General features: G+C 45.0%; 3 protein-coding genes and 1 non-coding gene across 9 annotated transcripts; 2 read left to right on the top strand and 2 right to left on the bottom strand.

Moving 5' to 3' along the window:
- Nucleotides 1-15,917: 15,917 nt before the first annotated feature.
- Znf207 (zinc finger protein 207) lies at nt 15,918-33,096 on the bottom strand. 2 transcript variants are annotated; one of them, XM_042692152.1, is made up of 12 exons: nt 32,864-33,096; nt 30,971-31,097; nt 25,198-25,336; nt 24,572-24,739; nt 24,097-24,172; nt 23,585-23,632; nt 21,979-22,049; nt 20,568-20,725; nt 19,205-19,297; nt 17,880-18,122; nt 16,946-17,105; nt 15,918-16,758 (listed from the first exon to the last, which is right to left on the bottom strand). In XM_042692152.1, the coding sequence occupies exons 1-12, from the start codon at nt 32,902-32,904 to the stop codon at nt 16,598-16,600; spliced, it is 1,485 nt and encodes a 494-aa protein (XP_042548086.1). In that variant the 5' UTR covers nt 32,905-33,096; the 3' UTR covers nt 15,918-16,597. The 2 variants fall into 2 exon arrangements, with proteins under 2 accessions (XP_042548086.1, XP_042548093.1); XM_042692159.1 differs by lacking the exon at nt 19,205-19,297.
- A 4,406-nt stretch (nt 33,097-37,502) lies between these two features.
- CUNH17orf75 (chromosome unknown C17orf75 homolog) lies at nt 37,503-51,225 on the top strand. Of its 3 annotated transcripts, none has more exons than XM_042692824.1 (10): nt 37,503-37,689; nt 38,410-38,478; nt 42,456-42,581; nt 44,528-44,671; nt 44,898-44,955; nt 47,185-47,304; nt 47,726-47,790; nt 48,151-48,287; nt 49,418-49,521; nt 50,844-51,225. In XM_042692824.1, exons 1-10 carry the CDS (start codon nt 37,550-37,552, stop codon nt 51,057-51,059), a joined length of 1,179 nt encoding a protein of 392 aa, XP_042548758.1. In that variant the 5' UTR covers nt 37,503-37,549; the 3' UTR covers nt 51,060-51,225. The 3 variants fall into 3 exon arrangements, with proteins under 3 accessions (XP_042548758.1, XP_042548750.1, XP_042548762.1); XM_042692816.1 differs by having other exon boundaries at nt 37,503-37,695; XM_042692828.1 differs by lacking the exon at nt 49,418-49,521 and having other exon boundaries at nt 37,503-37,695; nt 50,844-51,064.
- Nucleotides 43,579-111,213, bottom strand: Rhbdl3 (rhomboid like 3). Of its 3 annotated transcripts, XR_006149443.1 has the most exons (10): nt 111,103-111,213; nt 108,783-108,806; nt 92,921-93,079; nt 89,060-89,284; nt 85,250-85,398; nt 83,127-83,239; nt 74,733-74,833; nt 63,837-63,897; nt 58,365-58,804; nt 43,579-43,592 (listed from the first exon to the last, which is right to left on the bottom strand). XR_006149443.1 is itself a non-coding variant. In XM_042692800.1 (9 exons), the coding sequence occupies exons 1-9, from the start codon at nt 111,211-111,213 to the stop codon at nt 58,533-58,535; spliced, it is 1,215 nt and encodes a 404-aa protein (XP_042548734.1). In that variant the 3' UTR covers nt 55,244-58,532. The 3 variants fall into 3 exon arrangements, 2 of the variants coding, with proteins under 2 accessions (XP_042548734.1, XP_042548746.1); XM_042692800.1 differs by lacking the exon at nt 43,579-43,592 and having other exon boundaries at nt 55,244-58,804; XM_042692812.1 differs by lacking the exons at nt 43,579-43,592; nt 108,783-108,806 and having other exon boundaries at nt 55,244-58,804.
- On the top strand, nt 50,049-50,183 carry LOC122120642. Its single transcript, XR_006149762.1, has one exon. It is a non-coding gene; the product is annotated as a small nucleolar RNA SNORA3/SNORA45 family (small nucleolar RNA).
- Nucleotides 111,214-114,329: the final 3,116 nt, after the last annotated feature.

Genomic DNA, 114,329 nt, shown 5'->3' with positions numbered 1-114,329 from the left:
AGCACTCTACCACTTGAGCCACAGCACCACTTCCGGCTTTTTTCTTTTTGCTTATGTGGTGCTGAGGAATCGAACCCAGGGCCTCATGCATGCAAGGCAAGCGCTCTACCTCTGAGCCACCTTCCCAGCCCCTGTAGCTCAAATATTAGAGCATTAGCCTTGAACAAAAAGCTGCTCAGGGATAGCACCCAGGCTCAGAGTTCAAGCCTTGGGACTGGCAAAAATAAATAATTAAAAAAAAGCAGGTCTCCTTTTCACTCAACTTTCTTGCTCTTCCTTGGCCCTACCAATTGACTGAAGTTTCCGGTCCATTTAATGGTGGAAATTCCAAAGGGATACACTTAATTTTTAGTATAAATGTTCTGCAGCTATGTGTTGTCTTCCTCCTGTGAAGTTTTTTCTTTTCCTGTGTATGTGTGTTCATGTGTACATGGACTAATGGGGCTTACACTTGTATTTTTTCCTTTTTCACACAAGACTAATGCTCTACCACTTCAGCCACAGCTTTACTTCCAGCTTTTGAGTGATTAATCGGAAATAAGAAACTTCTGCTGGCCGGGCGCTGGTGGCTCACGCCTGTAATCCTAGCTACTCAGGAGGCTGAGATCTGAGGATCGCGGTTCAAAGCCAGCCCTGGCAGGAGAGACCGTGAGACTTCTATCTCCAATAAACCACCAGAAAACCGGAAGCGGCGCTGTAGCTCAAGTGGTAGAGCGCTTGCCTTGAGCTGAAGAGCTGAGGGACAGCACCCAGGCCCAGAGTTCAAGCCCACGGCCAACAAAAAAAAAAAAAAAAAAGAAACTTCTGCTGGGCTGCATTCAAATCACATTTCTCAGACCTCAACTTTCTGAGTAGCTACAATTTTATCTATGTATCTATCTATGTATCTATCTATGTATCTTTATTTACCGGTCATGGGCCTGAACTCTGGCCTAGGCGCTGCCCCTAAGGCTCTTCAGCTCAAGGCTAGAGCTCTACCACTTGAGCCACAGCGCCACTTCCGGTTTTTTGGTTTTTTTTTTGCTTATGGGTGCTGAGGAATGGAACCCAGGGCCTCAAGCATGCAAGGCAAGCGCTTTACCACTGAGCCACCTTCCCAGCCCCAGTAGCTACAATTTTAGATATGAGCCACTACAACCCAGTTTTGGTTATGCATGTGTAATGTCGAGTTGTTTGGAACTCAGTCTATACACATGCAGAGCATTCATATAAACTAGTTACATCTGTTTTAAAGTAGCTCTGGAAGCTTGTCAAGTAATGAAAAATGGCCTAGAATACCAAAATATTTCAGGGGAAAAAAATCCCAAAACTCTGAACACTGGCAGCCTTGAGATGAAGTTGAAGAACAAATCAATAAGGCTGGGCACTAGTGGCTCATGCCTGTAATCCTAGTTAGAAGGCCGAGATCTGTGGATATTGGTTCAAAGGCAGCCTGGTCAGGATAGCTTGTAAGACTCTTATCTCCAATTGACTACAAGACAGGAAGAAAGAAGGTAGGCAGGCAGGCAAACAGGCAGGGAAAGGAGAGAGGGGAGGGGAGGGGAGGGGAGGGGAGGGGGAAGGAAAGGAGCAAGGGATGAAGGGAAGGAGGAAGAGGAGCTGTGGCTCAAGTGGCTGAGTGATAGCCTTGAGCAAAAAAGCTCAGTTTAGTCCCCAAGCTCAAACCCCAAGATTCACACCAAAGGAAAGAAAATATACTTAGGTTGGAGAACTCCACGATTTACAATTGAGGAGATAGTGTAGAAAGATGTCATTAACTAAGTTAAAGTTACAAGAGATTAGATATGGATCCATTCAGTGCTGAATTTTAAGAGTGCCTGCCAAAACCAGGAGAATGTAATCCTAATTAGCAGGCTGTGATGTTTAAAGTTCAAAGCCAACACAGGCCAGAAAGTCCCTGAGAATCTTAATTCCAATTAATTACCCCAAAAAGCCAGAAGTACAGCTTTGTCTCAAGTGGCAGAGTGCTAGCTTTGAGCAGAAAAGTTCAGGGACACACTCAGACCTTAAAAGTGCCTCCTAGTTCCCAAAGGAATACAGGGTCTTAAGGATACAGATACTATCTTGGCCTTAAAGTCATTATCCTTCATCTGGCTTTTTTTTATTGTGAAAATGCTGTACAGAGGGGTTACAATTACATGAGCAAGGTAATGAGTACATTTCTTATCAGGCATTGTTGCCCTCTCCTTTGTTTCCCCTTCCCATCCCCGCCCCCTCATCTGGCTTTTTAATGTCTAATCACCGACAGCTTTGAAGCATACTTAATGTCCTTTAGTGATCTGATTAAAGATTAAGAACAAAATAACTATACCCATCCTGGAGAAATCAGATTCTGGAGAAATCAATAGAAAGTGAATTTAGACACATCACAGTTACATGGGTTTTTGTTTTGTGTGTGTATATGTGTGTTTGCTGCTAGTACTTGGTGCTTGAACTCAGCCCCTAGATGCTGTGCCTTAGCTTTTCAGTCAAGGTTAGCACTCTATCACTTGAGCCACCGATTCAGTTCATTTTTTGGTGGATAACTGGAGATGTTTCAATGGACTTTCACATCTGGGCTGGCCTTGAACTTCAATCCTCAGATCCCAGACTCCTGACTACCTAGGATTATAGCTGTGAGCCATTTCTATCTGGAAAGATTCCAAGGAAAACAAGTTCTAAAGTATAGAGACCATCTAAAAGATACTAATGTGGATTTTCATGAACAAAGCTGTTGTAAAAAGCAGTCAGGCTTAAGATTTCTGAATCCTCCCACAAGAGAAGAGTGGCAAGATTTTGTATGTGGTGGTGATGTCTTTGAGTGCTACTCAAGATTTAAGGGATCAAGGGTTGGGAAGGTGGCTCAGTGGTAGGCCCTGGGTTTGATTCCTTATCACCACATATGCAGAAAAAGCTGGAAGTGGGGCTGAGGCTCAAGTGGTAGAGTGGTAGTCTATAGCTGAAGAGCTGAGGGACAGCACCCAGGCCGAGTTCAGGCCTCACGACCAACCAAAAAAAAAAAAAAAGATTTAAGGGATAAAAACTAGAGCATTGTTAATGCTGATTAAAAACTCGTATCTAGGGCTGGGAATGTGGCTTTTTGCCAGCCTATCATGTTGAAACCCTTGTTTGATTCCTCAGTACCACATAAATAGAAAAGGCCAGAAGTTAGCACAGTGGCTCAAGTGGTAGAGTGCTAGACTTAAGCACTTGGGGACAGTGCCCAGGCCCTGAATTCAAGCCCAGGACACACACACACACATACACAATCAAGAAGTAATCTGTATTTCTAACATAGTATTAAATTTAACTCTCAATTCCACTTCACTCATTGAAACTTTATTAGCATTTACTATGCAAAATGAGTTTGTGCCGGTCCCTGAATTCAAGCCCCAGGACACACACACACACACACACACACACACACACACACACACACACACACACACACACACACAAATCAAGAAGTAATCTGTATTTCTGACATAGTATTAAATTTCACTCTCAATCCCACTTCACTCATTGAAACTTTATTAGCATTTACTATGCAAAATGAGTTTGTGCCGGTCCAAGAACCTATCTCAGGGACCCTAAGCCTTTTTGCTCAAGGATAGCATTCTACCACAGCTCCGCTTAATTTTGGTCATTACTAGAAAGTAAGCTGAGTCTAATGGATTTTTTTTTTTTTTTTGCTGGCCCTGGGGCTTGAACTCAGGGCCTGGGCACTGTCCTTAAGCCTATCTGTGCTCTACCACTTGAGCCAGAGCACCACTTCTGGCATTTCCTGCTTATATGGTACTAAGGAAATGAACCTAGGGCTTCATGCTTACTAGGCAAGCACTCTACCACTAAGCCACATTCCCAGCCCCTCTAATGGAATTTTGTGTGTGCCTGGTTTGGTAAATAATCCTCAGATCTCAGCCTCCCAAGGAACTAGTGTCCAGATCACACACTGTCCTCAAGTTCCTTTTGCTCAAGGTTAGCACTTTACCACTTGAGCCACAGTGCCACTTCCAGCTTTTATTGTCACAGACTTCCCTGCTCAGGCTGATTTCAACTGTGATCCTCAAATCTTAGCCTCCTGAGTAGCTAGGACTACAAGTGTGAGTCACTGGTGCCCTGCTTTCATTGGGTCTTCTATGCAGGCTTACATATATGTATTTTCTCACTCACACAGGCCTGGATACATAAAACCATACTGGAGAATATAAAACAAAGGTTACAACGAACTTTTTTACCCTTTGGGATTGGTACTGGGGCTTTAAGACTCTCCAGGCTCACTATCCTCAGATCTCAGCCTTCTGAATAGGTACAGGTGTGAGCCACCAACGCCTGAATAGGATCATGAACTCAGGCAGACAAATCCTAGATGTCTTATCTCCAGTTAACCACTGAAAATCAGAAATGGCACTGTGGCTGAAAATGGTAAACCGTGTTAGCCTTCAGCAAGAGCTCAGGATCAGTAACCAGGCCCAGATCGCCTGCCTCTCCAACCTCCCCCAACTAAAACAAAAAACAACACACACACACACATCCCCACAACACAAAAACTTCTTGCAAAGATTGGTGGCTTCTCAATTCCAAGGCCCCTTCTGGGTTATCTACACCTAACAGTAGCTACTAGATGTAACAGGCATATATTTCCTGTATCTGCATTTACTAAGCCTTTAGGTTTTCCATAACTGTGTGTCTTATAACACCAGTAGCTTGATAAGTTATTCTAAATGTATTAGTTTGTTCAGGAGCACGTGTCTTCTTAGTTGGAGAATACTCCTAAAGTGCTAGGATAGTCTACTATTTTTACACATAATTTTTGTGTCACAAACTTGGAAGAACTTATTCATTTGAAGAATAACTTGTTCAAAAATCTCATGACTAGTATATGGTAGAAAAGCATGTGTTTGATAGCAAATTTTATGCTCTAAGTCACTATGACTCAATGATCTAGCAAACTTCAATTTGTACATTATCACACAAAACATTACTCACACTGCCTATACTTTCTTCTCCTTATAGGCATTAAACATTTTTAAAGTAACTGCTTTCTGGTTACCAGGGCACCAAAAAAAAAAACCTTATAATCCACTTTTTTGGTCAGTTATGGGACGTGAACTCTGGTACTGGGTGCTGTCCCTGAGCTCTTCAACTCAAGGATAGCACTCTACCACTTGAACCACAGGACCACTTCGGTTTTCTGAGGGTTAGTTGGAGATTAGTTTCTTTGACTTTCTTGCCCGGGCTGGCTTTGATCTGCAACCCTCAGATCTCAGCCTCCTGAGTAGCTAAGACTGCAGGTATGCACCACAAGTGCCCGGCTAATCAATATAAGCTGTTCTGGACACAAAACAAACTCAGACAAGTATCATAAATAGTAATTCAAAGATTTTATTGACTTTTGAGATGGAAGGTACTGAAAGGCTTGTTAATGATAAATCCCACTATTTCCTAATACTGCAGAAGCAAAAAACAATTTATGAAAATAAACTAAAATTCACTAGAAAAGCACCATTCTTCAAACAGTAGCTTGGACTAGCAAATATTCCCAGACTTCAAAAATAAAGTAAGCTTAAATGTACTTTAAGTATTAAAACATAATATGGCTACAGGCGGATAGACAATTCTCCACAAATCCTAACAGTAGAAAAACAGTTAAAACTTGACTATGTACTGTGAGCCATTTCAATTTATCCATATAGCCTTCCAACTATTTAATAAGATGACAAAACACAAAAATATTGTACTTATAAAAACTATTCAGAATCTGTGTATAATTTTTATGCTAATAAACATAATCATGTAATTCCTAATAATTAGCCATGCCACCACTTAAACATACTGTTCCTTGTATGCTTCATTCAGGTCCTTAAAAACCATATCGCTCAAGAGATATGGCTCTTCATTTCATTTCAGTACACACCTGAAGATTGGAGTAAAGCCTGGAAATTAAGAGATAAAAGCTTCCCCTTTTATAATCCAATTATCAAAATAATACAAGACTAGATTCCTATTTCTCAGAATAAGTCATTCCTGTTGTAGCAATTAAACACTTCATTTAAAATTTTTTGGCTGGTCCTAGGGCATGAACTCAGTCCTGGGCACTGTCCCATTGGGCCTTTTCACTTAATGCTAGCACTCTACCATTCAAACAACAGCTCTATTTCCAGCTTTTTGGTAGTTAATTAGAGATATGACTCTTGTGGACTTTCCTGCCTGGGTTGACTTTGAACCCCAATCCAGAGCTCAGCCTCCTGAGTAGCTAGGATTATAGGCAGGAGTCACCAGCCCACGGTTATCTATTCTGTTTTGATTAGTGATGGAAAGAAAACAAAAGACAAGTAAATCAAAAGTCATTACTGAGTATTCTAAAAGGTCTTTTAAGTGATTCTTCTTGATATTAACAGCCATTTATTTCTACCCTGAAACAGTGTAAAATATATATACATATACAAAAACATTAGTACTTAAATATTATACAAAAAAAGCAGACAAATGTGTAAAGTACACTGCAGTTTAATCATTATGCACACATATTTGTGACAATGTTAATACATCAAACTGAAAGAGAATTCAAAAATTCTTTAAAACAGTATCTTAAAATTGTAAATTTGACAATTTACTCTTATCACTACCACATGCATTTAAAAGTACATACTTACCAATTTTCATTTTCTGCTTAGCCCTGCTAGGAAAGGACACAGGTTCCTTAGAAATTGACTTCACTTTAAATTTCAATGCAAATGAGAAAACCCTTAACATGTATTTGGGATATGGCTAAAAAATAAATCTCTTTTTACTTACAATTAAACAAGGCACAAGTACACATAGGGGGATATATGAAAAAAACAATCAGTATACAAAGTCTCAGAAATCAGTGCTTTTTTTGGTTGGTAACGGGGTTTGAACTCAACTCAGGGTCTGTGTACTGTACTGTCCCAAGGCTCTACCACTTTGAACCACAGTGCACCACTTCCAGTTTCCCAGTGGTTAATTGGAAGTAAATCTGTCTTTCCTGCCCAGGTTGGCTTTCAACCTCAATCCTGAGATCTCAGTTAGGATTGCAGGCATGAGCCACCAGCACCTGGCAGAAATCAGTAATTAGGGCAATTTAAAAATAGCACTCACGTGTGCGTGTGTCATGGGGCCTGAACGCTGGGCCAGGGCACTGTCCCTCAGCTCTTCAGCTCAAGGCTAGCATTCTACCACTTGAGCCCCAGCACCACTTCCAGTTTTTTCTGTTTATATGGTGCTGAAGAATGGAACCCAGGGCCTCATGCATGTAAGGCAAGCACTCTACCACTGAGCCACCTTCCCAGCCCCGATCCTGATTTTATACCTATGCAATGTAGGAACCAAAAACATCTTGCATCCAAGCTCCACTTACAGCACTTTTAGTGGTTAATTGGGAGATAAGAGTATCATGGACTTTCCTACCCAAGCTAGCTTACAACCTCAGATCTCAGCCTCCTGAGTAGCTAGGATTATAGATATGATCCCTAATGCCTGGCCAAACATTTTAGCTTATAAAAACAATTTGTTTCAACGTTAGATATACTTTTCAGTAAAACTTCCAGTTTCATCAAAAGAAATGACTTCTGTTTTAATGTCTACGAGAAAGGTCAGACCAAAGTAAATCCATAATTGTACAGAAATGTCTGTTGGTAACCATCTTAATATTTTGAAAGTGTAAGTAACATGAAGAAATGAAGAAATTCAGACTGTTTGCTTTTGGCTGGTGTACCCTTTCAATTATTTTTAAAAGTAAAACTGTGACATAAAAGTATAAATATGTACTCACCAGAAATGCAGCTATTAGAGGTTGTTTTAAGGAAAACATTTGTTATCTACATTTCTCGTACAGATTAAATTGTAAAGGCAATAAAAGTTAAGCCCTATGGCAATTTTGAAAAAGTGGTATTTCACATGTATTTTTATTATCACTTGATAATCCAGGATTTGAAATTTTAATAGAACACACGACTTCTAGACTAAAATAAAGATGATCTACGTTCATGATGGATCAGTGATTACACTTAAGATAAACGGGAGGAAGCCGTACATTCCAGTGTCAATGCTACAAATTAGAAGGTGGTCCAGGATTGCTCAAATTAAGTTTCATTCTGTTTTCAGTTAACATTAACAAAAAAAAAAACAGTATTTAAAAGTTACAAATTGTTTTTCAAGAATGGTCTGAATAATGAACTGAACTCTGCTAAAATGAAAAATAGTAAAAATGTTAACACATCTGGTCACATCCCCATTGCCCATTAAGATTATTACAATTACAAAACTGGCTAGGTTTCCCTCTTTTTTTGTGCTGGGTCTCAGGCCTGGGCACTATCCCTGAGCTTTTTTTGCTCAAGGTTAGGGCTCTACCACTTGAGCCACAGATCTATTTCTACCTATCCTAGTTCTTAAATAGAGATAAGGAATATCATGGGCTTTCTTGCCCAAGCTGGCTTCAAACTGCAATCCTCAGATGTCAGCCTTCTCAGTAGCTAGAATGACAGGTGTGAGCGAGCTACTGGCACTTGGCTTTTCTTTTTCTTAACAGGGTCTTACTATATAACCAAGGTTGGCCTTGAACCTGTGGATCCTACTTGCCTCTGCTTCCACAGTGCTGGAATACAAACATATGCTACCACACTACTACATCGGGCTCTAGCTAGGTTTCCTGATGGGCAGAGTCAGCTTTCATAATGCTTCCAGTATCAAAAAGATAAAGAGTACTTCTGAACAAGTCTTATGTTAAAAATGAGATTTAAAAAGCAGTGAAATATTCTAGCTTGACTGTACATTACTTTTCCTTGCTAAAAAATCTGCTTCTACTTAGGATAATCCATACTGTAGATATCTGAAGTGTAAACTTCACAAACCATTATGATGTGTCTTAAGGAGACCATGGACTCCATTTTATACACCAATAAGGGCAGAATAAAAGGAAATACTTCCCTTTTCATGTATAATGTATCTACTTACATTTGCTCACAACCAGATAAAGGAGCAGTAATACACCTTTATTACACCTGACATTAGCGAACCTAGAGCTACACGGGCCCAAATACTGTTTGAAAGTGTCCAATGGGTCTATTAGTTATACTCACACTTAAATAACTACACAGCTTTCTTCTTTTTGTGTGGGTTATGAGTATGTTTTTGGGGAGAAAAAAAGGAACATCAAGTACTTACAGATTAAACTAACCTGTACTGGCAGGGCTGTGGGATTTTTCTTCTCTACCAGTAAGTAGCAAATGCTGAAATTCTGCTGCTAGTTAACAAAAACACAAATTGTATTAAACTGAGGAGTTCCATCCACTTTAAAAAGTCAATGTGCATTAATTTCCTCAGAGCCTGATAGTAATACATTTAAATTTTGTCCCTAAGTTTAACAGAAGTTACTTTATGTTAGCTATTAAACTTGAGTGTCAAGAGTATCTCTTAAGACACACCTCAAATTTAATAATGTATGCCAATGAGAATTGTGTTGGAAAATTTGGAAGCCTAACAGGGAGTCTATCTTACACATATAATTTCTGAGAATTAAACATATAAACATATTTCCAAAGAGACCAGTCTCATAAAGTGATTTCACTAACAATTTTCAAAAGAAAAGCCCCAAATTAAGTTTTATTACTCCTTCCCAAAGAGTATCAGCAAGCTAAACAACTAAAAGGTGTTGGTTTAAAAAAAAAATAGATTACCTGCTCAGGCTGGCTTTGAACAACAATCCCCAGACATCATCTCCTGAGTAGCTAAGATTATAGGCATGAATGACAGTGCCTGGCACATTTTAGGTTCTTAAATCCAATACCCAAGATTGTCTCCCTAGTAATCACTATTGGTTTGTGTGTTAACTGGGGAAACATATTCTTCACTTATTTTTCTTTTTGTGGTACTAAGGTTTGAATCCAGGGCCTTGTGAAGTATGAATTCTACTACACAGCTATACCTACAGCTTCATCAAGTTAGACACCAATTTCATTGTTAACTCCTCTAATTTAACAAAAGTTGAAGACCCACAGGTTCTTTTAGAGTACTAGCTGAAAAGGGAGAGAATCAAGAGAACAAATTGTCAGTGGATTCAACTTCACCCTCACAGAGGTTCAGATAATTCCTTACCAAACACATTGTACATTAGCTGAAACTATGCCTTATCACACCATTGTAGCTTTTAAAAACAATGGGTGGAGTCCAAAGAGTCAACCATTTTGATAGCATACTCACAAGTTTCTCCTCATTAATCTCACCAAAATCAAAATACAAACACAATCTTACATGCAACCTAAAGACCCTAACCATAGTAATTTCCATCTAATGAGTCAGTCTTGATTTATTAGAGCTCCATTTGATTCACAAATTTGATTCAAATTAGCTTCAAAAGAAGATTCTTCTAGGCTGTAAAATTCTACCTTATGAAAATAGAATAACAGATTTAATGAGAAATGCCTCAAGACTTTCAAACTAATATTTATTTATTTGTTGGTCATGGGACTTGAACTCTGGGCCTGAATACTGTCCCTCAGCTCTTCAGTTCAAGGTTAGTACCACTTGAGCCACAGCACCACTTCTGGTTTTCTGAGTGGTTTATTGGACATGAGTCTCACGGATTTTTCTGCCCAGGCTGGCTTTGAACCACGATCCTCAGATCTCAGCCTCCTGAGTAGCTAGGATTATAGGCGTGAGCCACTAGCGCCCAACCATTTCAGTTTATTTTTGTCAAGAGTTGACATATCCATTTCAGACCAAATATTATGCGGAGAAGGTATAATGCTTATAAAAAGCAATTTTATAGTGAGCCTTACTAAAGAGCTTTCTAAAAATGTTACAGTAAGCTATTTTAACAAAAATGTCAAGAAAGAACATTTTAACAGATGGATGCTTTTTAAGGCTTAGACACTTAGAAGACTTTCTCAGAAGTACGTGCAATTGTTTGTCAATTCTTTAGACAAAAAATGGTGCTATTTTAAAATATTTATACTTCAACTTATTGGATTTGAGTTATTAGGAAGCTCAAATTTGTGTCTTGCTTTCTCTACTTCCCATAACTCATACTAGGAATCAGTTGGGAAAATCTAAGAACATATTATAGTTAGGAAAACTCAACTTTAATTTTAAGATTTTAAATTTATCACTGCTCACTGTATTGTTCTTTATATACAAAGAAATGTCAGTTAACTGTTAATATAAAAACTAAAAAATTGTAATATCCACTAAGATGACAGAAAATATTAAAAAAGCATTTTAAAAAGAGGAATTAGGATATTTACTAACAAAGTCAACCTTTCTTTTGAAGGACTCTTTCACGAAGTTACACAAGTTTCAGTTGGAAAGGTTTTTCCAAAGAATGCTCAGCATTACCTGTGTTTTTTTTTTTGGTGGGGGGGCAGAGGAAGGAGGGGCAGAGGGGCCTTGGTTTGCAATGAGTGACTGAGCTACAGCTTCACATCTGGCTTTTCAGTCATTAAGTGGAGATAATTCTTGTGACATTCCTTCCATGATCTTCAAATCTCAGCCTCCTTCCAGAGCAGCTAGGATTATAGACGTGAGCCACTCGGCTTACCTGCATCTATTTTTTTTTTTTTTTGGCCCGTCCTGGGGCTTGAATTCAGGGCCTGGGCGCTAACCCTGAGCCTCTCTGTGCTCAAGGCTAGTGCTCTACCACTTGAGCCACAGCGTCACTTCTTGCCTTGCCTCTTCACTCAACCCTAACGCTCAACCACTCAAGCCACAGCTCCACTACCTGCCTTTTGTGATTAATCAGAGACAAGAGTGTCTCATACTTTCCTGCCCACGCTGGCTTTAAACCTCAAACTTCAGATCTCAGTCTCCTGAGTAGCTAGGATTACAATTGTGAGCCACTGGTGCCTGCTAAGTACCTTCTTTGAAAAACACTAAGTACCTTCTTTGAAAAACACACCTGATCTTTAGAAAATCAAGGTACAGGCTTAACATTTATCCTCTAACAGATACAACTGTTTTACGTACTCAATTACACCAGTTTATCCAAAACATCTCATTTAAGTGAGTTCAATGGTTCTTTTCACTTACAACTTTTTTGAGTGCAGGTTATGGACATCTGCAAACTTTTATATGATTTTCAAACCTTACTTAAATTTGAACTGCAAAATTCCAAAGATACCATTATATAACTACCATCATCTTCAAATTATGTTACCATTAGAAAATATCCTCTCCATCTACTACTCACAAAAAACCTACTTCAATTATAATGTTAAGAATTAGGTCAAGCAACTTACTAGAGATCTGAGTGTAGAGAATGGTAAGTGTAGGATAAAAGAATAAAAAAAATTTTTTTGTATGTGTAGCTTTAACTTATAAAGTATTCCATTAAAATATTTTGTCATGAAAGCAATGAATCTGATTACATGAAAACTATGAAATAACCCCAAGGTTTGCTCAATCCTTTACTCAATGTTACTGTTCAAAAACAAAATGCTATCTGGGTAGGATGGTGGCTCAAACACAAGGAGGAACAAACATAACCCAGATTTGTGTTTTGGCCTCTTTTTCAACTATCTCATCCCTACAACAGACATCCATACATACAATATTCTCACCAAAAATAAAAGCTAATTTTAAATGGAACCAAACATAAATATTACTCGTGTGGCATAAAGCACCATTCAATGAGGCTGAAAATAAAATTCAAACGTCAAAATTCAGTTTAACATTAACTGACCCAACTTAGCGTCTTTAGGTGAAAATTAGTGGTCTACTCATGCTCACAGGTAGGTCCAAACCTTATCACATCACACCTGTATAGTCTACACTTCACATATTACACAAGCACACAGACACACCACCTTCCCACTCTTCACAGGGCTCTACATTAACATTTGCTCTAGTGTGGTGAGACTTAAAAATATAAAAATCAACAAGCATTTCTAGATGACTTTACAACCTTGATGTACAAATGTGTAAGTTTGGGATTAAAAATATAGATTTTGGTATCCTGTGGCAATTACAATTAAAACTTGTCTTGAGGTTAAATCTTAGTTTGAGAAAATCAGTATTAGTTTCCTAAAACTGAGAAATTTCAAACATTCAATGCCTCCAAATAAAGAACATCAAATTGTCGATTTACTAAGGTTCAATACAAGCTTTACTGAAGCTGTTAAATATTATTTAATAGTTATTTTTAACACCACAGTCAAACGTGAATATTAATATAGAGCCTTCTCTGCCAAAAGAATATAAAAATCCTAAGTTTAATTAAATTTAGGGGCCTTCACCAAACTTGCTGCAAGTTTGGGGACATAAATATCCAACAGCTATAAAGCTGTGAAAGCCCCTATAAGGAATAAAATAAATCCCACTTGCCTCAGACTGAACAGGGCAACACTGAGACTCAGCCTCAGCCTGTCCTATGGCAGGGCTATAGGAAGAAGAAAATTTTAATTTTAGAAAAACATTACCCAATTAAATAAAAAGACATGCATTATTTTTTTTAAATCCCAATGACCAAGCAAGCAAAAGAAAAAACGCAGCTGTCACTACAATTGTATTCTGTGCCTGTATTTGTTTTTGTTAGGGATTCCCACCCCTGTAAGTTTAATTAAACTGAGTTGAAGTTCAATAAGTAACTCTATCAGCGGAATAGGTACTCTTCCCACATAAACTTGCAAATGTGTGAAATTAATAAAACACTATTTAAATCAAAATACTTCTAGAAGGCACTCAAAAGTTGACTTTCATCTGCTATTTTTGTTACCATCAATAGTAACTTACAAAATAAAAACTAGTATCAGACAAAATGTTTTAAACTGTCTTGTTTTCTGAAAAGGTTATATATGAAAAGTTGTCAGGAGGAAGAGCCAAAATTGCCAGCCTTAATTAATCTTACAAGTTCCTTTAGTGCCCATCTCAAAATCTCAAATCCTGAAAGTAGTCTGTAAGGACTAACTTGAAGGGGCTTAAGTAAAAAAGGCTATTTTACATAATTTTTTCTCTTGATTCATCCACAATATGGACCTCAGAAGCAGTTAGGTAAAAAGTATAATCTAGAAGCTTAATATATGCTTGGATGCATGCAAAAACAATGTTTTCAATGCACCAAAATTGGTACCCTACCTCTAAGCAATATAGCCACAAAACAAAGGAAATCATGTTAAGTGCCATGCATGTAACTATCATTTTTCAATTCCTTGCTTCAGACTTCAGAGAGGAAATCTCTTGCTTCCAAGTTAATTGTGAAATATTAGTAGTCTATGCATAAAATGCAAATAAAGCTTTCTGTAATTTTTGAAACCGGTCTACCAAACCTTTACTGTTTGTTGGTAAACATTTAGGAAATTCTTAAGACATTCAGACCTCTGTTTTGAAGATCATTTCCTATTTAATCACTCTCAATTTAGTCATGCCATTTTTACCTGGATGAGTCTGAGTAAAGATTTTTCATTGGCAGTATAAAAATATATACTGCCACATCTAGTAAGTACGCACAATGCCAAACCTATTCAAATCTAGGCGAGCCTTCAGTAGAAGTAATATTATTGGGACCATGCTGCTTGCAAATAATAGCAATTGTGGATTTTTGCTCCTCAAAAGCAACACAGCAAAGCAGTAATAAAAATCAATGAAACAAAATACCACATTTAAAAGTTTTTAGTCTTAAGATATTTCCATACATATAAATGTATGACTTTTAGCCATTCTGTAATAAAATGTTTTCCTCCATATTTTCCTACAATGTTAAAGCCTATTTTCTTTTAAAGCTTCAGATTTTACATATTATTTACATATCTTCGTATATACTAACCACCTACTTAGAAATATTAACACTATATTTAGAAAATCTCCAGTTCATTTTACTGATAATTATTTGGCATGGGTCACTTAATACTGATTTGAGATTAATTTTTTTTCCCTAGTCCTAACACTGAACTCAGGGTGTGGACAGAATCTGGATAGCAGGCTAACAGTTGAGCCACACTTCTACCTCTGGTTTTTCTGGCAGTTTATTAGAGATAAGTCTTATACTTTCCTGCCTCTGGCTTGAAACTGCAATCCTTAGATCTCAGCCTCCAGAGGAACTAGGCATGAGCCATCATCTCCTGACTTAGGTTTTATTTAATCTTAAAACTACCCTGGCAAAAACTAGAAAAGGGGCTGGGACGTTGGCTCAGTGGTAAAGTGCTTGCCTCGCCATGCAGGAGGCCCTGGGTTGGATTCCTCAGCACCACATAAACAGAAAAAGCCGGAAGTGGTGCAATGGCTCAAGGGGTAGTGCTAGCCTTGAGCTGAAGAGTGCAGGGACAGCACCCAAGCCCAGAGATCAAGCCCCACAACTGACAAAAAAAAAAAAAAGATTAGAAAAACACTTAGAAAATAAAATCAGGGACTTGCAGCACACAAAACATTGAGTAATAATCACTTCTATAGGGAAATTCTCTATAGCAACAGTACCATTCAAAATTTCTAAAGATAAAAAGCTTATAAAGCTATGTAGGCTTTAAGCACAGAAAGAACCTATTAATCAAGTAAGTGATGCCAGAATCACCATAAAAAAATTACTATACATGTCAGCCATTAAATCATCCTAAGAGGCACATTTAAAACATATACCAATCTATTAACAGCACAAAAAGCTATTACTGCATGCACCTAAGCTTCTAGAAGTTTGCACCTGAAAAGCTTCTGAGGTCCATGCAGTACTCACTTGTCAAAAATAAGTCAGAAGGAAATGAACAGGTCTGGCACTAGGCTCTAAACATCTCAGCAGGAAGAATTTAGGTTACACTTTAATTCCTATCACATCTGATGATACCAAAGGATATGCAAAGTGACACAATATAGGCTTCAGACCCAGTACATGATTCACATATATCTAAATTTTTTTGGTTGTTGTTGTTAACTGAAGCATTAACATGCAGCTAAGAAACAATCTACAACTCAAGAGGACCCAATGATATATCAAAAACTGCATTGGTAACTGAATTTTATTATGTGGACATCTATTGTAGCATGCATCTGTACAAACCTTTCAGGTAGTGGTCCACAGCTGGGTTATGAATAAAAAGGCATAAATTTTTCTTTCATTTTATTACAATGAAGTTTAACAGTACAGAAAAGTCACATGACCATGGTGGGTCAGATTTCTTATACCCTGCAACATGAGGAACTCTAAATACATTAAATAGTTACACATTCAGACTTCCAATGTACAGGTACTTGGAAACAGTTACAGCCCTCACCAAGCTAGGTTGGGGACATGGAAGTCCAACAGCATCTGAAATGCTGTGAAGGCATAACTTTACAAATAGCAATGTAAGCTTACAGAACTTGCCTTTATAAAGGTGGTATGTTCCAGCGCCTTCACAATTTAACGAACCAAATTTACTATACTTCACTTCTAAAAACCTAGATGAAACATGAAAAAGAAGCCATACAGTATAAATTGCAACTTCAGGAAAAGTTCCTGCTTTATTATTCCAAATAATTTTTCCCATGTAAAATAAATGTCCAATAGTTCCTGGTATGTGGGAAGATAATGTTTGTTAAAAGTCACAATGAAGCCTTATTGACGGAAGCTTGGCTATATAAACAGCACAAGTTGAGAAAAGGTTTAATCTCCAAACCTATTAGATTGGATGAAGTAAGATCAGTAACGGCCACCTTGCGACATTACAGGAGGTCTCATTCCCATTGGAGGTCGAGGAGGCCCACCTTGATAAGGGGGTACCATTGGCGGTCCCTGCCCATACGGTGGCATAGCCCCAGGAAGGTAACCTGGCATGCCTTGATGATGACCACCATATTGACCTATAACATTTAAAGACAGACACACACACACACACAAAAAAAAAAAAAAAAAAAAAAGGTTAAGTGAGTCTATGCATTGTAACTTTAAGCACAATGTATTTCACAGATATACTTAACATACATGCACAATCAGAAAATTCAGAACACACAAGACATTTCATAAATATAACAAAAAAGGGACTAATACCATGAGGCGGCATTGGTGGTCTCATTCCTTGTTGTTGTGGGATGCCTGGCTGTGGTGGCATCATACCCCCAATTGGTCCAACTGGTGGGTTACCAATTGGGGCCTGTCCTGGCCGAGGAAGATTACGTTGATATTTAGGTAACTGTGCCCTTCTCTCTTCCTGAGAATACAAATAAGCACAAAATAAATGATTACAGAAGCTTAATAAACATAAAAGCTCCTAAAATCTTGTAATAGAGTTAATTTTTTTACATTTACACTTGTTACTAATTATTCCTATACCCACAAACCAGTCTAATACATAAAATCTTCATGCCTTAAAATCTCATCGTTTTTATACTTGAAATAGGGTTAGCAACTAGGAATTATAAACTTTCAGCAAGACACAATCTTAGCTTGAGTATGTAAGCATAAACATGCATTCTAACAACTGGGGAGAGGCTGAGGGAAGCAGCTACTCAGCTCTCTCTCTATATAATATATACACTAAGAACCGGTCTCAAACAAAAACTATAATTATCAAAATTCTAAATATTCACTCTAGTTAATAAACTCCTCTATATGACCTATAGGGGTATAGGGGCTCTTCAGGCTCTATTTCTTTAAGCAGTACATGAAAATTTATGTCTAACGAAATCACTTTATAACAGTAAGAATCTAACTTACAGAAGTGGCTAAAGCACAGTAACTTAGGCCTGTAATTCTAGCTACTCTGGAGGCTGAGATCAGGAGGATCTTGAAGGCTAGAGAAAAACATCCTAACCACCCACCTCAACCAATACAAATCTAGGCATGATATGAACCTGCTATCCCAGATACATGGGACACATAAAAAATAGTAAGAGACACTTGGTATTAAGAGCTCTTAAGACCATTTAAATACATTAAAAAAAAAAAAAACCCTACTACTAGTGAACCATTATAAACAACTTACCAGTGATATATCCTCATCTGGATGGATCAACTTACTGGTTGCACTGGTGGTTGTAAGTGTAGCAGGCTTACTTGTTATTGAAGCTGCTGGTTTTGCTGCAGTACTATTTGTTGTACTTGTGGTTGAAGCGGTAGACTGTGTATAAGCAGGGAATGTAGGCTTTGGGGGCTCTGTAGTTGTTGCAGGAGTATTATTTAAGGGCTTGAAATCAGTACCAACAGGTCCTTGGACAGCTGCCTGAGCCTGCAAAATATAATCCTTCATCAATGAAACTTCAACACACAAAGTTGACTGTACCAACCAGTAGATTATTTTAAAAACAATATAGAAAAATGAAATAAAGGACTAAACTTCAAATGTAACGAAAATGAAGTTAACATATATAAATGCTCTATCAAAATTTCCTGGATGCAAATGACATATTATAACAAAGGAAACATCCCCTAACTCCTCCTTACCAAAAGTTTAATGTTCTGTATGTTCCAGATTACAGAACCATAAATTCAGCCACAAAGTATAGCACAAAAAAATAGCATATGAAGATACATAATGAAGAAAATAACTACATAGTAACACAACACCTTCCAAATTACTAACGGCTAAGGATGTCTTGGACAATAATTCATTTAGGAGGCTCTCTCTTGGATATGTGCCAGTACCAGTACTTGAACGCAGGGCTTTTCTGCTCATATCTGGCACTCTACAACTTGAGCCACATTTGTAGCCAGGGTTTCTGCCAGTCCTGAGCTCCTAAGGAGACTCCTGAGCAAGGACAAATGGGAGTGCTAGAACCTGGCTTAGTAGTCTCTTAATTAAGAAGTTACCAGTAACCTTTTTATTTTTTTACAGTACTGGGAGTTGAAGAAGTCTCAAACTTGCTGTATGCATTGAATTACCAGTTGAGCTATGTTCTCAAAGCAAATGAGTTGTACTTTTCATAATACAAGTATCTAAAGCATCAACTAGGTCAACTTTAGAATCAAATGCAGAGTACTAAAATTTCCTTACACAGGACATGATGCATTAAACTGAATAAACTTAAAACTAACTTAACCATGCATCAAGCTAATCACTGGCCACTATAATGCATTTACTGCTCACATGCTTTAACCCTTTAGAACCATGTATGGGGTACACTTTAGGCTTTTGTTTTTGGTTGTTAGTATGAGTTCAAATATCACCTGATTGTTGATTAACATAATCTTATTTTTAACATACTAAACAATATATATTTTTAAATAATAAAGATTTAATTTTAAAGTAGGGTCCAAAGGGTTAAGTTATAAAGCCATTTTAACAATTTTAAACTGCAACTTCCTGCGTACTTGTGCTGTGCTAGGAAACAGAGCTTTAGAAGATGCAGACAGACTTTCTGAATTGGATGAAGCTGTACTTGAGCTTGTGACAGGTGTCCCCATCTGTAGCATAAAAGAAAGGAAACAATGAAAAGTCTCCAAACAAATGGGTGAAAAATAAGCCATGTGGCAGACTTTCAGTACAGATTGCATTTTTATAAATGCAAAATTTAATGCAATCAAATGTCATTATTTAGAGGCAGACAACTAATGCATTTACAATAACAGTGAAAGTGTGAGCCTCAAAACCTTTTACGATTCAGTACCAATAAACCTACTTAACCCCCATTTCTTTTCTAAAACTAGTATGTTTCACATTGTCGTATTAAAAGAATACTTTAAACTGAAGATGATACACTAGTGACATTTCAATTCTATTATCAATGACTTTCTACAAAAGATCAATGCCAAATTTAACATTTCAAACCAAAGTTCCATCCAATCACAAAAGCATTGTCAATATGCTTAATGGTAATATATATTTGGTTTAATATATACACTTCTGTGGCCTTGAACTCAGGGCCTGGGTCTCTGTCTGAGCTTTTGTGCTCAAGGCTAGTAAGCTACCACTTGAGCCACAGTTCCACTTCTGGCTTTTTGGTGGTTAACTGAACATTAAGAGTCTCACAGATTTTCATACACAGGCTGGCTTCAATTATGATCCTTAGATCTCAGTCTCCTGAATAGCTAGAATTACAAGCTTTAGTCACTAGTGCCCAGCTTAAAAGTAGTAATTTTAATGAAGCACCCATAAGCAGGAAAGCTTAAAAAAGTAGCATTTAATAATCTAAAAAAAAATGTAAATCCTAATAATCATAAGCACATTTACTAATGCTAAATGTAATTGAAAAAAAAATCAAAGGTGTTGGTCATTATGTGTACATTACATGTTAACAGAAGCATCTTTCAGTATATTTTGCAAAAGATTTTAAAAGACAAGACCACTAAGGAACTCAGTTTGACCAAATTAAAAGCCATTACATGATTATCTCCCAAAAGAACACAGCACTATTCTACATTGGAGAAAATTCCAGGAATTATTTTGCTAGTCGTAAAGACATCTTTGGCTATAGCCTCATTCCACTTACAAGAAAGAAGCAATGACATCTCAGCATTAGGTATTTAAAGTAACAGAAATCTTTCATTTATAGCTTACAACCAGGATGACATATTAACTATTCATGTATCTTCACACTTCATGACTAGACAATCAAGATATGTAAAAATGGAAAAGGATTGGCTACTTATTTAACCTGTGGTACCTCCAAAGGTTTCTTCTGTAAAGACTTTACCTTAAGTATAAATGAAGTCCTTTTTAGGGATTTTACCTTACCTGTCCAGCACTGGGGAAAAGAGGCTTGGTAACTGGAGGCTGTGGAGCAGGTACTGTTGCTGCTGGTGCAGGTGGTCTATTAAGAATACCTGGTGCTGAAACAGCCTGTGCTTGAGTCATTGGAGGAATTCCAGGGCGTGGAACTGGTGGAGGCATACCTGCAACAGAAATATTGGGGGAGGGAACTCAAGTCAAAGCAACATTTTTTTTTTGGGGGGGGGGGGGGGGGGGAGTGTCCAGTCATGGGGCCTGAACTCTGGGCCTGGGCACTATCTCTCAGCTCTTCAGCTCAAGGCTAGCGCTCTACCACTTGAGCCACAGCGCCACTTCCAGCTTTTTTCTTTTTGCTTATGTGGTGCTGAGGAATCAAACCCAGGGCCTCATGCATGCAAGGCAAGCACTCTACCACTGAGCCACCTTCCCAGCCCTCAATGCAACATTTAGCCAGTGACTCATGCCTGTAATCCTAGCTAGCTACCCAAGAGGCTAAGATCTGAGGATCATGGGTTAAAGCAAGCTTGTGCAGTCTGTGAGACTCCAATTAACCACCACAAAATCAAAAGTAGAACTGTGATTCACGTGGCAGAGCAGTAGCCTTGTACAAGAGCTCAGGGACATCATCCAAACTGAGTTCAAGCTCCAGAGGGAGTGCCCTTCCCTTCCTCCCCGCCCACGCAGCAACGAATAACTCTGTAGTTCAGGAACTTAGGCACTTGCTCCTGCCCAAAATCACACCTCAAACTTTTCCTTTCTTTGTAGTACTTTAGAATTTCAATGTGAAAAAATACCACTGTACCCTGAATATGGATAAAACAGTACTAAAGCTTATAGACATTAGAAACTCAGAGGCAAAGTGCAATGTTCTGAGTTCTAGCCCTAGTAACTCTTCTCCTTTCAAACAAAAAAGCTGGGCAACGATGATTATAGCCTGTAATCCCAGCTACAGGGAGGCTGAGATCAGAGGATCACAACTCAAAGCAAGCCCAGGCAGATAGTCGATGAGACTTCTCTCCAGTTAAATCAACAAAAAGCTGGAAGTGGACCTGTGATTCAAGTGGTAGAGCCTAGCCTGCAGTGAAAAGGCCAGGGGACATGCTCTCCCAGGCTAAGTTCAAACCAGTACCACAACCTCCTAAAGAATTGTTTAACAAGCCAGGCGCCGGTGGCTTATGCCTGTAATCCTAGCTACTCAGGAGGCTGAGATCTGAAGATAGCGGTTCAAAGCCAGCCTGGGCAGGAAAGACCGTGAGACTCATATCTCCAATAAAACACTAGAAAACCCGAAGTGGTGCTGTAGCTCAAATGGTAGAGTGCTCACCTTGAGCTGAAGAGCTGAGAGACAGCACCCAGGCCCAGAGTTCAAGCCCCATGACCAACCAAAAAAAAAAAAAAATTGTTTAACACATCATACCTGGTGGCATTCCAGGCATCAGAGGAGGTATTCCAGGTCCAGGTGGCATCATTCCACCCATTGGCATCATTCTATTAAAAAGCAAATTTCAATAAGAAATATTAACAATATAGACGATAGGAAAATGTTTTGGCTATAGCCTGAAACAATAAAGACTTTTAATTCAATCTCAATATTGAAACAATCAAGCTGAAAGAACCAATCATATACTACAAATAATTCTATCAAAATAAATCCTCTAAAACTTAGTAAAGATTCTGTTTACCATAAAATGAGGAAAATTGTCTTTCTTGACAAAACAAAGTCACTGATAATATCACTTATTATGTACAGATTTCATCTAAAATGTGACGTTTTACTGGAAAGCAAAATCTTTTGTTCCAATTGTCAAATATCCACAATTAGAAAAACTGCACTTTAGAGTTGTCAGAATTTTGAACAGAAAAAAAAAAAAGCTCAATGTGCTAGCCTAAGAATTTTTTGTTTTAGAAGGGCAAATACTATCAAAATTAATCAGAAGTAAACTCAAGACTCCATAATTTTTTTCCCCTTAAACTCAAGCGCTTGGACACTGTCCCTGAGCTTTTTGTTCAACGTTAGCTTTCTGCCACTTTGAGTCATACTCCACTTCTGGCTTTTTAAGAGGCTCAGACTTTCCTGCCGGGACTGGCTTTGAACTGCAATCCTCAGATCTATCTCCTGAGTAGCTAGGATTACAGGCGTGAGCCACCAGGGCCTGGTCATCTGATTCTATAGAATAGACATATAACACCAAATCATGATCTAAAAATACCTTTTCTTTTTTTTTTTTTGGGGGGGGGGCAAGGGGTGGGAATCGGTTGTGGGGCTTGTACTCTGGGCCTGGGCACTGACCCTTTGCTCTTCAGCTCAAGGCAAGCACTCTACCACTTGAGCCATAGCACCGCCACTTCCGTTTTTCTGGTGGTTAACTGGAGATAAGTTTCTCTCTGCCTGGGCTAGCTTTGAATCTCGATCCTCAGCTCTCTCAGCCTCCTAAGTAGCTAGGATTATAGGTGTGAGGCACTGTCACCCAGCCATGATTTAAAAATACAACCTAAGCTTATCAAGCTTTCTGCTAGAAAAAGTTGACCTTCACATATTAGTGTCCAATTTAAAGTTTGTCAATACCTAGAAGGTTTTTTGGTGTTGAGGACTGACACCAGGGCCTGGGGTACACTAGCCATATCCTCTTAACACTGAGCTACTCCAAAGTCCTATATCATGGGGTCATCAGAAGTGTAACTTCTATATATCATTTCTAATTGAAAGAGGACTCAATTACAATCTATAATAAAGCATGATGAATTTAGTAAATTATGCTTATCAGTTTACCAAGTCTCAGTACTTTTAGCAGTTTGAGGAAGTATCAACACAATTAGAGAATAATTTTAATGGTCAGTTTCCTCAAAGATGTTTAAATTTCCCTTCCTTAAGAAACCTGTGTCAATTAACTTGCAAATTTTCTAAGTTTTAGTGAGGAAGATTAGAATATTCCTGAATTCCACTAAATAGCTATCATTAAACACACACAAAATGACATTATGATCATATACCTCCTAAATTACATTATGAATGAAATGCTTACATGTTTTCACCGCAAAATGACTGGGTGTATTTTCTCTGATGATGCAATCTGTGAAAATGTATGACAAAATCAAAATCTAACTGTGATTTTCAAAATACAGTGGGAAAGTGTATCGTATACCTCTCATAGCACAAAATCCTTAAGTAAAAGTGATAGGCACAAGTACCTCAGATTCAGTACAGTTTTCTGATTTAGAAATTAAGAGTTTGTTCTCTTCACAACTAGAAAGTGTGATGGGGCAGTTCTGAATCTCAAAAAGTCAAATCTTCAACCAATTACTTCAATTACAGCAAATGCAACAGAAGCAGATGGTTGCTTAATAAACATTCTAAAACCCAAAAACACTATTATTTTAAGGTAAATTTACACCTTAAATTTATTGGCTGACCCATTCTTAGGGAAGACTTTCAGAACCCATACTTTCTAGAAGCAAAAAAAATGCAAATTAATGCTTAATTCATATTAATACCCAAGTTGAGAAAAGATCATTAGCCAATTAAAAATTTTCTTACCCAGGTGGCATGCCTGGCATAACTGGTGGCATTCCTGGCATCAGAGGAGGAACACCTGGCATTAATGGAGGTATGCCTACAAATAAAGAATTTCAACCAAAGAATTACAAATTAAATTACAAAATTAAGTGTTATAAGGACAAAATATTTTTTAAGGGTGGGGTAGTATTGGGATTGGAATTGAGCCATGTCCAATGCTCAGGAAGTAATACTTTTTTGTTTTGCAGGTCATGGGGCCTGGGGCACTGTCCCTCAGCTCTTCAGTTCAAGGCTGGCACTCTACCATTTGAGCCACAGCGCTACTTCCAGCTTCTTCTGCTTACATAGTGCTGAGGAATCAAACCCAGGGCCTCATGCATGTGAGGCAAGCACTCTACCACTGAGGCACCTTCCCAGCCCCATCAGGAAATAATTCTTCTATGGTCTATCAATAAAAACCTTAAAATGTTACATTTTAAGCAACTTCATGTGCTACCTGGTGGCATTCCTGGTGCTCCCGGAACTGGTGGCAGTCCTGGCTGCACCATTGGTGGGATATAACCTTGTTGAGGTTGAACAGGCTGTGGCTGAAAAGAAGTTGAGGCTGCAGACTCATCATCATCATATTCATCAGAATCATCTTGTTGTTTCTTTTTTTGACTCTCTGCCAAAAAATGTTTTGCACAGTATCTTAAAAAACATTCAAAATCTATACTCTTTCAAGGTTAACAACCTTTCGGTATGTTATTTAAAGCAAAAATAAATGGTGCTGAGGAATCAAACCCAGGGCCTCATGCGTACAAGGCAAGCACTACTAAGCCACCTTCCCAGCCATTGTAAATTTTTTTCTATGATCTGAACAGTGTAAAGTTCAAATACGTTGTCAAACACCACTACTAAACATAAGACATAAAGGAAAAACAGTACTCAGTATTACAATTCTGAGCCGTGCATGGTAGTATGCATCTATAATCCCAGCTACTCAGGAAGCAGATTATCTAGACTCCTTTACACCAATGGGGGAAGACTTCTAAATCTACCATCGAATTTATTTTTGAAAACAGATCTATTCTCGCTAAAATTAAGCTTTATTTTACAAAAATATCACTTTACAGTATTTACCTTGTGTTTTCTGTTCAAGAAGTCGACGTCTTTCATCCATGTCTTTTTCTGGAATACCTTCCATACCATATATTTCCAACTCTATATCTGTTCTCCCAGGTATTGCATTTGGTACAGCATCTATTGTCTCCTTATGCACCTAGCATTAAAAAATGAAACTGGAATTACACAGACAAAAATCACTTTATAGAAGTGTTTTTAAGTGGCTGGGAAGGTGGCTCAGTGGTAGAGCACTTGCCTTGCATGCCTGAAGCCCTGAGTTTGATTCCTCAGCACCACATAAGCAAAAAGAAAAAAGCTGGAAGTGATACTGTGGCTCAAGTGGTAGAGCACTAGCCTTGAGCTGAAGAGCTGAGGGACAGCACCCAGGCCCAGAGTTCAGGCCCCACGACCGGACCCCACCCCCACCCCAAAAAAAGTGTTTTTAAGTAATTTTAGGCCTGGGAGTATGGCTTTAGAAATAAGAACATCAGCCTCACAAGCTTGACGCTAAAAGCAGGCAAAAGAACAAAACTTAATACTTCTTGGTTTCTCTTCAACTACTTCAAGCTTTCACTGTTATAATGCAACCTCAGTCAACTTACCTCATCAATCCAAGTTCTTTGAAACATTTCACTGGCTTATAGAGTATGCCTCTCAGTGTCCTTGGATGGTTTTTACAAATCTTACCATTGAAGTGGTAAGAATGAAGTGAAGGCTAGGAATGGCTTATGGCAGAGCACACTTGCATCCACTTTTCTATCCACTGTATAACAAGGAATATACTCCCATGTACATGTATTACCAGAACTTAAAACATTTTCAGAACTTAGAATAGCTATTCTAGCACATGCATGTGTTTGTGTGTGCATGTACAAGCATGCTGGTCCTGGGGTTTTAACTCAGGGCTTGGACACTGTAACTGAACTAGTTTGCCCAAGGATAGTTTGTGATCTACTTGAGCCACAGCTCCAGTTATGTCTTTTTGAGGTAACAGTCTTCTGAACTTTCCTGTCAGGATTGGCTTCAAACCACAACCGATAGATCTGTCTTCAGAGTAGCTAGGGCTACTGGTATGAGCCTTAGGAGCCCAACCAAAGCAGCCATTATTATACTATATTCTCCTCCTTCATTCATCTCCAGACTTGTGTATCATTGTGCTTTTTTTTTTTTTTGGGGGGGGGGGGGGGGGGGGGTCCGGTCGTGGGGCCTGAACTCCGGGCCTGGGCGCTGTCCCTCAGCTCTTCAGCTCAAGGCTAGCACTCTACCACTTGAGCACCACTTCCGGCTTTTTTTCTTTTTGCTTATATGGTGCTGAGGAATCGAACCCAGGGCCTCAGGCATGCAAGGCAAGCGCTCAACCACTGAGCTACCTTCCCGCCCATCATTGTGCTTTCTTAAAATCAATACAAAACCCTTTTTTTGTTGGTCCTAGGGCTTGATTCAGGGCCTGAATATTGTCCCTCAGCTGCTTTTTCTACCACTTGAGCCATATGTCCACTTCTGACTTTTCTGATAGTTTATTGGAGGCTCACAGACTTTCTTTTTTTTTTTTTGTCGGTCATGGGGCTTGAACTCGGCCTGGGCGCTGTCCCTCAGCTCTTCAGCTCAAGGCGAGCGCTCTACTGCTTGAGCTACAGCGCCACTTCCGGTTTTCTGGTGGTTTATTGGAGATAGGAGTCTCATGGTCTCTCCTGCCCGGGCTGGCTTTGAACCGCGACCCTCAGATCTCAGCCTCCTGAGTAGCTAGGATTACAGGCGTGAGCCACCAGCGCCCGGCTCACAGACTTTCTTGCTTGAACTGCATCAAACTGAGATCCTGAGGTTTCAGCCTCCTAAGTAGCTAGACAACAAGTATGATCCACTGACTGGAACTTGGCTCAAAACTATTTTTGACCACATCTCTATCCCTGTTCTTCTTGCAGCTTGCAATTCCATCTCAATACAAGGGATTCTTGTTGTTGTTCCAGTCCCAGGACTTGAACTCAGGGACCCAGACACTATTCCTGAGCTCTTTTGCTCAAAGCAAATGCTCTACCATTTGAACCACAGCTCCACCTCTGGTTTTTTGGTAACCAATTAGAAGAGTCTCAGATTTCCCTTCCTGGACTGGCTATGAACCAAGATTCTCATATCTCACTGTCCTGAGTAGCTAGGATTACAGATATGAACCACTAGTACCTTACAGAAAGACTTTTTTGGGGGTCATGGGGCTTGAACTCAGGGCCTGGGCCCTGTCCTTGAGCTTTTTCGCTTGAGGATAGCACTTTGAGCCACACCATCACTTCCCATTTTCTGGTGACTAATGGGAGATAAGAGTCTCAAGGAGTGTTCTGGCCAGGTTGGCTTTGAACCCAGATCCTCACATCTCAGCCTCCTGAATAGCTAGGATTACAGGAGTGAGCCACCAGTTCCTGGCTCAAGAGGATTTTTTTTGGTTGGTCATGGGATTTGAAATGAGCCTGAGCGCTGTCCCTGAGCTCTTCAGCTCAAGGCTAGTGCTCTACCATTTGAGCCACAGTGCCACTCCTAGGAAGTCATTTTTAACATGTACTATCTATTAAAAACATTTTGGTACCATTCTCAATCCCTTACTTTTTCATATCCTTCATCAAATCTACCAGCAAACTTTGGTCTGTCACTATCACCTAATTGTACTCCTGAAGTATCCTTTAAAAAAAAATTAAAAAGGGAGGAAGATGAAAGTGGATGTGTGACTCAAGTGGTAGATCAAAAGAATGGAGCAAAAAACAAAGAGGCAGGGCTGGGAAGGTGGCTCAGTGGTAGAGCGCTTGCCTTGCATGCCTGAGACCCTGGGTTCGATTCCTCAGCACCATATAAGCAAAAAGAAAAAAAAAAAAGCCGGAAGTGGTGCTGTGGCTCAAGTGGTAGAGCGCTAGCCTTGAGCTGAAGAGCTGAGGGACAGCGCCCAGGCCCAGAGTTCAGGCCCCCACGACCGGACCAAAAAAAAAAACAAAGAGGCAGCACTTAGGCCTTGAGTTCAAGTCCCAAAACTGGCACCAATAAAAACTAACAAAACCCACTGGACTGAAGGTTTGCATCAATTGGTATAGTTCCAACCTAGCAAGCAAAGGTCCCAAGTCCAAACCCCAATACCAACAAAAAAGAAAGTTGCCAAGCTCCAGTGGCTCAGGAGTGTAATCCTAGCTGCTCAGAAGGCTGAGATTTGAAGATCATACTCTGAAACCAGCCTAAGCAGGAAAGTCCATGAGATCATTATCTCAAATTAACCACCAAAAGACCCCGAAGTAGTAGAGCACCAGCTTGAGAAAAAAAACTCAGGGACAGTGCCTAGGTTCTCAAGCCCCAAGACCTGTGACTCCCCCCACCCAAAGGGTGTTATCTGTGTTTGATATCTCTTCAAATCTATTTCATTTGAAATAAAAAGTAGCAGTTGTGCTATAGTCCTCTCCCTTGCCATTCTTTGTATACTACTTCTCAGAGTTTAATCTCTTAAAAGATATGAGCTTACTGTTTTAGTTTTCTTTTACTTTTTTTTTTTTTTTTTTGGGGGGGGGGGGGGTCAGTCAGGGGCTTGTACTCTGGGCTTGAGTGCTGTCCCTGAGCTCTTCAGCTCAAGAGGAGTGCCACTTCTGGTTTCCTAGTGGTTAATTGGAGATGCGTCACATGGACTTTTCTGCCTAGGCAGGCTTTGAACTACAATCCTCAGATCTCAGCCTCCTGAGTAGCAAGGATTACAGGCATAAGCCACTGGCGCCTGGCATTACAAGTTATATTTATGTAAATTATTTTCCTTCACAATATAAAGCAAACACAATGAAGAAACTTGTATTCACTGTTACATACTCAGTACCTAAAACATGTCTAGTACAAAGCAACTCCATAGGCATTTTCTGTGATTTAAGGAAACACAGCTACTGTTCCTGATTTCAGGTCACCTAATAGCCACAGGTAGCTACTGAGAACTGGAAATGTGGGTATGTGACCAGAAAACTGAATTTTTAATTTACTTAAACAGCTATATGAAAGTAATGGCTGCTTCAGTAAACAGCTGAAATCTATTATGTAATAGACTCTCTTTGGAGCACTAGGATTACTACTGATCTGTACCACAAACAGCTTTTGTGTGTTCATTTCATTCATTTGTTAGCTTGTTTTTGTGTTGGTACTAGAGCTTGAAACTCAGGGCCTAGGTGCTATCCCTTAGCTTTTTCACTCAAGCCTAGCACTCTACCACTTCAGCCACAACTGTCTTTTTCTGGTTAACTGGAAATGAGTCTCAAGAAATGGCTTTGAACTGTGATCCTCAGATCTCAGCCTCCTGAGTAATTAGGACTTACAGGCAGGAGCTACCATCATTGGTTTTGATGCTTTCAAACAAAAGCTAAATTATTAAGCTAAACTATGACAATAACGCCCTAGAGTGAAAACCATCTATCCTGAATTTGAGCGAATAGAATTTATACTGAACTTACTTTTTTTTTCAGTAATGGAAATTTAGCCTAGAGCCCAACATTTGCATGGGTAAATGATCTATGGCTAAGCTACACATACATCCCAGCCTTCACATAAATTTTATTTATTTATTCATTCATTTATTCATTAGGGTCCGGTCGTGGGCCCTGAACTCTGGGCCTGGGCGCTGTCCCTAGCTCTTCAGCTCAAGGCTAGCGCTCTACCACTTGAGCCACAGCACCACTTCCGGCTTTTTTCTTTTTGCTTATGTGGTGCTGAGGAATCAAACCCAGGGCCTCATGCATGCAAGGCAAGCACTCTACCACTGAGCCACCTTCCCAGCCCCACATAAATTTATTTTATAACCTGGTAATGTCTCCCTTCCTCAAACTTGTTGCATTTCCTCTGACTTGCTCATTTTATATCTCAGGAGTCTCATGTACCAAACACTAAGGACAAGCATGGTGGGACAGGCTTATAATCACAGCACTCAGAAGCCTGAGGCAGGAGGATTAAGGTTTTGAGACCATTCTGGATTTATCAACCCATTCTCAGGCAAAGAAATGTACCATTCAATATATAGAATAAGCCCAGCCCCAACAGATTATAACAAATCCTTAGTGGCAAGGAGTTGTGCCTATCAACTCTTAATCCTATGGTCATACTGCTCACAAAACTTAAATCACTGATCCTTGTTCTCAGCCCCAGGTATTTAGAGTATATTTTATTATCTCAACCTAGTTGTTACCTACCTGTAATTTAAATATATACAAATATATCCTCTCATTAAACACTAAAGTCAGTTTAGGTAACTCACACCTGTATTCCTAGCTACTCAGATCTGAGGATCACAAATGGAGGCAAGCAGTGTCAGGAAAGTCTGTGAGACTCCTATCTCCACTAAACTATCAAAGAAGTGGAGTTGTAGCTTAAGTGGTATAGTGTTAGCCTTGAGCAAAAGAAGATCAGGGACAGCACCCAAGTCTGAGTTCAAAGTCCCAGGAATGGCATGCACACGTGCATGCACACACACACAAAGCTCAGGTTATCTTCTTGATATTTATACATACTCAGTGGTAGTTTGTGCACAGATATATTCAAGCATGGTAATAAAAAGAGATCTGGTTTAAACTCGTGTTTTCAAGCACTTTTTTGCTAGGGCCTTGCTGACCTTGATCCTTCTATCTAGGTGGGAAAAGATATGCATCCCATTCCAGCTTGTTCTTTAGAGGCAAGGTTTCCAGTAACATTTGTCCCAGTTTCTCTCACTTTGTCTTCCTCCCAATATAAACAAAACCATAAAGCTAATTATTTTCAAATGAAAAGGAGACAAACATACAAAAAAAAAAATCCTTACCTGCATGCAATGAATGGCTAAGCCAGGTCCTGTATATAATTTCTTATGACATATATGGCATTTAAAATGCTTGGCTTTTTGGTGCTGTATCAGGATCTTCTCATCATCAAAATCTCTATTGCAATACCTAATCAAGAGTGCTAAGGTACAAAACATAATGACTTTGTCCACAATAAAAACAATCTGGAGGAATGGGCACAGTTGTGTGTGCCAGTCCATAAACCCAGCAGTTTGAATCTGGAGCATGTGAGCCTAGATGTGAGGAGAAACTTAATATAAAGTAACAGTTGGTGTTAATCAACTTTTTTAATTTAAAAATTTTTAAGGTTGCTCATGCTTGTAATCCTAGCTACTCAGGAGGCAGAGATCTGAGGATCCAGCCTGGACAGGAAAGTCCCTGAGACTCTCATTTCCAATAAACCACTCAGAAAACCGGAAGTGAGCTGTGGCTCAAGTGGTAGAGTGCTAGCCTTGCACTGAAAAGCTGAGGAACAGTGCCCAGGCCTAGAGTTGAAGCCTCTTCCTCCCCCTCCCCACGCACAAAATAGGACTTCATCTGAGGATTATAAATGATGCCAGGTAGTTCCCCTATTTTCAATTCTCCAGAAACCTCCACCAAACAAACACAGCACAATAATCCAAAGTATATTGGTCATATTCTTGTGCTTAATAGAAATGTTAGTATTTGAATGCTTCCAAATGCACAAGGAAAGCGTTCCATATAAGTTTGAGTCAAATTTAAATACCAAGACATAACTCATTACATACAAAAGTGACAAAAAAATCGAAATATAAGGAATTTACAAAAAGATTAATTTCGTGGCCAATATTTCGATTCAGCAATCCAGAATTGCTTACAATTTTGATACTGTCTTGGGAGATTAGGTACTTCACATTAACTTTCACCGTTAGGAAATGTAAAACTCACAGGCGAGCAAAATCTACAATAGTAAGAACTGTTAGCTCACTATCCCAGACTTTCCTGCAAGCACATTACAAAATTCGTGACCCAGGTTGTCATTTTTTTTTTTTTTTAAAGTACAACTAAATGCAGCCCCGCCACAAACCATTTGGAAGTAATAAAAGCAATTTTTCAACGTAAAGTACGTTATCGCCTCTGGGAAGAGTATTCCCAAAGGCTGCCACATTCTAACCAATTTCCCTTCTAAGAAGCTTTTTAAAAAAATTTTGAAAAAAAAAAAAAATAGAGTCCTACAAAGTTGGCTAATAGAATCGAGAAACCCCACCCTGTTTAAAAAAAAAAAAAAAAAAGATCGCTTCCTGAAGATTAAGGCGCCTGTGGGTTAAGACGCGGAAGCTAGTTCTCTGCCACGCACGGGGGGAGGGGGGGGGAGAGAGAGAGAGAGAGGAAAAAAGGGGGAGAGAATCAATAGCTCCAAACCTAAGTGAACTCCTCCTTCATTAAACCATCCATTTCCCGCGTCGTCGTCCCCCCCCCCTCCCCCGACCTCTCCCCGCGGCCTCCCCGAGAGACAAGAGACTGACTTCGGAAGGTTCTTCCTCCATCCTCCACGGAGTCAATTAGCCTGTTACTAGAGAAGTCTCTCCCCACCCCCCCACCCCGCCCCCGGGGTTGGATCGTCACCCACACAGCGGGCGCGGGGGCCCTTCGGGGCCTGCGCCCTTGGCGGCGGGGTCCGGGCCTCCGCCCGCCGGGCCGGCCGTCGCTCGCACTCAGTCCCACACAACTCCCTCGCCTGAGGGATTCCGTTTTCCCGGAAAGCCTTCCCGAGCTCTCACGCCACCCACCCCGAGGCCCCGAAGGCCGCACGCTCCGCGCCGTAGGCCCACACACCCGCCGCCCCGGCCCGGCCCGGGCCTTCTTCCACCCGCACCCTCCGCGGAGCCTCGACCTCAACCCACAAAGGATATCAACACCACGGCTTCAGCTGCTTCTTCTTCTTGCGACCCATATCTGCGCTCTACCGACGAAGTCAAGGGAAGCGGGGAGGGGTGGGGGGAGAGGACGGGGGTGGGGGGGGAGAGGAGAGAAAAGAGTAAATGCAGGAAAAACAAGGCGAAAAAAATCGCCTGCTTTCCCGAGCCAACGGCCACCACCGCGTCCCACACGAAGCCGACACAAAATGGCCGACACCGTCGTTCGTTCTCCGCCTCCCGTCAGGCACTGCGGCGGCGGAGGCGGGGCCAGGCCCGGGTGTGTGTCACGTGACGCGGGCCCCCGGCTCTCCTCGGGGCCTGTGTCCAAGCCTTTGGCTTCCCCTCCCTCCCTGCTTCCGGTGGCTGAAGCCTAGGGAGTTGTTTTGTCAGGGAGTTGGCCTCCGGTGCTAGCGAATTGAGGAAGAAAGGAGGGGGGGGTGTGAAAAAAAAAAAACAAAATGAAAGGATTGCCAGTATAATTAAAGAGAGGTTCGGCGCCCAATTTTTAAACTTCGTGTCAGTTACCGGATAAACCCGTTGTGCGGTGTGGGTGTCTGGGCCTACCACGTGCTAAGGCAAAAGTGACACTGGGCCAGGCGACCGACCCGCCAGACAGACAGACAGGCAGGCGAGTAAACAAGGCTGAGGGGTTCACTGAGTCATCGGAAGGGGGGAAGTGAAGGGGACTGGAAAACCCCAGAGGGAGGCCTAAAACAGCTTTGTTGATTGTGGGGATGTCCTGAGGGGCTCCTGAGCATGCTAGGTGGGAAGTGCACTCAGTGCCTGTCCCAGCACTGAATTATTGCCCCCCAGAGTTAAGAAACCACCCTGGGCAACGCAGCCAGGTCCTGTCTCAAAAGTACAAGCCTGTAATCCTTAGCTACTCAGGAGGCTGAGATCTGAGGATCGCAGTTCGAAGCCAGGCCGGGCAGGAAAGCCTGTGAGACTCTTAATATAAAAAACTACTCAGAAAAAGCAGAGATGACACTGTGGCTCAAGTGGTAGAGTGCTAGCCTTGAGCACGAAGAGGCTCAGGGACGGCGGTGCCAAGGTTCTGAGTTCAAGCCCCAGGACTGGCAAAAAAAAAGTTCAAGTCTTTGTGGCTAGGAAGACAAAAAAAAAAAGCACCGTAAGGCTGTAACTCATAGTGAAGGTACTGGTGGCAAGAACTATTCCTGGAGAGGCTTCCCTAGAAGTAAGTCCTGGAAATCCCTAGAACATTCTGAGATTGGTGAATTACAAAATTGGTGAATTCTGTTTCCTTGTAAGAAAAGCAGGTTTGTGTTTCCTCTGAGTTTTCTAAGAAGCTAGAGAAAAGTTTTAAGATGGAGACTAAAGTATTTTATTTGTTTTTTCCAGAGCTGAGGCTGAGGACCAAACTTAGGGCCTTGGGCTTGCCAGGCAGGCGCTCTTCTGCTGAGCTAAATCCCCGGCCCCAAGAAGTGGTTTGTAGAGCTGGGTACCAGTGGCTCATGCCTATAATCCTAGCTACTTAGGAGACTGAAATCTGAGGATTGCAGTTCGATGCTAGCCCAGTGAAGAAAGTTCATGAGATTTTTTTTTTAACTTTTTTTTTCTTTTTTTGGTTGGTTGGTTGGTTATTGGGCCTGAACTCTGGTCCTGGGCACTGTCCCTCAGCTCTTCAGCTCAAGACTATTGCTCTACCACTTGAGCCACAGCACCACTTCCGTTTTTTTCTGCTTATGTGGTGCTGAGGAATCAAACCCAGGGCTTCATGCATTCAAGGCAAGTACTCTACCACTGAGCCACCTTCCCAGGCCTTTTTTAAACTTTTTGTTATTATGAAGGTGATGTTTAAAGGAGTTACAGTGACATAAGTCAGGTAAAGAGTATAAGGTCCGCTCCTGGATGGCGAGCAGACTCCACCCTCCTTGCAGCAAAGTCTCCACCCAGTACCTGCGTTACCTAGGCAACTGGGACACCTGGAAGAGGCTACATCTGCATCCGCTGAGGTCACATCTGAATTTGATGTGGCCACACCTTTCTCCGCCCATACCCTAGATAAGGCCTAGCCCAGGCCCAGACCCTAGCTCACTGCTCTATTCTAGCTCTCTCTGTTCTCTCTGCTCTCTCTCTCTGCTCTCTGCTCTTTTCTAGCGCTCTCTGCTCTTTTCTAGCGCTCTCTGCTCTCTCTCTCTGCTCTCTGCTCTTTTCTAGCTCTTAACTCTCTTTCCCAGCTCTCTCTCATTCCCAGGCCTTTCCCAGCCACGTGGAATGCCAACCTTGCCTGGTCCCAGCAGGTCTACTGAATAAACCTACCCCTTACCTGAATACCACGTGTGTGGTGCAGTTCTTACTCGGCTACCTCTTTTTAAAAACCTAACATAAATGGTGCCATCTACCTCTTTTTAAAAACCTAACAAAGAGAACATTTCTTTTTGAACAATGTTACCCCTTCCCTCATTCTTCCAGCTTTCCCGGTGAGGCCCTTATCTCCAATAAACCATCAAAAACCAGAAATAGAGCTGTGTCTCACATTGTAGAGTCCTAGACTTGAGGGGAAAAGCAAAGGGACAGTGCCAAGCCCTGAATTCAAACCCTAGTACTGGCATGCGCATGTGGTACCCACATACACAGTGACTTCGAGTCCATTCTTAACTTCCATCTGGCTGGGCTTAGAACCATTTGTATTGTAGTAATAGCTAGTAATATGAACTATGTATTTAAGGTGGAAAATACACCAGATGTGGTGACATGCTTGTAATCCCAGGTACTCAGGGGACACCAGGAGGATCAAGGATCTGACTCCACCTAGACAAAAAGTGCAAGACATTGCCTGAAAAAGCAAAAAGAGTTGGGAGTATGGCTTTAGTAGAAGAGCACAAACAAGAGCAAATCTGAGTTCAAGTTCTTGTAACCTTACCCCTGCCAATACAAATTTTTAAAAGGTATTGTCTGTGGAACACTGAACTGATGGGTTGGTGTAAAAGCGAACAGGGAATTTCAGCCTATGCAGCTTGTAGACAGAAGGATAAGCTGATATGCCAAAACCTAACTATCCAGAGAGCAACAAAGAATGAGGAAGAAGAACAGAACTGTACATCTTCCATGTCACACAACTTACAGAAAACAGAAACCCATCAATTAGAAAGCCATCTAATTCTCACTATTACCCAAGGCCAAACAGTGATAATGAAGTTTGAGACAGTAGAAATGCGCTGAATTACTGTCTTCCCCATGGCATACCTATTCCAGATGTGCTCTTTTTCTGCCATATTTTTTTCCAATAAACCCTTTTATCTTTTATTTCTTATGTCTTACCTGAATTCCTTTTTGCCAGATACTGCATCTAGCCAAGGTTGTATAGCTGCCCTAAACTTTCTGGTAACATGTTTGGTGTACTGGCAGGGAAGTTAGGGATTAAGAATCTCTGTATATCTTAGATTCATTAAAGTTACATTACTCTATTTTAGGCACTGGTCTAGAAGCCTGTGAGGTAGATGCCGTTATCAACAGGTTAATATACATGAGATAAAAGGAGTGGAAAGAGAGGATAATTTACCCAAAGTCAAAGAGTAACACTAGATTTAAGTTTGAAAGAGATCCCCTTCTCCCAGGCACTAATGCTTATAATCCAAGCTATTCTGGAGGCTGAGATCTGAGGATCCAGGTTGAATCTAGCCTGGGTAGAAAAGTTTTCAATGAGATTCTTATCTCCAATTAATTAATAGCCAGAAGTGGTGCTGTGGCTCTGTGGTAGAGCCCTAGCCTTGAGCACAAAGAGGCTCAGGGACAGCACCCATGCCCTGAGTTCAAGCCCCACAAATGACAAAAAAAAAAAAAAAGATCTCTTTCCCTGATGTATGTAGACAGTGTAATATGAACAGTGAGTTGGCAAAAACTAAAAGAAAGGCAAGTCTAAGTAAGGGAGGGGGAGTGGAGCACAAATGGGGACATGTGACCTTTACTAGCTACATTTCCAGCCCAAGTATTCTACCACAAATGAAAACAAAGCCAGAGGCACAGATTCATTACTATAATTTTAGGAGATTTGGAGACTGAGATGGAGTAGACCTCAGTTTGAAGGTAGTTGGAGTAGAAAAGTCTCAAGAGTCTCCATCTCCAAAATAACCAGCAAATAAGCAGGGCTAGAAGCATGGCTAAAATATTTAAGTACTAGCCAAGCACGTAAGCGGAGCAAGCCAGAAGCCCAGAGCTCAAACCCTAGAGACAACAAAAAAGGAAAAGAAAGTGTAAAGGCTGTGTACACATGGAATCCTGGGCTACTCATTAGCTGGAGGCTGGAAGGTCTTGAATTCTGGGCCAGCTCAGCAAAGTTAGTCTCAAAACCAAAATACAAACAAAATAGCTAGGGATAAAGCTCAAGTGGCTGGAGTGCCTGTGTTGTAGCAGGCATGAGACCCTGAGTTCAAATCCCAGTACCACTAAAGGGGAAGAAAAGAAAGAAAATCCACGTGACTAGCTAGTTCTACCATCTTTACCACATACAGATCATCAGAGGCAGCAAAGTGAGTTCAGAAGACCTGGCAGAGGAGAGGAACGCGAACAGGCCAGCTTCCTCTGCCCTAGGGCCCAGGAAACCAGCGGAACGCAGGTGTGCGAGGGCGGGGATCCGGACGAGACGGCACACCGAGGACTGTCCGGTGGCGGCGGGGGAGCGGTTTAGCGGAGACACCGGGTCGCTCGGAGGCCGGCGCGATGCTCCCGTCTTTGCAGGAGTCGCTGGACGGGGAGGAGAAGGAACTGGAGAGCAGCGAGGAGGGCTGCCTCGCCGAGGAGCGCAGACCCGAGCCGCCGCCCAGCAGCCACTACGGCCTCTACAGCTGCCGCGGAAGCAGGTGCCGGCGCCCGGCCGTCCCCGTGGGCCCGCCGCCCGGTCCTGCACCCCACCCGGGCGCCGGGGCCTGGCAGCTCCCAGAGGCCACCTTCTCTCCCAGCCAAGGTCTCTGGCCCCGGAGGGCCCTTGCGACCACACTCTTCCTCCCAGCTCCTCCCCTGGAGTTCTAAGATTGGCTCACTCAACCCTCTGCATACCCCGGCCCCCAGGTCCCCTCAAGCCCCTGCCGTGTGATGTGCGGGGTTCTCCTCGAACGCCCCCACAATTTCAGTTGTGTCCTATGCCTCTGATCATTCATCTCTTTCCCACATTTCCGCCACTCACTGACACCTTCTGATCCCCTCTGTGCTCCCTGCCTCCCCCCCCCCCCCCCCCCCCCCGGCTGGGAGAGGCCAGAATTATAAGGGGGCCTCTCCTGGCCCTCTGAGGTCTGTTTTTTGTTATTGTTTTAGTGGGTTTTTTTTTTTTAAAGAGTTTCCATGAATCTTCTGGATATTAAGCCTTTCCCCTCCACCCCTTAGGTAATTTGGAGGGAGAAGGGGAGCTCTTGTCTGCACCGCTCTATTTGTTTACCTATCATGAGGGTAAGGGATAGATAACCTATATAATCTCACTTTGCAGTTGAGGGGACTCCTTGCCCTTCCCCAGCTTGCCAAGGCTCCTATACGCTGCGTGATTAAGAACCCATAATTGATAGCACTATTGTTTTTGTGGCTTGCAGATTGGCACAGCAACGAGCAGACAGTGATGAAGGCACAAATTCAGAAACTCCCTCTGGTGATGATTTCAGGTAAAAACAGCTTAACCGTAACCCAGACCTGTACTTTTATCTTCTTTCTGTGCTTTTCTGGCCTGTAGATGTCAGTGAGTACAGTTTCCCCTGAGCTATCCATAACCCACAGTCTATCCCCTAGGAAGCTCTCTTGATTTCCTCATTGACTCTATTCTTTCAAGTTGAGACAGATCCAAATACAGACAGTCCTGTATGATTTGAGTTTCTCGGTTGGAATTGCAGTAAATTATCCAATATCACACGCTATAAAGATTTCAAGTTAAGTGGAGCACTGATGGCTCACATCTGTAATCCCTCCCAACTACTCAGGAGGATGAGGCCTGAGGATCTCAATTTAGAGCTAGCCTGGGCAGACAAAGACTCTTACCTCCAATTAACTACCAAAAAGCCAGAAGTAGAGGTGTAGTTCAAATGGTAGAGTGTTAGCCAGGAGTGCAAGCTCCAGTACCAGCATTTATGAAAGTATATATAAATACATACACATGTGTGTGTGTGTCCTGGGGCTTGAACTTAGGGCTTGGGTGCTGTCCCTCAGCCTCTTTGTAGTCAAGGCTAGCGCTCTACCACTTAAGCCACAGTACTGCTTCCGGCTTTTTCTGAGTAGTTTACTGGAGTTAAGAGTCTCACAAACTTTTCTGCCTGGGCTGGCTTTGAACCACAATCTTCAGATGTTAGCCTTCTGAGTAGCTAGGATTACAGGTATGAGCCACCAGGACCCATTAAAGATATAAATTTGAATTGTCTCCTTTGAATGTTTTAATTTTATAAATTAGTATATGTTATTTGTGCTAAGGTACATTTTCTTTTTTTTTTTTTTTGGGGGGGGGGTCCAGTCGTGGGGCCTGAACTCTGGGCCTGGTCACTGTCCCTCAGCTCTTCAGCTCAAGGCTAGCGCTTTACCACTTGAGCCACAGCGCCACTTCTGGCTTTTTTCTTATGTGGTGCTGAGGAATTGAACCCAGGGCCTCAGGCATGCAAGGCAAGCGCTCTACCACTGAGCCACCTTCCCAGCCCTCCTTTGAATATTCTTTAAACCACAATCTTCTAGGTCTCAGACTTCTGAGTTGCTAAGATTATAAGCATGAGCCACCAGCACCTTACTAATTGATTCTGAGACAAGATCTTGCTACGTAGTACAGGCTGGCCAGGAACTTTCTATGGGCCCAAACTCTTGGGCCCAAACTATGGGTCTGGGCCTGAACTCTTTTTTTTTTTTTTTTTTTTTGCCTGTCGTGGGGCCTGAACTCTGGGCCTGGGCGCTGTCCTTCAACTCTTCAGCTCAAAGCTAGGCTCTACCACTTGACCCACAGTGCCACTTCCAGCTTTTTCTGTTTATGTGGTGCTGAGGAATCGAACCCAGGGCCTCATGCATGCAAGGCAAGCGCTCTACCACTGAGCCACCTTCCCAGCCCCCTGGGTCTGGAACTCTTAATCCTCCTATTTCAGCCTTCCAAGTACTGGGATTACATGCATGTGCCACTATTAGTAGAAATGAAATTATTTTTATTTTTTAGTCTCAGTTCTGGGGCTTGAACTCAGGGCCTGGGCACTGTCCCTGAGTTTTTGTGCTCAAGGCTAACACTCTACCACTTGAGCCACAGCTCCACTTCCAGTTTTTTTTTGGTAGCTACTTGGAGATAAGAGTGTCACAGACTTTATTGCCTGGGCTAGTTTCAGAATTGAAAACTGTAATCCTCAGATCTCAGCCTCCCGAACAGCTAGGTTTATAGGCATGAAACACTGGCACCTTTAATTTATAAACACTAGGTGTTTATTCATGGATAAGAAGTAGTTGGAAGGTTGAGGAAGGAGACAGGAAATAATGATGTATGAGAATCTGTGAGAAAATGTACCAATAACTAGTAAGTAAATAGGACCAACCTGAGGCTAGATCACTTGGATCATTAACTAAACAGGAGGCTCAGCAACAGGTGTGTAGGGTTTCATCCAACCACATTTTATATGCAGAGGTATTGGTGCAGGGTAAATGGAAAGCTAAACTGGTTTTGCTAAGCAAATGCAGTGAGATAGAAACAGCAAAGCAGTTAAAGGAGATTGTGTGCAGTACTCAGTTTCTATATGACAATTATTCCTCAGTGAAGCCAAAAGAAAGCAAAACAAGAGTGAGTGCAAGGGGATGATTATACAATGAAAAATGGCCAGTGCAACTCTAATACTGGAGAGAATAAGGTGGAAAGATAGGAATATTTTTGGTAAGGTAGGTCATACTTGGTAAAATATATTACTAGAGGTACTACTTTGTTAGCTTTCCATTGCTGTGACAAAATATCTCAGGTAGTCCTTAATTTTTTCCATTCTGAGTATGGGACCCAGGGTCTTGAGAATGCTAGGCAAGCCCTCTACCACTGAGCTGTGTCCCCAGCGGAGCTAATGCAAATGAGTTTTTTTTTTTTAAACTTACAGCTTAGGAGGTTTTAGTCCATGGTTCCTGTTCCCTTTAGGCCCGTGGCCACATATGGCAGGAGCATGTGGCAAGGGAGCCCATTTATCTTATGGTAGCTAGGAAGTGAAAGAGGAAGGAGGAAACCAGGGTCTCAATATCATATCTAGTACCTCCAATGACTTAACTTCCTCCCAAAAAGCCCCACCTCCTATAGAACTCACCAGCTTACAATAACACCATGGGTTAGGGTCAAAAGTCAAAGCTTTCAGCCAGGTGCTGGTGGCTTACACCAGTAATTCTAGCTACTCAAGAGGATGAGATCTGAGATTGAGGTTGGAAGTCAAGCCCAGACAGGAAAGTTTATGAGACTCAACTCCAATTAACCATCAGAAAACTAAAAGTAGAGCTGTGGCTGAAAGTGGTAGAGTGCTAGCCTTGAGCAAAAGAGCTCAAGGATGGTACACAGGCCCTGAGTTCAAGCCATACAACTAACACCCCGGCCTGCCCTCTCCCTCCCCCCCAAAAAAGCTTTCAATACATGGGCCTTTATTTTTTTTTTTATTGTAAAGCTACTATACAGAGGGTTACAGTTACATGAGTGAGGTTATGAGTACACTTCCTCTTGAACATTGTTACCCCCTCCATTGTTTTCCCCCTACCATCCCCTTCCTCCCTCCCTTCCCCGAGGTTCTTTTTTTTTTTTTTTTTTTGATTGTGATTAAATGATTACATAATTTCAAAGTCACAAGTTCATTCTAACTTCCCTGGAGCAAATTGTCTACCACAGTCTGTAATATATAACAGTGTTCACATGTTATATACCATATTTGTGATCAGCAGCATGAGGATATTTAGTAGTGGTTCAACCAGATGAGCGGGAGTTCTTTGTTTCTTAAGTCCTGTTAGTTTTGTCGTATCACCTAACCTTTTGGATTTAGCATCCACTTATGAGGGAGACCATGTACCGTTTGTCTCTTCGTTCTTGGCTTACCTCGCTCAACATGATTCCTTCTAGCTCCATCCATTTCCCTGCAAATGCCATTATTTTGTCATTTCTAATGGCTGCATAATATTCCATTGTGTATAGATACCACAATTTTTGGATCCATTCATCTGTGGTGGGGCACCTAGGTTGTTTCCATATCCTAGCTATTGCGAACAGTGCTGCAATAAACATGGAGGTCCACGTGTCCTTGTATATTGGTTCCTGTTGTTCAGGGTAGATACCTAGAAGTGGTATGACTGGGTCGTAAGGGAGGTCAATCTTTAGCTTTCTAAGGACCCTCCAGACTGCTTTCCAAAGTGGTTGTATAAGTGTACATTCCCACCAGCAGTGTAATAGGGTTCCTCTTTCTCCACATCCCCTCCAGCATTTGTCGTTGGCTGATTTGTGGATAATACATGGGCCTTTAAAGAATATGGTACATACAAATTATAGCACTCATCAACAGGCAGCCATCTTTCTTAAGTCCTTAAGGGAAATGCTGCCATTGATGATACCATTCTGTCTAACTTACGGGTGTGAATGCACTTATCCACTGGTAAAGAATGTGTGTCTTTCATTGTCAAGCCTCTCCTTGGTGGATACTAATCTGCCATCTGAAGTGGAGCCAGAGCTACGCAGTTTCATTGCTAAGCGTCTTTCGAAAGGAGCAGTCTTTGAAGGGCTGGGTAATGTTGCATCCGTGGAGCTGAGGTAAGTGTTAAATGTGCTGTGTCTTGAGTTTTTGTTTCTGAGCTAAACATGAGAACTGACAAGAAACTCTAAAAGATCTAGGCCTGCAGAGTTCATTTTTGTTTTTCAGCAGCTGAAGCACCAGGCTTCACACAGAAACATGTGGTAAAGAATGGCAAATGAATGGTAAAGACACCGGCACATGGGTTAATTTTGTTCTTAGGAGAAGAGAGTTAAGGGTTCAGTGGTATAGCACTTGCCTAGCATAGCAAGGGCCTGAGAGTTTGATCCCCAGCACTAGACTTTTATCCCCGTCCCCTGAAAAAAAAAAGTAACTATCTAAACTAAAGTCATATAGTTTCTTTTTTTTTTTTTTTAAAGTCATATAGTTTCTATAGTTAGAAAAGTGGTTTCATAAGCTTTGATGAAATTCTTTTTTTTTTGGGTCCGGTTGTGGGGCCTGAACTCTGGGCCTGGGCGCTGTCCCTTAGCTCTTCAGCTCAAGGCTAGCGCTCTACCACTTGAGCCACAGTGCCACTTCCGGCTTTTTTTTCTTTTTTGCTTATGTGGTGCTGAGGAATCGAACCCAGGGCTTCATGCATGCAAGGCAAGCGCTCTACCACTGAGCCACCTTCCCAGCCCCTTTGATGAAATTCTTATTTCCATTTTAAACTGAGGAAATCAACTCAAGGAAGTTAAATGGAAGCTGGAAATGTGGCTTAGTGGTAGAATGCTTGCCTAGCATGCATGAAGCCCTGGGTTTGATTCCTCAGTATCATATAAACAGAAAAAAGCTGGTAGAGGTGCTATGGTTGAAGTGGTAGAGTGCTAGCCTTGAGCAAAAGAAGTTCAGGGACAGCACCTAGGCCCTGAATTCAAGCCCCAGGACTGGCCAAAAAAAAAAAAAGAAAAAAAATTAAATGGGATGCCCAAGGTCAAAGGGCTTGTTACTTTTTTTTTTTTGGTCAGTCATGGGGCTTGAACCCTGGGTGCTGTCCCTGAGCTCTTGAGCTCAAGGCTAGTGTTCTACCACTTTGAGCCACAGCACCACTTCTGGTTTTCTGATTAATTGGATAAGAGTCTCATGGATTTTCCTCCCCGAGCTGACTTTGAGCCATGATCCTCAGATCTCAACTAGGGACATGAGCCACCAGTCCCTAGCATAGGACTTGTTACCTTGTTGATGTTCAGGCTTAAACATGGGTATCGTTAGTTCAATTCCACCCATGTTCCTGTTATACTCCTATTGTAGTGCACTTCAGACCATGAAGTTGAAGTTGGCATTAAGGGCTGAAGATTATTAGGCTGTGGCACGATGATAAGGTCACAGGATAAGCCTGGCACATCTCCCTGCAGCATCCATGCTTTATGAGGGTTTAGGAAGATGGGAAAACGTGTACTTACTCTGGTCAAGAGGGAAACTTGCATCTTTTCACATAAGCAGGACAATTCAAAAGTTCACCTCTGTTAGAGGCAGCTTTAATTACCCTTCCCCCCGCCAGGGTGTGTCTCCATGTCTCTTTGCTGTGAGGAGTAAGTTGATAGGAAGTCTGAGAAGATCTTAAATAGTTTATTCCAAAGTTTTGCCAGATCAAGACTACCAGGGCCCAGAGCAGAGCACAATGAAATGCTTTAGTGCTCAAAACATCTCAGTTTAGGGGGGGAGGGGGAAGGCTGGGAAGGGATGTGAAGGGTAAACAAAGGAGGAGGCTGCAATGCTTGGTAAGAAATGTATGCATTATCCTGCCCATGTAATTGTAACCCCTCTGTACAGTATGTTCACAAATAAAATTAAATTAAAAAAAAAAAGAAACAAAATGCCAAATAGGCATGTTATAAATACTCTTGAAAATAAAATTAAATTCATCAATGTTGGGCTGCAACATATACTTGCAAGAAAAAAAAAACAAAAACAACAACAACAAAAAAAATCTCAGTTTACTTTCACTTTACTGTTTCTTTTCTAGAAGTCCAGGTTACCGAGTTGGTTGTTATTACTGCCTTTTCCAACAAGAAAAATTGCTTCCTGAAACAGCAACAATGGGCTCTGAACATAACCCTTCAGAATATGTGGTCTGTTTTTTAGGAGGATCTGAAAAGGGCCTCGAGCTATATCCTTTCATTGGTCTTTGAGGGCAGCAAGGGGGAGGATCTCTAACACTCTCCCTATGTGTCTCTACCTTTAAAGGTGTGTTTGAATTTTGTGTCTTCATATGGCATTTGTCTTGGCTACTTTTAATTTATAGTTGACATTATTTGGAAGACCCTATATTTCCTGTTAAAGAGATAAAACACTGACTTGATTATTCATCCTTTATTACTTCCTTAAGAACACACGTTCAGGCTTGAATTGGACAAGTACATTCAAGGGCTGAAAATTAACATGAATTGTGAGGTAAGATGACTGACTTAAATTTCATAAGACTGAACTGCTGTTACCTTGCAATAATTAATCAAGTCAAATAGATAGCCACAAACTTGGCTAAATTCTAAAAATTTCCCTTGTGGGTTAGCAGACTGGTGCTGGAGTTTTCTTGTGTGTGGTGGTGTTTTTTTGTTTGTTTGTTTTGTTTTTTTTAATGGTACTGGAGTTTGAACTCTACCACTTGATTCATGCCTTTAGCTCAACTTTTTGTTGGTTATTTTGGAGATGGACTCTTGGAATTGTCTCCCAGGCTAGCTTTGAACTGTGGTTCTAAGGTCTTACTTAGTTTCTTGAGTAACTGGGATTGTAGGTGTGAGCCAGTGGCATCCAGGTAGACTGTAGGATTTTTTTGTTTTTGTTGTGTGCCTGTACTGGGGCTTGAACTCAGGGTCTGGGCACAGTTCCTTAGCTTTATCCACAAAAAGCCAGTGCTCTACCACTTGATCCACAGTTCTACTTCTGGCCTTTTGGTGCTTAATTAGAGGTAAGTCTCATGGACTTTCCTGTCAGGGCTGGCTTCACACTGTGATCCTCAGATCTCAGCCTCCTAAGTAGCTAGGATTATAGGTGCAAACCATCAGCACCCAGCCCAGACTGTATAGTTCTCATGAGTGCTGCAAGTTTCACAGGGCTGCTTTTGATGAATTGACTCTATGAAAAATTCTATGTACTGAGTTCAGTGACATGTCTGGTGAAGAAGAGAATGCTCTTTTTTTTTTTGTTGATTGCGGGGCTTGAACTCTGGGCTTGGGCACTATCCCTGCACTCTTCAGCTCAAGGCAAGCGCTCTACCACTTGAGCCACAGTGATACTTCCGGTTTTCTAGTGGTTTATTAGAGATAAGAGTCTCACGGACTTTCCTGCCTGGGCTGGCTTTGAACCATGATCCTCAGATCTCAGCCTCCTGAGTAGCTAGGATTACAGCCGTGAGCCACCGGCACCCGGCCCCTTTTCTTATTTATAGGCACATCACATTTGTACTTCGGTTAGAATTAATGGTCCACACAGTCGCTGGCACCAGAAATATGCTGTGCAACATTATAACTGCCCTTGAACTTATCAAAGATTGAAGAAGTGTACCATTTTTATTCATCAGTCCTTTATGAATTAGATATAGCCATATTGATTAAATTATCCAGACCTTTTAAAAATTGCTTTCACCGTGCACATTGTTACAAGTTATAACTCTTATAAATTACATGTGGTAATGGTTCTTTTCCCTTGTCACAAACAAGATAATGAAGGAAAGAAAAGGATGAAGTCAAGAGTGAGCCAGGGGGACTGGGCAGGTGGCTCAGTGGTAGAGCACTTGCCTTGCATACACAAGGCCCTGGGTTCGATTCCTCAGCACCACATAAGCAAAAAGAAAAAAAGCCAGAAGTGGTGCTGTGGCTCAAGTGGTAGAGGGCTAGCTTTGAGCTGAAGAGCTGAGGGACAGCACCCAGGCCCTGAGTTCAGGCCCCACAACCGGACCCAAAAAAAAAAAAAAAAGGTGAAGATTATAGTGTGGAGGTGCTACCCTCCCTGATAAGAGGTCTTCTTGTGCGACACTGGTCCCTAGAGCCACACACCCTAAAAAGCCTTTGGGGGAACGTGACAGTTGGATTCAGCCTCAATACTTTTTTGTTGTTCGGTCATGAAGCTTGAACTCTGGGCCTGGGTGCTGTCCCTTAGCTCTTCAGCTCAAGGTGAATGTTCTACCTCTTGAGCCACAGAGCCACTTCCGGTTTTCTGAGTGGTTTATTGGAGATTAGAGTCTCTCAGCCTTTTCTGCTTGGGCTGGCTTTGAACTGTAACCCTCAAATCTCAGCCTCCTGAATAGCTAGGATTACAGGTGTCACACCTGCCTGGCAGCCTCAATACTTTGATGAGTCACTTGTATCCTTCCTTCTTTTCATTTTCAGTACAGATTTTGTGCATTTCTTTGGGGAGTGGCTCAAATGATAGAGGACCTGCCTAACAGGAGACCTTGAGTTCAAACACCAATAACACCAAATTCTCTGCATTTCTTCAATTGTTCTGTAGTCAGTAAGCTTGAGTTCTGTGTATTTCAGACACACTGCCAGGTACTGGGGAGGTGAGAGTGAACGGGAACGATGTCTGTCCCAATTGACTTTAACACCAAGGCTACAATTAAGAATATGGTGTCCACTAAGGTTTATATGGTCTTAAAGCAAATGACATTCTCTCTTGATGTAGGAAAGTGGCCTGGAGAACCAAGTAAAGTCCTATCTGAACAGCTGGTTTGAAGATGTTGTATGCCCAATTCAAAGGGTGGTTCTTCTCTTTCAGGAGAAACTTACCTTCCTGCTGCATGCTGTAAGTGTCACCCAAACAAAGAGTAGTCTCTTAATGGTGAAGCACTTTGGCAGAGTTTGTGTTCATTTTTCTCTGAACATTCATTTAAGTTATGCTTGCTGTCAAGATAGACCACACTATTTACTCAGAGCTTAATAGTAAGTAGAATTGAATGGCAAATGCTAGTGGAGGTTTCCTAATCAGATAAAATGTTTTAAAATAATTACTAGTTGAAATAATCTCAGAGATGTATAATTTCCAAAACATTTTGAGAAAACAAACACAAAACACCAAAATGGTCTTACCTATTTAAAATGTCAACAAGCATTCTTGAACACAGCTCTGGAGAACTCATAGGCAAAAAGGTAGAGTTTAATCCTAAGTGGCTGCTCATGGAAAGATGAGAAGTATGTATCAATCATGTTTTATTTTTCTCTTATAGGCTTTGAGTTATACTCCTGTTGAGGTTAAAGAATCAGATGACAAAACAAAGAGGGACATTAACAGGTAATGAAGATTGTGCAGCAACAAGCTTTTGTACAGCTAGCCTGATTAAGTTTTTTTTTTTTTGGGCCCAGTCATGGGGCTGAACTCTGGGCCTGGGCACTGTCCCTCAGCTCTTCAGCTCAAGGCTAGCGCTCTACCACTTGAGTCACAGCGCCACTTCCGCTTTTTTTTTTTTCTTTTTGCTTATGTGGTGCTGGGGAATCGAACCCAGGGCCTCATGCATGCAAGGCAAGCGCTCTACCACTGAGCCACCTTCCCAGCCCCCTGATTAAGTTTTTAACCCTGCAGTGCAGGATGAACTTTCTTTCTTCCTTCCATTCTGCAATATGTTTGTGGAAAAGGACTTGCTCTGTGTGGCAGGTTTCTGAGTGTGGCCAGTCTCGAAGGACTCATTCATGAAGGCACCATGACATCATTGTGTATGGCCATGACGGAGGAGCAGCACAAGCCTGTGCTCATAGACTGCAGCGGTTCCCAACCTGAGTTCCACAATGCAGGTGAGTGGACTTCCTGGACCTCTTGTGAGTCTTGTCTTTGTACTTTGAACACATAATACCTACATATCCCCTTGCAGTTTGTTCATGTGCATGGAAATCAAGAGAGGCCTAGGGTCCCACTCTTAGGCATATAAAGAAACACATAGGCTGGACAGTGGTGGCTCACACCTGTACATCCTAGCTAGTCAGGACCCTAAGTTCCGAAGATGGAGATTCAACATTTGAAGCCAGTCTGGGCAGGAAAGTCCATGAGACCTTTATCTCTAACCAGAAAAAGGCAGAAGTAGAGTTGTGGCTCAAGTGGTAGAATGTTAGCCTTGAGCAAAAAAAAAAAAAAAAGCCAAGAAAGAGCAAAAGGCCCCGAGTTCAAGCCCCAGTACCATCACAAAAAGAAAAAGAAAAAAGAAAAAAAAAAGAAAGTCATGGCTGTACACAAGGAGACAAAAAGAAAAAATGCTCATAAAGGCATTATCTGAAAAAAAAAAACAAAGAATTGGAAGCAACTTAAATGTTTATCAACAGGAAACTGACAAATTGCTAATTCATGCAAGGGAGCAGTCACAACTGTGTTAGTACAGCTCTCAAACATATTATCTAGTAGATCAATCATTAAAGAAAAATACATAAAGGTTTTAACATGTGTGAAATAATACTGGTAAAGCGTAACAATGCTAAGTTAGGCAGCAGAGGTTTAACAAAATATATGGGAGATGTGACTACGGACAGACCTATGGGGAGTGTGGACCACTGTGGTATTTTTTTTCCTTTTGTGATCGTCCTGGGTCTTAAATTCAGGGTCTGGGCACTGTCCCTTAGTTTTTGTGCTCAAGGCTAGCCCTCTAGCATTTGAACCACAGCTTCCTTTCTGGTTTTTTGGAAGTTGATTGTGATGATAAGAGTCTCTCACAAACTTTCCTGCCCAGGCTGGAACTGCAATCCTCAGATCTCCTGAGTAGCTAGGATTATAGGCATGAGCCAGTGGCACCATGCTTACTCTGGTATTTCTTAGCCATGTGGTAAGGTACACTCTCTTTTTAGACCACAACACAAGTCTTAAGCAGTTGTGTTTTTTAAATAACTTGTGCTTTGTAGGGTTTCATTTTCTTTTATTTCTCCAAAATATTTTATAGGAAGCAACCGGTTTTGTGAGGACTGGATGCAAGCTTTTTTAAATGGTACTGAAGGGGGCAACCCTTTTCTCTTCAGACAAGTACTGGAGAACTTTAAGCTAAAGGTAATTAGTTTATTGGCTAACTGGCAGTCTGTCAAGGGCCACATACAATTTTAATCTGTACCAGTGATAGAATAACAAATATGCTTTCCAGCTGTTTTGTTCATTATTAAATGGGCCATCTCTAAAATATGAATCATAAGAAGGTATTTATCTTCATTTTTCAGTAGCTTCTACATGTAAATAGTTTCATTTCCAATAAATTGGGTTGAATGGTTATTTATATTTAAGGGACCTCAAGCTTTCAATTTATGTTGTACCTTAGTTACAAAGCACAAGACAGGGCTGGGAAGGTGGCTCAGTGGTAGAGCGCTTGCCTTGCATGCATGAGGCCCTGGGTTCCATTCCTCAGCACCACATAACCTAAAAGAAAAAAGCCAGAAGTGGCACTGTGGCTCAAGTGGTAGAGCGCTAGCCTTGAGCTGAAGAGCTGAGGAACAGCGCCCAGGCCCAGAGTTCAGGCCCCACGACCAGACCCCAAAAAAAACAAAAACAAAGCACAAAGCACAAAGCACAGGCAAGTAATTCAGACTGAGGCTAGAGTCATGCCCTGGGCACAGCCCTTATCCTGCCTGGTATGCTAGAGCTCTCAGAGAGAACCTGCTGGTCTTGGCTCGCTGGTGGGAGTAGCTGTGCCCCCATTAGCGTCTAGATCAGAAACACGCCTCTATGCATCCTAGAGCTTTAGTTAGCAGGCCCCTTTCCTCATTACACTTAGGGAGCTGCTATCTGGTATTTACTATGGCATACTCAAATGTTTTACAAAAAAAAAAAAAATACAGAATTCTAATAGGGATAGGTCCTCACCTTAGCAAAAAAAAAAATTTTTTTTTGGTGCCAGTCCAGGGCTTGAACTGGGACTGGACATTGTTACAGAACTTTTTTTGCCCAGGGCTAAGCACTCTACCGCTTGAGCCACAGTTCCACCTCAAGTTTTTCGTTGGTTAATTGGAAATAACGAGTCTCACAGACTGCCCAGGCTGGTTTTGAATCTCGATGCTCTGAGTAGCAAGAATCACAAGACTGAGCCACCTGTGCCCAGCTACGTTTTTAATTTCACTGAATTTAAGTAAAACTTTCATTACACCAAGGCCAAGGCATATTAGCAATAAAGAAGATGGAAACATTTATTCTTAGTAGTTTATTCTTTTTGTTCTTTAATTTTTTAAATGTATCGTCAAGTAGTTGTACAGAGGGGTTTCAATTCAATATGATAGAAATATTTAAAAAGCTAACATCTCACAGCATGTTCTCAACTGGATAGGAGGTTATTTTTTTTCCATTATTTCACTAAACACTTATTTAACCAGGCAATCTGTTTCTAGGCCATACAAGACACAAACAATTTGAAGAGGTTTATACGGCAGGCAGAAATGAACCATTATGCTTTGTTCAAATGTTATATGTTCCTGAAGAACTGTGGGAGTGGAGATGTCCTTTTGAAGATTGTGAAAGTGGAACATGAAGAAATGCCTGAAGCTAAAAGTGTGGTAGCTGTCCTTGAAGAATTCATGAAAGAGTCTCTTCCCCGAAGTTTTTGATCATGTTTTGAAATAACTCTTCATGAAGTTGTATATTTGTTTGAATCATCAGTTGTCATTGTTCATAGAGTTACTGTTTAAGGCGATCTGAAACCTACCAGATTCTTTCTTTTTACACTTTTGCCATTTAACTTAATTAAACATAACAATCTGAGGAATGTCTTCACTGAATTGTAGATAGGTCTGTGTTAGAGTTGTAGAATTTTAAGTATATTGCTGGACCTATTCTAAACTTCAGGAATTTATTGCCTGAGATTATACAGCAAATGATCCATTCCAGAAAAAGCACAGTACTTGTCTCTTAACAGATTGAATAATTTTCTTAAAAAATGTAACCCCAGCCGGGCGCTGGTGGCTCACGCCTGTAATCCTAGCTACTCAGGAGGCTGAGATCTGAGGATCGCGGTTCAAAGCCAGCCTGGGCAGGAAGGACTGTGAGACTCCTATCTACAATAAACCACCAGAAACCAGAAGTGGCGCTGTAGCTCAAGTGGTCGCTTGCCTTGAGCTGAAGAGCTGAGGGACAGTGCCCAGGCCCAGAGTTCAAGCCACACGACCAACCAAAAAAAAAAAAAAATGTAACCCCAGCCAGGGGAAGTGGCGTATAACTGTAATCCCAACACTCTGGACCTAGAAGCAAGTCAGTCGCAAGTTGCAGGCAGTCAGGCTAGCCTGGGATCTACAGTGAGATCTTGCCTCCAAACATAAGTAATCATAGTCAGGAGATTATCACGGTGATACTATTTCAAAGAGCAATTTATGCATCCTGAGTGTGCTTGATACCTTTTTTTTTGTCTGATTGATACTTGGCATGGATGATGAAGCTAGCTTTTAAGTCAATATGCAAATAAATCATGAGTATGTAAGAAATTAAATGAGCTTTAAAAATAGATGCACTAGCTTCAAGATAAAACATTATGCGTAATGGAAAGCTACTGCAGAATTGGCCCCCATCACCACTTTATTCATTTGTTTACAGGTATTTGTTGACAACAGGTTTTTGTTTGTTTTTTGTTGTTGGAGGTACTGGGGTTTGAACTTGAGAGCCTTGAGCTTAGATTGTTATTTTTCAGATATGGTCTCAGCTTAGATTGTTATTTTTCGGATGTGGTCTCACACTTTACTCAGGCAGGCTTGGATGGTGACTCCTACTTATGCTGTTTGCATAGCTGGGAATAGAGGTATGAGCAACACCACCTTTTTGGGGGGGGGGGGAGGGCGGGGAAGGGTCCCAAAACTAGGGCTTAAACTTATCATGCTCTCACTCAGTTGTTTGTGTATGTGTACGTGCATGCATTTGTGTGCGTGTACACCAGTCCTGGGCTTGAACTCAGGGCCTGGGTACTGTTCCTAAGCTTCTTTTGCTCAAGGCTAATGGTCTATTTGAGCCAGAGTTCTGATTTTTGGGAGGGTAGTTTAGAGTTAATAGTCTCACAGACTTTTGAACAGCAGTCCTTAGATCTCAACTTCCTGAGTAGCTAGGAAGACAGGCATGAGCCACCAGTGCTTAGCAACCTCTCTGAGAAATGAAAATGCTGGGATTTTTAAGGTGTTTAGGAAAGAAACAATACAAACACATTTCATAAGCAAACCATAACAAGGAATTCAAGTCTTAGCAGAGTTAGTGATTTTAGGTTTTTTTGTACTTTTGTTATCAGCCTGTTTTACTCTGAATCAACTGAAAGTGCCCTCGTCTAATAATTTATAATTCTCAACTGTAGCCACATACTCTACATAGCTCTTTAATAAATTCATTTGATAATGATTTTTGTTTAGAAGATCAGAAGTCCTGTGTTCTTATTGCCTTTAGAACTCTCCAAGGAACACAGACTCTAAAACAGAAATCCTCTAACTGCTCTAAGTTCCCATCAAGTTCTAAATTTTAACTTCCCAAATGACTGCTTTCTCCTTTATGTAAGTCAGACTAGAGACATGATTCACCAGCCTTTTCCTTTAATGAGAAATACAATTCAGGATCTTTGTGAATGCTTTCATATGGTTTTAAAGTTTAATAACTTGGATTATAGGCAGTGTAGAAAAGAAAATCTAAACATCTTTTATAGCATTCAGGATGACTATGAGAAATTAGCCATTTTATGACACTATTCTTGAATCTAGCCTTTTTCTAATGCACTTAATTGCCTACTTGTAATTTTTGTTTGTTTTAAAATGAGCAACATTAGGACATCAACATTTTGAGTCTGGAAAACATTTTTCACTTTCAGATGTATATGCCAATGATCCAACGATGTATGTTTTAAATGATATTTTAAAAGCAAATGTAGCTGGGCATGGTGGCTCACGCCTGTAATCCTCAAGAGGCTGAAATCTGAGGATCACCGTTGAAAGTCAGCCTGGGCAGAAAAGTATGAGACGCTTATCTCCAGTTAACCATGAGAAAACTGGAAGTGGAGCTGTGGCTCAAAGCGGTAGAGATCTAGTCTTGAGCAAAAGAGCTCACAGATAGCGCTCAGGCCCTGAGTTCAAGCCCCACAATTGACAAAAGTAATCATAAAGTAGACAAATGTATTATCTGTGTTAAATCATTTGTATATATAGGCGAGGTATAATTATAATTTTATATATATATATATATACTTTTTAATGTAGTCTCACTACATTAGAATAGGCTTTTTTTTTAAGTCTATGACAAAGTATCACTGTTCTAGAGAAGAAAAATGTGATGGAACTGAATATCTTGTGGGTCATGAGACAAGTAAGAACTCATGACCAGAAGCATATAGGATATTCAGATTTTAGTAAGCTAATGCGTTTTTAGTTTTAAGTCTTTGTTCATTCAATAAGTGTTTTATGTGCATGCAATAAATACATAGGAAAATGTGTATTTGTCATGTATTCATGATTTGCTCATCTGCATATTTGTAATAATAAAGCATAGCTTCTAATCAAAGCAAGTAATTTTTACCTAATTTCGCTCTTTCTTTTTTTGGTCATGGGGTTTGAACTCTGGTTCTGGGTGCATAAGACCAGCAATCTACTGCTGAGCCACCTTCCCAGCCCCATCCTCTCATTATTAGCCTTACCAAATGTTTGTCTTCCACCTCAGGATCACTTTGCCAGATGCTTTGAAAGCCTGAAGGCTTCTCAGAAGATTCAGTTACTAGGGGGCTGGGAAGGTGGCTCAGTGGTAGAATGCTTCCCTTGCATGCATGAGGCTCTAGGTTCCATTCCGCAGCACCACAAAGCAGAAAAAAGCCGGAAGTGGCACTGTGGCTCAAGTGATAGAACACTAGCCTTGAGCTGAAGAGTTGAGGGACAGCGCCCAGGACCAGAGTTCTAGCCCATGACTGACCAAAAAAAAAGATTCAGTTTCTAGGACATTTTCCTTGCCATGTCTTCTCAATCGAAGGAAACCCCGGTGTCTTGTTTTGTGTTTTGGGTCCGGTCATGGGGCCTGAACTCTGGGCCTGAGCACTGATCACTCACCTCTTCAGCTCAAGGCTAGCACTCTACCACTTGAGCCATAGCACCACTTCTGGCTTTTTTCTTTTGCTTATGTGGTGCTGAGGAATACGAACCCAGGGCCTCAGGTATGCAAGGCAAACGCTCTACCACTGAGCCACCTTCCCAGCCCAACCCCAGTGTCTTCAATGAGTCTTACCACTTGGAGGTCTGAGAAGGAAGCTCAGTTCTCCAACTGCCTCACAGACTGACGACTTGGCATAAATACCTAGATTCTGGAAACCAGGATGAATTGGAAGTAGGAATGGGTTGACATCTGTTGAGTTTTTGTAAACTACTTCTGGCAGGACTCACAGTGAAGAGTCTAAGTGAACTCTGAGCAACTGTCCCAAAGTTCATTATTGTCATAGGATGATCCTGTGCCTGATGCCATGAGACTGGCTCTTTTAACAAATACCCTGACAATGTCTACATGTTCAGTGTCCTTGAGGTTTTGTGTAAATATCTGTGGTCCAAGATATTTTTATGTAAATGATTTTGTGCTTTTTTAATGTGATGAGCAATCATACCGCACAAAAGAATTCAGTGAGTCAGGACAGGTGAAGGACCACCAAATCAGGAAGACTGGTGCCAAGCACTACTGCCTCCTCTATTTCACAGATCACCCTTCCCCCTACCCCCCATCCTGACCCAGGTGTAGAGGAAACAGGCTCCCACTTCAGCCCTTCAGGACGCTTTCTAAAGAACCAGTGACAAAAACACACACACAAAAACAACCTTTAATGGAATTTGTGCTCAAATAATATATTACAACAAAAATATACAGAATGTACACAATACAAAAATATTTAGAAACCAACATTGCAGCTTGTGTTTTGTTCTTCCCACTTAACAAGGTCCTCAGAGGGGCAGTTCACAATGGGGCACTGTTTTTAAGGCAGAGGAGAATGGGTGCTTAGTGCTCAACAGCCAGCCCTGAGAGCAACATGAATGATGCAGAAAGAGCTCCCACTGTACCAGGCAATCTACATTATCTACAAACCGAATTGGATGCCTGAGGAAAGATCTGGGTTTAGTGAGCAATGGCTCCCCTAATCCTTTGGGCAAGAATGGTTTGCATGGAAATTGAGAGTCTCATTAGCTGGCAAAAGAGCCTCATTTGGGAGTGTTTCCTAATTACAAAAGGAATGATAGATGGTGCTGTTAAAGTGAAATTTCTCCTTTGAAGGCCTATTTTTCCCTTCTCCATTTTCTGTGGTTTCTCTCCTGTTTAAAGACTCTAAGGCTGTCCTGTGGATAAAAGGCCAACCTACCTCCATTGGTCTTCACATCCCAACATCCTGGCTGGCAGCCACATTTGAGAAAGGAATGGGATATGTGAACAAAGCTAGAGGCCTGGTGTTCAAGTGCTTCTAGAAATATACAGTAGGCTTCCTTGCTTTTTGCAAGGAAACCTACTGAGGAAAAGGCCATACACCAAAAAGCAGACCTTTCTGTTAAGTGACTTTATTGTCCCTATTATGGCCCTGCTTAGGAGGGATGGTTAGGAGAGGGTGGTAGAGATGGGGCCTGAGATGTACAGAGGACTTGCTTCCAGCATCCCAGACTGGAAGAAGAGACTTAACAGGGTAGAAGGTGAAATCCTAACCAAGGCTGGCCTTCTAAGTACCAAACTTGCAGTAGAAAGAACTTGGCCCTTTCCTGAGGAATTGTGGAGTTTCTTAGTTCAAAGCCTGCTCAGCTTGTTCCAGACCATACAAGATAAAAACATCCCAGCAGTCCCTGCTGCCAAAATAGAAGTCTAGAGGGAAATTCCCTGCAGGGCACTAGCGGCTTCCCTTCACCCTAGAAAGTAACAGCACTCTCTGGCTTAGCCAAGGCTGCAGCCTAAAGGAGAAAGTCCTGGCCCCCTTGAACTTCACGGAAATCTTGGCTCTAACTGCAGAGCCTCAGTCTCTTCTCCCAGGAATCTGATTCCTCCATATACATTCCTTGTCTCTTCCAGGCAGAGAACAGCAAGCCAGGAACAGAAGTCTCCAGCCTGATACAGCTCAGCCAAAGGGGCCTCAGCGTGGTATTGGCTCCAGTGTAGCAGGACCCTTATATTGGGGGCAGGGCAACCAAGTTGTGGGCAAGGATCAGGGAGGGGTTGGTAGACAATGTGGCGAGTGGGCATGTTCCTGGGTAGAAAGATCCTTTCCATATCCATGTAATCTCCAGGCCAGAAGGCTACAGTGGCCATCGTTCCCAATGCCTGGCCTGGCAGACTCCAGATCTCATCACACAAAGGGCTCTGCTGGGAGTAGTGCTGGTGGAAGGCAGTTCCCACATTCCTGCACTTGCTTCTGCATGAACTCTGTCCCTCACCTCCCAGACCAGCAGTTTTATCAAAGGCTGAGAGCCACCAAGGAAGTTGTAAGGGAATATTCTGTCATTGACATATTCACTCTGGGCTTGCAGCAGCATCAGCTAGTGCTAGTTGGAGCATCCCTTCTCTTCCTAGGTGGGAAGAGGCTGCTGGGGATCCTGCTGGGAGTCAGAGCTTTCCCTCCAGACTCCTACCCTAACACCTGGGGTTGCGGGGATATGGACAAGGTCATTCCCTAAATTTCCTGCCTGTGACATGAAGGCAAGGGTGGACTTAACGCTAAGCACTTGAGTCTATGGGCTGCTCTCACCTTCGACAATTACCCAACGCCCAACAATGCTCCAGAGCAGTTATCTACATCCGTTAATTTCTTTTACAGCAGCCTCATTTACAATATGGCCTTGGTAGTCCTGTCCCAGCCCCTTTGGCATCACCCCCCAAAAAAGTCCCTTCGATGGGAGGCATTTTTGGATATAGGACCATCCCAGAGGGAAACAGGAGTGGAAAGCAGCTGAGAGGTTTCCTCCTAGCAGCCTAAGAGTCCTTGGTAGGGTCCAACATCTCCCTTCATCAAGAACAGTTTTCTTATACCCATCATGTTCAGGGCAGTGTCTGGAAGGGACAGGAGATGGGAAACACAAGGGCAAGCTGTGCTAAAACAAAATCCAAGACATTGGGGATACATCCCACACCATGGCTCAACCTTCCCAGTATCTTCTCTCCTCCTATATGGATGCCCCTGGATGCCCCCCAATGTCTCCCCATGCTCTTCCTGTGTAGGCTCCAACTTGCCTCATATTGTCTTTGCCACTACACAGGCACACACACACATAGGTGTACACACACATAGGTGTACTCTCTCTCTCTCTCTCTCCATGCCCAAAGGAGAGGCACCAAGTAGAGTCAGGCAGCAGAAAGGAAAGAAAGACCCTGAAGTCTACACAGGGCACAGATGTGGGTACTAGTGTGAGATACCAGCACTTTGGATGGCAAAGAGGGAGAAGTTTAAAAATTGGCTCCAGGCTTTCCTCAGAGGCAACTTGATGAAGTTTACTCCCACCAAACTGGGCCCTTTCATAGACCATACTGGCCTTCAGTATCCTTCTGCTATGTTCAGCATAAGCCCTGAAGATCATGTTCCAGCACTCAATTGCAGGCCCAGGAGGAAACCCTGGTTCCAAGGTCAAAGCCAACATAGCCTCCACCAGGCAGGCCTCCTTCTCATCCCAGACTCCTCCAAACCCCAGGCTGTGGAGGGAAACACTGCCTGGCCTGCCAAATCTCTGGGCTGGGGAAGAGCTGCCTGGCTGTAGCGACTCTCAGGGCTTCCTCGTGTCTTTAGGGGGTCTCTGAATGTGGAAGATGAGGGGAAAGGAGTATGTGGAAGCACTTGGAACATGGAATCCAGCCCTGGGCATGGTTACTCTCACCCTACCCCAAGCATTCACACTGGCCCCATGTCAGAGCAGCCTAGGAAAATATTGACAACACCTGTACTTTGCACCTCCATCAACACCTTTCAGGTGAAAGTCTCCAGTGTCTGCCCAGTATAAACACATACCATAGCAGCTCAGTCTTCATGCTGGCTTTCTCCCTGGCCTCGCTGAGCTGGTGATAAGAAACAGACACAAGTGCTCCCTTCTAGATGCTGCCTCCCCCACCCAGCCCAGTCCTCCAGCCCCTCAGGGGGGCGGTGGTAGTTTCAAGTCCAGCAGAGTGTAGGCAAAGATGTTCCAGAAGACAGCGAACAGCACAAAGATGGTGTACATGGCCACAAAAATCCACCACAGTGACTGGTCTTGCAGCCTTTGCTCATAGTTCCTCAGGACCACTACGCCCAGAGTGATGCCCACAGCCACGCCACCCAAGTGTGCCACAAAGCTAGGGTGAGGGCATGGGGGATAAGCCGATGGGTGGAAGCGGAGCCACACAGCCCGTCCAAACTCCATACTCACTGAAAGGAGAGGAAGGGTAGAGAAATCACAGGAAGGCTTGAGACAGGGGCTGGGGAGGGGACCACACTCTGGCCATTCTACCCCCACCCCCCTAAATTAATTCACTTTCATGAGGCCAAGTGCCACACATGCACTGGAAGAATGGCAATCAAAGGGACAAACTGTTCTAGAACTGGCTTTAAACCAGTAAATGATGACTTATATGAGATGATTTCTACAGATACAGGGGAGATGGGTGCTGTAAAATCAATACTGGTATAAGGAAGGGGATGCTTCACAGAGTAATGTAGAACAACTCTACCCCCCTTACTCAAGACGTAACATGTGAGTTTATCAAGAGAAAACCTTGAGAGGGCACTTTTTTTTTTTGGTGGTGGAGGGGGGTTGGTCTTGGGATTTGAACTCAGGGCTGGGCTCTGTTCCTGAGCTTTTTTTGCTAAAGGCTAGTACTCTACCACTTTGAGCCACAGTACCACTTCCAATTTTGGGGTGGTCCATTGGAGATAAGAGTCTTGCCACCATTCCTGCCTGGACTGGCTTTTTACTGTGATGCTCAGACTTCAGCCTCCTGAGTTGCTAGGATTACAGGCAATAGGCATGACCCACAAGTGCCTGGTGAGAAGGGCATTTTTTTTCTGTTGGTTGTGGGGCTTGAACTCTGGGCCTGGGCACTGTCCCTGAGCTCTTCAGCAAAAGCGCTCTACCACTTAAGCCACAGTGCCACTTCTGGTTTTCTGGTGGCTATTGGAGATCAGAGTCTCATGGACTTTCCTGCCTGGGCTGGCTTTGAACTGTGAGCCTCATCTCAGCCCCTAAGTAGCCAGGATTACAGCCATGAGCTACCGATACCCAGCTTGTTTTTTTCTGTTTTTTTTTTTTTTTTTCTGCTTTCTTTTTTTCTTTTGTCAGTTGTGGGTCTTAAGACTCTGAGGAGAAGGGCATTCTTGATAGAGGGCACAGCTCTGCCCAAGGGCCTTTTGTACCTCTATGGCAAAATTGAATCGTGGGGACTCAGTTTCCTCATCTGTCCATTGATATAAAGTCTCAGCCTCAATGTGGCAGACTGCACTAGTCAAACATAATTCACAACTGCCTAGTACATGGCAATCTATAAATTGTTTCCGTGTATTATCTCAGAAACCCTGAGATCAGTGCTTCTGTCCTTGGGAGGGAGGGGTGAAGGGCTACAAGGGTCAAAGCAAATAGAAATCAACTAACTCTAGCCTCAGCCCAACAAAATTGTAGAATTTCTCTCTTATTCAACTCTAAGATACTGTCAACTTTTTTGTGTGTGTTTTTGTACCAATACAGGAGAGCTTGAACTCAGGGCCTGATCTCTCAATCTCACTCAGCTTACCTGCTTGGCTGGAGCTCTACTACTTGAGCCATGCTTCTAACATGCATTTTTGCTAGTTAATTAGAGATATAGTCTTACAAGCTTTTCTGCCCAGGCTTTCTTTGAACCATGATCCTCAGATCTGAGCTTCCTGAGTAGCTAGGATTATAAGCATGAGTTGCCAGTACCCAGAAAATTATTTTTTTTTCTTTTCTTTCCTCTTTTTTTTGGTAACTAGGGTTTGAATTCAGAACCTACTGAGCTACACCTTAAAGCTTTCTGTGAACTTTTTAGGGTCATTCAACAAAATAAGGATGAAGGTGGTTCCTTGAGAGAATGAGTATTCATTCCCCATTCCCTAGGGAGCACTGACAGTATCTATACTTACCCCATTTCACATACAAGGAAACCAAAGCAAAATTGCTAGATTGCAATAAAGCCCTTTGAGGGAATGCTGTAACCCTTAATTCACCAGAACTTCTCCACACTAACCTTACAAGGAGCCCAGAATTCCCAGGGACCTTATTTTCCTTGGGGCAGAGAGGTATCTTCCACTTCCACTTTAACTGCAGGATGGCCAATAGTCAGTGAAAAAGTTCTCCAACCCCAGTTCAGACTTCTCAGTGGGTCCAGGGTCAACAAAGGAAGTATAAAAGACAATGGTTCCCAACACCAAACCAGAACTTTAGCCTTCATGATACTTAAGAGTTAGCTTTTAGGGCTGGAAAGGTGGCTCAGTGGTAGAGCGCTTGCCTTGCATGCCTGAGGCCCTGGGTTCAATTCCTCAGCACCACATAAGCAAAAAGAAAAAAGCCGGAAGTGGCACTGTGGCTCAAGTGGTAGAGCGCTAGCCTTGAGCTGAAGAGCTGAGGGACAGCGCCCAGGCCCAGAGTTCAGGCCCCACGACCGGACCCTAAAAAAAAAAATTTTTAAGCTGGCCGCTGGTGGCTCACGCCTGTAATCCTAGCTACGCAGGAGGCTGAGATCTGAGGATCACGGTTCAAAGCCAGCCCGGGCAGGAGAGACCGTGAGACTCCTATCTCCAATAAACCACCAGAAAACTGGAAGTGACACTGTAGCTCAAGTGGTAGAGCGCTCGCCTTGAGCTGAAGAGCTGAGGGACAGCGCCCAGACCCAGAGTTCAAGCCCCACGACCGACAAAAAAAAAAAAAAGAGTTAGCTTTTATAAATAATGAGACACATACTTCTCCTTCCTTCCAGGAAATCAGATAAAAACCAGAGTCTGAGCTGGGCATTGGTGGCTCACACCTGTAATCCTACTCAGGAGTCTGTGATCTGAGGATCATGGTTCAAAGCCAGGCCAGACAATAAAGTCTGTGAGACTCTTACCTCCAATTAACCACCAGAAAACTGGAAGTGGCGCTGCAGCTCAGAGTAGAGTGCTAGCCTAGAGCAAAAGAAGCTCAGGGACAGCGCTAAGCCCTGAGTTCAAAGCCCATGACTGACAAAAAAAGTAAGTAAAAAAATAAAGAGTCTGAACAGACAGACATGGAAGCGCTACTCACTCCCACCTCCTTCTCTGTCCCCTCCTTTCCCCTGCTGTCCTGGCTCAAGAGTCCCTAGGTTTTAAGGCTGGGAAAGCTTCTCTGTTACTAGAGAAACATCTAGAAAACATATCCAGAGCGCTCCACAGTGGATCAGGGACAGAGCTGGTTAGTTTCCCTGAAAGCTATGGGCTGAGAGACAAGGAATGTTGAGGCAAAAGTTGATCCCTCACAGAACTGGACCTCCATCTGCCAGACTTCGTCTTATTCACAAAGCAAGTGGCTTACCCAGGCTGGTTCTAAATTCTGTCTTCATTTCCTTTTAACTGAATGACCTTCAACAAAGAACTTAACTCTTTGACCTTGCAATTCCCTTCTTGCAAATTGAGATAATGATACCCTATTTCATAGGCATGTTTTGAAGACTAAAGAAGAGGATGTGTTCTCTTTTCTTTTCCTACGTCGGACGCTCTGTCAGACTTACCTCTTACCTTTCCAAAATGAGCCCTGTGGCCTCTTATCTCATCTCTACCCCTCACACCTCCAGTCCTTTTTTTTTTTTTTACGGGGCATGGGGGGGTCAGTCGTGGGGCTTGAACTCTGGGCCTGGGCACTGTCCCTTAGCTCTTCAGCTCAAGGAGAGAGCTCTACCACTTGAGCCACAGCACCACTTCCGGTTTTCTGGTGGTTAGCTGGAGATAAGAGTTTCACAGACTTTCCTGCCCGGGCTGGCTTTGAATCATGATCCTCAGATCTCAGCCTCCTGAGTAGCTAGGATTACAGGCATGAGCCACCAGCGCCCAGCTATAATTTATTTTTAAGATAGGTTCTTGCTAGCTAACTTTGTCCAGGCTGAACTCAAATTCATACTCCACCCTTGTCTCTCCAATAGCTGGGATTACAAGTATATACCACTATGTTGTTTATCTCTCATTACAGCTAAACACAGTCCCAAGCTCCACTCGTCAGTTTTACTAGTCCTCTTGCTGGCCATGCCCACTCATGTACCTTTACTCCTGCTGCGCCTTTACCCAACATGCCCTCTTGTACCTCATCTGCCTATTGAACATCTGGCTGTCTTTCACATTCAAACAATCTCTGTAACTAGAACCTCTCCATCCAACCTCCCCTTCATACCCTGTTTGGTAGGATTCATGGATTAGAGTTTATAAACCTGCTAAACTCTATTTTTATTTTTTATTTTTTGCTCTTACCAGGATTTGACCTGAGAAACTCACGCTTGCTGGACTGGCACTCTACCACTTGAGCTACATCTCCACGTTGACATTTTGCTGGTTAATTGGAGATAAAAATCTCCAGGGCTTTCCTGCTCAGCTAGCTTTGAACTATGATTCTCAGATCACAGCCTCCTGAGTAGCTAGGATTATAGGTATGAGCCATAAGCACCTGGCAAAAATGTGTGCATGCAGGTATACACAAGTACCATACAATATACACATATTCTGAAGAGATTTCTGAGTTCCACGAGAGAATCTCAAAAGTATCACCTCTATGACCCAAAAAGTTGTTTTCCTTGATATTGATGCTAGTGAATGCATAGTTTATGTCCATAACAAGATGAAGAAAGGGCTGGGAAAGTGGCTCTGTGGTAGAGTGCTTGTCTTGTATGCATGAAGCCCTGGGTTCGATAACCAGAAAAGGCTGGAAGTGGCACTGTGGCTCAAGTGGGAGAATGTTAGCCTTGAGGTGAGGAGCTCAGGGGCAGCTCCCAGGCCCAGAGTTTAGGCCCCATGACTAACCAAAAAAAAAAAAAGCTCCAAGAAATGAGCTGAGAAGGTGACTCAGTAGTAGAGTGCTTGCCTTGCGTGCATGAGGCCCTGGGTTCAATTCCTCAGCACCACATAAGCAGAAAAAGCCAAAAGTGGCACTGTGGCTCAAGTGGTAGAGTGCTAGCCTTGAGCTGAAGAGCTGAGGAACAGCGCCCAGGCCTAGAGTTCAAACCCCAGAACCAAAAATGAATAAATACATAAACAAACAAATAAAAGATTAAGGTTTAGCAGCAGTGTGGAGGGATGGCTTTACTCAGAGCATCCCTCCTTGTCACCCATCACTAACATGCCTCTCGGCCTTTTCTTGACCACAAGCCCCTGAAAGACAAGTGCAGTGGCATTTCTGTAACCCTAGGACCTGGAGCCAGGATTTTCCCCAGCCTGCTGTCTTAGTACTTACTACAGATCAAGGCCACAGCCATCCGAAGCAGCTTGAACTGGCACTTCATACCCGACCAGTTCTAGAGAAAAAAGAAGAGAAGACTGTTAGTTTCAGATCAGGCTGATCCTCTGCATGTGTGTCCTTACCAACACCTGACATTTAAAGGAATCACCTCCATGAAGTCCTGAATGAGAGTGTTGGGGCTTAGTAAGTGGAACATGACTCAAAGCATGACTGAGATCTGAGGCCATGTTAAGTGTAGCCCAGTCACGAGCTTGAGCTGCACTAACAGCGTCAGACAGTCTAGATCTAGGGAGATGAGAGAATGTCTGTCTTCCTCTCTGAACTACCTGAAAGTTGCATTAAAGGTTGTGTCCTTCAGGTAACAGGGCACGTAGAACAGCACACTAAGCAAAGTTAAATCAGAACCATTAGGGTGATTAAAAACAAAACAAAACAAAACCCTCAAAATCCAGCTGCTCAAACACCTGTAATTAATCCTAGCTACTCAGGAAGCTGAGATCTGATAGGAAACTCTGAACTTCCAAGGCAGATAAATAAAAGTACGATTATTTGCCTAACATAAGGATTCTAAACTTCACAAGAGAGTTCATCCCAGGACTTGTTGAGGAGCACCCTTGTGGTATATTCCATGCTGGGTGCCTGTAATCCTTACTATTCAGGAAGTTGAGATCTAATGTTCAAAGCCAGCTTGGGTAGGAAAATCCATGAGACTCTTATCTCCAATTAAACACCAAAAAGCCAGACATAGTGCTTTGGCTCAAGTGGGAGAGCACTAGACTTGAGCATAAAAGCTCAGGGACAGTACCCAAGCCTTGAGTTCAAGCCCCAGGACCTATACAATAAATAAATAATCCATTATTCCACTTATAAAGACGCAGGGACACACTCAGAGCCTGGGACCTTCTTGGAACATATCAGCTTCAAGGAAACAAACTACTAGGCACAGCCCAGGGACAACTATTTCTTCCCACCCACCCAATCTGCCCTTGCTGGCTGCCCCTGGCACTGCTCCAGAGCACAGCTCACTCTCCTTTGAGGTTGCAGCAACACACATAAAACTTCACAGAGGCTAGGGTGACTTCATTCCTGTTACAGAGATATCAATGGAGCAAGCAGGGCATGGGAAGTTTCCAAACAGGGAGGAATCCTTCTTGCCTACTTCCTCTTCTTCCCTCATTTTACAATGACCAACAAGCCCCTCTTGACAAAAGGTGAAGTGGGTAATGGGCAGTCCAATCTTTGCTTGCTGACATGTTGGGTGTTAGAAAGCAGATGGCTGGATAATGCTGTTCTGGCTGGTGTCTGTCCACAGGGGAACCTCACCAAGAGGCAGGGAAGAAAATGGAGCCTATGCCTCCCTTGGATCCAGCAACCAGACAGAAGGGTGCTAGAGGAACCTGGGCAATCCCTGATGAGCTACCATTTCCCAAAAGGGATACTAGATGCCAAGTGGCCTGCAAGATGCCCCTGTAGTCCCTGTGAGGGCCTGGGGAGAAGGCTAGGAAGGGCTCTTGTGACTGCAAAGTACTTCCTGATATTGTTATTCAAGCTGAGCCTTCTTGTACTTCCAGGCTCTTCTCCCCCACCCCTTATTTGAGATGGTATCTCTCTTGTGTTGTTAAAGCTTTCTTGCCTCAGCCTCCAGTGTAGCTGGGACAAGGAAGGGGGAGAGGGAGGGAAGGGAAAAGGAGGCAAGAAAGACAGTAGAATGGTACCTGAGCTTCAGTGGCTCAAGTCTGTAAGCTGAGCTACACAGGAGGCTTAGAGGGACTGGGAAGGTGGCTCAGTGGTAGAGTGCAGGCCTTGCATGCATGAGGCCCTGGGTTTGATCTCTCAGCACCACATAAGCAGAAAAATCTGGAAGTGGCACTGTGGCTCAAGTGGTAGAGCACTAGACTTTTTTTTTTTTTTTTTGGGTCCGGTCGTGGGGCCTGAACTCTGGGCCTGGGCGCTGTCCCTCAGCTATTCAGCTCAAGCTAGTGCTCTACCACTTAAGCCATAGTGCCACTTCTGGCTTTTTTCTTATGTGGTGCTGAGGAATTGAACCTAGGGTCTCAGGCATGCAAGGCAAGCGCTCTACCACTGAGCCACCTTCCCAGCCTTAGAGCACTAGCCTTGAGCTGAAGAGTTGAGGGACAACGCCCAGGCCCAGAGTTCAGACCTGACGACCGGGGGGGGGGGGGGGGGGGGGGGGGGGGGGGGGATGATAAAAGCGAGAGAAAGAAAAAAGGAGGCTGAGATAAGAGGATGGAGGTTCAAAGCCAGTCTGGACAGTAAAGTCCATGACTCTTATCTCCCAGTAAACATTCAAAAAGCCAGGAAAGTGGGGCTGTGGCTCAAGCGGTAGGGCACACCAGCCTTCAGTGAAAATACTTAGGGACAGCACCCAATCCCTGAGTTCAAACCTGAAGACTGGCACAAAAAAAGGGGAAAAAAAGTAGAATGGTGGTTGTTAGGGATTGGAGGAGGAGGTATGGGGAGTTGGCATTAATAGGTATAGAATTTCAGCCTGGGAGGATGAAGTTTTAGAGAGTCATTTGACTAGTAAGTATGCCCTGGATGTGATCCCAGCATTACAGAAATAAAACTGTCCCTTAGCTTTTTTTTTTTTTTTTGGGTCCAGTCGTGGGACCTGAACTCTGGGCCTGGGCGCTGGCCCTCAGCTCTTCAGCTCAAGGCTAGCGCTCTACCACTTGAGCCACAGCACCACTTCCGGCTTTTTTCTTTTTTTTGCTTATGTGGTGCTGAGGAATGGAACCCAGGGCCTCAGGCATGCGGGGCAAGCGCTCTACCACTGAGCCACCTTCCCAGCCCTTAGCTTTTTTGATCAAGGCTGTCACTCTATCACTTGAGCCACAGCTCCATTTTCTGTTTTTCAGTGATTAAATGGAAATAAGAGTCTCATGGATTGTCCTGCCTGGGCTGATTTTGAACCAGAATCCTCAATTCTCAGTTTCCTTAATAGCTAGGATTACAGGTGTGAAACACTGGTAATTTTTTTTTTTTTTGGTGTGGTCTTGGGACTTGAACTCAGAGCCTGGGTGTTGTCCCTAAGCTTTTCCACTCAAGGCTGGTGCTTTACCACTTGAACCACACCCCCCCTTTTAGCTTTTTGAGTATTTATTGGGGATAAGCATCTCATGGACTTTCCTGCCTTGGCTGGCTTTGAATTGCAGTCCTCAGATCTCAGCTACCTACATACCTAAGATTATAGGTATTAGCTACTGATGCCCAGGCAAGGTAATTTTTTTTTTTTATTGTGAAAATACTGTACAGAGGAGTTACAATTACATGGGCAAGATAATGAGTACATTTCTTATCAAGCATTGTAGCCTCCTCCTTTGTTTCCCCTTTGGTATTTACTTTTGAACTAAGGGCCTAGTGCTTGCTAATTAGGCATGCTTACCTACCACTTAAGCCACTCCATCTTTTTAGTTTTAACTGTTTTTCAGGTCGGGAGGGTCTTTTTTTTTTTTTTTTTTGTCGGTCATGGGGCTTGAACTCTGGGCCTGGGCCCTGTCCCTCAGTTCTTCAGCTCAAGGCCAGTGCTCTACCACTTGAGCCACAGCACCACTTCCAGTTTTCTAGTGGTTTATTGAAGATAAGAGTCTCATGGACTTTCCTGCCTGGGCTGACTTTGAACCGCAATCCTCAGGTCTCAGCCTCCTGAGTGGCTAGGATTATAGGCGTGAGCCACGGGCGCCCAGCAGGTCTTATGTTTTTGCTTGTGCTGGTCTCAGACCTTAATCCTTCTACCTATACAGCCTTCCAAGTTGCTGGGATGACAGGTGCACACTACCACTTTGGGCCTGTTCACTGGGAGAGGTTTTGCCAGGACCCTGCCAATCTCGACCTACAGAGTAGCTAGATTACAGGAGTAAGCCATTACACCCAGCTTAAGATGGTAAATCTTAGGTTATATACACTTATACAATTACAGACATAAGTGATATATTAACATCTTTTTATTTTTTTTTTTGGTTAGTCATGAAGCTTGAACTCTGGGCATTGGCATTGGCATTGTCCCAAGCTTTTGTGCTCAAGGCTAACAATCTACCATTTTGAGTCACAACACCACTTCAGTTGGTGATAAGAATCTCATGGACTTGGGCTGGGAAGGTGGCTCAGTGGTAGAGCGCTTGCCTTGCGTGCCTGAGACCCCGGGTTCGATTCCTCAGCACCACAAAAGCAAAAAGCCGGAAGTGGCGCTGTGGCACAAGTGGTAGAGCGCTAGCCTTGAGTTGAGGAGCTGAGGGACAGCGCCCAGGCCCAGAGTTCAGGCCCCATGACGGGACCAAAAAAAAAAAAAGAATCTTATGGACTTTCCTGCCCCAGCTGGCTTTGAACCATAATCCTCAGATCTCAGCCTCCTGAGGAGCTAGGATTACAGGTGTGATCCACCAGTGCCCAGTTCTAATACCACTTCTAATATCCCTTTTCCTTATAAACTCAGCAAATACCTCAGGTGAAAGCAGTATCACCTTCTATGCCCTGAGCACTGTATCCTAAGTCACTGTAAAGCAAGGTAAGTAAGAATGACACAGCTGCCACCCCTTAGCTTGGGGTCCTCTTGCCTCTGTGCAGAGATTTTAAGATTGATCTGGGAACGATCTTAAGAAACCCCATTCATACTTTTGGCTTGGCATAGCCGACAGTGGGATGGCTCAGCACTCCTTTTTTTTCTAGTGTCCTCATGTAAGTATTTGAGATAATAGTACCTATGTCAGTCACCTATCTTACCAGGCATTCTGAGGGTGAAATGAGTATTAATATGTATCAAGTATCAGATCCTGGAACATCAGTCATATAAGGGTTTCATAGTACTATCTAGACCAGGAGCAAAGATGATGGGTTCACTCTATAGAATGTCTTAAAAAAAAAAATTGGAATCCAACCTCAGGACTGACTGGTGGTACATGCTGGTAAATAGCAGCACTCAGGAGGCAGGGGCAGGAGGACCAAGAGTTTGAGGCTAGCCTGGGCTACTTCCAGTCAGTCTGGCCATGAAAACATGTCTCAAAAAAAAAAAAAAAAAAAAAAAGGAATCTAAAAGACAAAGCCAAGGAGCTCCTGTTTTATCAAAGCTCCTTGGACAGTTTCATGAGTTTACAAACAAGCCTGGCCCTCTGCCAGAAGCACCGAAGTGCACCAGGCAGATCCAGTCCAACACCCTCTACCCTCACCTCAGGGAAGAAGAAACAGAGGATCCAGCAGAGCTAGTTCAAGGTCAGAGTGAATCTGACTCTGTCCATCACCCTTCAGAGACCCATGCTGTCTACTAAGCTGCCCCCAGAGCTGACTGCATATAACTAACAGTCTCCCAGCAGATGAGGGGTTAAACTAGAAAGTCACTCCTTCCCACCAGCTGCCTCATTTCCCCTGAACCACCATTCCCTCCAATAATATGAACCACCAAGAGAGAAGAAAAAGAAGAAATCACACTCAGCCAGCACTACTGCTGCTATAAATGTGGAAGCCTGCAGGCCCCAGGGGAATGCAGACATTTTCCAAGTCCTTTAATTTTACTCTTTCCCAGATCCTTGAAGGGTGAGATAGTAACTCAGCCACAGCAAACAAGTTGGTAACCAGTCACCTGGCATCTTGCTAACTAGATCAGTTAGGAACTCAATAGTACAGTGTTTGCCTAGCATATCTGTGAGGCTACTAGAAGGAAGGAAAGAGGAAGATATAGAGAGACAGAGAGAAAGAGAAAGAAAGTAATAAAGGGAGAGGAAGGAGATAAAGACAGACACAGAGAGGTAAGAGGCAGGAAATAGGGAATTTTTTCATTCTAATATATCATGCTATACCCCTGGTAGAAACCATTTCTTTCCAAGAAACTCAAGAAAACTGAACACAGGAAATATGAAAGCATGACATAGGTAAATCAGGAAGTGATTATCCTACAAAAAGATTTTCATCTAATTATATAAGCCTTGTAAGAGATCGTTGGTGTCTTTTAAACAACTATCATTCCTTGTGCCTTGACAATATGATACAATTTGCAAAAATTCAAATCTCAAATATTTTAAGAAACCATCTAACAGACAAAGGAAAGTATAAGTAAATATTCTGCATATTTTAAAATGGAACTCTGGTCTATGGAGTCCAGTAGGAGGCAACTAATAAATTATTCAATTAAGTGGATCTTTATATTTCCAGTGTTTAAAATAAGAAATCTTGATTGCAGGTCTTTTTTGCAGCCCAGATATTTGGTCAACCTTAATTCTTTTTTTTTTTTTTTTCTTGTTTGTGTGGTACTGAGGAATTGAACCCAGGGCTTCATGCATGCTAGACAAGCACTCTACCACTAAGCTACATTCCCAGCCTTCAACCTTAATTGTTTGATATAAACTATCAGCTTTTGAAACTTTTTTTAAAGAAAAAAATAAGATGTTTTTGCTAGGTGTTGGTGGCTCATGCTGTAATCCTAGCTACTCAAGAATGTGATCTGAGAATCAGGGTTCAAAGCCAGCCCAGGCAGGAAAAAGACATAAAACTCCCCAGCCTTCCCCAGTATTGAGCCTTTGAACTCAGGACCTTGTGCTTGCTAGGCAAGTTCTCAACAACCTGAATCATGTTCTCAATCCTTTTGCTTTTCAGCTTAATTTTCAGATAGTATATCAAGTTATTCTTGTCAGGGCTGGCCTTGAACCATGATCTTCCTCTAGAATACCTGATGATTACAGATATGCACCACCAAGCCTAACAATCTATCTTTCTTTTTTTGGCTATACTGGGGTCACAGATAAGCCTTTCTGCTTTTGTTATTTTTCAAGTAGGGTGTTTATGCACAGGCTGACTGGCCCACAATCCTACTTACACCTCCTGTTTGGCTGGATGACAAATGTGGTTGTTCACCACATTGAACTTTTATTGATTGAGAAGGGGTCTTGGAAACGTTTTGCTCAGGCCTGGAAGTTTAATCTTCCCAATCTCTGCCTTCCAAAATGGGCAGGATTTAAGTGAGAGCCACCCTACCTGGTTTTCTGTTTGTTTGCTTATTTGTTTGTATTTTCTTTTTTGCCTGTGCCAGTTATGGGGCTTGAACTCAGGGCCTAGGTGCTGTACCCGAGCTTTTTCATTCAAGGCTGGTGCTCTACTTCTTATGCCATAGCTTCATTTCTGGCTTTTTGTTGGTTTACTGAAGATAAAAGTCTTTCAGTTTTATCTGCCTCTGTTGGCTTTAAACTGAGATCCTCAGATCTCAGCCTCCTGAGTAGCTAGGATTATAAGCATGAGCCACTGGCAGCTGGCCATTTGTCTTTTTGAGGCAAAATCTTGACAGAGTCAAGCTTGGCATTAAACTTACAATTCTCCTGCTAAGCTTCCTGAGTACTGAATACAGGGGTACCTTACCATACCCAGTAAGACATATTTTCATTTAGGGTAGCAAAATGTCTCATTTAAACAGTTCTGAGAACAGAAATACTAACCACTTTTTTTTTTTTTTAAATCATGTATCTGGAGCCATAAAAACAACAGATTTTTTTTCAGTATAGACATCAGGCAGAATTTATAGCTAAAGGAATTCTATATAAAAACACAGCCAGGGGGCTGAAAGGCTGCTCAGTGGTAGAGTGCTTGCCTTGAATGCACGAAGCCCTGGGTTCGATTCCTCAACACCCCATAAGCAGAAAAACCAGAAGTGGCACTGTGGTTCAAGTGGTAGAGCACTCGCCTTGAGCTGAAGAGCTGAGGGACAGTGCCCAGGCCTAGAATTCAAGCCCCACGACTGACCCAAAAAAACCAAAAAAACAAAAAAGCACACATAAACATGTATGTGTGTGTGTGTGTGTGTGTGTGTGTGTGTGTGTGTGTGTGTGTGTGTGTGTGTGTGTGTGTGTGTGTGTGTGTGTGTGTGTGTACAAGGGGGATCTCACAGTTGTATGGTGATTTGCATTCAAGTCTACTATCCCACATCTTAACAACTGCCTTGTGAAGATGAATTACAGATGAGAGCAGCTAGGCCCCACAATTGTGTGTGACCCACCCACTCAAATATTAAGATGGTGACTAGGTTCTCAAATTCAGTTCCTCTGAATATTTAATTCATAGTTTTTCTGCCTTCTGCTCTGATAAGGTTATGTTTGTACATAACACTCTAAATCTTCATTCTAACGAACTTAAGCAACTCAAGAGCAAAGATGGGAGCAAGGGAATGAGAGGGAAAGAAGGAACAGCTTACACTAAACAAAAGGGAGTACATATCACCCAATGTAGGAGAAATAGTTGTACTGTCAAAGCTCATAGAGTTCACAAACATTATAGACCATGATGATAATTTGCCTCATGAAGGTTAAATGTGTTTTTGACGTTAAGTATCACTATCTCACAATACAGTGAAATTTATATAACCACTTAATCTCAGTAAAAATATTTTTAAATATAAATAAATAAATAAAAATCTTCATTCTAGAGTTAAAGACAATTTTAGGCTGATCCATATGAAATTGCTGACATTCAAATGTTTCTGGGAGCTCAGTGACAATGGCTCATGCCTATAATCCTAGCTACCCAGGAGGTTGAACTCTGAGGACTGAGGTTCAAGGCCAGCCAGAATAGAAAAACTATGTGAAATTCTTTTCTCCAATTAACCACCAAAAAGCTGCAAGTAGAGCTGTGGCTCAAGTGGTAGAGTACCAGCCTCGATAAAAAAAAAAAGGTAGTGACAGTGCCCAGGCCCTGAATTCAAGCCTGGGTACCTGACACATACTAGGCTACAGAAATGTCTATTTCATATGGTTAGTTCAATACATCTCTGAATGTATTGACAGTGACTTTCCTAATGAGAAAGCACCACACATATTTCTAGAGAAGGTTATACACCCGGAAGCCTGCCTACCTCTCAGGAGGCAGGGAAAGCTGCTTGCTTCTGGGAAGGCACTGAGACAGGGAAGGGCTCAGAAGGACTGCTCGTGATCACCACAGCCACAGGTCACGGGCTACTTGTCAGACCAAAGCATGAACTGGAGCAACACTGTTTCCACACCTCCCCTCTGTCCTGATCCTCAGCCTTAGGTAGACTATCTGTCCACTGAGAATTTCTGGGACATCAGGGCTATTTCCTATGAGATTAGGAGGGTGGGACTAGGGCATCTTCCGGAACTTCTCTTTCTCCCTTCCCATATTCTTGATCTGTGGCATGTGTTCCCCCACCCCATTTGCATCCACATCTTGGAGGAATGGGAAGGAGGAGGTCAGTCCTTCCTTTCCTACAGAGAGGAATTGGGGCAGGGGGAGGGGGAATGGAGGAGGAGGAATTCAGAGGAAAAGCTGTGTCTGGGGAAAGATGTGGCACTGATACAGAATGACCCATTTAAAAGGGCCATGTGAGGTAACGTGGGCTCACGGGCTTTCAGCAGACTGAACTTGTGTGTGTGTGTGTAGTATACATGGATGAACACACATTCCACCTTCACATTCACACATGCAAACTGTACCCATAGTCACTTGAAAGTTGCCAAAAAATTCAGGCCAGGAGCAAGTGTAATTACTCAGTGTCTGCCTACTCCATTTATAAAGGGGACATTTGGGAAAAGAAAAGGGGTGTGGGGTGTGTGTGTGTGTGTGTGTGTGTGTGTGTGTGTGTGTCCAGTGAGAACTGGACTGCTCAAGAAAATACCAGTACTCAGGAGGCTGCTGCAAGAGGACTGTAAGCGAGACTCTGTACAATCAAACAGTGCCACAAAAGCCACGTGGGGATAGACAGGATAAGGAGGGGTGGGGAGGAGGAGCCTGCCTACTTGTCCTCCCTTCCCTTCCCTTCCCTCCTCTCCCTCCGTCCCTTTCTCTTCATCTCTCCCAACCTCCGTCCTCTTAAGTTAATGGGCACCATTGAGCACAAGAGCAGCCCTAGCTAGGGAGAGTGTCAGGCCTATAGGCTCCTAGGCCAGGAAGAACTTGAGGTAGGGCAACCACACCAGACCAGACTCAGATTTCCTCCATACTCAGACTTCCATCAAAACAGGTGGTGCTTCATCATCCCCCATCAGACTCATTTTTTTTAAAATTTTCTTTCTTTCCCTCTTTCTTTCTCTCTCTCTCTTTCTTTCTTTCTTTCTTTTTCTTCCTTCCTTCCTTCGTTCCTTCCTTCCTTCCTTCTTTCCTTCCTTTTTTTGCCCTGAAAGGTTCCACACTTGTGCTTCTATGAGGAGTGGGAAATTAACCTTATACGGTTATGTTCATTTTCTCTCACTTACTGCCTATCATTCATTTTCACAGATTTAGAAACTGAGGCACAAAACAGTAACTGGTCTAAGGTCACCCTTTAGGAAGTGGGCTGTATAGACCATACTCCTACACTGCCCATCATTGTATCCCACCATTGTGAGGGGCTGGTGCATGGGAACCACACTTGAATGGCTGTCAGAACATGTCAACTAAAGTCCTGATTATATATAACCTCAATGTGAGTTTGGGTGATCACTTAACTCCTCAAAGCCTCTTTTTTTCTACTTGAGAATTTGAGAGAGGTAATCTCTAAGGTCTTCTTATTTAACCATCTATGGCAAACAAGGAATTTCAATGACACGCATACCAGTGGCCAATTTTTTTGTGTGTCAGTACTAGTATTTGAACCCAGGGCATCATGCTTATTCAGTTAACTTGTGCTCAGCTTCTAATGACTAAATATTAACATGTTTTAAAATCACCAAGTAGGAAATAGGTAGAAGAATGAGACAGATATATTCATAGGCTATGCCATGATTAGAGAACATGTGGACAGGTACAGGAGGGTCCCAGTTAGAATAGGCCTGCAGAGGGGGAGGAGTACTTGTAAACAAGCAGGTCTGCCTAGGCTGGGCCAGCTCCAGTAGTGTAATGGTCAGGTCCAGCGAAGACAGAGAAGAGGCAAGGAAGAGAGCTGTAGGAACAGGAATGACTCACCATGACAATGTTGGCCAGATGGGCAGAGACGAGAGCATACACCCCTCCAGAAGAGCCCACAACAGGGGCAGTCATGTCAGCCACAGACACAGCCAGAGACCCTAGTATAGAAAAATGGAGAGTTGTCAAGAATATGGGGCTCAGCTATACCTGAGTGGGAAGACTCCACAGCAAAAGCCTCCATCTCTTCCTCCTTGTTTTTTGTTTTTTGGGTCCAGTCGTGGGGCCTGAACTCTGGGCCTAGGCGCCGTCCCTCAGCTCTTCAGCTCAAGGTTAGTGCTCTACCACTTGAGCCACAGCGCCACTTCTGGCTTTTTTTCTTTTTGCTTATGTGGTGCTGAGGAATCAAACCCAGGGCCTCATGCATGCAAGGCAAGCGCTCTACCACTGAGCCACCTTCCCAGCCCTCTCTTCCTCCTTTGATACCAACGTTGCCTTGGATTTCCCAAAGAATTAGTTTATGGTAGAAATTAGCACTTGATTCAACTTTCACACTTTACACAAGAGAATGCAAGATTTAAAGAAGGAAAAAGTGAGCCAAGAGTGGGTGGCACACCTGTATTCTTAGCACTCATGCAGAAGGATTATGAGTTTGAGGCCAATCTGGACTACAGTCAAGCCCAGTCTCAAAAGAACAAGGAAGAAGGAAGGAGGAGGAGGAGGAAGAGGAGGAGGAAGAGAAGAAGGAGAAGGAAGAGGAAGAGAAGGAAGAGGAAGAGGAGGAGGAGGAAGAAGAGGAGGAGAAGGAAGAGGAGGAGGAAGAGGAAAAAATGTGTGATTTGCTCAAAGTGGGTCCTGAGTTATAACCTAGATCACCTGCCTCTCTACCTGACATTGCGCTGGTACAGGGTTCTGAAGTAGAAACAACAAAAACAAGTGGCAATAGTTACCCAGAAAGAACTGGCTACACACAGGCAGTGCATGGAAGACACTGGGCAAGCATTTTACATCCATTCCTCCCTTCCACCCTCAAGCAGAGAAAAGAGAAGGATCTGAGCCAAGTATCCTGGAAGTGCTAGAAGTAGGACTTGAGTCCACTCTGCCTGATACAAAACTCATGTTCTTTCTTTCTTTTTTCTTTTTGGATAGAACCCAGGGCCTCATAAATGCTAGGCAAGTGCTCTACTGCTGAGCTACATCCCCAATCCAAAATGTGTGTTACTGATCAAAGCTCTCAAAAGTAGGCACCCTCTATACAGGCACTTCTACCACTGTCCCCTTTACACAGCTGTATCTAGAAAGCACCATCACTCCCAATCACCCTGTAGTTGAAAAAGCACAAAAGACCAACAGGATCCCAAGTGGGGACTTTTCTGGAGGAAAAGACTGTCCTTGAAAAGTCCTTAGGAAGATACAGATGATGTCATACTCTCTGGGGGGGAAAGGGAGGCCTATGGCTTTTGGTCTAGGGGATGACAAAATTTTGCTCTGGAAGGAAAGCTGGGCAGAGAGGAGATGGGAAATTTATTGTTCTGGTCTTATTTAAGTGTGATCAATGCTTTGGCTTCCAGGGCAAGACACAGGAGACTAAAAATAACTGGGAGGTAGAGCCCAGGGCAACAGAGGGTGAGCAGTGGCTGGCCTGGGTGAGTGAGCAGAAACAACCACTGGAAAATGCCTGCAGGCTCTGGAGCCAATTAGCCATTGGAAACGGGAAGGACAGGCAGAGATCTGACTTCTGCAGGCTCAGGGGTGAGGGATCCACACCTTAGGAAGATGGTCAGGAACTCTGACCTTCTAAATCTGGACATGGAGAGTTCCCCTATAGAATATCAGCGTGTCATTGTCCATCTGCCTCTCCCTAATCCCTTGTGAGCACTTTTAAGGAAGAGATTCCCCACGAGAAATACTTAAGTGTCAATCTCTCAGAAGAAAACCCCAAACTGTTAATGAACTGGGGACTCCCAAAGTTCTTCTCCCCTCCCAGAGCATCTATAAATCTTTCTGTACCTCTTTCATGCCTTCACTCTGGCTTTAATAAGGTATTGATCTATTGTCAGATAACTTTCTTTTCTTTCTTTCTTCCTTTTTCTTTTTTTTTTTGATGACCCAGCCACAGGGTCAGCCATATATAAGAGAAAGAAAAAACTCCCAGGGTGGCACATACATAGGCAGAGATCTGCATGACAAAGGATTCCCACGCTCTCCTGGCGGGTTGTCTGAGAAGGCTGCATTGCAGGGCTGTGCAGGGCTGGCTGCCCAAGCCGCTCCTCATTAATTACCATTTGGACAGAAGAAGGCCCAGCCTCTCTGGCAAGGCAGCTCCCACTTCCCACTCCAGCATCATCCACCAGGGTAGGCTACAGGCAGCCTGCAGGCAGGAAAGAGTCCGTGGCAGAATCAACTTGAACAACACTGACCTTTCCTTCACCCTATTCATGATTCAGTCTTGATTCCTAGGGCAGGGGCCAGCTTTGGTCCATAGACATATATAGAATGGGGTGTGTATGTGGCTAGACTGTTATATGACCTTGGGCAATTGCCCCTGAATTCTTCAGGCTTCAAGTTTTCACATCTACAAAATTAAATCTAAAGTTTTCCAAATTCTGAGCAGTAAAACCACCTTTTCAAAGGAAACTTGACCAGAACCTTCTACCTACAGAGCAGAGTGTGGCCCTACTTGAATTGGGGTGTGGGGAAGAGAAAAATCTTACCATCCACACTAGAGGGGACCTCAAATGTTTCTTCTAGAGGAATTCAATGATCCCTGGCTTGGCCTATGACTCAGGGGCTGAGGCCTAGATCCTGGTTCTAGAATCCTGAGGTTCTAGAAACCTGGACCACAGGCTAGACTTTCCTGCAAATGAGCTGGGGGATGAAAGGATTGGATGGGCTGAACACAAACAAGAGATATGTGTATATAGAGTACCAAAGGCTATCCTAAGACATGACCTGAAATACAGGCCCAGCAAGATCCCCTCACCAGCTAGGAACCTCGGGGATGACAATTTCGTAAGACCAGTATGAATTCTCACAGAGATTGTGGGACACCAGACGGGGAGAGAATGGCAAACTGTAGTGATGGTAAACCTTACTTCCACTCAGTGGTGGACCAAGGGGCTGGTTCTAATCGGGACTACAAGGGACTCCAAAACACGCTCTGGGTCTATTCCAGAAGTCATCAATTGGGGACCTTGCTATGAAGCACAACTTTCCGTAGTTTTAACTTGGAAAGTTTTAAGGCATAAGGCATTTTTCTTTCTTAGCCATTAGCAAAAATCCAAGTAAAAATTGGCACAACAACTGCATGTAAGCAATGTAACCTTATTTATTCATGTCTTCTTTCATGCATTCTACTAATATTTATTACCTAAAAGGTTCTAGGCTCTGGGAATGCATACATGTCTTATAATCTATATAAGCTATAAGAAAAAAGGTTGGAGGCAAAGCTCAGGTGGTAGAGCACCAGTCAATATGCAAAAGCATCACTGAGTTCAAATCGTGGGTCTCAGAAAATCAAAAGAGCTGGGTGCCAGTGGCTCACGCCTGTAATCCTACCTACTCAGGAAGCTGAGATCTGAGGATCTCAGTTCAAAGCCAGCCTGGGCAGGAAAGTCCGTAAGACTCTTATCTCCAACAAACCACTCGAAAATCAGAAGTGGCGCTGTGGCTGAAGCAGTAGAGCGCTCGCCTTGAGCTGAAGAGCGCAGGGACAGTGCCCAAGCCCAGAGCTCAAGCCCCATGACCGACCAAAAAAAAAGAGAGAAGAAAAAGAAAAAAAGATTAGTGATGCACTTAAGATACTAGTTTTAATTGACTAAAGTATGATATACACAGGAGATTTCATGCTGTAACCTATTTAAGCTATCAACAGACAATTTAACAAAACAAATACCAGAAAGCTAAAACATGTCTTCACTGGAGGTACAGGAACTAAAGGGGGGGGGACAAGTTAATGGAGAGAGGACTGATGAATTTATACAGTCATAGCACTGAATATACATACACGAAAATGGAACTAGAGAACTTGAGAAGGATGGGGATGGGAAAGCATGATGGATGGAAGGAGTGACTGATAAGGATGCATTGTACACATAAATGGATAAGTTAAATTGAAGCCTCCTTGTACAACTCTTTGAAGACATAATAAGAAGAAAAGATACTGGCTTTTAAAGTAGTTACACTGTTAATAGCTTACACTGTTAGTTGTCATGAGTGAGTTGCCTATTGGCATAAATGTTGATTAGAAGCACAGGGCTCACTGCAGTTCAACTGGCTGATTATATCACCTCTCTAAACTGCCTGTAAAATGGGTGTTATAGCACCCACATCACAGAACTGTTGTGATGCACAACGTCTTGGAGCCCTGTATCACACTTCTGGAAACTATACACACAGTAAGGGTGAGCCATTTTTGCTATAAAATGTGATGACGTTGGATAAGCAATACTTTTCTTTTCTTTCTCTCTCTTTTTTTTTGGGGGGGGGGTAGGTTGTAGGGCTTGAACTCTGGGCCTGAGTGCTGTCCCTGAGCTCTTCAGCTCAAGGCTAGTACTCTACCACCTGAGCCACAGTACCACTTCTGTTTTTTTCTATGTGGTACTGAGGAATTGAACCTGGGGCTTCATGCATGCTAGGCAAGTACTTTACCACTAGGCCACATTCCCAGCTAGCAATACTTTCATTAGGCAGGAAATCAGAAAGTAGGCCTGACACCTATCATGTCTCCCTTTCTTTATGATAATAAATAAAGGCACAAAGACAAAAACCTACCTCTTGGTCATCTTTATACTATGGTAATGTGTATGGGACAGTTTTTGGGAACACAGTATGAGTGTGAGCCCAAATCCATCACATCTGAGCTGTGTCTTCTTCTCAAGTCAATTGTTCCTATAAGCCTTGGCTTCTGGCTCTGTTTATGTGTGCATGTGTAGGTGCTGGAGATTGAGCCCAGAGCCTCCCACATATTAAACATAAGGCCAGTATTAAACACATGCTACACCACTAAACTACATTCCCAACCCCAAAGTCTTAGGTTCTGTTACTTGTACCAGGTAGAAAACAGCAGTAACTGCCACATGGGATGGTTGTAGAGGTTAATTATAGCGGTACAAGGTAGCTCTTCCCTCTGGTCTGGCTGTCAGTAAACAGGCTTAGGAGATCAACTGACTCAATCCCGAAGATCAATGGCCTGATATGTGGTGACCAGAGTGACCTCTGTTCTGACTCAATGACTCAGACAGCACAGGGCTTGCTCTTGGCTGGCAGGTTGCTACAGCCCTTCATCCACCAATTTAGGTGATGAATCCCACTTGTGTCTGTACTTCCCACTCCATGCTGACATCACTGGGAGTGCTACCTGCCGTCTCCCGACTGTGTCATCTGTTCTGACTGAGGGCTGAGTCATTCTGGATCTTATTGCTGTCTTCCAGGTAATATAGCACCCCCATCTAATTGACTACTAACTGCAAGTGTTACGAGCATCTTCCCCGTTCCCCGCCATTTAACATCTGGGACTCTTGAGTGTCTAGGTATAGAAAATGAAGCTATAACTCCCTAGATGTAAGGACTCAGTGGTGTGTTGGAGGCTGAGAAAATGGGGTACAAAGAGGTGCTTTTCCCTTCCTCCTTCCCTCCCTCTTCTTTCTTTCTTCTCTCTCTCTCCCTCTTTCCCTCCCTCACCTCCTTTCTCTCTCTTACACAGCACTGGACCTTCATCACCCTATACCCTCCCCCTCCCCCTCCCTGCCCCTTCCCCCCTCCCCGTTTTTGCTGGTCCTGGGGCTTGAACTCTGGGCCTTGGCACTCTCCCCAAGTTCCTTTTGTTCAAGGTTAGTGCTCTACTGCTCGAGACACAGTGCCACTTCTAGCTTTTTCTGTGATTAATTGGAGATAAGAGTCTGATGGATTTTTCTTCCAGGCTGCTTTGAGCTATGATCCTCAGATCTCAGACTTCTGAGTAGCTTGGATTACAGGTGTAAGCCACTGGTGCCCATCTTCTTTTGATCATTTCTTTCTTTTTTTTTTTTTTTCTTTTTAGCAGTTATGGAGCATGAACTCCCTAACAGGGCCTGGGCACTGTCCCTGAGCTCTTTTGCTGAAGGTTAACACTCTACTACTTTGAGTCGCAGCTCTACTTCCTTCATTCTTTTTTTTTGGGTGTGGGGGGGTCGTCATGGGCCTGAACTGTGGGCCTGGGCGCTGTCCCTCAGCTCTTCAGCTCAAGGCTAGCGCTCTACCACTTGAGCCACAGTGCCACTTCCGGCTTTTTTTCTTTTTGCTTATGTGGTGCTGAGGAATCGAACCCAGGGCCTCATGCATGCAAGGCAAGCGCTCTACCACTGAGCCACCTTCCCAGCCCTTTTTTTTTTTTGTATGTGTGTATGTGCCTATCCTGGGGCTTGAACCTAGATAGAGCCTGGGAGTTATCCCTAAGCTTATTACCACTTCTGCTTTTTTGGTAGTTAAGTCTCATGACTTCCTGCCTGGGCTAGCTTTGAACCTTGATCCACAGATCTCAGCCTCCTGAGTAGACATGATTACAGGAGTGAGCCACCAGTGCCAGGCTCCCAGACCTTTCTTTTGTTGTTGTTGTTCATGGGGCCTGAACTCTGGGCCTGGATGCTGCCACTCAGCTCTTCAGCTCAAGGCTAGCACTCTACCACTTGAACCACAGTGCCACTTCTGGCTTTTTCTGCTTATGGGGTACTGAGGAATCGAACCCAGAGCCTCATGAATGCAAGGCAAGCACTCTACCACTGAGCTTCCCAGCCCCTTGTAGACCTTTCTTTCTTTCTTTCTTTTTTTTGTCAGTTACAGAGCCTGAACTCTGGGCCTGGGTGCTGTCCCTCAGCTCTTCAGCTCAAGGCTAGCACTCTACCACTTGAGCTACAGCGCCACTTCCAGCTTTTTTCTGCTTATGTGGTGCTGAGGAATGGAACCCAGGGCTTCATGCATGCGAGGTAAGCACTCTACCACTGAGCCAACTTCCCAGATCTGGTCGACCTTTCTTAAGGACACAGTAGGTGGGAGATTCTAGGAAAGGGTTGTGAGGGCACAAGGTCTAAACTGGTGACCACAGATAGAAATAACAGGAGAATCTTCTAGGTCAAGGGTTTTCCAACTAGCAGACCAGTGTCGCAGGGGTAGGGTGGGATCCTTCCCTTTTATATTTGAGACCAGTTTAGTGGCTACCAAGGGCCCCTGCCTGGATGGTATTTATAAGGCCAAAGCTGCCCAGCTCTCTGATGATAAGTTTAATGCCACTCAGAAAGGATTAAGATCTCACTTAAACATACACACAAAACTCTCTTGGGTACAGCTGTCAAGCTGAAGAGCTGAGGTAGCAAACCTTGTAAAAAAATTTTTTTAAGAAAAAAAAAAGAGCAATAAAGTTGGAAACATAATGAGGGAGGATCCCTGGTGCGCAGAAGCTGGGCTGGTGAGACTTTTTTCTGCAGAAATCAGCTCTGCTCCCCCAGCTCCCTTCTCTACTTCTTGCTCCAGGGAGAAGGATCACTTGCCACAGCCACACCTATGCAGGTGTCAGGCTGACACACCCCTCCACCCTCAACTTCTCCACTGTCTCCTAGACCAGACTCCTCTTGTACTCAGAGGGTCAATCAAGGGGACAATGGTTAGTTTAAGTAGAGGCAAGATCTCCCTGTGGGTTCAGCTGCTGCTCTGGCCAGGAAGATACATAGGTTTGGGCCCATGGCTGCCCTACGCAATCTCATTCACCCTGCATTTTTTTTTTTTCCTCAGTCATGGGGCTTGAATTCACGGCCTAGATGCTGTCCTTGAGCTCTTTTGCTCAAAGCTAGAGCTCTACCACTTTGAGCCACATTGTCACTTCCACTTTTTCTGATAATTAATTGGAGAAAGAGTTTCACAGATTTTCTTGCTGGGCTGGTTTTGAATTGTGATCCTCGGATCTCAGCCTCTGGAGTAGCTAGGATTACAGGTGTGAGCCACCAGCACCTGGCACCCTGCACAATTTACTTTTTTTTGGGGGGGTGGGGTGGGGTCAGTTGTGGGGCTTGAACTCAGGGCCTGGGTGCTGTCCCTGAGCTTTTTGTGCTCAAGGCTAGCATTCTACCACAACCTGCACAATTTAAGCAGCACCGTTTTCCTACCCACACAGCTCTTACATCCCTACAGAGCTTGTTAGTTCCTTCTTCAGGCATGACAGGACCAAGACAGAGGTTAAAGCATTTTTCCAAGCTCATAGAATGTAGACACTGTCAATCTGCCTGTTCCAAATTCTGTGTTCTGCCCCACTAAGCCTCACACATCTTCCTGTCTGGGCTCCAGGGAGGTGGGAGATTTGCCTGGAACCTTGGCAATGAGAATTCCATGTGTGACCTGGAAGCCTAGTGCTTGTCCCACTTACAGGCTCTCCCTCAATCCATCCTGGGAAGGTTCATCCCTTGGACACAGGGCCCTCCTTCCTACCTGCCACAACGCCGGCCACATAGACAAGCCCGATGCGGGTGGCTCCATGTACCATCTCCAGGGGCACCCCTACTAGCAGCTGCAGCACGACATTAAGTCCCAGATGTTCTATCCTGTAACAGATCATACTCATTAGTTCACTTAACAAACACCATGTGAAGAGAGGCTGAAGATTCAGGAGTGAGCAAGACTCTTGTCCCTACTTCTGAGGAGCTCCTGGTATGTGGGGGAGAAAGACAATGCAGCCAGACTACTTTGGAAACAGCCTCCCAAGTGTTCCAGCCAGGACTGAATTCACAAACAGGGCCCGGGTGGAGACTAGCAGTATCTGTCTGCCACTGTGAGCAAGACTAAGCACAGTCAAGAAGACAGAACAGTGTCATGGGTTCATATGCACAAAGCCAACGTTCAGAGAGGGGCACGGATTGACTTAAAGTCACATAACTAATCAGGGGCCTAGCTGGGGATCTACCTGACTTGCTCTATCCTCTGGCCTTGAGGTTACCAGAGCACTCTAGTATATTTATAAAAACTACTGATGCTGAAAAACAAAATGTTTTTTGCCAGGTCTGGTGGCTTATGTCTATAAATCCTAGCTACTCAGGAGATTGAGATCTGGAGGAACTACGTTTAAAGACAACCTGGGGCAGACAGTGCACGAAATTCTCTACTCCAAGATAACTGGAAAAAAAGTGAGGCTAGAGGCATGGCTCAAATGACGAGTGCCAGACAACCAAGCAATCCAAACAAGTATGAGGCCCTGAGTTCAAACCCTGCCTGGTACTGGCAAAAACACTTGCCAAAAAACAAAAGATATTCTCAAAAACACAGCAAGCATTAAAGAGAATACCTATAACTTAATAATTTCAAGTTTTCCTTTAAGTTTCATCGAGGAAACTTCTCCTTTGTAGTATGAAAATGTACCTGTTCCTCTCCAAAATTCTCAGGGCAAAGAGAAGGGATAGTAGGCTTTCTTACCCTGTGAACCTCTACCTTTGTATAATACAAGTCATCTGGTGCCAGATCTTGTCCCTAAATGTGTGGTGTGTCTAAGCCAAGTTTAAGTATTACCAGAAAAGATCGTAAGGTTACTACTGCTATATTCAATCAATATGGGGCTCTCAAGTTTACAAAGCACTTTAAAGTCCATTTTCTCATTTAAACTGAGCTTGCAGACACTGAACAGCTCCCTGGGGTTGGGAGGGTGTTGAAACAAAGAGTCGAGGTTTTACTCTGGGTAATGGCTCTAGCTTGGTCAGCAAGGCCTTGACTGGAGGCTTACTTGGGCTACAGAGCTGACACATGAGCACCTTCAAGGTAACTTGGACAAATTGAGCTGTGTCCTGAATCCTCACTCTGCTGGAATCCTCTACCTTTTACTGCCTATACTAGCAAAAGGATTCTACGATGAGAAATGTTAGGAAAATTCACTGGAAAGGTTGAGTGACAATGCCATGTGAGACCTTAGAGGCTTTCTGCGCTTATGCCCTTGAAAAGACTAAGAGACTAGCCCAGTGCTGATGGCTCATGCCTTTTAATCCTAGCTCCTGAGGAGGATGAGATCTGAAGATCATGATTTGAAGCCAGCCCGGGCAGGAAAGTCTGTGAAATCCTTATTTCCAATTAATCACAGGAAAAGGCCAGAAGTAGTGCTGTGGCCAAGTTGTAGAGCACTAGCCTTGAGCTAAAAAGGAGCTCAGGGGTAGCACCCAAACCTAGAGTTTGAGCCCTAAGACCAGCAAAAAATGAAATTAAATTAAAAAATAAAAGACTCAGAGACCAGATGAGGAATAACCCAGAGCTCCTGAGTTTTGCTTCTCTACCACAGCAACTTCTGGATTCCTAGGCACACAGCATAACAGTTTACCTTGCTGGGCCCTCCCTACATGTTGGCTGTCTCTGTCCCTCCAAACCTCAAACCTGGAGAACCTTCCCAGGCACTCCAAGAGCCTTAGGGGTCATAGCTCAGTGGCAGAGCACTTTCCTGGGATGTACAAAGGCCTGGATTCAATCCCAGGCACTTAAAAAAAAAACTGTATGTATATGTGCATATATTTTCAATTTTAGATGATCCTGACCACTTATCAGCAGGGATTCTTGGTAGAAAGAAGACAGGTACTCACCCTGCATGCATAAAGATGTATGTCAGGTAGCGCCAAGCCTGAGCCCGGAGCTGGGGATGATAAACCAGTGAGTTCTTTAGGTAGTGTGGATGGGTCACCTGCAGCACAAATTGATTCAGCGATACCCCATTGTAGAGGAAAAAAGCAACCTGCACAGAATGGAGTGAGAAGACTTGTTCATTGCTAGGCATGGTTGCCCAGAGATATCCCTCATGATGACCAGCAGTGGAGTCCCTACAGGAGGCTGTCATCCTCCCTTCTCAGAGAACAAAAAACATCACACAGCCAGTGTCCACCCAATGCCCAGCCATCCCTCATCATCCTGCTGTGAGTGTGTATGTGTGTGTGTGTGTGTGAGAGAGAGAGAGAGAGAGAGAGAGAGGGAGGGAGAGAGGGAGAGAGAGAGAGAGAGGGAGAGAGAGAGGAGGAGGAGTTAATTGGATATGAGAGTCTCACAAACTATCCTGCCTGGATTGGCTTCAAACTGTGATCCTCGGGCTGGGAAGGTGGCTCAGTGGTAGAGCGCTTGCCTTGCATGCTCAAGGCCCTGGGTTCAATTCCTCAGCACCACATAAGCAAAAAGAAAAAAGCCGGAAGTGGCGCTGTGGCTCAAGTGGTAGAGCATTAGCCTTGAGCTGAAGAGCTGAGGGACAGTGCCCAGGCCCAGAGTTCAGGCCCCACGACCGGACCCAAAAATAAATTAAAAAAAAAAATCAAACTGTGATCCTCGGATCTTAGCCTCCTAAATAACTAGGATTACAGGCATGAGCCACCAGCATCCAGTAGAGGTTGATTTCTTTCTCTCTTTTTTTTTTTTTGTCAGTCCTGGGCCTTGAATTCAGGGTCTAGATGCTGTCTCAGATATCTTTTGCTTCAGGCTAGTGCTCTATACTTTGAGCCATAGCTCTACTTCCCATTTTTTTGACTAATTGGAGATAAGAGTCTCATAGACTTTCCTGCCCAAGCTGGGCTGGCTTTGAACTGTGATCCTCAGATCTCAGCCTCTTGAGTAGCTAGGATGAGGCATGTTGATTTCTTTAACAAACAAAAAAAATATTATGGTAGAATACATATAAAATTCACCACTGTAACCACTTTCCAGTGTTGAGTTTAGTTTGTGGCATTAAATATATTCACATCAGGTCACTGTCACCAATGTCCTTTCATCTTGCAAACCTGAAATTGTGTTCCTGTTAAACAATAACTTCCTGTTGCCCCTGCATATAACAGGAATCACCCAGTCATTCTCCTGTTGTAACTGGCTCATTTTACTTAGCGTATTTTCCAGCCTGTAGTATTTTTGTGTTGTAGCATGTGTCAGAATTTCCTTCCTTTTAAAACCTAAATAATATTCCAGAGTTTTCCTTTTAAACCATTCATCTGTCTTTGGACACTTTGAGCTATTGTGTTATGTTGCTATAAACACAGTGTGCAAATATCTTTTCTAGACCCGGCTTTCATCTCCTTTGATACACACTCAGAAGTGAAATTTCCGGGTCATATGCAGTTCTGTTTGTTTTTAACAAATACTAGACTTTTTTTTCATAGTGACTATACCTACACTTACATAAAGGTCTGGGTCCCTCACATCTTCACCAACACTCCATACAAATCAGTTTTGTAGAAGACAAAAGCCTAAAATGTGGATTTTTTCTTTTTAAAATAAAAAAAATTTGTATTTGTGTGCGTGTATGCGCGCGTGCGCATGCGCGAGCGTGCGTGCATGTGTGGGGCTTGAACTCAGTTCCTCACATTCTTGCATGGCTGGTGCTCTACCGCCTGACAGTTCCAGTGTTTTGCTAGTTAACTGAAAATAAGAATCTCTCAGATTTGTCTGCCTGGGCTGGCTTTGAAAGGAAATTCTCAGATCTCAGACTTCTGAGTGTCTAGAATTATATATGTGACCCACTGGCACGCAGTCTGTCATAGCATATGCTGAATTTCCTAAGTGCTCTTGTGCACTGAAATAGTGAGCTACCCTAAGTGGTTTGGGGCAGTATTCTGTAGGTATGGTTTAGGTCAGAATGTTACCCACTCAATCCATCAGGGACTCTGAGTGATACACAGACATCCGGATCACTTTATCAGTGTTTGCTTCCAGAGTGGTCAGGAAGCTTAAAAGTGATAAAGTAATATGAACTGGAGGCATGGCTCAAGTGGTAGAGCACCAGTCCTGAAAAGAAAGCCAAGTAAGAGTGTAAGGCCCTGAGTTCAAACCCTGGTACTGTTAAAAAAAAAAAAAATACCAGGTGTCAGTGGCTCACACCTGTAATCAGGAGGCTGAGATCTGAGGATCGTAGTTCGAAACCAGCATGGGCAGAAAAGTCCATGAGACTCTTATCTCCAATAAACTACTCAGAAAAAGCCAGAAGTGACACTGTGGCTCAAGTGGTAGGTATATCACTAACCTTGATGGTAGAGCACTAGCCTTGAGCCCAAAGAGGCTCAGAGACAGTGCCTAGGCCCCAAGTTCAAGCCCCAGGACCAGCAAAAAAAAAAAAAAAAAGAAAGTGATGGCAGGTTCCTATAATCCTAGCACTTGAAAAACTGAGGCATGGGAAATAATAGTGAAACTCTGTCTCAAAATAATCAAATGAAAGTGAGAAAGTACAGAATCATCCCTATGCCCATTACATGCAGAGGAGAAAGCTATAATTAGTGTGAGGTTAAGACTTTTTAGGCTAAGTCTGGACTTGGCTTAGGCCCCTGGTGCTGTATCCATGGGCTCTCTGAGAACCTGTTCTGTCCACTTAACACCCTGTGGGTATCCTGGCAGCGCATGCAGCTTCCAAGGCAATGGCATTGTTGTTGGTCCTCAAACAGAAGCTAATAAATAGACCAACACAGTAAGCACTTGAAGAATGAGTCCAAGAATATCTCAGGGAAAAAAAACAACACAACTTTCACAATCTGTGCTTGGACAAAGCCGTAACAACAAACAGACGAGCTCTGGTCGGCAGAGCAGATTATTTCTGATTTCGCAAAAGCGAAGGAGAAGGTGCCTCAAAGCTGACAGATCCTGCCGTTTGATTAGGCAGGAACTTTATAAGAACATATGCGGAGGCAGTAATTAGGCCTGTGGCTTTGGAAGAAAAACAGTGGAAGATCGTAACATGCCAAAGGGAAGTGAAGCATTCACTCAGGAGCTGGTGGGGTGTGCTACACGGGTTCCTGGGTCAAACAACCAAGAGAATTGACTTCCATCAAGTAGAACCTTCCGATTCTGGACAAGATGTATGGCTGACTCCCTAAGGGGAGAATATTCTTTAAAAATATGTTAAGCCCACATTTACTTGCTCATAAACACTTTCCCAGAGGCATTTGTGTGATACTTTTGTGTTCAGAAAGCAATCCAAATAGAGACAATCTTCTAGGTCTGGTTGCTTCTACATTACAGGCAGGAAATTAATCCTGGGAAGCCATTGCCTTACCCATACACACCTGGGGAGGAACCAAGGTAAATTCATTTTACCGAGTTTTCCTGGCTAAATCCCCAAATCAGGGAATCTACTGGCTGTTTCTATTGCTGTTGTTGTGGTAGCCGTGGCCATATTGGAGACTTGGCTATAGCAAAAATTGCTTCAAGTAATCATCTTTGGATGTCTCCTCACATTCAGGGATAGAACCACACCTGCATTCATTACAATCCTGTCTGACTTGCAATGACAACTGCTATTTGATCCTAAACCATTATCCTTTGGGGGAGGAGACTGTCCCGCTCCTGCCATGATCTCTGAGATCCTCTTGGCTCCTCTCCCCAAGCACCCCTCCCCCAAAAATGAGCAGCCCCTGCCCCACCCTTGTCCTTGCCTCCAGCAGCGTGACCATGATCATGAACCAGGGTGGGGGACAGCAGGTGTAGCTGTCATAGTACCACTTGCGGTCAATCTCCCGGGGCAGGGTTTCATAGGCCACATGGCGAATCAGCCGCTGCGACAGGCTGAGCCCCTTCTCCTCCAGCAGAGCCTTGCTGCTCAGCCTGCGGTTGCCTTGCAGGATGGCCTGACGGAAGCTGTTGGAACGCTTGTTGCTCATCTGTCCAGGAAAAGGGATGAAGAAAGAGTCAGAGCTGTGGCCTCAGGGGAACCCTACACCCACTTCCCAGCCAGTGTGTTCCTTAAGAGTAGGCTGAACCCTATATAACCTTTTGTTCTCTAATAGTTAAGCTCTTATGTGATGGTAGAGTTATTCTGAGTACCTCACATATGTTAGCACATTTGATGTTCACAAGTCATCTGTTAAATAAGGGCCATGAATAGGAAACTGAGGCACAGTGTTAGGAAGCTACCACATTCAAATCCAGATCTGTATTTGTATTCCCTCTACCTTCCTTCCATTTACTCATCTAACACCTACCTATCATAATTTACCAAGCAACTAAGTATCAAGATAGAGAAGTAACCAGCAGTTGCAGGTCAGAGTAAGTGATAGCTGCCAAAAGAACACAGTGCTGGGCACTCACTGATGGCTCATACCCATAAACCTAGTCTCTCAGGAGGCCAAGATCTGAGGATCGCAGTTCAAAGCCAGCTCAGGCAGGAAAGTAAGACTCTTATCTCCAATTAACCACCGGAAAACCAGAAGTGGACCTGTGGCTCAAAGAGGTAGAATGCTAGCCTTGAACGAAAGAGCTCACCAGGCATAATAGCACCCACACCCTGATTTCAAGCCCCCGTGACAAAACAAACAAACAAACAAAAAACCCCACCAACACGCAAGAGGTAGGCCTATCTGTTTCCAGGTGGTCAGCAAGACCTGGAAGAAGTGCAGGCTGGGTGGGAGCTGAAGGCTAAGTAGCTATACATTCTCAGCCAGAGCTGGACAGTGTATGGAAGACCTGACAACCAGAACCTAGCCAGGACTGTGCTGTAGAAGCCACTCCTATGTGCCTTTGGGACCTGTGACCTTGGGCAAGGGCAAGTGGTGGTGTTCCCCTTGGCAGCCTTGGCATGTTCTCAGTGTAGCCCTGGCTGCCTCACCTAGCAGTCAGCCTAACTCCCAGACCAGAGGGAGCTTTACTGACCTCAAGCTTCCAGGAGCCTGCAGACCCCACTTCCCTACCAGGGCTGTAATACCCCACAATACCTGTGGAGGTGAGGAGAATCCCTAGAAACATAGCTCTCCCTACCGTGGTGCACAGCTACTCTATGGCTACTGGAGTGGGATTGGTCAATGGACTTGGGGGCTATGAGCCAGCAGTGGGATGTCAAGACCAAACCTGATAGCAGAAGCCAGACAGGGCTGGCAAGGCCTGGGGATTGAGCCCTGTCAGAGGAAGGCAGCTGGGAATGGATATGGGTTCAGTCAGGTCCAAGTAGTAGGAACCTGTCCTCAGAGCCCTTCCTCAGTACTGAGCCCTGCTGTCTCTCACCTCAAAAATCTGGCATCAAGCCTGCATACTCAAGTAGACAATCTCAAAGGAAACTTTCTGCCATTCCACCCTCATCCCAGTGGCACAGGCGTTGTGCAAATGCAGGCAGGAACAGGGGCTCACATTAGCCCCAAATGGGACTCTGTTGTTATTTTATAGCTTTTCTCTTCATGCTAAGTTCACGGTAGGTAGGTCCACCTCAGGAAGATAGGGACCTGAGCTTTGCAAGAATTAATCACTTCCCCATGGACCCTAAGTAAATTACATGGGCAGAACTCAAATCCAGATCTATTTGATTGAAGTCCACACTAGCCTATATAGGATTTTTATGATGAGATAGATATAGGAACCTCTTTTTCTTTTTCTGGCAGTCTTGGGGCCTGAACTCTCGGCTTGAGTGCTGTCCCTCAGCTCTTCAGCTCACTTGAGCCACAGTGCCACTTCTGGCTTTTTCTGCTTATGTGGTACTGAGGAATCGAACCCAGGGCCTCATGCATGCACTACCACTGAGCCACCTTCCCAGCCCAGGAACCTCTTTTTCTAAGGCTTTGGTGCACTCCAGACTAGGTTTGAGCTCCTATTCATCCCTCAATCAGGATTCTTGTGTATAGTACACAACCTGCACACCCGTACATGACAACCCTGTCTGCTCAACTGTATACAATGTGGACTGTGCTACTGAGGCCTAGGAAAAGCACAAGAGGGGCTCTGGCTAAGGATAACATGTTCTGCTTGGGCTGGGCCAGGAGAGATCTCACAGAAGATGCAGGGGCTTACCTGGAAGAACAACAGTATGAGACAAAACTTTCAAATAGAGTCCTTTATCAGAGTCAATCTTTGAAGCATCCCTGAATAAAACTTTGGATTCAGTGTAGAGAGAGGACATCAGAGGGCCAAAGGCTCTTTCTCGGTGAATGGCAAAGGCATACTGAGGGGCTCAAGGCCCAGGTCTGCCTAACTTTAGGCCCTGAGCTCCCCACCTATCCAGAACTTCCTCCCTGGTCTATTTATTGGGTTTCCAGAGCAGCCCAGCTCACATGAATCCAGACTGTGGCTGGAAGTTCCAGCCAGAAAAATCCTGATAGTAGCATGTCACTCTCTTTTGGAGAGCTTTACTGCTAACTCTCTAGCTCAGTATACTCTCACTGGGCCTTGAGACTGGGCAGGAATATTGCTGTGTACACATGCAGGGACTAGGCTGGTTCAGACCCATGCCTTGCTGGGCTCCAAGTCACTGAAACTCATCTCCACCATCTGAACTGTGAATCTCCATAACCCTCAAATCCCCCCTGTCAGCTCCACTCCCTCAGGAGCTGTGCTCTCTGGGTATGCTCTAAACAGAAGACGATTCCTCCATCCCTAAAGCCCAACCACGACCTATGTCTGGGTCACGGAAGCCCTTAGCTGAGGGACTCTTACAGCAACCTACTGCCTGGACACCCCTATCACAGACAGCTAGTATGCTATGATGATGGCTGTGAGTGGTGAGGGCTCCCCAATGGATGCCTTTGGGTTGTAGAAGACTGGGTAATTCATACAGGCCATTTCACACTCCCTCCATCCATGTGTGACATGATTCACCTCCATAACACCAACAGGGAAAGCAAGGGAGACTATCAGTCTTGCATTTATCTTGCTAACTCTTGGAGCTTCTACTGAGGAATTCCTGTCCACTCACGGTGAATCTTGCCACAGCAGTCCCTGCAATAGCACAGCATTAACCCTCAGAAAGGAAGAAGTCTCCACCCGAAAACACCAGACTCAGGAACCTTCCATCTGCAGCCCCTCTGCCGACCCTAGACATCTGCCAAGCTCTGGCCTCCACCGCTCCCACATGCTGCACCGCTCCCAGGAAAGTCTGATCTGTCCTAGCAACTTTTACTAGCAACAACTCTTACTCTCAGTCATTTTGGTGTAGCTGGCCCCAATCCAAGTTTTAGGGTTGGGCACTTGTTGAGATTTGAGTCTGTTAGTACATCCAGGCTAGGCCAGTGGAAGGGAAGAAATCCCAGGCTTTGTGCAGGAGCCCCACAAGAATTGAATCTCGGTATGATATGGTCTGAGGATGTGAGGGTTGGAACAGTGCAGCCACCTTGCTACCACAATGGGAGGGTCTGGAGCTTCTTTGAAGAAGGCAGAGCTGAGAGATGAAGACAAATCAGGTTCTGAGTGGTATCCTTTCACTGGCTGAAGCCTGGACCTCTTAATGCTGTGACCCCTTTATCTAAATCTCTTCCATACATATCTAAGACACAACCCCCACACAGGCCCCTCTGAGGCAAGGGCCCCAGAGTGCTCACCAGGTTGACAAAATCCTGGTAGCAGATCTGCCCATCTGCATGGCTGTCAGCGAGAGCCAGGAGCACCTCTTTTTTGTGTGGGTCCAGCTTGGAGCTATGGCTCTCCAGGAGGCTTCGGAACTTGCCTGTGCTGATGAAGCCCGTGTTCCCAGGATCAAACTGAGGAAGAAGCACAGAAAGCAGTGGAATCAGCAGGGCCCTCCCCCATCTCCCAGCACTGACACAGGGCCCAGATTTCCACCATCACTCACTGAGGCCTGGCCCCACCTTCTGCCCACAGAGGACAGGTGGTATCTGGGATTGTTCAGTATCACCCAATCCAACTGTCTAGCACAGAGAAGGAGGCAGACTCAGAAGTATTAAAGCATCTTTCCTTCACCTTTAATTCTGACAGTGGACCAGGAAACAGGACTTAAGGGATAACGGTCAGCAGGGAGAAGGAGTTCCCTCTAGGAGATCTGATGACAGGCGAGGGAGGAGCTGAGCTAAAGCACTAAAGTAGGGATGCAGAGTTCTCCCTGAGCAGAAGGTGTACCCTGGAATGTCCTGTATACCTTGGATACAGTCCACCTGCCCCCACAGGGCCCAACTAACACCCACTCAGGCCAGTTTACGTTGGGGAGGTATATGTTCACACTATTTGGGGGTGGGGAGGGCTGGTTGTGGGGCTTGAACTCTGGGCCTGGGCACTGTCCCTCAGCTCTTCAGCTCAAGGCTAGCACACTACCGCTTGAGCCACAGCACCACTTTCAGTTTTCTGGTGGTTTATGAGAGATAAGAGTCTCATGGACTTTCCTGCCTGGGCTGCTTTTGAATATGATCCTCAGATCTCAGCCTCCTGAATAGCTAGGATTACATGCATGAGCCACCAATGCCCAACTCACACTATTTTCTTTTTGTGTGTGCATCCACCAGTATTGGAGCTTGAACTCAAGGCCTTAATATCTCACTTGGTTTTCTTGCTCATAGCTCTTGCTCTTGAGATGCAAGTCTAGTATCTTGCTGGCAAATTAGAGATGGAATCTTGTAGCCTTTCTGCAGGGGATGGCTTTGAACCAAGATCCTTCAGGTCTTGGCCTCCTGAGTAGCTAGGTTTATAGGCTTACCTATTTCCTTACCTTCTACAGCTTTGCACATGTAGGTCCCTCCAATTAAGATTGCCTTTCCTCTCTCTTCACCCTGGGACTCACTATTCCCCACTACGCTACCATCCTCTTTTCTCCCCCTCACAAACAGCTCTGTATGACTGTTTCTCTGTGCCCTGGATAGACTGTGCGCCTCTTAACCACACTGTCTCCAGCTACTTTCTGCCTCCTCATTGGACTTTAGCTCAGCAAAGACTGGCACTGCACCCCAACACCCTAATGTTTAATGCACAGCTCCATTATGGGCACTCAGATTTGTTGAATGAGTAGATGGGATGTGTAGATAGACAGGCACTAATTTTCCTTGGAAAGTTGTATGGTTTCAGTTAGCAAAAGCAGGAACATATTCATCTCTCCCAGAGAAGCTCTTAACCTTTCTTGTCCCTCCTTCACCCAGTGCCCACATCTACCCTCACATGGACCCTACCAAGAATGTGATAAGAACAAAGGGCTCTCCCCTTGACTCCAGAGAGACTCCAGAGACTCCAGAGTCTCTCTGGATATGCTGCTATAGGTTGTTTAGATTTTAAAAGGCAACAGATGGAGGTCAGTGATAGAGCACTTGCCTAGCATGTAAGAGGTTCAATCTCCATTATGGTAAAATAAACAATAAATAAAAAGACAACAGATATTAGGGATATATTATCTGGGGACAAGGGAGTTTACAAGCCTAAACTCCCTCCTTCTTTCCCTCCCTTCCTTCCTTCCCTTTTTTTTTTTGGGTCCGGTCGTGGTGCCTGAACTCTGGGCCTGGGTGCTGTCCCTCAGCTCTTCAGCTCAAGGCTAGCACTCTACCACTTGAGCCACAGCGCCACTTCCAGCTTTTTTCTTTTTGCTTATATGGTGCTGAGGAATTGAACCCAGGGCCTCATGCATGCAAGGCAAGCACTGTACCACTGAGCCACCTTCTCAGCCCCCCTTCCCTTTTTTTGAGATAGGGTCTGTCTCACTATGTACCCTAGGTACATCTCAAACTCACGATCCCCCTGCCTCGGCCTCTTGAGTGCTGGGACTGCAGATGTGTACCACCACAGCCAGCAGGTCTCCCTCCCCTTTTCCTAGATAAGGTTAATGAAGGCTATTTTAGGAAAGCAGGTTCTGTGTGGAGCGTTTCTAAGACAATATAAGAATAACAGCGAGGAGTCACAGTCATAGATGACTTCAATTCTCCCCAGAACTCCCCAAGAGGACATTTTTTTTTTTGGGTCCGGTCATGGGGCCTAAACTCTGGGCCTGGGCACTGTCCCTCAGCTCTTCAGTTCAAGGCTAGCACTCTACCACTTGAGCCACAGCGCCACTTCCGGCTTTTTTCTTTTTGCTTATGTGGTGCTGGGGAATCGAACCCAGGGCCTCATGCATGAAAGGCAAGCATTCTACCACTGAGCCACCTCCCCAGCCCCCAAGAGGACATTTCTAAAGAAGCCCATTTTAAAATCCAGATATCCTAAGCTCCAGAATGATCTTTGACATCCTATCACAGTACAGTAGACCGTACTATGGTCCTTGTATTACTGAAGAGAAAGGCAGAATCAGCATAGAAGTGACTTTCCCAACAAGCCACAGAGGCAGGATTCCACACCTGGACAATTTAGTACCACTTGAAGTCACCGCCCTTCAGCTCCAAGGTCTGCTTTGCTGCTTAAGATTCAAAACTGAGAGACTACAAAGTTGAGCACAGTCTCAGACCTAGGCGAGGCAGGGCTTCTTCCAAGATCCTATTCTAAACAGTTTATTTTTCAGCAGAAAAGAACCACTGTTTTGCCCACCTTATTGCTCAGATGCAGAAACACAGAGCCTAGAGAAGAGCAGACTATGGCAATAGCTGGCAGGGTGCAGCCTCTTTCATCCCTGAGGGCCAATTCTCCAAATCCATCATGGGGAATCACTAGCCAGCCTCCACATGCTCTCATGTGGGCCTTGGTGCTGTGTGGACAGTTTGGAGACAGGGGTTGGGGGCACAGGCCTGGGAAGACCCCTAGTGGGCCCTGCACGGGGGGGGGGGGGGGGGTTGTAGTACAACATATAGTCTCTCTTGGCCCAGCAGTAGGAAGAAGCCCAGTGGTTTTGCATATGCTGGGAGCAGGGACACCAATCCCTTCCCAGGGGCCTCTGGAGGGCAATGGGGTAGGGGGCTGGGATCAGGCAACAAAGAGCCACCTGCTCTCCTCCTGGCTCTCCCTTGTTTCAGGCTCCCTGCTGTTGTCCTAGTGACAGGGGATGCCCTGTGGCTCCCTGGCCCCCAGCCCCCACCCCAGCCTGCCTGCTCTGCCCCAAGCACATTACAGACTCTACACTGCAAAGAACAAGCTGGAATCAGGCCGAGCCTCCATTCTCTGCCAAAATTCTACCTTTCATGCCAGGGCCAGACAGGCTAGACAATGCAGGGGAGGGAGGGGAGGGTCACTGCAACCCTAATAATGAGGCTTCAGGGACTGGAGGATGACTAGAGGGGATAGAGATGGGGCGGGCTGACTGGGCTCCAGAATGCATGCAGGATACCTTTCCATCACCACCCAACACCTGGGAAGATGAAGAAAAGGGCAAAGGCTAGTGTGGGAGTAAGGCACAGGATGAGGGGAGTGGGGGCAGAGAGAGGAAGAAAGGGACAGAGAGCCAGAGGGAGGGAGATCAACCGCAGAGAAGGCAGAAGGTACCATCACTTCAGAATGAGGTTGGGGGCTTCTAAGTAAGGCCATACCCCTCCAGCAGGGTAACAAGGAGCCAGGTAAAATCAGCCAACAACTAGAGTTTGTATCATTTAAGGTAAACAGCTCTAGCCCCAAAGGCTCCATTTGTGGAGTGGGCAGAAGCACTCCCAGGGCCTGGTCTCACTTGCCTCATATTTTGGGGAGCGGGGAGGGATGGGTTTGGTTATGGGGCTTGAACTCAGGGCCTGAGCACTGTCCCTGAGCTCTTTTGCTCAAGGCTAGAGCTCTACCACTTTGAGCTACAGCACCACTTCTGGTTTTCTGGTGTTTAATTGGAGATAAGAGTCTCATGGAGGGCTGGGAAGTTAGCTCAGTGGTAGAGTGCTTGCCCTGCATGCATGAGGCCCTGGGTTCAATTGCTTAGCACCACATAAACAGAAAAAAGCAGGAAGTGGCACTGTGGCTCAGGTGGTAGGGCACTAACCTTGAGCTGAAGAGCTGAGGGACAGCACCCAGGTCCAGAGTTCAGCACCCATGACCGACCCCCCAAAAAAAAAAAGTCTCATGGACTTTCCTGCCTGGGCTGGCTTTAAACCTCAGATCTCAGCCTCCTGAGTAGCTAGGTTTACAGGCATGAGTTACCAGCACCAGACTTTCCACTGGTGTAACTTGAATGAATAGAGGGGATACCTTTTCCTACCTACCCTTGGCCTCCGTCTGCCCTGCTGGGGGGGTGGGGGGTGGGGGGCAGGGAATGGCAATGACATCACACTAGCACTGTGGTTTGGCGTTCTGAGGGGAAAGAGCTCTGTAAATGCAAGTTCCCTGTTAATAACGTGCTGAAGCTCCTGAATCAGCCCGCCCTCCCTCGAGTACTGCATGGCCTGGATTGGCCCACTTAGTGGGGCACTTTCCTGGTGAGGTGGGGCTGGTCTGGCGGTGGTCATGGCAGCTGGTGGGCTATGAATAGGGCTGGTCCCAGCAGGGAGTCAGGCGCTGGGGAGGGTCCTGAGCTCCCTCTAAAAGAGGGTCTGGTGTGGTCTGTGGGAGGTTGGAGGTGTCAAGACCACATTCAGTCTGAGTGCAGAACGGCAGAGAGAGAGAGGGGTCGGCCCTCCCACATCTCCCGCCCACCTGCCTCAGGCTTGAAAAGAGCTTCAAGAGGCTCCAAGGGGACTTTTAATCCCACCAGTGCCCAACCCCTAATCCTCTAGGTCACTAGCTGTCCCCAGTCTAAGGCTGGCCACACACACACACACACACACACACACACACACACACACACACACACACACACACACACACACACACACACACACACACACACACACACACACACACACACAGTCTCCCTTCTCCTCTGCTCTGCCACCTAGTCTGGGGAAATTACCCACAACATTTTCTCAGCGTGGCTGCCTTCTGGAACTTCTTCCCACTCCCTAAGACAAAGTGGGGAAGAAATCCAGCATCCTCAGCTGCTGTGTGCCATTTGAGACAATTCATTCAACCACACCACCTCCAATTCTCCATCAATGAAGCAGTAGGAGTGCTCCCTTGGGGAAATGGAAGGTGGGCATATCCGTCCATGTGGACAGATACAAACAAATTATATGTTAAAAAGGGGCTGAAGAAGAGAAAGCCCTAGCCCATTCAGCGTGGGAGGGCAGCTGATCTCTCTTGCATCCTGGTACAGCCAAAAGGCAGATGGGAAATTTGGGGTCAAGATGAGGTATCTCCATATGGGGAATGAGACTTGTGCTATATCAGAGGGACCTAGTGGTACTAGAGACAAGGGGCAGCAGGTTAAGAACTCATAAATCAGAGGCCAAATATTTAGCAGGACCTCAGTGACTTTCAAACTATGCTACAGAGCTCTAGAGGCTGTGGGGCTTCAAAGGCCAGCAGCAGAATCAAGGAAATTGCTCAGCAACTCTGAATCTGTCTGCGGACTGGCCCTCATCTAGGGCCCAGGTGAACAACAATGTAACATCTGTGAGATATCTGCTATGTTCAGGTGCTCACTTAAGTCATTATCTATCTTAGTTTTCCTGGGACCTACATGGTTTACAACTTTTCTCCAAACACAATTATTAATAGCCTCCCTTGATTCTGTGTCCTAACTTGGCTAGCAAGTAATAGAGTTTCCCCCCTCCCCATTTTAAGCCTCACAATGACTCTGTGAGGTAGAGACTATGAGCAGATCCATGGGGGTGCAGGGAATGGGGGATGGAGCCACAGCTACGAGTAGAATTACTCAAATTTGATCAGATGGTAACTGTTTCCAGTTAAAATTCATGCCCAGGCAGAAAAGCCTGGAGCCCAGCCCCCCTCTTCTTGTGACTAGGATCCTGCAGTTAAAAGGAGTTTGAGAGACCTGAGTCCAGTCCTATCATCCATCCATCCAACACCAGCACACTTATTCTGTAGATGGGAAATAGACGCAGAGAATAAAAGGAGTGAAAGAAAACAGCTCAAGGTCAGAAAAGTGAGTTAGTGGGGTTAGGATAGAGATAATTTGCGGTCCTTCCACTGGGCTCACTGACTTCAGCCTTTCCTCTTTTCTTTCTCCCTCTTGTTCCATTGTATCAAACAAAGTCCCTGTGTGTGTTGTGGAACTTGAGGCCCAAGAAAGTATGTGAGGTAAGGGTTCTGTGGGCCCCTCTTGGAGGGGTACAGTGCAAGAAACCACAGTGAGGGCTCTACAAGGCATTTGCAGTGGAGAAACCTGTCTGCTTTCGTTCAATCCAGCATCTGACCAAAGTGTCTTTTCACACAGCACACTTCAAGGAAAACTCTTCAGAAGAAATGACAAATCCATAGTAAAGACTTGTTTCCCTTTTTGTGAAACCTAGCCCCTTTGTCAAAAGGCTAGGACCCAGCCTTTTGCCTCCAGTTCATGAATAGCACAGGCTCTCAAGGTAGCTGACAAAAGCTGTATGCTGCAGTCTTCCAGCAGAGGTAGAAATCTGTGGGATCCACAAGGTTGACTGGGGACACCTGGTCCCAGGAGAGGCTGAGTAATCAGTGAGTGGCCTAATGGGGCCAGTGAGCTGAGCTCTCCGGGAAGGAACCCTACTGGAGCTGGGATTTGCCTGCTCAGCACCCAGGACAGCAGCCTTGCTTCTCCCCTCCCGGCTGCAGGCCAGCAAATCTGGCCAGCAGCAATGAAGCATAAGAGGGGGAAACTCCGTTTATTTCCTATCTATTATAGATTTGTGACTTGCACAAGCTGTATTTCCAGGACAAGACAATATCTGCTTCCTGCTTCTAGTGCTTGAATTCTCTCTCTAGAGAAAATTCTTTCCCCCTCCTGCATCCAGAGAGTCCCAGGGTCCTCAAAGAAGGTTGTGAACACTGGAAATGAGGCAGAGGCAGCTCCTGGAACTGTCATCCTGTGAAGACTTCTGGGTTCTGGGAGGAGAGAGACCTAACATTGGGGACAGCCTCCCATTCCCACTGTCTCCTGTCTGTCCACCGAGGCCTGGGAAAGGAGCACAGGTTGCATGCTAGGGCAGGGTAAGGTGCCGAGCCTTGTTGCCATGACTCATCTGCAGGCTCCTTGCATGGTTACTCAGCTACTGAGCAGAGCAGAACTAAAGAGGCTGCCCAGGGGTTTATGACTCAGTAGAGCTGTCCCCACCCAGCAGCCAGAGCCCACCAGGGAGCCCTGGCCCATTCATGGATATTTACAGCCCCATAAATTAGGTCCAGGCTGCAGCTGCTGAGGTCAGGAGGCACTTGGAAGGGAGCAGAGCTTTCTCTTCCACTTTTCCTTCCTTGCAAATGAGGATGCTAATCCTCCTCAGACAAATACCATTCATACCCTTCCCTTGACCTTCTCCCCCCCACACACACACACTTTGCAAAACGTTTTCACAAATCTCTTTATTTTCATTCTCACACCAACCCTAGATTGTGTGACTAGTGCCACAAACAGGTAAGGAACGGCTATCCAGGTGAGAACAGGCACTGAGGAGCCTACTCCTGCTCTGACATGAACAAGGAGTGAATTCCCAAAGGCCTGAAGCCCCCTTGGGAGGGGAAGGGCAGTGGTCAGAAAACTACATTCTGATCTGGCCTCTCCAGATGGAGGCACAAGGGGCCTGGTGCTCCTGTTCCCCTGAGGTTTGGCTGGGCTTATTCAATGACTCCCGGCTGTATTACTTCTGCTCTCCCAGATGCCAGTGACAGAGATTCAGGACCCACAAGGGATTTGTCTCAAGGCCCCAAGCCAGGCTCTCAAGCATCCCTCCTCCTACTGAACCCCAGGGGTTAGAGCTAGCAGGCCAGTTAAGGACTCAAATCATTCTGCCCAGGCAAAGAAGGGGGCATCCTGGATTGAATCCAGGCTGGTTGAGTGGCTACACAAAGCATTTCCAGAAACCTACCTACTCTCCCCCAACACTTGAAAGAGGAGAAGGAGATTCAGACCTTTCTCGAATGTGTGAAGATGAGACAAGTGGGTACGGAGGGGTGGAGGTCAGCCTCCCTCCCCACCATGCCCTCCCCAGAAAATCCCATTTCCCTCCCTCAGTGCCATCCTAAGGCCTCCCAAGCATGAACAAAGCAGCAAGCCCTGAGGGGAGGTGGGGGTTGTGACTCAGAGACAGTTCCTTTGGGTACGAGCAACAGATGTAGTGCCCAGTCTGACTCATCAAGCCCAGCTTGTCAGGGCCCCCAGGGCCTGAAGACATAAAAGTTTTGAGGGAGCAGCAGAAAGGGAATGAAGGAAGTAGTGGTAGTAGGTTGGAGTGGGGAGGGGAATCTGATTATCTGCCAGGTCTTATCCCATTAGCCTCAATACTTGTCCCCCTGTTGCCTCTCCTGGAAGCCCCCAAAGGTTCAGCTAATCCCTCAATACAGAGAAAGGCAAGAGATCCAGGAAGGTGGTAGGGAAAAGGAAGTGGGAGAGAGCCCAGGAGTAGACAGGCAGAATAAATGGTCTTAGACCATCTCTTCACCTCCTGTGGACTTGCTACCTCCTGCTAGAAGACACTCAGAAGTCCTGGGGACAAAAAAAAAAAAAAAAAAGAAGTCCTGGGGACAAGTGCATCTGCTATAGAGGCTCCTTATTGTTCTGTGCCATTGGGCATCTCCTCAGGCCCTAGTTTCTTCCTCTGTAAAGAGAAGGCACAACACCTCACCCTGAAGGGCCTCTGAGAAATCCACACACACAATGACAGATGGATGGATGTGCCAACAGTAGACACTCCGTGTTTGCTCCCTCTAAGAAATTTTTGTGCCTGGCGCTGACGGCTCACACCTGTAATCCTAGTACTCAGGAGGCTGAGCTCTGAGGATCGCAGTTCAAAGCCAGCCCAGGCAGGAAAATCCATGAGATGCTTATCTCCAATTAATTATCAGAAAACTGGAAGTGGAGCTGTGCCTGAAAGTAATGAAGCACTATCCTTGAGAAAAAAGAGCTCAGGGACAGGGCACAAGCCCAGAGTTCAAACCCTATGACTGACAAAAAAAGAGTATTTTTTAATGTGTGCTGGTCCTGGGGTTTGAACTCAGAGCCTGCTTTTACTCAACCACTTGAGCTCTCAGAGCTCTACTTCCAGATTTTTTTTTTTTTTGTCGGTCGTAGGGCTTGAACTCGACCTGGGCACTGTCCCTCAGCTCTTCAGCTCAAGGCTAGCACTCTACCACTTGAGCTACAGCGTCACTTCCGGTTTTCTGGTGGTTTATTGGAGATAGGAGTCTCACGGTCTCTCCTGCCCGGGCTGGCTTTGAACCGCGATCCTCAGATCTCAGCCTCCTGAGTAGCTAGGATTACAGGCGTGAGCCACCAGCGCCCAGCTACTCCAGCTTTTTGGGGGGGTAGTTTATTGGAGATAAGAGTCCCACCACTTTTCTGCCCAGGCTGGCTTTGAAGCATGATCCTCAGATCTCAGCCTAGTAAGTAGCAAGGGTTACAGGTATGAGCCATTGGCACCTAGCCCCTCAAACAAAATTTTACCCACTCAGACCTATACCTTGCTTCCAAAAAAAAGTTGAAGGGCTGGGAAAGTGGCTCAGTGGTAGAGCGCTTGCCTTGCATGCATGAGGCCCTGGGTTCGATTCCTCAGCACCACATAATCAAAAAGAAAAAAGCCGGAAGTGGCGCTGTGGCTCAAGTGGTAGAGCGCTAGCCTTGAGCTGAAGAGCTGAGGGACAGCGCCCAGGCCCAGAGTTCAGGCCCCACGACCGGACCCAAAAAAAAAAAAAACAAAAAAAAAAAAAAGTTGAAGACTAGACATGATACAGAGACTGTAATCCCATCACTCACAGAGGCTGAAACAGAAAGGTCACTCTGAGGGCAGTCTGGGCTATGCAGCAAAGGCCCTGTCAAAAACTAAATAGAGAAGGAAGAAGGCTTAGGGGTTAACCCTCGCTCATTTCCATAACACAAAACAGGGCCCTAGGTCCAATCTCACCATTGGCCAGTAATGAAAGGTCCAGCAGGAATTGCCAAATGGGAGGCAGAGAAGAGGCCTGGCCCAGCCCACCTCAAAGGCAAACACCTCATTCTTACTTTCAACCTCTATGAGGCAGGGGGACAAGTCAGGAAAGCAAAGGAGTATCACTGACAACCACACTCTCCAGGCAACTTTCATCCAAAACCTCCTCTCCTTTGCCTCAGGAAAGTTCAGGTGGGAGGGTGGTTCCCAGTTTCTGCCTTAGCAAAAGCAACTTAGTTTCCCAGGAAGGAAGGAAACTAGATTGAGATATGGACACTGGTTCAAGATCTGGGCCTATGAAATCCCCATGACCTTGTGGAAACAGTGTTTATTTGATCCCAGTAACATGTGGCAATATTGGTCAGGTGCTCACAACCTACTGGTCCAAATACTATGGTATATATGGCCTAATCCTCACAAGGCTCAGGCAGGACTTATCCTAGACAGTTACAGGGAGATATCTGAGTCTTGCGAGGCTGCCTGGTTTGCCTACCGTTTGACACCTAGTGGGAGCAGGGTGAGAACTCAATTCAGACTGTCCTCCTGACCACCTCCTTCTTCCTCCTGCCTTTCTTGGTCACCACTCAAGGTGGTGTAAGCAAATAGGAGTGCTGGGCCGGTGACAAGGACACAGGAATCTCTGATACTCACTCTGGACCTTTCATTAGTGACCAAGTCACCTCAGAAGGTCACTGACCTTTACTTATTTGCAAAATGGACAGACTGGACAAGATGTTTCCACTGGCCTTCTAATAACCTATGATTCTTGAGGGGTCAGCAGCCACAGTATAGGGGAAGGACAATATGAGCCTGACAGCACCATGGCCAAGGTCTGCTCCTGGAGAGGCTATTTTAATCCAAGATGGCACCTGCAGGGCTTAGATCAATCTATCATTCACTCAAATTTGTGTGGACCTAACGTGTGTCAGGCAGGTAGTATACAAGCTCAGATCCCTTGGGCACCCTGCTTATGGCTATTTTGTGTCAGTGGACAAGGATAGAATTATTTCCAGCATGGCTGATAGGGTGGCTCAAATAGAAGCCAGCAGGGAAAGCTGGCTTTGTGGTACAGGGAAGTCCCTGGCTTCAAGGGTCCTAGAGGCCACCTGTTTAAGGGGTTAGGGGTGCAGAGCTGGAGGAAGGAATTCCAATTAAACTCATGGCTTTACCCCTCTTTGGGAATCCTACTCCATTGGCTAATCACATGTTTTGGGAGCTATGGTCCATGCTGTTATCTCTGCGCAGGTGTTTTCTCTATGGCTGCTCACTAATCCATTCAGCAGTTTCATCTGAACCTCTCCTTGGCTCCCAGAACTCCCCCTAAGTCAGCTTACAGGAATTTTATGAATAAGGTAGGTGTCAGGGCCAGGCCAGCAGAAGATCCCTCAGGCTATAGGGAAAGGGAGCTGGATAGGGCATATGCTGGGGAGAAAGAAAGCCAAAAAATCCTCTGGGCCCAGAAGTGGCTCTCTTGCTCAGCGGCCTTCTCCACAAAAGTCCAGGTGTCTTTTCTAGGAAAGAAGGATTCACAGTCTACCAGGAGCTAATGTTCATTAGGAATCAGATACTGCAAAGAGAGTTTCCACATTCAGTTAATTCTCAGTCACCCTGGAGTTAAAGATCACCACCCCCATCTTACAGGAGAGCAAACAGGCTCAGAGTGAGCCTACAATCGCCTCAGTTACAAAGTTGGTAAGACTGGAACCCAGATCCAAAGTACTGCCCCAATAGCCCATCGAAGCTTCCCCATGCTCTGTCTGCAGCATAATATAATAATGTCATTGGGAATGTCAATGCAGACTTCCTGTGGGTGGGGATGGGGGGGTAGAGGGGTGGGGGTAGGGAAGGGACTAGCAAAGTTAGAGTCTCCTGGAGTCTGGGAAATTCGTGTTCCCTAGTGGGAAAGGGACACAACCAAATGATTTCTAAAGGTTTCCTTTTCTCTCTTACTCTTTTGAGTTCAAAAGCAATTGTGCTTTGTTGATTTAACAGAACTCTGCTCTAAACCCTTCTTCTTCTTCGTTAAATCCCACCCCTACTCCCCTCATTTTTAGGCTTTGAACTCAGGGCCTTGGCTTGCTTGTTTTGTTATGCTATTGTGCTACAATAACAGATTTAATTGATAGCAACTTTATCATTACTGTTATGATGAAGTGATGAAATAGAACCCAGGGCTTCCTGCACACTAAGCCAGTGTTCCACATATCCACCCTATGACAACTTTAAGACCTAAATATTTAGGAAAAACCATGAAGATGCCAAAGATAAGACCCTTTAAGGAGAAGCTGGGCAACAAACACATGAGACACCTGGGAGACTCGCTGGTGGACTTTGGGTTTCCCGCCTGTGCAGACTCTGCAGCCCACAGGGATGTAAAAGAGAAGGAGTGGCATGGATTGGCCCTGTTGCATCCCGTTGTGAGCAGACCAATGCCACAATGACTGTGGGGCCAGGGGCACTTCTGAAGTGCTGGCTCACCTGCTTTTCTCAATTCCAGTCACCACAAAAGACATGCTAGAAGGATGACCACCTAGGTATAGTTTCTTTCTTAGAATTAATTTTGTCTAACCAGAATGACTTCTAGGTTCTAGTCCTTGGGGTCCAGTTAGCTTCATAGTAGACAAGGCTATATGAAACACAATGAAGAACCATAGAGCCTGGAAGAAGTTGGTCCAATCTCTTCCTTCCCAGGATGGAGAGGGAGGGCATGCCAACTGGTTATAGTCTCCCAGGCCACTGACCTCTGGAAGGTGAACTCGAGTACTAGGCTTGTGATGAATGTCCTGTCTCTGTACCACTGTTCCACCATCGAGGAAGAAATGCTGAGAGGACTGACTGCATTTCCTTTCCTGTGTGCACTCAACTTACCTTTGCCAAATCTTACTTTTAGTCAGACTCAGAAAAAGAGGCGGGAATAACATGCTGTCCTGAGGCACATGCTACTTGAGGGTTCATACGTACTCTTTCTTGAGCTCTGTGAGCTGTCAAAAGAGCAACATTTGCCAGAGGTGAAAGTCATGCTCAGGAGCAGCTCGCCTCAAACACAAAGCACCAATATGATTTCTGAGTGGGCCTCTCCAGAAGCAAGGAGATGCCCTCTGCCATACCCTAGCACCCCTGCAGCTAGATTTTATGGACCAACAGCTAAATATTGAATGCCTCACATTCTCTCTGCTTGGAATTGCTCTCCAGATCCAAATTCTTCCTGCTAAAAGTTCTCCATTCAACCAAATGGTTTCTTTTAAAATGTAAACACAGGGGCTGGGAAGGTGGCTCAGTGGTAGAGTGCTTGCCTTGCATGCCTGAGGCCCTAGGTTCGATTCCTCAGCACCACATAAGCAAAAAGAAAAAAGCTGGAAGTGGCGCTGTGGCTCAAGTGGTAGAGCGCTAGCCTTGAGCTGAAGAGGTGAGGGAGAGCACCCAGGCCCAGAGTTCAGGCCCCATGACCGGATCCCCCCCCCAAAAAAATGTAAACACACACACACGAACTGGCCAAGGAAATTAGCCAAATGTGAAAGACATAAAGAAAAAGCATGATACACTTTGTTCTAAGTTCTGATTCTAAATTTGGCAGGAGGTGTGAAGGGCTGGCTGCTTGGTCGTAGTGGCAGTGTAGCTCCCTCCTGCCTCAAGGCATCAGGCCAGGGGTTGCTGGCCTTCGTTGGGGGCCAGAGGGAGAGTGGGTGGCATTAGAAACTAAGAGAGATGCTCTCTCTTGTCAGGACAGTGATAATCAGTGCTCTATAGCCAGCCCTCATTCAGAGCTAGCCCCAAATTCTCAGCTGAGACCTGCTGTGTCTTTCCTCCTGCAATCCCAGGTGCTCAGTCTCATTCAAGCCTTTACATCTAGCTGGCTCCTCAAATTCAACTTGTCTGGAGCCAGAGGTTGCTTGCCAGCCCTTCCCCCACTTCTACTTTTCCCTTTCCTGGTAAGTTCAAAATCTGTTAGATATATGGTACCTCTCAGCTAGCCAGGTCATTAACTATCTTCCCATTCTCCTTTTTCTACACTTTTTCTTTTTTTTTTTTTGGGTCTGGTCGTGGGCCTGAACTCTGGGCCTGGGCGCTGTCCCTCAGCTCTTCAGCTCAAGGCTAGCGCTCTACCACTTGAGCCACAGCGCCACTTCCGGCTTTTTTCTTTCTGCTTATGTGGTACTGAGGAATCGAACCCAGGGCCCCTGGCATGCAAGGCAAGCGCTCTACGACTGAGCCACCTTCCCAGCCCTTTCTACACTTTTTCTATCTTTACTTTTTCATGATCACCTTGTAAGTCAAGGTATCCCATGCCTTGGATAAGTGTCTCCCAAAAGTTAACATGTTAAAGGCCTGCTCCCCAGCTTGGAGCTATTGGGAATCAGTGAAAGCTTTAAGAGATGAGGCTAAGAAAGAAGTCTTTAGACCACCAGGGGTGTATCCTAAAGGAGACTGTGGAACCTTAGTCTCTCCCTCTCTGCTGTGGCCGTAAGGTGAATGACTTTTGCTATATCACAAGCCTCTGCCATGATATGTTCCTTTGTCACATGGCCAAGCAACCACAGATTTAAACCCCCAAAGGTATGAGCTAAAGCAAACCTTTCTCTTCATAATCTGTCTCAAGTGTTTATTATAGTCACAGAAAGCTGACTAATACAAGATCCGTCTTTCCATTCACTGCAACAAGCCCCTGGCTAGCTTCTCTCATCCCTACAATCCCCAAACAACTCTGCTAAAAACCTTTCAAAGGCTTCCCTTGACTATAGCAGAGATCTGGATCATATTTTCACCTTTTTTCATATTTATCTCTCTCTGTAACCCAACACCTTCTACTGGTCCAAATATACTGATAATCTTACAGCTGCACAAAGTTCGTGGTACAATCATTCCCACAGCAGGACTGCAGTGTTCACTATTCCCTCACACTTGGATATCTCCTACCTCTCCCGTTCCTGCACCATGGGTTAAAGAGTGCAAAGGAAATACAGAGTAGCACCTGAGAACCAAAAGAGTATCATTTCCTTGGTGAAGGTCAAATGTCCACCTCTGGCTCAATGCCAACACATGGCACTCCCAATTCCATTCCCTACATTAAGACTCCAGGCACTGCAAATAATCACATGGTATTTTTCACTTGTAACCTCTCAGCCCTCCCCATTTTGGTAGCCCAGAACTAAAGAAACAAAATCAGTCTTTAAAGCCCAAATCAGCTCCTCTACCCCCCACTCAAGGATGGCAGAGATTTTCCACTTCAGTGATGGCCAGGGACCTTCCATGGTGGAGGTAGGTAGAAAGACAGGCAGCTAGATGGTTAACCTAAACCCATCCCCCACCTCTCCAGCTTCCCTCCTGCTGCAACAGAAAACTTCCTAGGCATTCAGTACAATTTCTACATTGTGTAAGCCCAGCTATTGTACAGCAGGAGTTGTGAGGAGGGAGGAAGGGATTCTCTCAGAGGAGCCCAAGGCCTCCTCCTGATACCTGGAGCACAGTGTTGCTCAGCCTGAGATGCACCAAACCACGCCCCCACCTGACGTCATCATTTCAGGAGCACAGAGCTAGGGAAGCCCACGCAAGCAGGGAGACTGAGACTGATTTCAGGGAGGACTGGAGGGGGGGGGGGGGGGGGAGAGGTTGTTAACTGCTCACATACCTGATCAAACAGGACTTTCCAGTGCTGGTAGAGAGGGAGGCCATGCAGAAGAGAAAGAGAAGAGAAAGACACATATCACCAAGGTCTCTGCAGCCCCTTAAGGTTTCTGACAGCCTCCCAGCTGCTGCCTAGGAGTCAGAACTAGCCTCAAGGATGGGCAGCAAGAGCCCAGGGAAAACCCGGGGGGAAGACCCCCTCCTCCAAATGAGCAAAGACAGGGAACTCACAGTAGGGGGTTGGAATGGGAGCTAGCCAGCTGAGTGTCCCTGGTGGGAGGCAGTTCCTTAGAGGGACAAAGATGCTTCTCAACAAAGGCCAAGGAAAAGGCCTGCAACTGGTAACTTCTGCGTTCAAAAGCTCAGGCCCTCTGTGGGGCCAGGAACTCACCCCTATACCTAGGGGTTTTTGTTTTGTTGTAGGAGTGAGGAAGGAAGTTTCCCAATTCTTTTCTGACGCTAAGTCTAAGTGGTGAGTAGAGGAGAGTCTATAGGGCCGGAAGGAAGTGATAGGTTTAACCACAGAAGCCAGAAAGAGGTGAAACTCCCAGCCCCATCCAGATTTGCTGGCTTAGGTTTTGCAGGTCGGGTAGCCCTGGTTCCACTTCCATCTCTCTCCACTGAAGGAGGGAGAGGGCAGGGCAAGGGGTCTATGCCTAGTTTTGCCACCCATACCTGCTGGTTAACCCAGGATGGGAGAAGCCTAAGCAACTCTAGCTCCCACAGTTTGCCAGTGCTGGATCCTTGGACTCCAGGACCGGCGTGTCGGAGACCCCAGCGGCAGATGGCAGGAAAGCCCTCTGGGGGGAACCCCTCCTCCCTCCCTCCCCTCCCCTCTCCTCCCCCCAGGGCCCCGTCCGAGGCAGCAGCGCTGAGGTCTCGATGGAGCGCCCGAGCCTTCTCCAGGGAGCAAACCAGCTCCCCACACTCCAATCCCTGCCCGGCCCGGCGGAGGGATGGGGACCAGTTTGAATTCCAACCAGTGTGGCGTCAGGGCAGGTTGCCCGGGGCGGGAGCTGATGTGGGAGCAGGGAAAGGGGGGTCCCCAGATAGGTCTGCGTAGCGGGGGGCGGGGGGGGGGGAGCTCTGCGGCGGCAGAGCTGGGCTGGCGGAGTCCGCAGGTCGCGAGGGGGAGGGCAGGGGAGCCACGGCCGTGACGCGGCCGCCTCTGCAGGCAGGCGCCGCGTCCCGGGCACTGCACCAGCGCGGGGAGGGGGTAGGAGCGCGGGGAGGGGGGGCAGCAGCGCGGGGAGGGGGGCCAGCAGCGCGGGGAGGGGGCAGCAGCGCGGGGAGGGGGAGTAAGCGCGGGGAGGGGGGCAGCAGCGCGGGGAGGGGGCAGCAGCGCGGGGAGGGGGGTAGGAGCGCGGGGAGGGGGGCAGCAGCGCGGGGAGGGGGGGCAGCAGCGCGGGGAGGGGGCAGCAGCGCGGGGAGGGGGAGTAAGAGCGCGGGGAGGGGGGTAGGAGCGCGGGGAGGGGGCAGCAGCGCGGGGAGGGGGAGTAAGAGCGCGGGGAGGGGGTAGGAGCGCGGGGAGGGGGGGCAACAGCGCGGGGAGGGGGCAGCAGCGCGGGGAGGGGGACAACAGCGCGGGGAGGGGGGTAAGAGCGCGGGGAGGGGGGCAGCAGCGCGGGGAGGGGGTAGGAGCGCGGGGAGGGGGGGCAGCAGCGCGGGGAGGGGGACAACAGCGCGGGGAGGGGTAGGAGCGCGGGGAGGGGGGCAGCAGCGCGGGGAGGGGGGTAAGAGCGCGGGGAGGGGGGGCAGCAGCGCGGGGAGGGGGACAACAGCGCGGGGAGGGGGTAGGAGCGCGGGGAGGGGGGCAGCAGCGCGGGGAGGGGGTAGGAGCGCGGGGAGGGGGGCAGCAGCGCGGGGAGGGGGGTAGGAGCGCGGGGAGGGGGGCAGCAGCGCGGGGAGGGGGACAACAGCGCGGGGAGGGGTAGGAGCGCGGGGAGGGGGGGCAGCAGCGCGGGGAGGGGGGGGCAGCAGCGCGGGGAGAGGGGTAAGAGCGCGGGGAGGGGGTAGGAGCGCGGGGAGGGGGCAGCAGCGCGGGGAGGGGGTAGGAGCGCGGGCCCACAGGTCCCGGGCTCCACCGCCGGGGCTGCGTCCCGCAGGGGAAGCCCGGGCGGGGGAGGGGAGGCGCGCGCGTGCATGTCCGGGGAGCCCGGTGGTCCCCAGCCCAGCCTCCCCGGGCTCGCCGCGAGGACCCGGTGAAATCCCCGGCGCTCCCGCATCACCTTGAAACCTCTAAGTTACCGGGTGCGGGGAGCCGGGGAGGCTTCCCACCTGGCGCCCCCCAGAAAGTTTGCGCGGCGCGGCAGGGGGGCACTCACGTCGTCGGGCGCCGCGGGCAGCCGCTCCTCAGCCTCGGGCTCCAGCTCCTCGATGCGCTCCGCCTCGGCGCCGGCGGCCACGGCGGGGCCGGGGCTGGGGTGCTCGCCCATGGCCACGGGGTGGGGGCTCCGGCGCCGGCGGCGGCGGCGGCGCTCGTCCCGGGGCGCCGGGCTAACTTTGCGCCGCGGCGGCCGCGCCGCTCCGGGAGCTCCGTGCGCGCCTGGCCGCCCCCGCGCCAGTCCCGCCGCCCGCGCCCGCCCCCATGGCCCTGGCGACGGCCACCGCGGGACGCCGGGCCCGCCGCCGCCAAACTTCGCGCTCGCCTCGCCGTACGGCGCCGCCGGCCTCCGCCTCCGCCGCGGCCCCGCGCCTGGCTCTGAGGCGAGGGCGCCCTTGGGCCGGCCCGGCCCCGCCGCTCCCCGCGCTCCCTTCCCGCTCCGCGCGGCCCCCGCTCTGCGCCCGAGTCTCCACCTCCCCGCGGACTCCTCCGGGGCGGCGCGCGGGCGGGGGCGGGGCTGCTCGCGGGGCGCGGGGGGCCCCCGCCCCACCCCACCCGGACGCCACCGCCCGGGCCCGAGCCGCGCTGCCCGGGGGAGGAGGGAAGGAGGGCTGCGGCGGGGCTGGCGGGGCGGGGGGGGGGGGGGGGAGATGAGGGTGCCCGGCCTGGGCAGGGGTGGGGACTGCGTTGCCCTCCACCCCATTACCATTCGCTTCCACTGCCGGGGTGACGATCGCGATCGCCCCGAGGCAGCGGCAGTTTGAGTATTGGAGGCAGAAGCCAGGTTTTCACTCTTTGGCAACCTCAGGGTTAATTAACTAGGAAGGATTCGGGGCGGGATGTTGTGAGGATTGGGTTCCCCACCACCACCGCTCCTGCCTCTGTTCACCCAGATTCTGGGAGGTCCAAGGAAAAACCTAGATACTGGAGAAGTCAGATAAGGGGGGAGGGAGGAGATCTCTCTGAGACCCCCAAACCCTAAACCTTGCCCTTCCTATAACCCAAAGGCCTGAGACTCTGCCCAGGCTTCCGTCGGACCACGTGCAGCCCAGGAGAGTGCCCAACCGGGGGGAAAGGGCGATGTAGAAACTAAAAACAAAAACCGCTTAAGGGATCTTTTACATCCTGGGAACGCTGCCCCCCCACTCACCCCCTAAGCAGAGGCTCTGCCTGTAACTGGTACCAGTGGCTCACTGGGACAGGTGCCCCTTTCTGCATGGAAGTCTCAGGGTCTCACTCCTGGTGAGATCTCACAATCAGACCCCCACCCTTGATGAACCCAGCCCTCCCCGCCCCCTGCCCCTTCTGCCCCTTCCAGTACCACCTGGGCCTCTCTCAACTTCCTGTCAGAAACGGGCTCCTTCTGTTTGCGAAAGTTGTGATGCATGCTCTCGGCTTTGTCAGGCAAACACATAACCAACACAGTCCTGGGATCCAACCTGTGACCATCTCCCCCAGCTCTGACTGCTCCCCTTGAACACAGAAGGAAATTAGCTCCATCCTAATTAGGTGAGTTCTTCGCTACAGACACCAATTTTCATCTCGGTTTCTGAAAGTGTGATCATTTTAACTATTTTTATTTCTCACCACCTTCCCTCCCTTCCCTACTCTACTAACAAGTCAAGATCCTGCCAAGATTTCCTTGTAAATAAAACTGTCTGCATGGGTGTGATTTTGAAAACAGCCTTCAGGGGACAGAAGAGAAGCTGGCTTCTTTGGGGGGGGGGGGAAGCCCCGGAGGATGAGGGGCAGCTGGGGGACGCTGAGGCCATGTCATTGCCTTTCCCACCTCCTACCATCATTTGCATAATTTGGCTGAGTTCTGGCTTTGTTCAAATCAGACCATTTGTTGTGGAGTGGTACCCCAGGAAGCCTGGTTCTGGGGAATTGAAGGAGAGGGGCATCTAGAAGCAGCTGGACAGCCTTCTGACTCCAGCTGCTCTCCAGATTCGGTTTCTTCTCCAGCCTGGGGAAGGGACTTTAGCAGACTCAGTTAAACTCTGGATCATTTATTGAGCGCTAAGACCCTGCTCTTTTAAAACAGTTTGACAAGGGAGACAACGATGTTCCAACAAAGGTAAATTCCGGATTTCAGAGGATAGAGAAGCTGCAGATTACAGAGGATAGAAGCCTAAATACATGGATCCAGGAGGTCTTTCAAAAGGATGTACTCCAGAATAGACGGACCAGAAGGGACGAAAGCAATAAGAATGTTGAGCAATTGGGCTTGGCTGGAAATTATAGCAAAGCACCAAAGAGCCCAGCCTGGAGGCAAGGGTTGTGTGAAAGAGTTGGGATTTCAGCCTAAGGGAAATGGGGAGCCACTTGAAGGACTATGAAAGGAAAGCAACTCCTCCCCCGCATCCTCCCCAGGTACCAGAGCTTGAACTCAGGGTTTCATGATCTCTTGGCTTGCTTGCTCATGACTGGCACTCTGCCACTTGGTCCACACCTCCAGCTCAGCTCTTTGCTGTTTAATTGGAGATGTAGTCTTTCAAAGAGTTCTGCCCAGGCTGGCTTTAAGGCCATTATCCTCCAAGTCTCTGATTCCTGATTATATAGGATTATAAATGTGAGACACCCCCCTCCCCCCCCCATAGAGTAACATTTAAAAAGATCTCTCCTAGTTGTGTACAACGGTACTGGCCTGTAATACCAGCTATTTGGGAAGTTGAAGCAAGAGGTTCACTTGAGCCTAGGAGTTAGAAGCTAGCTTGGGCAACATAGACCCCATCTTAACATACCCTCACAAAAATGTGCAGTGGCTCATGCCTACTTACTCAAAAGGCTGAGATAAGGAGAATCAGTTCAAGGCCAACATGTAAAAACATTCACTAGACTCCATTTCCAAAATAACCAGAAAAATGCACAAGTGGAGGCATAGCTCAAGCAGTAAAACACCAGCTTAGAAAGTATAAGGCTCTGCATTCAAACCCCAGTACTGCAAAAAAACTAATTAAAAACATCCCATGATGGGTACCAGTGGCTCATGCCTATAATTCTAGCTATTCAGGAGGCTGAGATCTAAGGATCACAAATCAAAGCTAACCTGGGCAGAAAAGTTCATGAGACTTTATCTCCAACTAATAACCAAAAAAGCCAGAAGTGGAACTGTAACTCAAGTGGTAGAGAAGCCTTGAGCACAAAATTTCAGAAACACCACGGAGGCCCTGAGTTGAAGCCCTGGGATCAGCAGATGCAGCACACACACACACACACACACACACA

This window comes from Dipodomys spectabilis, unplaced genomic scaffold, assembly GCF_019054845.1.
Source record: "Dipodomys spectabilis isolate Male_0828 unplaced genomic scaffold, ASM1905484v1 ptg000004l, whole genome shotgun sequence".
NCBI classification, from domain to species: domain Eukaryota; kingdom Metazoa; phylum Chordata; class Mammalia; order Rodentia; family Heteromyidae; genus Dipodomys; species Dipodomys spectabilis.
Note: the sequence above shows the minus strand (reverse complement) of the source record. Positions and strands in the feature narration are given on the sequence as shown.

What these genes read in the sequence shown, in the direction of transcription:
- CUNH17orf75 (XM_042692816.1), top strand. Translation starts at nt 37,550, where the DNA reads ATGCTCCCGTCTTTGCAGGAGTCGCTGGACGGGGAGGAGAAGGAACTG. An exon ending in TGCCGCGGAAGCAGGTGCCG is followed by an intron (nt 37,696 to 38,409) that starts GCGCCCGGCCGT and finishes TGTGGCTTGCAG; the next exon opens with ATTGGCACAGCAACGAGCAG. An exon ending in AAATTAACATGAATTGTGAG is followed by an intron (nt 44,956 to 47,184) that starts GTAAGATGACTG and finishes CTCTTGATGTAG; the next exon opens with GAAAGTGGCCTGGAGAACCA.
- Rhbdl3 (XM_042692800.1), bottom strand. Translation starts at nt 111,213, where the DNA reads ATGGGCGAGCACCCCAGCCCCGGCCCCGCCGTGGCCGCCGGCGCCGAG. An exon ending in GGAAAGTCCTGTTTGATCAG is followed by an intron (nt 93,080 to 108,782) that starts GTATGTGAGCAG and finishes CTTCTTCCTCAG; the next exon opens with TTTGATCCTGGGAACACGGG. An exon ending in ATCTGGCCAACATTGTCATG is followed by an intron (nt 63,898 to 74,732) that starts GTGAGTCATTCC and finishes TTTTTTCTCTAG; the next exon opens with AACTGGTCGGGTATGAAGTG.
- Znf207 (XM_042692152.1), bottom strand. Translation starts at nt 32,904, where the DNA reads ATGGGTCGCAAGAAGAAGAAGCAGCTGAAGCCGTGGTGTTG. An exon ending in TAGCCATTCATTGCATGCAG is followed by an intron (nt 25,337 to 30,970) that starts GTAAGGATTTTT and finishes TTTTAATGCTAG; the next exon opens with GTGCATAAGGAGACAATAGA. An exon ending in AGCACCAGGAATGCCACCAG is followed by an intron (nt 24,173 to 24,571) that starts GTAGCACATGAA and finishes CTTTATTTGTAG; the next exon opens with GCATACCTCCATTAATGCCA.